This window comes from Cygnus atratus, chromosome 7, assembly GCF_013377495.2.
Source record: "Cygnus atratus isolate AKBS03 ecotype Queensland, Australia chromosome 7, CAtr_DNAZoo_HiC_assembly, whole genome shotgun sequence".
Classification (NCBI taxonomy): domain Eukaryota; kingdom Metazoa; phylum Chordata; class Aves; order Anseriformes; family Anatidae; genus Cygnus; species Cygnus atratus.
The window spans coordinates 5,286,147-5,430,325 of NC_066368.1; the positions used below are offsets into that span (position 1 = coordinate 5,286,147).

The window sequence follows — 144,179 nt, forward strand, 5'->3', positions numbered from 1 at the left end:
TTCCAGTTTCAGATGGTATCTCTGGCATCCCTAAAAACCTCTGCCTCTCTGGTGGAAGGGTTACCTGTTCCTCTGCCCAAAAGCTGCCCGTGACCTGGGGTGAGACTGCTGGCTAGTTCAAGTGCGATGTTCCTCCATCCCTTGTTACTGCTCAGCCTACTGAAAGGAAGTTCAAAGAATTGATTCATTTCAATACTGAAAGAGTTTTTAAGAAGCCTTAAAAAGTCCTAATTTCCAAAGCAAGGACATATAGAGTTGAATAAAATAAGCAGCCGTTGACTGCCTAAGAAGAGTGGAAGGTAGACTGGAACCAAGTGAAGGAGGGAGGGAACCAGGAGGTGACTTAGGTAAGGCAACAGCCCATAACCAACTTCTGTAAGGCTGCAGTGTTTTATAGTCCCCTGAGGTGGGTGAAATATGTTGTAAGCCTCTTCCACCGTTTGACATGCAAGAAGCAGTCTCTGTAATACGAGGCCAAGAAGTACATCTTTTTAATATAAAAATGATCAGAAAGTGCAGAACTCTTGGATCTGGAACCCTCTCAGAGGCAAGACACATTTGCTTGTTGTCAGCCTTAATAATGAGTTGTGTGTGAAAATAAATTGCTTCTTTCACAATAATGTTGAGATTATAAGAATTATAGGTAAATGGATACTTATTATTGGGATCCCTCCAGCACCTCAAGTACCTTCCCTTGATTAAAATGCAGACTTGCTGTCCATGATGGTGTAGATTTGGGATGTCATCAACCAGCTGCTTGTTAGCAATGCAGCTTCCCCCCTCATCCCTGTTGAAAATGTGGCATTGACATAGGGGAGCTCATCCTGCCTCGGAGCAGAGCTTTTCTTGAAACTATGGCCTCCAAACTCACTTTTTCTACGCACAAAACCAGCGACTTGCCATGCCCAAAGCTACATGCCTACTTTTTCACCTCTGTCCTTCACCCAGCAACATGCCTGGCCCTCAAGTGGTAATGAATCACAGAGCATTGCAACGTGGTTGAGTGTCGCAGCGCAAAGGAATGAGAATGCAGTGATGTTGTTGTGGCAGTCATTGTTTCTCCCTGTGCAGTGTGTCATGAGGCATGCAGTGAGTTAACTTTGCGGTGTGCTATCACTCGGAGTTGCAAGGCAGCCTCTTTGCCTGACTGCTACCCAGTGTCAAGCTGCAACACGCAGGAGGCACCGAGACACACCTCCTGGAGCCGTGCTTTGCCTTCTCTCGCCTTTCATTGCTTTAGCGCTCAAATATTGAATGGAAAATAACGATCAGGTACTGTGTATTGTTTATTTTCAGATTTTCTGTGCCAAACACAATAAACATTCCCTGCGCTGTGAAGCGTAGATGATCACAGAAAGAGCCTACGTGCGGCGCGTTTCCCTGCTGATCTGTGACTATGCACAGCCGCGTCTGTGCACTTTGGGCTTCTGGTGAAGGCAACAGCTTCTTGCCTGTGTGCTGTGCTGCGGGGCTTCAGTGTTGTGTTCATCTTGTGGTTTAATGATGTTTGATTCCACATGCTCTATTGGTAGGAGGGATGGGGGCTCTTGCGGGGGCTTGTGCCACCGGCTGCCGATGTTCCCATCACGTTGCGGGGGCAGGGGGCTGCCGGAACATAACTTTGCTCCAACTGGACTTGTCAGGTGCTGTTGGCACTGCTATGTACTGCTTCCATAACCCATTTGCTGCAAATCACCTCCCTCTTCTAAGCCCACCGGGCTATTCAATTGAAAAAGAAAATTGCTGCAGTAGTGATATAGTGGTGTAACTCTAGGTTTTGCTGTGGGAGATGGGTGAGATCGTGGCATATGGGGACAACCTCTAAGAACAAAGGCTCAGTGGTGGGAAGAAACCCCATCACCACCACCCTGCGTGGGTTGAGGGCTCGGGGCCACAAGGCTGCTTCTACCTGGGAGCCTGGAGCCATCAGAACAGGGGATGTGTTGCACCTTCATTGGATAGGTGGCATAGCTGGGGTGTGCTAGGAGCATGCCCTGCCACGATGACCATGCTTTATTTTCTTCCAAATGGTAACTTGGCCTAAAGAAAAGGACCAAATGTAATTTTGGTTACTCAGGAAATTACTGTATAGTAACCTTACACTGTATCTTATTCTGTGCAAACCCTCTATAACAGCTTGTGCATTACCCCACTCTTCTCTGTGTGGACAGAACAACATTAGTTTAAGGCTGCTTGCATGCAGAAAGGACTCTTTAATAAGCCAAGTTATAATGAGGTTCTGCAGCTAAAAGCTAAAGCTGAAGAATACAGGACAATAATTAGGTGTGCATTCTTGGCCACTGAAGAATTTAATATCTGAAACAATTTGCCTAGGGACATGATGAATTCTCTCTTTGAAAACTTAAATTAAGATGGGGTTATTTTTTCTAAACAATCTGGTTCAACCAGAAGTTATGGTCTTGGTGCTGGAGCTTCTGGGATCGAACATATGACCTAGGCAATATAAGAGTTCAGACTAGATCCTGTAAGCCTCCGCTCGGGTGAAGTGTTAGAATGCTATATTAAAGCATTGCTTACCCTAATGTTTTGAATCTTAGCTAACTCAACCACCCCTACCTGTAGGAATGGGGAAAAAGTGAGAACAAATTATATTTTCAGATTATTTTTTTTTCCTGGGCTGCATTTTTTTTTGTCTGTTCCTCAGTAACTTTGAACTGACATTAAATGTGTTGGACCTGAAAGGCTTTGTATCACCTTTAGAAGAGCTTCTTAATCTCTTTCCTTGTCCTGGGAAATGGTATAGAGCCTACCTGGTAGAATACTGGAGCAGAGGGATAATTTACCAGGAAATACCCCAGGCCAAGCAATGAACTGCATAGTACAGCAGCCTTCTTTCTACTCATTTTCCTGCAAAAACAATCCATGTGTTTAAGTATTTCAGGAATGCAAAATAAAGTAATGGTAATGACTTTGAGCCATTAAGAAGTATATTTTTTCTACTCTTCCCTTAGCATACTGCTGTGTAGAAGTGAGTTTCACAAAAGCCCCTGTGTCTGACATGGCAGAGAGCTCCCTGGCCCCAGGGCTGCCTCCTCAGGACAGGATTGCTGCCTTTTCTTCAGCCAGTGCCCCGCAGAGTGGTTGTAGCTGCATTCAAAGCATTGCTACCTGCCTGGGCCGTCCCCTGTGTCCACAGTCCCCTGCACCTAGTGGGGACCAGTATGGGCATAACTGGAGATATTACTGGACTACTGGAAATGACATGGGGGGGCAGAGGCAAGCAGTGCTCACACAGCTCTGGTGAACAGTTAGTAGCAGGTTTTTGATGAGAAGAAAGAAGGGAGTAAGAAAATGGTCTCTGTTACAACCTCATAGAGGGTTGTAACTCTTGCAATCCAGGAGTACCCTTCATGCTCTTTTGGCAATGTAAAGATCTGCTAAAATAATTTGATATTGATGATCTAAATGAACCCTTGTGTTTATTGCAGATGACACTAAATTAGGAGGAGCTGCTGCCTCCCCTGATAGTAGAGAGGCCTTGCAGAGAGATCTTGACAAGTTAGAGAGCTGGGCAATCACCGTCGGTATCAAGTTTAACAAGAGCAAGTGCTGGATTCTGCACCTGGGCCAGGGCAGCCCCGGCTGGATGTACAGACTGGGGAATGAGCGGCTGGAGAGCAGCCCCACAGGAAGGGGTCTGGGGGTTGTGGTCAATGACAAGCTGAACACGAACCAGCAGTGTGCAGTGACAGCCAAAAGGCCAGCAGTGTCCTGGGTGCATCAAGCACAGCATGGCTAGCTGGGCGAGGGAGGGATTGTCCTGCTCTGCTCTGCAATGGTGTGGCCTCACCTCAAGTGCTGGGTGCAGTTTGGGGCATCACAGTATAAAAACGACATAAAACTATTGGAGAGTGTCCAAAGGAGGTCTAGGAAGAATGGTGAAGGGCCTAGAGGAGAAAACATATGAGGATCGGCTGAGGGCCCTTGGCTTGTTCAGCCCTGAGCAGAGCAGGCTGAGGGGAGGCCTCATGGCGGCCTGCAGCTTCCTCACAAGAGGAGCAGAGGGGCAGGCGCTGAGCTCTGCCCTCTGGGGACAGCGACAGGACCCGAGGGAACAGCATGGAGCTGGGACAGGGGAGGGTCAGGCTGGGTGTTAGGGAAAGGTTCTGCACCCAGAGGTGGTCAGGCACTGGGACAGGCTCCCCAGGGCAGTGGTCACAGCACCGAGCTGCAGGAGTTCAAGAGGCGTTTGGACTGTGCTCTCAGTCATATGGTCTGATTTTTGGGTGGCCTTGTGTGGAGCCAGGAGTTGGACTCGATGATCCTTGTGGGTCCCTTCCAACTCAGGATATTCTATGATTATTACAGCTGTTCCTACATGAGAACCCTGAAGAAAAAGGAAAAGAGAGGCCCATTTGCACGGCCTATTTGTCTTTTTCTCTGTCACTAATGGTAGCGGTGAATGAATGCGTACAGGAGCTGGGGACTGTGAAATTTGTTTGTCTTGTATGTGAATGAGGAGTCTTCTGATAATATTCCAGAATAGAAAGTAGATAAGGTGTTTTTTGAAGAAATCAGTGTAGAGATTCTAGTATATTTCATGATTTTACATTAAATTTATTCTGTTATCTGATTGATAGGCACTCAAACTGTGTCACAACTCCATCAGATTCCTTCTTTTGTACATTAAGAAATAATTCTAATAAATGTGGGTTATTTTAATTTATTTTATTCTAAACAGAGATGGGTTAGAAGAGAACTGAATTAGCTATTTTCTTCATGGGATGGTTTTGTGAAAAGCAGGTAATGCTCAAGGGACAAAATACCAGAAAATGATTATTTGACTTGTTATCAAGTGAAAGCCAGGATCCATCACTTTGCCAATACTAAATTATTCTTCATTATGTATAAAACAGCTTCACAAATTCATATGACTTTTAGAGACTAGTGCCCAGTATTCATTTAAACTAACAGAATAATTCATGTTTTCATTAAAAAAGAGCATTCTAAGAGAAAAAAATATTTACCTGCATTAAAAAAAAAAAAAAAGAATATTTCACTGTTAAGTATTGACAAATATGTTGGAGATAACTGTATATGTTTATCTGCCAGTGTTTACTGAAAATAAATAGATAGAAGATTTTTCCTTGCAGAAGCTGCCTTTCCTGGCAATGAAATGCAGACCTCCAAAGCTCTGCTGGGTTGTAATCCCTGGCTGGCACTCAGGGCTGGCAGCTGGGAAAATTCTTATGTTCTTCTGACTTCATGGCTTTCATCAGCACAGACAGGCGGGGTGGCATTTCAAGGTTGTAGCTCACCAGGAGGGTACATATTAAGTTGGGAAGAATACCCTGAAGATGGGCAGTGTGTTGATTTATACAATGAATTTCAAAGCATACAATTGAGAAGTTTGCGTAGATAATTTTTGCTGGGCAGATGTTTCCACACTGGCCTGAGAAACACACTATTTTAAAATGCTTCCTGGAGCGAATAGTCAATCTTTATTGTCCTAGGCTTGACCCTGGCTCTCTGTTTTTCAAATTCATACTTACTTCTAGAACAAATGTTTCTGCTAACAGATTCACTGTGATTTTTCACATTGTTTTTGTGGTCTAACATATTCAAGGAAAACAATTTTTCCTTTATATCAAAAAGGGAACAGTCACCTAAGAAGAAATTGAGTAAGAGCTGGCTATCTGTGTGCCCCTTCTATCAGAAGAAGAAACACATCCATATGTTGAAACAATGAAAGATTTTGTTGACTTCTAATCAAAAAAAAAAAAAAGGAGAAAGAGCACACAGTGAGCTCCTGACAATTATCTATATATTTGTAGCTTATGTTTGTGACAATAAAGATGAGCCTTAACATTCCAGTAGATGAGGCACATGCAGTGGCCAGAAACCCTAATTGTAGACAAAGTAGATGGTATTGCCAGCTAGCTGCTGATACCTTCTTTTGGTGTTTCTGTAAGGTGCAGAGGGTCTGGAATACTGGATACACGTAAACACTGTTAGAAAACTCCTCCTTCTCAAAGCACTTTGTGGTGTCTCCAGACCTGTTTTACTAAATACCCGGCCATGTGGTGATGCTGTCTGAGTAAAGGAAATCATGGCTCTGAGGTGCTCCCTAGCAGCAGGTCCACTCTGTATTAAGTGGATAGGGAGAGACAAAACCAAATGCATATAGCTAAGCCTTCCCCCAGCACAATGATATTTTGAATGGAAAACTGATCTTCGGGAGATTAGATACCCAGCCCTCACACGGAAATACTTTCCATTGCTTATCTGCAAGCCCCTCTGCAGTGTGGGTGAACTGAAGTCAAATATTACACTTTAAAAGACAATTACGTGTCCTTCACTTCCTCGAGCCCCTCAAAAGCCAAACAGCACTATCTAATCTAAACCACCCCAGCTCTTCTCCAGTCCCTCAGACATATGCTGCACATTACATTTCTGCAGAAATTCATTGCAGTCTGGTTCAGCAATCCCTTTGAAGTCCTTGGGAGCTTATCTGTACTCCAGGGAGACAGGGTGTGTCTCCTGGGCAGCTTGCATGCGACTGTAAAGCAGAAATCTACCCCAGAGGCCACAGGTGCCTCCCTGTCTCCCTGTCTCTTTGTTTTTTTTTTGTTTTTTTTTTTTTTTTTTCTTTCTGGCTATCAAGAAATCTCCAGAATTCATCCTAGAATAAAGGGCTGCATCCAAAGGCTGTCCATTTTTGCTGAGGGTGTGAGGAGGAGCATAGCGTGGGATGCATCACTGTGTCCCGCAGGTCCCGTGGCAGGGGGACAAGGTGTGGTGCCTTAAACAGGCGAGGGAGGGAGGAAGCAAGCTGGAGATGCTTTGTGTCCGTACACAAAGCTCCTTGGATTTAATACCAGAATTACCCATGTTCTGGTGAGCTCTGTCTGGAGGATCAGGCAGTGTCGCAGGAGCAGCTGCAGCAATTGCTTTCCTGGAAGAAAAAAAAAAAAAGCTTTTGGAGAAGCACTGAAAGCAGCCACAGCTGCCCTTCTGTACAGCTGAACAGGTAGAAACAAGGGGGAGCCAGCACTGAACACCCACCGAGCCTTTCCAGAGCACCTCAAGCCTCCGGGTGCCCTTCCCAGTGGTAGCCTTCCCCTGCTCACTATCCGGAGGGGATCCGGAGCCCCTGCATCCCACGTAGCTATGGGTCCCCTTTCCTTGGGACCACGGATGCCCTCCCCAAAACGACTAAAGAGGATGGTTTACTGCCACAGCACAGCAGAAGAAAGTCTGACATTAATCCTCAGATGAAAATGACTGAGCAAGTTGGTTTGTGCTGATTTAAGGCTGTTCTTGTTACATTCTTGAAACTACTGAGGTTATTTTGTAATCCATGTGAATTACAGCTTGCGGCATTTTGAGCTAATCTTCACTTGTGTTTCACTTAACTATTCTTTACCTCCTGCCTGCTAGAATGTGTAGAAAAATGCACATCATTTTTGAAACCCCCATCTGTAGCCTCTGAGGTCTCTGCGTCAAAAAAAGCAGACAACATTCCTTGGGAACAGAGCGTCTGGGGTGGCTGATACGAGACCTTCCGATCTGCTGAAAGGTGACAGCTTCACAGCGCTGGCTCTCGGCTAGAGGAGGGTTCAGCCAAGCAGCACTCCTTCTGTTTATTTTCTGAATGTTTTGAGTGAACGCATGTCTCTATCGATGTTTAGAGAGTGGCAGCACTGGCGATGGCGTTTATTTATTCGCGAGATATGTATCATGCAAACAGCTGCGAGCTGCTTCTCCTCACAGCTCCGTTACCGCCTTCAGCCCCGACCCCGGCAGACCACCCCTGCCACCCCCGGCTAGCACAGGCTCCCTGGGAGGGTCAGCCTCCTCCCTGGGAGGCCACTGTCTCTCTGTGCTGTGCTTCCCAAGCAAGAAGCGCGTCCTGAGGCTTCCTCGCCACATAGAGCAAAGCGAGGGAAGTTCTGCCAACCATTCGCCTTCTGCTAGCTGTCTTCGAAGGGCCCTTTGGCTGGTGGGCCGGCACCTCAGTGGGTGTAAACTAATGAACAAGTCTAGCTTACACCAGATGTCCCAGGGCCTTTTTGGCAGTGTCCTTTTCACTTGCTGCTCAAACCCCGTATTAAAAACTTACTAGTAACGATAACCATCTCCAAAGGACCCAGCGCCACTTCTGGCTCTGAATGTTTCCCATTGCTGGAGCTCTGTGCAGCAGGCAAGAACATGGACACCTAGATCTTGGAAGATTTTTTTTCCTCTATTGACTTTAATTTCCTTATCATCGCCATTAACAGATGTGCTCTAAGTGGGTAACAGTTTTGTCAGGTTTTTGGGTGCAAGACATGAGGAGGAATTTCCTCCTGGGCCCATCTGGTGATCTTCTCAGCAGTTGAGGAGAGGAGGCCTCGGTATTACAGCTTGGATGTGATATAGCTGAGGGCTGGACAGATTTTCCTGGAGGACGAAGCAGCTGGATCTCTCTAACATGATGGAACCACAGCGTGATTTTCCGCTGGGATCTTTTGCAAGTCAATGCCTGTGGCAGGTGGGGTTAACCAAAGGGGAAACAGACCACCCTCTGCTTTAGAGGAGCAGAAGGATGTGTTTCTCATTCCTGGTGAACTTCTTGTCACTGTCCGTTTACCTGCTATGGAGCAAACGCTTGCTACTCTCACAGGCTCTTCTTCCTTTCTAGACAAGACCCAAACCTGCATTTCTGCCCTGCGTGGAATTAAAACCCTTCTGGACATTAACTTGTCTGGGCAATCTCTAGCATTGTTACACCAGCTTATTTCTATATACAAGATTTTAAGTGCAAATGAATTTAATGCTGACTATTGCTGGTGTCTCTTTGTTTGTGGGGACAGGGTTAAACAGTGTGTTAATTGTTATCTGTAAGTGATTTTTTTCCTGTTGAGCACAACTCCAAATGCAGCTCCTTTGCTTTTGGTTTAATTTTTCACTTCTTGCTTTCCCCCCAGCTCCCTCTTCGTTGTACCCTGCAGATCACAGTAGTTTCTGTTTAAAATGTCTCAGCCTCTCTGTTTTCCAGAATTTAATTGGGAGCCTGTTGCTACATGCTGAGCAGGGTGGGACTAGGAGTCTTTTTTTTTTTTTTTTTTTTTTCCCCTCAGAAAATAGGTTGCTGAATGTAAGGCTTCAGGGAATAAAATTTAAAGGAGAGGACTTGCCTTGTATTTTTTTACTGGGTAGACACCTTGTCGGCCAGCATGGCATTTCACCCTTTGCATGCCATGAAAAGCTGTTAGTGCTGCTGTGACTGGGGCTGCAATGCTGCTCCGTGTCCCCACTGTGGGGGATCTCGGGGATGTTTTGCCCCTCTGCCTGCATTTCTGCTCTCAGGACCTGATCTTCCCAAGCAGCGCAGGGCTGGGGCCAGGAAGCTCTGCTCCTGCTGTACACAGCCAGCTGGAAGGCAGCACGCAGCAAGGTCCCTCAGCGCTCGGTCTTCACTCAGCGCTTCATGGCCAAGGGGAAAGCAGGCGCTGCAAGGTGGGATCAGCACCGTGCTTGTCCACCAGCATCTGTCCAAACCGGCGCTGGCTGGGCCGGATGAGCTGGGACCCAGACACCACCTTTCCATGGCTGTGCTGGAGCGAGGGTGCTGTGCGGCTTTCTCAGCCTCAAAGCTTTTGTGCAGCTTGCTCTCAGTCTTTGCGCTCGTGATTATTTCAGACTGAGTGAGCAACAGACTTAAGACTTTAGAAATCTTGTTTATAACATTCCTTTTGCCCAAAATGCTCATGTTACCTGCTTGTCAAATGTAAGGTCGTCAGCCCCGTTGGCTCTGCGAGGCTCTATTTAGCAAATTAAAGGAGCGGTAACCCTAGCTAACAATAAGAGCAAGCAGAAGAGTTCCTGCACATCCACCAGACCTGCCGTATTCCTTCCACTAGAGGACGGTAGCTCTTGTACACAGCCATCAGCAGCATTTTACAACAGAAGCTAGAATAAAGCAGCCCAACCCTTCCTGTAGAAACATGTTCCTTTCTAGTGGTTTTCACATAATGAATTCCAGTGAATATTTAACTAAGTCTCCCCTGTAATCAAGTTTCTGGCCTCCTCGCTTGTATCCACAATGTAAAACATTTCCTGATCTATTGCATTTAGCAGCCCTGGAAGCCTCCCGCAGTATCTGTTTCTCTGCTCAGCTGGCATCAGAAGAGCTGCGTGATTGTCGTTGGGTTTTCTCATCCAGCAAGCGCTGATACAAACGGTGCTACCTGTTAGGAGATGGGAAGGATCTTTGGGACTTCAACCTGGCCATGTAAATCAAAAGCAGGCCTTCTCTTCAAGGCCTGAAGTGCTGCTGCGTGTTCATACGTATAAGAACGTTCATTGCTGTGGGCATGAATATTCAGCGATCCAAGTCTAGATTTCATGCAAACTGAGCTGTCCTGTAATCCTCCCCTTAAAACACAGAAACGTGAAGGAAAAAAGTGTGTGTCTGGGTCTGTGTGAAGGCGCCTTGGGCCTGCAGTGACTTGGGAAACCTTTCTGGGATAAAACCTATGGCCTTTGTTTAAGGAAATCCAAGTGTCTATATCAAATAGCAAATCTCTGTTTGTGCCTGGGCTTTGTCTGCCGGACCATTACCTTTTCACCTCATTTTTGGACTTGTGAACTTGGTTATGGAGTTAACAAACAAGGGCTGTTAAACCTCGAGGCACCTCTGTTTACACGGAGGCTTTCTTGGGCAGGACAGTGGCTTCTCTCCAAGGCAATCCAGTTTCTCAGGTGAAATGGTGGGTGCCTTAATCACCTGGCACATGGGGCGAGGAGCTCCTCTCACCTTGGGGACTGAGGTGGCAAAAGAGGTGGCTTTCACTGGAGGAGACACACACAGGATGAAGCAAATTCCTGCGAAAACTCTGGTAGGAGCTGGAGGAGTGAAATTACGTGTGAAGGCCGGAAAGGGAAGAGAGAACATGAGGTGAGACTTCTCACTTACAGACGTTGGAGGGATGAGGAGAATGAGACAGGGAAATAGTTGTAGGCATTTAGTACCGCATTACTGTCGTATGCTCCAGGGCTGTAGAAAGTAAAAAAAAAAAAAAAAAGACTTTTTCTTTTTTGAACTTCTGCCATCTCCATGCCTTTCTATGTCTGAAGCTGGGCCTGTGTAAGAGAGCTGGAGATGTGGAGCGTGGCTCTCCAGTGAAGGAGGTGGGAAGCAGGAGGGGTCTGCAGGGATGTGGTGCTCTGGGTGAGGAACCGTGTCCGTGAGGATCAGCACAGTACCTGCCCTGTGGATCCCTGCCACCAAGTTTTCTGCCACTCCCAGGGCTTAAACTGTAACAGGAGCCCTGGTGCAAGCTCCGCTGAGCACCTCCTGCTCTGAGGTTGTGCCTGGAAGTCATCGCTCGCTCACTGAACCCTGTGGTGTCACCAGAGAAAAATCCCATCTGATGTAACATTGCAGGGGAAGCTGCCACAATCACCAGTTGGTCTAGTTAGACAACAGAGCTTTAGTGAAACAAACCAGCATGTATTGATCAACTGGAAACAGAAAGTGCGCGGGCCAACAAGCCAAATGTATTCAAGATCTGTAACAGAAAGACAAATGGTCTTTGCAGCCTTTGTCTTCTCATTTTTATAAGTCTGCCTCTGTCTTGCTGTGCCCTGCTCAGCGCTGAGAAGGGTTTTATTCACATGGTTTCTGCTTAGGGGGATTCACTTTTCAAAGTTATTCTCCAACGGGTGCTTCTTTCCCCTGTCTTAGAAGAGATATTATTCCACAGCAGCCAGAGGTGCTCTACCAGGACACTGTGTAACAATTTTTTTTTAATGAAGGAATACACAATAAATTGAGGATTTTCTTTTATTTTGATAATTTAGTACTCAATATCTGCATTATGGAAGTGCCTGGAGGTTCCAGCCGAGCTCAGTGTCTTATTGTTCTAAGCCATGCATAAAAGCATGGTCAGAAATGAGGAGCTTACCATCTAAATAGATGAGATGAATAAAGGGTGGGAGACAGGAAACATCTATTATCCTCATTTCATAGCTAGAAAGATTGGACATAGGCAGATTAAGTGACTTTCCCAGGACTGTATAGGAAAGCTGATGTAGAAGGACAGAAAGCTTCAAATGTCCAGTATCCCAGTGTAATACCCTGATTATAACACACCACATTTCCTGTTAAAATATATCTCACAACATTTAATAATAACAACAAGTATTTTTTGAATCTTTTCCTTAAGACATACAAAATGAGAGGCGTACCAGAGAAGTTACATGGCTACAGGGCATAAAAATCTGGAGAGAGTTCTGGTATTAAGTGCTATTACAAAACATCACTACAATGGTGAAAATAATCTCTTTTCTCGGTACTGCCTGAATTAATCTCTCTTAGAAGATTCTGCTGTGCATAATGGAGAGGAAGATCAAAAATCGATAGGCAAAAGAAGTTAATTTTCCAAATGCTGTAGTTTAACCAAAATGAGTTTTGTTGTTGATAAACACCCAGTAAAACTATCCCTTTATGGCAATCCCCCTTCCTATGCACGTTTTGCTGCAAAAGAACTCGGTAGCCAATGGTTCACATTTTCATGGATAATTACTGAATGTAGTGACATTAAAGAAATTATCTAATTTTTTCAGTTTAGCAGTATCTTGAAGTAACATAGAAAAGACTAGAGATGGAAGTTTCTCAGTAGCAGTTTTTATATTAGGATGGGTTTGTGTTTATATCAATGTGAAGTAATTTTCCCTTAGGACTCAGACAAATACATGGAGCAACTTTGCCTATCTCTGAAAATTAAAGGATGCAAGCTACTGAGACCAGACTTTCAGAAGTGGGTTCCTTTGGCACCCTAAAAAGCACAGCTCGAAGCTGCCAGGAAAAGGAGCCATAAATACTTTGGAAACCAGCTGTCGGTGTTTGGGTTTGGGCACTGAGCTTTAGAAGAACTTAAAAAAAAAAAAAAAAAAAAAAAAATAATAAAAAAGGACAAATATTTAATTGTATCCAGCATGGTCAAGAAAGTTTTTGGACTGGACAGAAATAACAGGGAAGAAATGTTGCTTTCCCATTGTCGTCTGTGGAGAAGCGAAGTCCTCAGCCATGTTCATGGCTCAATTGGGATGCAGATGATTTTTCCCCATAGTTCTCCGTAGCTTTAATGCATGTTTTTTCCTTTTCCTTTTCCTTTTCCTTTTCCATGTTGTGTTCCTATTTCAGCTGGTAGAAGTGTTGCATGTTAGCAAGTCCAGCACCTGGAGAATAGGCTGGCACTGGAGGATGTGCTTCCATCACGTACCTTTGCGGTCTGCCAGCAGTGTGGTGGGAGCTGTGACTTCTTCGCGTAGCACCCGTGGAGAACCAGGTCTCCACAGGCCCTGCCTTCACCGGTACCTCCAGCACTTCAAAAAGGGTCAGAGACTCTGTGAGGGTTAGAACTGAGGAGTGCTCAGCAGCCACGTGTTATGTTTGTTTCTAAGGTGACCTTTCCACATTATTCAAGGGAATTAGTTGCCTGCCTCACCTCATCTCTCAACAGACACAAGTTGTCTTCTGCTTAAACTTCCACCTTCGCTCCTCAAAGTACTTTGCTTGGGCTCTGGTGGATCCAGCTCGGGGCAGCCTGAAGTCAGGCGTGCCTTCTCCTTACCCCGTTGGGCAATGGCGATGCCTGGTGGAGATCAGCGCATCTCCTCGCCCTCCTCACCTCTCCATGCTGACGGGGCCTAGCTGGACCTTGTGGCCCCACAGCTGCCTGGTGCCGTGCCCCTGGAGAACGTTTTACCTCATCCCTGGCTGCGTGCGGTGCGGCAGGGGGACCAGGGCCCAGCTGACAGCGGTGACAAAGGGCTGGCAGCGCTGAAAGATTCAATTTAACTTGCTTTCTCCTCCCCCGCTCCCATATGCGAGGGGACAGCACTGTTCGTGCTTTTGAAACCGGCGGGGCAAAGGAGCATTGGTGTCCTCATTTTCCTTCCTCCCTATTGATGTATCATTGCCAGGATGAAAAAGGACGTCTCAAGAGCTTTTGAAAAAATGGGTGACTACTCAAGACATTTTATAAAGGAGGAAGAATGGGAAAGAAAATAGAACTCGGTAGGGGGTAGAAGGAGCCTGAATGTGCGCCTTGTCTGTCTTTTCTTTCGCTTGAAACCTGGAGCTGTTGTTCCTATTTCAGTTCAAACTGTCACCTTTAGTTCATGATGGCTTTACTGCCCTTGCTCCTGAACCTCAACAGATTGGGGCTTATTTACCTATTCACACTCCTCTGTGGAACCTCATTAATAGGCTTATTAGCCACACCATTCACGTGCAGGAGGGCTCACAAAAAAGATCCCAGCCACTTTGAGAGGAGGAGGAAAAAACTGTAAAGAGATTATGCTCTCATTCAGCAGCCTAACTGCTATGAAAGGCTCCCTGGGCCCACTGAGATCTCTTGAAGCCTAAATATGATGACAGAATTGATCCCCCCACCAGCCCCCCCTTCTAATTCCAAACATGCTTCTGCTTTTCTCTCAGATGGAGGAGTTCGGCTGCTGTGGGCCACTTTAAGAGAATGTGGCTCGTTGGGGAGAATAGGGTGCTATTGATAGACTGCTATCTTTTCATCCCGAAAAAGAATAAATTCTGACAAGTGCTTCCAGACGTTGGGAATAGGTGTTCTGATTTGTCATTTTTAGTGGAATGCTTCCTTTTCTTTCAGAGCATGCAAAGATACCGATGAATGGGGAAAGGTATCGCAGCTTCCTGTGCCGGACAATAATTTATGTGAGAATGCGTTAACAATGTTTTCAATGGGCAGTGGACATGCCTGGAGCTGGGAAAATTGGATCTTGATGGTGACATCGCAGCTTCTCAATTAGAACATTCAAACGTCTGCTGCTTTAGGAATGACAAAAAAAAAAAATTAAACCTGTGTTTATAATCAATTACAAGTTTGTCTGCTGCCCCTCACAAAGCTCACATTGCTGCTGGTGGTGGTGGGAAAGTACTTTCTGGGAGGTAAGTACGTACTACCCAGAAAACTTGTTTTCATGCTTTCGGTGTCTGGAAGTATGTAAATATGGGGTCACGCTGTGCGGTGCAGCCACAGCCCTCGACAATCCCCTCGATCGATATTGCATGCAACGTATAAAACGCACAGTCGAGCTATGCTTAAATGAAGTAACATTAAATTGATCAACAGTGATTTAATTTGAGGCAACCCCCACTTATTGATTTGGTTGTCAAGCTGATTCCACAAAGCAAGCAGTAACACAGGCTCTGTATTAGCAACCCTTTAGCTAATGGTATCTCAAGTAAACGTTTTGCTAAGCAAATATCAGTCTAAGTTATACCGAATTTTAGATAGTAATATTAGGGACTGTCCTAAATCTGGGTGCCTAGGCAAATCCTCTTTGCAGAACCGTCACACAGCAAGGTGCAGCGTGGGGTCAGCCCAAAATGCCAGCGCGCTAAGAGGCAGCTGGGCTGTCTGGGCCGTCGGAGCGGGCCATGGGGCTGCCAGCCGCGGTCTTTGATCCCAAACCCTCTGATCCCAAAACCCCTCCTGGGCAGCTTCCCGGGGCCGTGCTCGTTTTGGGGCCGCGCTCCTCGGTGCCAGAGCCGGGGCCGGGCTCTCCCCTCGTAGGGGTCTGCGGGATGCGCATCCCAGCTCCGGGGGGGGAGCGGGCGGGACGGCGGCGGGACCCCAGCTCCCCTCCTTCTCTTTTTTCTCTTTTTAGGGCTGAGGGTCGAGGGGCTTTTTAGGGCTTCTAGGGTCGAAGGGCTCGGCCGGGCCATCCCCGACTGGGAAAGGGCTCCGGGACCGGGGGCAGGGACGGGGCAGGGGCTCGGGCAGAAGCAAGGGCACGAGAAGGAATAGGGGCAGGGGCAGGAGAAGGGATAGGGGAAGGAATAGGGGCAGGGGCTCCGCACCGCGGCCGCCGCGATTGGGCAGAGCCTCGCAGCGCCGTCCAGGAAACGGCTCGGGTTGCAGAGGGGGGAGTGACCGGGGGAGGGAGGAAGGAGCCGGAGGAGTGTGTGCGAGGAGAGAGAGAGAGGGAGGGGAAAAAAAAAAAAAAAAAGAAAGAAAGAAGAAAAAAAAAAAAAGAGGGGGTTGTCGGCTTGACAAAGCTGCGGGCGGCTGGATGGAGCGGAGCGGGCCCCGCGCTGCTCTGCTCGGCGATGCCCGCTCGGGGGAGGAGGCTGCTGGCGCCGGGCACGGCGGGCTCGCCCCTGTGAGGCGGTAGCCGCTGCAGCCCAGCCAGGGCACGGGGCCGCCGGGCCGGCCGCTGCCTCGCCTCCCTGCCGAGCCCCGAGCCCCGCGGGGGCTGCGGGCTGTGCGGCCGGGGCTGCCCGCACGGTGAGGAGCAGCGCCCCTGCCCCGGCCGGCGCCTCCCCTCAGCCCCCCGCCGCTGCCGAGCCCGCCCGCGGAGCTCCGCGCCTGCAGGTAACGGGGGGGGCGGGGGGGGGGACGCGAAACGGGGACAAAACGGGAGAGACCCGGCGAGACGGGACCCGAAGCGGGTCCCGGGTGGGGAGCGGCGGGGGGCGGGATGCGGGGCTGGGGTCCCCCGGGGCTCCGCTGCCGGCCGGGGCTCGCTCCCTGCCCGCTTTTTGCCGGCTCTCTGCCCTCTTTCTGCCCTCTTTCTGCTTTAGTTCTGCTTTATTTCTCGCCTCTTTCTGCCCGTTCCCTGCCGCTGCCGCGAAACCCCGCGGGACGCTTCGCGGCGCTGACAGCGGGACGGCGGCTGGGGCAGCGGGGACGGGACGGGAGGAGGATGGGGATGGGGATGGGGATGGGGATGGGATCGGGATGGGATGAAGCTGAGGAGCCCCCCCGGAGCGGAGAGGGGCCGGCGGCACGGAACAGCCTCGTCCCGGGGCAAGAAGCCCTCGCTGGGCTCTATCTGGATATATAGATAGATTTAAATGCAAAGCGGCCCGTTCAAACAGTGAGCCATTATGCGCTTGGTGTGAAACGCTATCAACATTTAAAACTTCATTGTCTCCTTTGTACCAAATCCCTGTAAATCTTCCACTGGCCTTTACTCATTTTCATCTGAAAAGCCTGTTTGGGCTGAATAGACAGCAATCAGCAGCCTCTGGATTTCTCTCTCTCTCTGGAATGTCAATTAAAATGCAGATTTTTTTTTTTTCCTGATCTCTTAGTGGCAAAAGACTTGAGAAAAACAGGATAGTCCTGGAAAGCAAATGAAAGAAGTTCAAACAATGCAAAAGTACTGAAGCTGCCAGCCGGTTCCCATTAGTCCTCCAGAATTAATGTTTAATAGCTGTGATGCTTAGATTTGCTTGGAAACTGAACCGGGATGAGGAGGCTAGTTGGATATATCCGCGTGTGCGTCCATATATATGCATCGATATGTAAATAGGTGTAAATATTTGAATAAATAAGTGCTAGTTTGAGAGCTTTACCTACCTGGGTGTTTCTGGTGAAGCCACTTGGCTGCTGGGTGCCGCTTTGGGGGGTGCGAGCCCCGTTTCATTCAGCTTTTCCTATTCCCTGCTCAACAGAGAAAGATGCTAAAGAGCCGTAGAGTGAGCCCTGTATTGATTTGGTTAACATACTCTACAAATTGTGCTCTCCCTGGGGAGTGATAAACATCTTATAAACAACAATGGAAGTAGATTAAAAAGAACACTGAGCATTGAATTTAATTAATGCCACTGCTGAACAAGTACTACTTGTTTGTGTGCGAGCGCGTTTAAACTGAAGTGCAGCTTGGAGGAATTTGGTTGAGCTCCCAAACCCGTCTGCTTTCCCATGCTTGTCAGTTTGGCAAAGAAATTTGGGCAGGTATGTGACGAGGTGAAAATTGACTTGATGAGCGAGTGGCAAGGAGAGCCATCAATCACGGGAGGCTGACAACTCCTCCCCGAAGTGTAGGCTGAGAAGAGAGACAGAGTTCCCTTTCAAGGGGAAAAATAAACACTACGTGTGGCTTTCACTGAGTCTGAGACTCCAGGAGGGATTATGGTATTGTAGTCAGGAAGCCAGAATTGTGGAGGCCAAAAAGCATGCTGGGGCTGTGTTCCAAACACTGCCATAGAGGTACATAATTACCCGGCGCAGGAGGTCTTTCCAGGGAGTCGTCCCCCAGCAACTGTGGCGATTGAACTATGAAAAGAATTTGGGTTCGTTTCATCTTCGCTGGACTCCGCTTGGTTTGGGAAAGGGCGGCCCTCAAACCGCGGTCGCGGTGGCGGTGGTAAAGCCTCGCGGTTCCACGGGTGGGCCCCGAGCTCCCGTTTTTCCTTTGCTGCACCCTCGCGAGCCTCAGCTTTGGCTTTTCTGTCGCCCTGTGGAGGAAGAGCCCCGTCTTTCTGCTGGCAGATGTTCAGGTGCAGAAGCGGGCAGAAACCTCCAGGTGAGGAGCTGCCTTGTCAGGTGGCCTCATGCCGCGGCTTGTGGTGAGGGCAGCAGCCCTGTACGTGCTTTACAGGGCATCGAGCACAGCCTAAAAATCTTCCTCCGCCGAGAAGTAGGTGGAATCAATGCTGCTGAGAAAGGAGTCTGGGATGTATGGTAGCGTTCTGGTATGTTGTCTTTTTGCGAAAATGTGATTAAGTTTTGCATTCATATACGTAGCCTTTAATCAGGCTTTGCAGGATGATTTATGGGAATGAAATTAGCATTGCAGGCAGCCTGTTAATTAGGATTTATGCCCGCTTTACAGCTGGATAAACTGAGCCACAGAGCGGGGGCTGTCAGGCAGTCAGGTGGCGGTGGCCGCGAGGGCTCGCTCGGGTCCCTCGCCAAAGGCAGACCTGTCAGGGCCACCTCCACACCTGCTCTGCCCATCGCTTAAAGAAGTGCTCAGCGAGCTCCTCGTGAGTGTCTGTGCAGTGGCCTGGTGGTGGTCTTGCTGGAGATGTGGTGGTGGGTGCTAGCTTGTGGTCACGCTCTGCTTCAGCCCCTGCCGCAGGGACGGAGCGTGGGGCTGAGGGGGACAAGCTCGCCCCAAAGTGTCGGGGATTCACCTGGAGTACTGTGTGTGAACTGTTTCCCCAATTATTTATATCCTCTAAAACCTGTTCCTGCTGACCCCAGAAGTTATGTAGGTTACTGCATACCCCAGATACAAGATACCTCCACAGCACGTCTGCCCGTAGCCCTGGGAACTGGGGTTGGGTGTTCCAGCCCTCAGCTGAAGGTTAAGGAAATCCGAATAAACCCCTTAAAGGCTGGCTCAGCAAAGGGGGAACATTTATCCACATTTCTGAGTACTGGATGCTGAGGAACTGCAGCACATCCAAATGACAGGCTTCTTACTTTCTTTTTTTTTTTTTTTTCCTTTTGAAGGGTGAAGGCAGGAGGGAGAAGAGAGGTTTTATGTTGTTCTTTCCTTCAAGAGCAGTGCTCTCAGAGCTTCAGCTGGGTTTCATTGCATCTCAGGTGAATCACTGGCCAGATCAGAACGACTGCTGCAGTCCCTTGATGTACCCATTTCGTGAGGGGTACCATTTTTTTTTTTTTTTTTTCCTGGGGAGGAGAACAAGGTGCACTTGTCTGGGTGAGCTGTTGGGTCGCCCTCTGAGGATGCTCTTTTCACCGCCCGCCCGGCACCTGGCTGTGGTGCCAGCAGGTCTCCTGAAGCTGCTTTGGCGCTGTTCCTCTTCTCTCTTCCATCAGCCCATGGCAGTAATACCGAGCAGTCACCTCCATCTATTTAAATTAGTTTTATGGGGAATTAATTAAACTTCCCCCCCCCCCAACTGAAAAGCATGTATTAAAAAGCATCTTTGAGCGAGAGGGATCAGCAACCTGTATGAGCACGTTGTGCAGTTTAGTGTATATGAATGGAAAATAGTGCTGGGGAGGTCTCCTGTGCAACCCATACCCAACTTTATCTGGACTTTAATTGCTAGTTAAACCAGTTAACCAGTGCCTCTGCAAGGACCAGACCCTTTTACCTGCGCGGGACTCTCAGATGTTGAAGGGACACTGAGCTGAGGTAGGAGAAGGTGCATCCCTAGGAGAGCTGGAATTGCTGAGGCACAACAAAGCTTTATGGATTATCAGAGCCTAAAGAGTATTTTTCAACCATTTTTATAGTGGAAAATTACTGAATTAGTGAAAATTCAGCTGGCTGCAGAACTGTCTAGGTAAAGGAATGAAAAACAAGGCAAACTTACATAAACCTTCAAACAATAACAAGAACATAATTTGTATAATTGTGGTAATTTTGTAGCATTACAGGTTATGTGCCTGCACATGTGTGTGCCTTTATTTTTTTTTAAACTGTATATCTTTCTGTCAGTAAAATAGCTCTCTAAATATGTGCTGAGAAGTGATTTTGTGAAAACAAGGAGGACTTGGTTACGCCTCAGGTGATGATGGAAACTGCTAACAGAAAATGAAAAGTCACTCACTTTTCACATATTCTCGAAGCTGGAAAACTATTTTTCCCATCCTCCTCCTCCTCCCCCTCTCACCTCAGCTCTTTTTGGGGCTTTGTGAGTTGTTTTTTTTTTTTTTTGGTTTGCATTTAGGATGGTTTCACTGACCCTGTTAAATCTCCTCCCTGCAGCAGCAGCCGCCGCTCCCGGTGAGGAGGCATTGCCCTGGCCGAAGGCACCGCGTCCTGTCCATGCTTCTGTAGAGGTGCTCAGATGGGATTAAAGTCCACATGGAGATATGGAAATGGACCAGGAATTTACTCTAAAAAGATGGTCGGCTGGGATTCGGGTTGCCTTATATGCCTGGTGGTGGTCACCATGGCTGGAATTTCCCTGGCTCGACCATCATTTAACTTAGTTGTCGAAGACGCCACTTTGGAACCTGAAGGTAAATCATTCTAGAGTGCTTATTTCTGCAAAAGAAGTTATTTCGAAATGCCTCAACATCTGAAATTAAAGTCAACACCTTTATATGCTTTGGTAAATACAAGGCAAGTAACAGACGAGTCCTCAACAGTTATGTTTTCCAACTTTTCCTATTCACGCGGCGGGCTATGTTCATGCAAGCATGTGTTTATTTAATCTTGTGCAAGCAAGTGGTGTCAGTGATTTGACTTGGGACTGTCATCACGTTGTATAATCAAAGTGTACAGATGAAAGTTTTCAGGAATGGGTCTTTAAGGAAACCGGTCTGTTGCACTTGTATACCTGTAGCATATCGCTCAAGAAAGGACACGGCTGGATGTCTTTGTGATTTGAGCTACCTGGAAGGTTAAGAGGGGGAAAAAAATAAATCATGATTGCTTTTAATCATATGCCGCGATTGTTTAATTTTGCAGGGCACTCTGCAAAAGCAGGTGTCATGGCTTTATTGTTTGTAGCTGGTTGCTACAGGCTTTCCTATTGTTGTCAATATCCAAGAACAACCGGCACACTGGCTGGTTCGCAAACTCTGGAAGTACAGAGGTGGAGATCTGAATGGCAAGGATAGCAGCTAATTACTGTGAAAGCGAAAACTTGTTGAAACCTTTGCTTTAAAAGAGACGTTTTGATAAAATCTCCTATTTTGAGCCTGCACCTGTTGGTACGTTCCTGTAGGTATATCCCTTCCTCTGACTTTCCAAGTTGTTTTTATTCTCTACAGAGCTAAGGAAGGGCTGCTGTTTTTATTGTCTTATTGTATTTAAGATTGATTTTACTATGCTATGGGGGATCTTTTCTGCTCTCTGAACACCTTGGGGGAAAGCAAGGCTTCCTTCATAAGGTTTTTATCCCTCATTGGAGGAGTGCTTACATTTCTAATAACTCAACTGTCAAAACAATGCAATTGTCCATAAAACATTTTTCATCAGGCGAGCTTTCTGGAGAGAGTTTGGCCTCTACACGTTCTGCTACTCATGTCCAGGGATACAGCTTTGTTTTTATTTAATCCATTTTCATGCAAAACGTATTTGTTTCTATCCACTGCCTCTAAAAATAGACGTCACCAGCTAACGCATTTTTAGAATCCGTTCCAAGTACATTTTTATTGATGGCAGGGGAAGAATTATGTAGAGACGATGAGCCCTCCTCCCTAGCAAGCATTCCTGAAAAAATTAACACAGTATAGCAATATTGTCATCTGTCATGGACAGAGATTGTTGATAGCGAAGCTTTTTTGTTTCTTCCCCTCCCCTTCTGAAGGTAACTTGAGAATTAAAGAAAAAAAAAAGCCCAACTCTCATCACCACTTACCGTATAATTTGTTAATTGCACATCTGGTGCCTTTTTGGCTTTTCAGAGGAATGACAAAATCAGGAATAATTCTGGTTTCGGATTAGCTGCTTGTAGTGAGGTCCTCTCGTTTTAGGGTTAAATCAGAAAGAATGTGATTGCATGATTGGTGTAGTATTTTGCAGGGAGAAGAGTAACATTTTTGACTTATGCCTGATAATTTTTCAGGGAAAGAATAGCTCTATTATTTTAAAAAGCACACTTTAAAAATACGTTTCTTCCACAATAAATATCCAGTGGGTGGGAATCTGGGTTTTATCAAAGTGTAAATTGCTAAAAACTATTTAAAACTTCTTCCCTGGGTAGGAATGTTAACTTACATGAGATAATTTTAGACGTGAGAACCTGAATCATTACCAGAAAGGGGAAAAAAGGCTTCTAAGTTAATGGTATAATAAGAGCTTTTATGCTGCAGAATACAGTGAATTGTGTGGGACTTATATCTGAGATTTGGGAAATAAAACCTTCTTTATGTACTGCATTAGATCCCTTAAGAAAAATCACCTTCTCTGGGTTCCATCACTGCCACCCACAAGCTCTCTCAGTTGAAAAGAAAACAAAAAAAACAACTTTAAAAAAGGTCTTCAAAGACAAAGCTGCTTTATTATTATTATTTTTTAGTTTAGTAAATGCCAAACATTTTGGTCAGAGCTAATTTGAGGGGGGTCAGGTGCTCCAATAATGTGTGCTTTTGGTGGGGCTGCTGACCGTGCAGTCATTAGAGCGGTGACATTTCGGACCAGCTGAGAAGGTCGCCAGGGCTGTGACCTTTTGTGACATATGTTGATCTGTTCCTTCATGGGCATGCCACAAATTTTGTCTTTTTTTGGTGTTAAGTGCTTTTATTGTTGCTATTTATTGTCTTAGTGAGTCAGAATATTCAAGAAGCTGTATGCACCATTAACAGGAATTGAGAGCGTGGCTTTTTGTTGCGCTGCCTGCAATAAATAACCCCGGGTTAAAATACGCTGTCGGCTCTTAGCTAAACACAACTTTAGGGATATTTGTAACCATTTTCTTCAGTATCGGGCTACGTACCTACGTTAGCAGGAGCAATATCTATCTGTTGGGGTAACCAGCTGCGTAGCTGGGCACACACATATGTGTGCACAGATGAATAGATACCCCATCAGATAGATCCTGCTTTCTTTGGTTACCCACAGTGTATCTGATCCCTTTGGGAGCTCGCTTCCCTAAGGTGCATTCATAAATTGCTGGACACGTTGGGCGCCGAGTCTGTGGCCATTTGCTATTACTACTCTGGTACCTATAAAAATATTTACCCTGAAGATGGTATCTTGAGCCATTGTAAATGATAATGTCAATATTGATATCGCGGACACTCGCTGAGGGCCGGATCCTGAATCTGTTTGTAAGTGGTTGTGGTGCTTTCTTTTCTTATGCAGCGATAGGAAAATCCAAGGCTGGTGGGGCGGCCTGAGCAGAAACAGGGCCTGCAGGAGCTGGCTGGGGGACTGTCAGCTATCGAATTCTGTCTCGCACCAAGTGTTTACAGAAATGTTTTTTTATCCCAGGGAGCGTAAAGACTTTCTGCTTTTAAATATTTAGAAATAAGTCTACCCCGGCATGTATAAAGGAGCCATTCTCTTTCTGTGTACCCAGCCCGCGAAGGCCTTTGACAGCCAATGTTTCACAAGGGCTTTGACCGCACACATAGGTTGAAGGGTTACTTTGTGAACTGAATAATTAGTTTAGACATATATTTGATAAATAGCAAGCTCTCCCTTGACCTTCCCTTGCCCAGGCTGTGTGTTATCGTTCTGCTGGGCAGCTAATTTAGTCTCTTCCCCATCCAGTGCCTTGACGCTGTCCTTGGAGCACCCGCGTGGAGCCCTCGCCTTGTGCAATAACAATGTGTTTCAGTTCTTTTAATTTAGGTCAAATTTCAAAGGACTCATTTAAGCTTTCCACAAGGGACAGCCTAATTCCGCGTCCTGCGAAAAAGCACGGTAGTTTGAAGTGGCCTTAAATGCGTGTTTGGGAGGCTCCTAGGAGCTGCAGCGAATGAGACCTTCTGTAATGAGCAATGTGCTGTGCTTATGCTAGGCTCCAAAGTGAGTAACACTTTGTCACCCAATCTTTACCTCTGCTTGTGGACACCGAACAACATACAAATATGTTCAGTGCCATACCCAGAGCAGTACGTACGTCTTCATAGAAAAAAGTTCCTTTATCCACAGGCAAGTGCTCAAAGGCTAATGTCGCACGTGGTCCCAGCACAGGCTGGTCGGAGATGCTTCATTAACCATCGTGGGCCACCTGGATGAGGCTGTGGGGTCTTGCGAGGTGTTTCTCAGGCTCCCGGGGACCATGCAGGGCTGCATAAGGTGTGCCCACCCCAGGTCCTCTCCCTGTCCCTGCCACGAGGTTGCAGAGCTGGGAGGAGCCAGGATGCTTTCTCTGCTTTGGTAGGGAAAATAAAGCAAAAAATCAACCCAAGATTCTTGTGCAATGTTACTTTTTTTTTCTTTTTTTTTAGAAGAGCAGTGGCTTTGATATCTGCAAGTTATGAGTAACAATTCAAACTGATTAGTTAAATCAGAGGGTGTTTTTTTTCCTCCTTTTTTAAGGAAGGGCAATTATCACAGCCCATTACGGGGGAATGTGACACCCGCACAGATTCAGGTTGGATGCCCTCCATAGCTTACATCTCAGTAAGTTATTTGGCCCAGTGCAGGAACTGCTAGCTGAGATCGTGGGGAACTGGACAAGCAGCCAGATTAAATCGGTCCGATCCACCGTCCTTCAGCAGCTCCATGGGCTGGAGACTAATGAGGCGTGGGTAGGGTTGTTATTTACCAGTGGTGTTGTTGAGACACTGCAAGCACATAATGTGTCAGCATGGTAACTGTTTGGTAAAGTAGCACAAATAGTTGGACATTTTGGGCCTATCTGCCATGTTTTAAAATCACAGCTTTTTCTTTTTTTTTTTGGGGGGGGGAGAGGGCAGCAGGGGGTAGCTAAGGTTGAAGAATTTGGTCTTTGAGTGATTTTTGGAGCCAAAAGGTTTTGAAACCTGCTGAATTTTTACTTTTTTTTTTAACATGCGTATTGATAAAACCCCTAACCAGTGACTGACCCAATGGCAGCATAGTTTTCTAGTTTAGAAATAATTCTTCCTTGGTAGAGAGCAGTGAAGTTCAGGCTATAGTAACTTTTTACAGGCAAGTTGCAAGCCTTCGAAAGCGGAATTTGCAATGAAAATGCTGACAACTCCAGTTATGCAAGGTTGTGTATGCATGCGATGATGGACTATTTGGTGTTGTAATAACAACCACGGCATAGCTCTTAATGAGTGCGTCTCTGTATCCAGCTTCAGTAGAAATGCTCACTTGCCTTTCAGGAAATAAATTTAAAGACGAGTATTTTCTTAGAGTGACTATCAAGTTCAGGTACAGATGGAAACGTGAGAGAACTAATTAACTACCCTTAGCTGTCAGATTTTAAACTGTTAAATGTTTTGTGAGACCTTAAGATTGAAGCTTTGCAGCGAAAACAGAGACTTTCCTTCTTGGAAGCAGCACTCCGCAGCAGCATAAATCTGGATTTTCAAAGAACCATCTCCCACTTAGGCAAGTTTTGTCTTGTCTCCTTGCGGTGGTGCACCTGGTTTAACTAGAAGAGAACATTTATATCAGTGGAGTTAAGTGCGAAATCTGTGTGGAAAAGACATCAGGAACCCAAAACATGTCTGAAATGATGAAGGGGCTTGCACCAACATGAATGAGGGCCTGGATCCCTGGTTATTGGCGCTGGCCGTGCTGTGCTGCTGCCCAGGGTCAGGCGTGAGTGGTTCTGGTGCAGGCGGTCAGGCAGACGTGTGCTTGCAATGGCACTGGGGAGCCAGATAGCGCTCGATCTGGCACAGAGCCTGCGGGGTAAAATTACCCTGACTGCAATTTGGGATGCGATCTGAACAGCAGGCTGGGCTGGAGGTTAGGTTCAGCACACACTGTGCCCCTTGACTGTGGCGTTTTCTTTTAAATTTGTCACCGTGCGTGTACCCCAAAATCAGAGCCACCTCTGTGTAGCATGGGACAGAGCTGGCTTTTAAGCTGACTTCCAGTGAAGTTGGAGCGACTTTGAATAGAGGCACATCCTAAAACGAGAGCAGATCTGAGGCTTCTGTTATGATGAGGAAGGGTGCACGGGGGGCTGCCGTGGGAGCGGGGCCGGAGGTGCAGGCACGGGGTGCTGGGGGCTGCACCTCTGACGAGTGCCAGCTGCTGGGTGAGATGCTCGGTAAAAGGAGCAGGAGTAAATATTTATGTCGTTTTTTTTTTTTTTTTAAACTCTTAAAAACAGGTTATAAATCACTTACTGATTAACGTACATCTTTGGTCCCATCCCATCTCTTAAGTGTCACTGCTGTTTTGGCAAGAAGAAACCCTTTTATTCGGGAGTACTGAGCTTTGGTTTTCCTGGTTCTGCTTCAGAGCCTCAGAGCAGTCAGCAGCTGGTACAGAGCCGTGCATGCCCCACGGACTTCACTTTCTGCTGGCTCAGGTCCTTTTGCTGCTCGTCACCTCACAAATGACAATATCTGTATCGGAGAGAGGGACAGGAGGGCAAGCTCAGCGCTGGCTGAATTCTACTGTGTGGCTTCCTTCGGCTGTCATGCTATTTTTATTTTAATTTTATTCTTAAAGTTACTGTAGTGAAAGCATATCTGGTGAACCTCAGAGAAGCTGAGGAGCTCGTAGATGTGACCTACTTTAATTCCCTTCCTCGCGTATTGTTGCAAGTTCTGTGTAATTATTGCTTTTCCTCCCCCGCAAAAGAACTGGCTCATCAGTTTGGGACATCGACCAATTTTCAGCTGCCTCGCAAACCCAGGTGGACCGAGAGGAGGGGAAAATCCATTTGTATGAGGGAAACAGCCTTCATTTAGGAGGGTTTGCTAGGATGGGCACTGCGATGTGCTGGGCGACTGGAGAAGAGGAAAGGGAGGATGAAGAGGCAGGAGAAAATCCTGATTTTTTTTTTCCTTTTTATTTCCCCTCCTAGCTTTTCATGAGTTTGTTTGGAAGAGAGTTTTGTGACATAGTAGACGTAGTAGTTATCACCTCAGGCTTTCTCCCAGGGGGCTCGTCTGCATCGTGGCCAAGTTCGGATGGAATTTGGAGCCGGAGCCAGGCGTGCTCATGCAGTCTGCGCTGACCAGGACAAGTCTGTAGGAGGTTAAATCATGGTTGGCTGGAAGAGAACTTGGTCAGAGCACCGTGCTACGACTTAGTTCTTGCACATAATGGAAAGATGTGGTGCAGAAAAACTGCATAAGGTTCATTATATTCTTTGGGATGGCCCGGAGAGGTGCATGGTGAGCAGGCGGGTAGCACGCTGCATGGGACCAGCTTTGCCAATTTGTTCAGAGCCCTGTGCAGTGTCTCTGATTGCAATGTTTAATTTGTTTCAAGGAAAGTAACATTTATAATTCTGAGTGTTGCTTTAGGCCACACAGCCGTTTTAAAAAAATAATAATTAAAAAAAAATGTTTAAATTTTGAGCAGTTCTTGAGCTCGGTTGTGTTAAGCATTGTTTAATCACAAAAAACAATCATGCTTAGATATTACAGTGTGAAAGTATCCAGATTTAGGTGATACTGTTTACTCGCAGGGGAGCACAGGTGTTTCAGATGTGCAGGATTTAGTGTGGAGGCTTCGTAATAAATCTGCAGTGCGCCACTGCTCGCTAATAGCCCTTCTACTAACAATTCAGAAAGAGTCGAACCATCTTCCATTAGCGTGGCAGAGTGCCCAGGAGTGACTGCTACAACAACGAGTGGCCGAGGTGCCTGCAAGTTAAAAATAACCCATGTCACCTAAATGGCTGCGGCCACCTGGAAGCGCGCGTCACCAGCCTGGCTTTCACTTCGGGGCTTGTTTGGCTTCTTCTCCGAGCTGCCAGGGACCCCCGAGCTGCTTCAGGATGCCTTTTGACTAAATACTGCTTTCAGTTCAAAGGGAGCATGGTATGCCTTGAAGCTCGGTCATTTTGAAGTGTTTGGAGAACGTCCTACGGTTTATACGTGATGAGGATAGGACTTATACAAGTGCTGAGGGGTTGTTTTGGGGATACTGTTTCCAGTGGCTCTTTTTCCAAATCTCACTTTAGGAAGTGGGGGAAGATGGATTTCAGAGGCAGAGGGGGGAATAATCAAGATGAGACTTCCAGACAAGCTGCTAAAGTTAAGAGGATTTGTATAGTCAAGTGAAAATGGGACCGCGTACAAAAGAAACAACTGCTGACTTGCTTATAGGGAATCTGGATAGATGTTCTCTGCATCCAGAACTAGCGCTTGAACATGAAATTGTGCAATTTTTAACCTCTCAATTGTAATTTATTCCTTTTGCATGTTGAGTAGTAATAGTCCCAAGCACAGCCTTTGGCAAACCTGGAAAAAAAAAGAGTTGTGTTTTTATGTTTGGATTTATGCTTTGTTCTGTCATGTTTTTATGTTGTTCTTGAAATGCAAATAAGGGACCTGGAAAAAAAAGCTATAGTTTGGAATAGATGCAAGAAAATGTGGAAAATAGTAAACCCTGTGCAACTAAGTATACATGTTCATACCTTTCCCAAGGCTGCCTATCCAATACAGAGCCTTTCCCAAGCAGACTCTAGCACTAAGCTGGACAGTGGAGCTGGTTGAATTGATCTGCTACTTGGTTATATGCAGAATGTGGGCAGGATGATTTGATATTCTGCTGTTGCTGAAAGTAAAAACAGTGAGCAAATGATCCCAATCTCTTATTAGATTCTACCTTTAAGATATAGAAGGTTTTTTTTTTCCTTAGCTCTTCATTTGAATTTCTGGAAAAAAAAAAAAGATACATTTCCCCCTTGTATTGTATAATAGATTACATGAAGACTCTTCTGTAATGAGTCTGAAGATTAGTTAATTATTTTTGAGATTGTGTTACATGTGTTAGGTTTATAGTGTACTCCCCAGTACACTTACTTAGCACAGGGGCCAGCACTCTGTTGCTTTGTGCAGCTAATGGAGTTTCTGACTTGAACAGAAATTGCCAAGGTTTGATGCGTGGAACCAAAGGTTCAAGTCCTGAAGATGGCCCCTGGCTTCTCATCATACCAGTGATGTATTAAACGCAGCGCAACGATTTTAGGGTTTTTCGTGTGGCAACTCCCACTTGGGGGTAGTTTCTCCCTCCCTGTTACAAAGCCTTTATGCAGAAGATATACTGATGCTACCCTGCTTCTTGCTTTGTCCTGTATCTGGAGACAAGTCCTACGGTGACTATTGTGTAAAAAAGTCTTCATCCTGTAAGGAGCAGACCGTGAAGAATGGGGACAAACAGGAAGAAATCGCAGGGCAGTTCCCAGCAGCAGGAGGTGGCCGTGCTGGTCTCTCTGCTGTTTACTTTGAACTTGGCATGCGCCGAGTCTTCCCTGGCTTGGCTTCCAAAAGCATAAAGCACACAGCCAAGCCCATGAGCATGTGATAGTTGGCATTTTTGACGTGTGTTGCGTGGCTGTGCAGCCGTAACTCAAGGATCACAGCTATAAAGACAGGTAGGAGCAAGCAGGCAACAAGCTGTAGGAATTTTAATCTCTGCATGAAGCCTAGACATGTACTTTTTTTTTTTTTTGGCTTTTGAGAAGGAGTCTACTTTCTGTAAACATGGAAATGGGGTGTGAGACATCAACCTGGCTGCTCTGCAGCCATCAGTACTGTGCTGTAATGCCTTGTGGACCTCGCGCTACATCAGCCAACACGCCAAGAGAGTGGGGCCTGCCCCAGGGCACAGTATGAGGCCCATGTTTGCCTCCACTGCTCTGTTTTGATGTAGGCCCCCCAAGGGTGGTTACCTAGAGAAGCCACTGTTCTGTAATTGTTGACTTGCTAAAGAGCATGACACACAGCAGATAGATGTAAGCACATGGGGATAACTCCTTTTTGTGAATCTGCAGAGCTTCTCTCTTGACTGGGGGATCTGAAAGGGATGGAACTCCTCGTTGCTCACCAGAATTATTTATTTTTCTAAGTCTTCAAAGCTTAGGAAAACACGTTAGTGTGGTGTAATGTTTTCCCTCACCAGTGATGACATTGGCAAGTATTTCAATTGGAGGAGATTCTTTTTTTTAATTATCTTAGTATATGTAACACTTGATAGGAGTTGACATGATGCTGTAGGCCTGGAGCAGGTCAGGGTAGCTGGAAGCCCTACACTTGCTAGAGTACCATGCATGTGTGATGTGGCAATGCTTGCTTCAGGTTGCAAATTTTTACTTCCAGGGCTAAAGGATTCCTCCTGCTCCTCAGATCTCCCCTCTCTTTCACCTGGTTTCATCTCTTGTGCAGCCATCAGAAGACTCGCTCTTTATAGAGCAAGGATAATAGGGTTAAAGAAGATGCCAGGAAAAAATACCTCAGTTTTGGAGAGTCTGCTGCTTAACGTTTTGTGGAAGTCACTGTGTTTTCAAATAGAGCAAGCTGCTGGGATCTTCTTTTAGAGAAAGAACTGAAGACTTAGACCCCACCACGTTTTTGTCTGTGGCTGTCACAAGTATCTCCTGCTTGTTGGTGCTGTGTGTTTGGTGAAGGTTTTCTGCAAGGCCTTGATCGTTTTCGTCAGGCATAAAATTAACATTTTTAAGCATTAGAGGGGGAATGGTTCCCACTCTTTGGAGCGTTGTTCATAATGACAAGGGATATTTGTGTTTTAAGACTATGGAAGGAACCTGAGTAACTTTGAAAGGAAAGTACTTTATCAGAGTACAGAGGCTTCCTGATTGTGCCTGGCTGAGGCAGAGCCGGGCATAGCTGGCAGCTAGCTGACGGAAACACCACACAAATGAGACAGCAGGAATCCAGTGACTTTGGAGAAACAGATGGATGAATTGCAAACACTGTTTTGTCCCCTTTTGTGTAAGGAGACGTGCTCAGCCTTTGTGACTTCAGTTTGCTGCTAGCTAGCAGGAGATAATCACAGCGGCCAGGAATGACTCTTTGCAGTTTTGAACCATGTGGCTTTTGCTTTTGTAGGTTGAGTTTACCATCCACCATCCTACCAGAAGAAGACACGAATCTACTGTTAATGTTAATTAGGCTGCCAACTTAAATTGATGGCAAAGCCCATCAGCTTGTACCAGGGATGAGAAAGTTGTAAACCAGATCTACACCTGAGCTTCCTGGTCCTCCAAGGGCTGACTCCTGGGGAGAGCGTGGTTTGGGGCCTGTGGCTGTTCTCCTTCAGACCCAGTTCAACGTCCCGTTCTGTGATGCTCATCCAACGTGGTCTTGCTGGATCTTCCTCAATTCCAGGACAAACAGCAGGATGGGAGAAGGGGTAGGAGAAGCAGCAGGAGCAGGCGTGGTTGGCAGCCTGGCGTCCCCCATGGGGACATTCAGTTGTGCAACGAAACGTCTTGGATTCCTGACAGGTCAGGTTTGTTGACCCTTCTGGGCATGCTATAGTGAGCGTTTAGTTATTTACTAAAGCCTTTTGAAGTGAAAGTGGCTTGATGGGGTCTGAGGCTTTTGTGTTATGGAGAGTTGTGTGAGAATCTTTGCTGGGGTTAGCTATTAGCTGATTGTTTAATTATTTGGCTCTGTAACTAAGTAACTAAATGCCTTGAGCCTTGAGATAAGTACCTCTTTGTTAACATTTTAATAAATGGAAACAAATAATAATAATTTAAAGCCTAAGGAAGTATAAATCTTTCGTTTCAGTGACCAGTCGTGAATAGAGACATGATTTGGAGTATAATTGTGAACCTCATAATAATATGAAACACAGCTTTCAGAATGTCCCAGTCCTCTATTGTGGTCATGGCTTTTATACAAATAATATTTACTCCATTTGATGGCTGGATGGCATAAACCATTCTGCGAGACTGTATGAACAGGCAAAGAAAAAGTTTGTCTGCTTATTTAACAGCGGCTTGGTTTTCCGTGGGGTGTTGTTCAATAGCTCCACCTCTAAAGTTTAAATATGCTTACATTGTGTGCACCACTATTGCAAATAAGGATGTAGCTGAGAGTAAACAGCAGTAGAAGCAAGGTTCCCTCCCATGTCCTCTAGTGTTTAAGAACGTCAACAGAAATTTTACACATGCCTTTGTTGTTTGATTGTTTTCGTAGGGTGATAGGCAGGTGTTATTCGCAAGAGTTAAAGCACCTTGGTGGTAGGAACTAATGCCACAATTACAGGATTTGCAGAAGCCCCTTTGAAGAATTCTGCGCTGCCATCCTGGGGCTGTGGGGAATTCGGCCTGCAAAGGGTTTGATGATGACTTGAGGCTTATGGTGATGGCTCAGGGATGGGGCTTTAGGCAAGAGGGGCATAAAAGTGATGCTGGGTCATCAGGCAGAGGCCATCTCCTCCTGCTTCTGAGATGTTGCTGGTTGTTTTCACTTAGGATCCTACAGTTTGGGAAGACTCCAGGGGATGCTTCTGCAAATGCCAGAGGATGGGTACAAGTGCGGGCTGAGCACGTGTGCAGCCTTGCTTCTCTGCTATGCTCAGAAGATGTGGAAATGGGGAAATAATCCTAATGTAAGCCTCAGGGGCCGCACTGCTGTGACTATATAGCACGCAAGTGAGTGCAAGACTTGTCTCTAAATCCCAGAGCAGTGTGCAAATGCTTGTGAACGGGCGCAGGGTCCTGTGGGGAGCTGCCTCGCAGGGTTCAGCTGTTTATGTGCTGCAGGGAATTTGTGAACAGTTTCAACTCGTTGGTTTGCTTTGTGAAGCTATTGGACGGGCTAATGCCTCCGAATCCCACCTGTTCTCTGTTTGCATTTGGGCACCATTTCAAACCCACACTGGAAAAGTTTATAGGCAAACATTATAAAAAGTGACAGTCTTAAGTGCTGCTACATTCGAGTTTGGCAACACAAATGCTCACCTGAAAGAGCTCACTATTTCCAAACATGACTTCATTATTTCATGACAACACTTAGTGCTGGATCTTCCCTGATCCTCCAGAGAGAAAGAAATGCAGGAGGATAATGTTTACCAAACTCTAATACTGGCTTGACTTTTATTTTTTATTTTTTTTGGTTTGCAATTAATTTTCCTTTTAAAGCTGTCTTTGAGTTTGGAGTTGGATTTGTGTTGAAAGAGTAAACCTGGGGTTTGTAATTTAAAAAGAGATGAAGTCAATTGTGGTAGGTAGAAAATAGTTTTCATTGTGATTGTATGGGAAGACGGGCAAACTGCACAGGGAGGCCACTGCAACCTGTGCGAGCACCCTACAAGTGTCCTGGGGCTGCTCAGCAAAGCCTTTAAAGCACCTGAAGGAGGGTCGAGCTATCTTCACCCATGGTGGCTTTTAAAAAGTTTAAACAAAGACATTTTAAAAGACTCCTGTACATTGTTGGCACAGTGTAAACTCTGTAAAAGAAATGTACTTTGCAGGCAGAGTGCTTGCAAAGAAGTCTTATAAACTTCTGAGTAAATTAGCAAGCTGGTTTCAGTGCCTTTGTTTTTTTTAACTGTAATCTGACAGTGGAATATGAATTAAAAATATTCTTCAGCATACTCGTTACTGATATGAAATATAGGTAGCAACAGGCCGTGTTCCTTCTGGAAATGAGATTTGGACAGGCACAGTGTGGTTCTCAGTAAAACACCTGCACCGCAGATCCGTGGATTCCTGACTGCATTGGCGAGGCTCAGCGAGTTTGTAAAACGTGTAAAGCTGTGTTGTAGCTTGTCCTGGGCTTCGAGATGGAATTTTGCACTCTAGAAAACGTAGAGACCCAGTTATAAAATCTAAATCTGAGAAGCATTACAGTTTCCACCAATGGTCCTGCTCAGGTTTTGCTTAAAGGGCTCTCCTGGCCACCATCTGGGTGTGATGTGTGCCAGGTCTGTCAGACAAAACTCGCTTGCTGTAGGGGAGACGACTTGAGAAGCTTTGCTGGCTTTGTAGGGGCACATCCCTGGATCTGTTCTCTCTTTGCTTCAGGGAAGCTACCTCTGAGCTCCCTGAAATTATGTGATTCCCAAATGAGTGGGAGGAGAAATTGGGCTCCCTGGTTTCAAATGCAGCGAACTTCAAAAACAGCAGAATACTTAGCTGCCCAAGTTGGTGGCCACTGCTGGTGTGGGCAGCTTCAGCATGACCAAGCTCTCACCTAAAGGCTACCCCAGACATGGTATTTGTTTCAGTCTTCTGTTGGAGGTGTGATGCAAGGAACGAGCACGCTGAGGAGGGATGTGGCTTTCCGGGTTCGGTATTCTTAGAAGCAAGGGTGGGCACCAAGGAGTCATCTATTTTAGTGTTCCCTCAGACTCTGGACAACATACAGAAAGCGGTGTGTTTTATTTTTATGTGCACACACGGGTGCACAGCTGGTGTCTGTGGCAGGACTTGCGCGGGGGTGAGAGCTGGGCAGCAGCTGGCTGGGTGATGTGACCCTCCCCAGGAGCAAACAAAGCGTGTTCCTGCTTCTCTGCTCTATTTACTTTTCATGCCAGCCCTGGAAAAGGAAGGAGGATACTGGGAGAGGGCTGTTGTGGTTTTAAGGAGAAGCCAGTGAAAAAAACAGTCCTTATGTGTGGCACAGCCTGGCTGCTTCATAGGGGTGGCTTGGGGGGGTCCCTCCACCCCATACCAAGCCATCCCACTGCCCCACGGGGACGATGAAGCTGCAGTAACTGCGGGCAGATGTCATTTTCCAAGGATCTTTTTTTTTTTTTTCTGGAAAAAGACTGTGGTTTGACATACTTCCTGACACTTGGTTACAAAGGGGACCTGATGGATGAGCCGTTTCATTCTGAACGTCTGGTACACAATGCCTCTGAAAGCTTCATTTGTGTTCCTGGGCGTCTGCTGTGCCTGCTCAGGAGAGGCTGTGAAATAAGAAAAGAGGGAAAAAATAAAGGAAAAAGTTACTGTCTCTTGGAGCAGAGTTGGCAGCACAGAAGGCAAGTGGAGAGGCTTTGGAAAAGGTGCAGGGAGAAAAATAAAGGACATCGTATATGCTGTGTATAGAACCTCATGTTTACTGGCTCAGTGAGGGTTTGCGTTTTTTTTGGCTATCCTTTTCTTCTAAAACAGGTCTTTCCAAGTGTAAGAAAACCCTATGTCTACAGTCAGATGAGGGAAGATAAATATTGAATTTCAGACACAAATGCTGTGATATAGAACTGAATTTGCTTTTTGAACTCTTCCTGCCTCCTCCAAGCTCCTGCGAAGCCCTCAGACCCAGCAGCTCTCGTCTCTGCGGGGCTGGCTCGCTGTGGCTGGTGGGACAAGTTGTGACTTTGTGTGGGACAAGGGACACGACCAGACACTGTTCAAAGGAGAAGGAGCTTTCTGTGTGGTTAACCTTTTGAAAATAAAGCCTATCTATACCTGCATGTGGTTCAGTTTTACAAGACAGGTGGCTGGGCTAATCTGGATGAAACTTTTTATTTAACGTAACTTGATTGCTGTGGATAAAAAGGGCCGTCACTGACTTGTGTTGGAAATTCTCTCCTTTCCCTCTTTCTTCTTTTTTCCTCCTTTCCTTCCACCTTTGCAGAGCCGCCAACCAAATACCAAATCTCTCAGCCAGATGTACACTCAGCACTTCCAGGAGAACCACTTGAGTTGCGCTGTCAATTGAAAGACGCCGTCATGATCAGTTGGACTAAGGATGGGGTCCCTTTGGGGCCTGACAATAGGACAGTGATTATTGGGGAGTACTTACAAATTAAGGATGCTTCACCCAGAGATTCGGGCCTCTATGCTTGCACTGCTGTTAGGACCCTAGACAGTGATACTCTGTACTTCATTGTAAATGTTACAGGTGAGTGAGCTAAATGTAGGTTTTGCATGTAGAAGCTGTAAAATGTGATGTAAAGACAAGTTGTGATGTAACTTGAAACAAACTCAGCTAAACCCACTGTGCCCAGCTGGATCTGTAGTTGTGGTATTTTGGGTATTTTCCCCTTTGTCCTGATTCTGAAATGGCACCAGTTTGTATATACCCCCTCCTACTTAACGGGGTCTGTGCTGACTAATGCTACTGCTGAGTAGCCCCTTGACTCTGTGCCTCTGTGGACAGGATTAAATGATGGTCACTGTGGTGATGATGATGATAAAGCCACTAAAATGAATGCCAGCTTTCTTCCCTCCATCAGAAGAGGAAAAGGGGTGTCCTACATCCTTTTGCACTGCTTTAAGTTTAGAGACAAATTGCTCTAGAGTCACTCGGTTTTGGTCAGCTGAATGTCTTAAGGAAGAACATATATTTTTCAGTAGAAAGACTTTTTTTTTTGGAATTAACAAGCTCTCTTTTGAAGCTTTGTAGCATTTAAGGATTATTAGCTAGCTTTGTTAGAATTTTATAACAATAACATATATTTATGCGTTTTCTTTTACTATAGCACCTGCACGAGTAACATGACATCTGTTCTCCTTGATAGATAAACTAAGATGTAGCATATTGGTTTATTAGTCTGTAAAATATACTGTTTTAAAGTCTTGGTTATTTTTAATGTGCAGATGCTCTTTCCTCTGGGGATGATGAAGATGACAATGATGGGTCCGAAGACTTTGTGAATGACAGCAACCAGATGAGTAAGTAACAGCAAACTGCCGGAGGTGCCTAGCAAGATCCACGTGGAAAATAACGTGCTTGCTCTTCTGCCTTCAGAGCTTCTCTATTGTTAACTGCATGTGCTATCAAGTAGTGGTATCTTTGTCCTTTCCTGTTTTCTGTTTCACATGGTTCGTAACTTGGAAAAGAAAAGAAAAAAATAAACTAATATTTTTCTAAACATGCTTTACTGGTCTGTACTTTCTGTCTCCCTTCTTGCTAGCATTTCTGAAGTTTCCTGTCTTCCTAAATAGAAGTTCAGTCTTTGTCTGTTTTAGCTGATCTTTGAGAAATCTGACTTTCTCTTTCCCTGAACCTGGACTGAAATCTAACAGAAGAAACACAGATCCAACTCACTTTGTTAAAAGGTAGTATGGAAACCTTAAAAATTAAGTTGCACTGAGGCAAATCCCTCAGTCTTTAACCTAAGCAGAAATTTCACTGGGGAGAATGGATTTGGAGACAACGGGATTCTTTTGTCTATAAAGAACCTCAAGGTTTGTCACAAATAAAGCAATCCAGCACTAAAAATACATATAATGTTACTTACGCATGATGAAAATGGGCTAAAAGAGTCTTAAACCTAGCTGGATGTTAAACTTCAGTCCCTTTGGAGAATTTAGAAAGCTATTAATAGGCTCTAAATGGAACAGTCACTAAGGAAAAAAAAAAAAAGAAAAGTAAAATTCATATTGGTTCCTTATGCCCCCATGCACTATTGCAAAATCCCCTTGGTTGGCTGATCGTTTGCTGTTGCTTGTGCTTTGGAAAGTCGATAACGTGAACACAGAAATCCTTCGTTAGGGATGTCAGCTGGCTGCAGAGGGCAGGAGCCAGGCAGTGTGTTCGCTCCTCAGCCAGGTAGCGATCGGCGGCGATCCTCGGGACTTGAACCACTTGTTCGGATGATGGAGCACGAGCCTCGTTTCAGCCACCCTAGTTAGTTACTGTTGTGTACGACTGCCCCTGCTCTGAAGCTGTGAAACATTAGATGCTCTTTAAAATGATAAAGTAGTTAGCTGCCGGCGTGGCCCCGCCATCTGTTAGTGTGATTAACCCAGCCCGATTCACAGGTGCAGCCTGCAGTGGCTGAGATTAAGCAGCTGGAGGCTGCTCGGACAAAGGAATGTGGTGGCAGAGATAATTGGCGAGTTTGGAAAAGGGACATTGCTTTTAAAAGGAGTTGTGTAGGCAAAACGCCCAAGCAACATTAGTGTTCCTCTGAAAAGGGTTCATGGGTTCATTCCTTTTAGGAAACACCCCTGTATCTGTTATCGCTTCAGAGTTTCGTTGGTGCTTGTCAGAAAAGGGCTTGTGATATTTTCGGTGTGTGAGGGATACTGCTGTGCTTCCAAGGCGTGGTAATAGAGATGAACTGTGAGCAAATGGATTTTAAAGTGCATATAGTGAGAGAAAAAAGATGAGGACCTGATTTCAAGGCAAGTGCTGTGTGCCTTTGTGGTAACTGCCTTGCCTTTTGCTGAACGGGGAGAACTATCCTGCAGTATCTTCTGTAACACCGCTTGTGCTCTTGTAATATGAGCATCATTTCAAGCTACTGTTAATCCATCTGTAGTCAGGAGCTGGTGAAAAGCCTTTGACCGCCTCTGTTTGCCGGGGATGGGCTGTGTGCTTTAGCAGGGGTCAGACACACTTTCCCTGCTCAGAGTGAAAGATGCCTCTGAAGCATGCGTGTTCAAACATCTCGGATGGCGATGAGCGTGCAAAAAACCCTTGTAGTGTAGAACCATGGAAGCAAGTCCTTCTGAGAGTGCCCTTCAATAAGGTGTCCACAGGTTCTGGCTCTCCCTTCAGGCTGCAGATGGGCGCAGGGCACAGCACCGCTGGCCTTCTGGGGTCTGAGCTCTCAGCGGTGAGAGCGGGAGCCAGAGGAAGGGCTGTGGCACTGCAACTCTGCAAACAGTCTGTTTTCAATGAAAACTTGCATCGCTGTAACTCAGTTGGATTAATACGACTTTGCTGAAAGATGGTTGTGATTTGGCAAGATCAGAGCTGCATGATAGTTTGGGGTGGGACTCGGTTTGGTGCCTTTGCATGCTGCCGGAGCTTGTGAGCCTGGTATCTCGTTAAGCCTTCCCACCAGCATTCCCGGCCGTTCCCCTTCTAGGTTTTATGTCGCGCCCAGAAGGTCAGATCGAATTTAGGAAACTGAACTTCAGGACAGGTTGAAAAGTGAAGGCGGAGGAGTGGTCTAAGTCCATCCTGAGAGTGCTGTGGGGTGGCAGTGGTGTGAAATGGTCAAACATCCCTTACTACCTTCCTGGGCAGGGCCTGGGGACCTCAGGGTCCCACCAGTCCCTGGTTGCTACCCTTTGAGAGAAGAGCTCTTGGAGTGTTTCCTGAATCACGGTTTGAGCATCGCAGATCTAAAACCGTTTAACTGATAATTTACATGCAAATTACAGCTGTGATCATTAAGGATAAGCGGTGGAAATTGGCCTGGTTATGCCTTCAGTGATGGAAACAAAAGGCCATAGTCTTCAAAGGTTGTTGCTTTTTGATGAAACAATTCTGATAAAGTCCAGCTGTCTTGGCATGTTAATTATGACGTGATGAGGCAGGAAATGGCTGTAGTGCCTTCCCCAGGAAACTGAACCTTGGCATTCTCATTCCTGCATATTTAAAACCAAAGCAAACCTTTTAGAGCTGTTTTATTTACGAGTGGAAGTATTCTTTTAAGCTCTTTTATTTGCTTTGCCTCCGTTACAAACATGTTTTCCGAGGCCAAGGTTTTCAAAGGCAGGCAGAGGGACCGAGGAGGAAATCTAGGCTGCTTTTCAAGGCTGCCCCAACATAAAAGCGCTCCTGAAGGATGGAGGCTGGAGGTGGCTCAGCAGCAGCCTGCTCCGGGGAGGCGAGGGCGCTTGCACGTTCCCGTGCCCGTTCGGCCCATGTGTGTTCTTAAGTAAAAGGCATGCACGGCAGACTTCACTCTGTGTTTGGTGTCCTCCTAGCTTGACAGAGATTTCAGCTGTCTGAAAAAACAACGTGCTAGATTTGTTCCAGACTGCATCCTGAATAGCTTTCTATTACTTCCAGCTTTTGTTGGAGTGATTAGTGCTCGTGGTGAAGGTGTAGGGTGGGTTCCCCTGCAAAACAGACCTCTCTCTCCCCAAAATGGCTTTGTTGGCAACTCAGTTTTTACCTTCATTGCCATAAAGAGGTGCGTTAGCTTGGTGCTGAGGGATCACCTCCATGGATGTTGACCTGGGGCTTCCTATTACAAGCCCTGGCTGTTGTCACTTCCCGCTGGTGGCAGTGAAGAATGCTTTGCTGGTACTTGTTGCTTCATCATCATCGTGATTTTAGGAGGTAACCTGACTTTCAGGATGCTGTTATCCTGGCTCTCTGTGCTCAGTGCTGGCAAGGCAACAGCTGTTGTGATGGCTGCACTCAGGCTGAGATGCTCAGACCGCCAGGAATTTTCTAGAGAGTAGCCCTGAAGATGCTGCTATTCTGCCTTGAACTCTGCTCAGGCGACTGGAAGCTTTGTGGATTTTTTTTTTTCCTTATCACCCTTTAAACAATTTCTTCTGGGCCAAGCAATGGTAAATTGGCACTGAGAACAAAAAGTATCTAAATGTAATCCACATGCTGTGCTTTTCATGCCTTGAAGAATTTCAGAAAGGATAAAACAAGGTTCAAATTCATCAAATCCTGCAGAGTGGAAACCCACTCAAGGGAGCAGCAAAAATTGGATGCTGCCTAGAAGTGGTTTTTAATTAAAGGTCAAATACAAGCATACTGAAAACCTTGGGGTGGCTTGGGGTGGTCGTTTCAGGTGCACTGACATGCTCAAGGTGCTTCTCGGGCAGGCTTGGGTTTGGCTACTCCTGTATTTCTTTGTATTACATATGTGCAGAAAAAAAATAATAATCAGGGAATCCTGAAGTGAAGTGGTCCCCTGGGCTGCCTAATTTCAATTTCACAAGCAGGAGATTTGCCTGATTAGATGTAATGCATTTGCAGTGGAGCGCGGTGCAGGTCAGCAGGATATTTTCTTCCCTAATGAGAGCTCGAAAAGCCATCAGGAATTCCCACCCCTTCCCCTGCTGCTCGCCGCCGCTGCGCCGGGCTTGGCCCCGATGTTAGTGGGAACTTCTACCAGGGGTGCTGCCTCCCTTCATCCGTCCCATAGGCAAAGGGGGGATGGAGCTGGTCTGTGTAGGGTTGGCGGTGGTCGGTGTGTGCTGGTAAACTACATTTATTCTTCGTTTTAGCAAATCTGGATGGTTTTGCCCTCAAGAGAAATGAAAGCAGAAAAGGTGCTTTTAGGTTTTGGGAAGTTAATCTGTGAAGAGAAGTGCCATGTGTCACAGAAGGGGTGTGAGTGTTCGGGTTTGCAGATATGGCTGCCTTTCTCTTTTCCCTTAACCACCCTGGTGAGCTGCCAGTACGTGTTGCTGCTACCCAGTGAAAAACGGCAGGGTATCCTGACGCGCTTTCAGGCCGTGGTTTCAGCATGTGATGTCCGCATGTTTTTCCTCAGAGTTCCCCTGTAATTCAGGAACATTACGGAGCCTGCTGATGTTAGCCTTGTGCAAGCTTTCCAAGCACAGTCCTTCCTCCCAGCCCAGAGTTTCCCTCCTGTTTCTCTGTGTCCATTCCTCTTCGTTCCTGCCTGCATCCTCCCAGCCTTTTCTCTGCTCCCACCTCTTCCACTGAGCTAAGTGTTTCCTCTCTGTGCATTTCTTGTATACAAGGATTACCTGGGCACTTCTTTACACGAGTTTTTTAAAGGGTGTGGGGGTTGTTGGTCAAGGGATTACGTGCCAGACAACCGGAGCATGAGCATACTTCATTGCAAGCTGGTACTCATGTGAAATATTTGTATAAAAACCTGGCTGCGTGGAGCGGCCTGGTTGTGGGAGCTGCTTGTTGGTGGCCAGATCCTGACCAACTCGCGTGCCCTGGTCCTGGGCTGTGCTCTGCTGGGAGCTTCCCGCTGAGCTGGGCGCCGTGACTTTCTTGTGCTGGGCTCTCTGAGACGCCAGTATAACCAGTTTGGGATGGCTGATGACCTGACCTGCCTCAGTTGGCTTTGTGGACACCATGGGTAGGGCCAGTATTGGTCCTGTGATATGTTTTTAGCCATCCAGAGAAAATATCTTTGTAATGTATCAGTAGGAACCTGTAATTGCCTTCACCTGGTACAGACCTAATGTAATTTGGTCTTTGCGTGTAGTTGGTAATTCCTTTGGTTGGCTCTGTTTAAAGACTTTTGTTGTTTTAATGCGATCCTGGTTTTAGCAAATAGCATTAACAGTGAATTTACTTGCATCTCTAATTCACTTTAGTCCATGTAACAATTTCTTAGCGCGGTAGTTAAATTTCCAATAGTTACCTGATTTTCTGTTTTGATTACATGCACAAATTTGCTTTGCTTTTCTACTTCATTAATTTTAACACTAATTGCTACTTCGGGAAAAAAAAATCACTTATCGTTCTTAGCATCGTTTTAAGGCTTGCTTTTGGAATGCTTTCTTTATACAGAGAGAGATGTTGTTAAAGGATTTATTCCTGTATTTTCTATCCAGCTGTATTTTTATTTAGGGAGGAGGGTGGCAGGATTTCTGAGTTTGTGCTGATTGTAAGAACGGCAATAAATATTTGAGGAGCGGAAGAGTTTATTTATAGTGGAGTGTAAGGCTGCTAATGAAGGAAATGAAACAGGGCTGAGAGAAATGGAGTTATTTTTCTGGACCCCTCTAGTCCTAAAAATTCCACGCTAATCTGATTTGCTTCAGGAAAATGCCATTGTGGAAGGAATTAATGTTTCCTAGTATTAACCAGATCTTGAATATTTAACTTTTTTCAGCTGTTATGGGGATACAACCAAAGCAATGTCAGGAAGCCACCATGCAATGTAGCCAAAGTGGTGTGTGGCTCCAGAGCGTGGGGTGATCTCGGATATTTTGAGTAAAAATGTATTGGGTAAAAGGAGGTGGGCAGATGTGTATTTTGATGCACTATGTTGACAAAAACGACAAAATCAGTTGCTGAGTTTTGCTTATCCACGACTTCTGGTTTGGTTTCCTCCTCTTTGGTTAAGATTTCAGAAGTATATTCCCTTTGCAAATATATTTTAACGGCTTCTCAACAGCACAGTTAGCTTTGCCATGTTGGTCTGTGAGCGTTAGCAGGCTCCTAGGCAGGTAGGTGTGCTTATCCCCCTTCAAACATGTGGGGAGAGGATTAACGCTGAAGCTTCATTTTGGTCTTCTGCCTTTGTCTCTTTTCAAAACTGGGGTTGGAGAATTCAAAGTTTGCTGAGTGCTCGCAGTAACTCAACTTGAGGTCTCAAGCCTCTGATCAGTGGGGTCTGCTGAAAACTGCCTTACTCAACATCCACAAAACAAAGGATATCTGTGGTTAATTATTGGAATTTTGTCATAAATTATCTACTCCAGGCTGCAGACTGAGCCGTTTGCAAAATTCTGGTCAACACTTGCAGCATATGATTTCCAGTCCTGTATTCTTCCTAAACCACACTGTCCCCACTAAAACAAGTGCGGACAGCTCTTCCCATCTGCAGAAGGGGCTGGAAAGGGAGCTCGGGCGCTGAGCACTGACATTTCTGGATGCTTCTCCTTCCAACAGGGGCACCCTACTGGACTCATACGGACAAAATGGAGAAAAGGTTACATGCAGTGCCAGCGGCCAACACTGTCAAGTTCCGTTGCCCAGCCATGGGAAACCCAACGCCAACCATGCGATGGCTGAAAAATGGGAAAGAATTTAAACAAGAACATCGTATTGGCGGCTATAAGGTAAGATCTCATTATGTTATTTTGCAATTTCTGTTCTTGACCAAGGCTTGAATAAGAAATCAAAAAAAAACTTGCTGAAGTCAACAGAAAATCTTTTTTAATGGGCTTGGATCAAATTTAGATGCAAAAAAAAAAAGTAATTGTTTTCTTCTGGGGAAGAGTGGGTGGTTTCTCTGGCTGTTAGTGAGCTTTAACTTATTTTTTTTTCTTAAATTCAATACCAGTTCAGCTAAGGATTATTTATAAAGACTTATTTGGAAAACTAAAGACTGACACTGCAAAACACAGTAAGATGTGAAGGCTTTACTCCATTTGTTTTCAGTTGCATTGTTAAAACCATGACTATCTGCAGTGGTGATTATAGGCAGTTTAATAACGGAAGGGTTGGAAGTCAAAAGTTATTATTTTCTATAGAGTTTATGGTCTGTGAAACTGAAATGGGAAGCAGAATTTGAGGGAAAGTAACAGCAATTACTTACAGGGGTTTGTTTGAATTTTAAATAGCTTCAGATTAGACGCTTCATTCGAACTTGGTGGTTACTGATTAAGAGAGAGGTTCGGGGAGGCCAGCTCTTTCTCTGGCTTAGTGCACGGACCTTTAACCTCCAGGTATCTGCCTAGGGCAGGTCAGAAGTCAGAACTGGGTCATCTTATTCCCGGAATGTGAGTGCATGGCTTGCATGGCGGATTGCTTTTCATACGTGCCCCTTGCCATCCTGCCCCAGCTTTCTGAGCTACCTGGATGTCTTCTGGGAGCTTTCCATCCATGGCTTCTCATGCCCCTGGTGCCCTGATGGAGCGAGTGTGGATGTTGCTTCGTGTGCTGTTGACTCAGATCCTGCTTGGTACAAAAAAAAAATGTTTTCCAGTGCAGAGGAGAACAAGCCATAGCCTCCTTTCCTCTCTAACTAGATTTACTGTAGAAAGTGTCAATTTTTCCAACGTTTGTGTTAGCAGAGAATGAAGCCCAGAAAATTTCCCCGCGTGAACACTAATTATCTAAGTAGACTTTTCCATCTGTTTGCTTACACCATAAATTGCTGTTGCTTACGAGTGTACACCTGGCAGCACCTTCTGCCTTTCATAATGCTATGGAGTGTTAACGAATTGGCTACAATTCAGTGGTTTTCACCTTTCTCACAGTGCTTACTTAAAAAAAAAAAAAAAAAAAAAAAAAAAGCCAATTAAAAAACCACTTAATCCTGTCTTGGAAAATAATAGTAACTGTTGCAGTACTGACTGAGACATTGTTTGCACTCTTTACGTGTCATGAAGGGGAAATGCAGATATTATTCTTGAAAACTGTGAAAGAAAATCAGTGTCTCGCAAGACAGGACGGAGGTACCTGATCTCTCTGGTTTGGGAGAGCGATCTGTGGTGGGGTAAACCTACCACCGTTAGCCTGTGTCAGGCACCTGGTTGAGCCCATTCATACTCTGTAGTAGACACAGACAAAGTGGCACAAATTAAATTTTGGTCTTGTATATGAAATGTGTACAATTTCCTAGCAATGTATGTGCTCAGGGAAGAAACAACAGACGCCAGTTTTTAAAGCCAGCTGGATAAGTGAAGTATATACCTATAATTCTAAATCATAAAACTTCTTACATCTCTTTAGAGGAAAAAAAGGGGGGGAGGGGCACAGCTGTGGATTTTAGGCTTTTTTGTTGCTTGTAAATGCATCACATTTAAAATGATCCGGAAGCATTTACTTATTGTCATTCTGCTTATCAAACCAAAGTATGTCCCAGATTCAGCTGGTGTTTTGAATACCTGTGTTTTTAAGGTGGAAATCTTTTTTTTTTTCAATGGATGTCCATTAAAGAATGAGGTCTCCAGAGCTTCTAGAGGCTGTGTCCTGTATTTGTTGGAGGGACTGTATGTGGTCTCTTTGGGCTTACTCAAAATTATTGTGGAATGGGGAGAATTGTATTTTCTTGACAACTGCAAACCAGCAAACTTGCAGTGAAGGAATCCTCAGGAAGGAGTGAGTCTTCCCTTCTTCGCCTATGTTCAGCCAGCTGGAATGGCAACCCATGATAATTCTTGTACACCGGATGGTCCTGAGTGTAGGCATTGCAACAAGTAAAGCATTTCTGCTGTAGATCTTCATACACAAAATACTTGGAGTGCCTAGAAGAGCTGGAACCAAGCCTGCCATTACCAGTTGACCTAACACTGTCCGTTCCTTTTGGGAGAGATGGTCATGACTTTAAGAACAAGGAAAGGGAAGGAAAATGTGAAGTTTTCCAGTAATCCTCTAGCCACCTCTCTCCTGCTGCTAAGAAATCTCTTCCTTGTATGCTCTTTATCACAATCAGATAGTGGCCTGTAGCACTTTGTCCCTCTGACTGGGGAATGTCTTGAGTCAATTTACATTCAGGCAGGCTAGCAGAAGGGCGTATGCGCTGGCCAAGATAGCTCCCAGAGCGAAATTCCTCCGCTGTGACTAATTCTGGGTGGTGAAATTCAAAATCGAACCTTTTATGATTTTTCAAGGCATATCTGAAGTTCCCACAGTGAGAAGAGGAATGGTTATTGAATTTCTAAACCCTTATTAGACATTTTTTATGCCTTCCCAAAAGTGATGATAATTCTTGCTTGTGCGTTTTAAGGCATTTTAAGATTTCCTAGGGTGAATACTCTACACCATCTATGTGAGACCACAGCAGCCTTCACTTTTGTGTACACTGCCCAGAAAGCAAATGTACTTGTGTCAGTGGCTACTGTTTAAGTATTAACAGGTGTGTGTTTTCACATATGCGTTTTGATAAGCTTCATCACTGCAGTGGTCTTTAACACGTTTAAATTCAGTCAGGTAAATACAGAGAAAAGGAAAGAAAGGTGACTCTATAGGAACTGCAGAAACCTGGGGCTATTGTGGGGATGTTCTGCACTTGTTCTGTTTGCCTGAGCTGTACCAGCTTACCTGAAGTGTGCTGATTTTTGTGGGGTATCTGATTTTGGTTTCTGACATTGTGTTGATTTTTTTTTTTTTAAATTCATTTAAAGTTGATCCATTTGTACCATTATTATTATTACTTTTTTTCTAAATGACAACTTTTCATCATATATCTGGTTACTGAGGATGTTTTGTATTTTTAAAATTAAGCAGAACTTTCCACATTTTTTTATATGATACTCCAAAAGCCAAGAATTTCTATGAGATTTTCCTTGCCCCTTTACGTTTTGATTCTAGTTTGAGTTTGCTTACTGCCAAGCTGTATCTAAAGGATGCAGTTGCATATATTTGATATTGATGATTTAGTTTAAAAATTAAGTTGTTTGGAGACACTGTATGGAAGGTTTGGTTAAAAAAAAATTGTGGAGGAAATTGCCCAAAAAAGCATCTCAGTAATTTTCTAGAAGTGTCAATACATGCTCAGGCAAAACCCATACTGAGATTATATTTATTGTCCTAACACTTTTGCGGAGAAAGTGCCCTCTTGGGGACGGGAGTTAAGTATTGTGAAGCACAGATGCAACAAGAAAATGGTATTGCAAAGCGGAAAGTTTTTTTTTTTTTTTTTTTTTTTAAGAGTGCAAAAACAGTTATTAAACTATGGCAAAGAAGCATTTGAAGGGTCAAGCAATGATTCACGATACTTGGAATGCAGTTGTTCCCCGAATTTTTGCCCTATTTCAAGAAAAGGCCATGACAAATTGGAAGGGATACTCTGAAGGCTATGAGATGGGCTGTGTGGGTATTCTCAAGAGTTTTGAACAAACTTAATAGCAGGGCTTCAGGAAACAAAATAGCAGAAATAACAGGAAAATAACTGGCAAAGACCTAGTCAGGTTGGAGAACTGGAAAAGTTTTCTAAAACTGACAAATCCGTGCCTGTGGGCACTTGTCCTTTCCTGGAGCCCATCTGCCTGGTGAGGATGCTCCCACTTTCAGTGATTTGTTGCTGTTCTCATGTGTGTTTCTTTTTTTCCTTCTCCCCTTTCTAGTGGATTAGTTCTCATAAACTCCCCAATATGTTCTGCCTTCCCGACTAGCTCATGTCATCTTTCTAAACTGACCCAGCTGCTATTACCCAGGGAAAGTTGTTAGGGAATATTTGGAGAGCTGCAGGATCGATGTCTTCACCAGGAGGGCTTTAACCTGCCTTCCCAAGAGAGCATCTCTCAGGTACCTCTAACCTCTGCAACTTCAGGCACAGGGTTCTTTTGGTTTGCTTTTCCCAAAAAGACCATCCCTGTTGCAGTTCATCCAGATGCAGAAAGCAGGGCCTGGGCGCTGTTGAAGCACTGCTTTGAAACAGGCTTTTACATGACCTGGTGTGGTTTCGGTGATGGTTTTCAGTAATGGCACCGAAGAGAGCCTTGCTGGGGTTAGGTGGTTAGGGCTGGGTATTCTGAAAGGCCCCGTTAACACAGTCTGCGTGGTCATGGTGTCACATACGGGGTGGCTGCAGGGACGTGGCAGGATCGTAGCATGCCTTGGAATGAGGGGCTCAGTCTGGGAGCCGTCAGCAGGGGAAGCTGCCATCATCCCCGGCACAGGCGCCTTCAGCTGGGCTTTGCAGTTGTAACCAGAAAGCAGCAAGCCAACAAGCTGAATCTAGTTGAATCCAGATTCGTGACATAAATCCAGTTGTGTGATGATGTGTCATAAATGCTTTGGGCCTTCACAGCAGTTGTTTAGCTTAAACTAAAGAGGCTTAAGCTGTTGTTTTAGTATGAAGATATTATCTCTTTCTCGTTGGAGTTGCGAGAAGGCAAATTACACAAATAGTTTTTAATGTTGCCATCCAGTATATCCACTTGTGGCTGTAAGTTATGTTTTCTTATTGAATGCCACACAATTTCTTGTGTTTTCCAATCAGTTGATTACTTAAAAAAGTGCAACAAAAACTGTAGCTTTTTCTGGATCCGTGTTCTGTTCTTCCTGTTTTGCAATCAAATACGTTAAAAAATGCTCTGATTCTGAATTTTTAAATTTGTAATTTGTAATGGCAAAAAGTCCAGGTAACTTTGACCAAGTCTTTGCCGAAAGAGCTCATACAGTAAAATATTCAATATATATAGCTGTTGTATTTCCTATTTGCCAGTGTTTTATGATAGTAGTTATTCCTGACCAAATGCTGTCTTTGAACGTCGCTTAGCAGAATAAGGTGATAATAGAATAGTATTGATAAGCTCTAGCTTTACAAACTTATTTCTGAGCTCCTGATGCTGTGAAAAAAAGCCAATGTATTTTTCTGATGCATACCACCAAAAGGGGGAGCTGGGGAGAAGGGCTGTAAGTTTGGGCTGGAGATTTTGGGGTCCTGTTGTCACACGTTTCTGCGACATTTGGTCAGCATCCATGCCCTTTACCTACTCCTTGGGGGCTTGCCTGCATTTTCTTTGTTTTTCAAAGCCCACACGGCCAATCGTTAGCTAGCGGGAGACCCTTAGAGAGGGCTCTTCTCAGCTTTGGGCTGAAGGCGTTTTTACTCCAGCAGGTGTGAGGGCTGCTGGCAGCATGGATGCAGCCCTAGCAGCCTGTTCCTGCTGGAGGAGGACCTGTACAATAGGCGAGCACGAAGCAGGGTTTCAAACCTGTGGTTGTAATAATCTTTCAAGAACGTGTAGTTACTGGAAGTGTCACTATATGGTCCATAAATTTTTCTGGTATATGGCACTGAATTACTACTTTCCATTTGGATGATTAAAATTACTGTACCAGATTGTATTTTATTCCATTTGCTAAAACATGTACTTCGCAGTTTAAAAGCTGTACATTACAGCTACATGATGTCAAGATTTTTGAGCACTTTGTCAAAACTGTAATGCTGAAACAAGGGATTAATGGATAGCCAGCAAGAGGTCATTCTGGGAGCCAATTTATGATGCAGAGAATATATATGTGTACTGGATGACTCTATATCCTTCCAGTATTGGGCCGGATCCTATTTTCTGTGAGACCGTTGCCAACGCTCCTTTTGAGTTCAAATGGGAAAGGAATCAGCACCTTTAATACATTGTGTCCGAGAAGGATTGTATGAAATAAGCATATATCCTTATATTCTGTTTCACTGAGGGTTTCCTTCAAGCATTTTTCAGGAGGCCTTCATTTCTTTCAGCCCTATAGCAGTAAGAGATGTGGCCCTGCTGTTTCTTTAGGAGGGAGCCCAGGCATTGCCCCTCTTTGTATTTTGTTTCTCCAAAATGCGGGCTGTGTAATTGAGCTATTAGAGCAAAAGGCAGACTGGGATGTTAGGGGATCATATCTATCCCATATTGCTTGTGGGTAGTTAAGATTACCAGATGATTGTTTGGAGACAGATGAGAAATATCTGGAGGGTGTGAATTCACATTGGAGTGGATTGAGAGGTAAGCCTGGTATGATGACTGCTGCTAATTGGTGCCATCATTTTAAGCCTGGTAGGACTGGATGTGCGCTGAAGTCTGAAGTGCTCAAATTAGGGACGAGGTATGTTTATAATGGGGTACATGAAAACTGTACACCTGTGTACACCTGTACTGTACCCAATCAGGCATAAATAAAGCATTTAAATGTCAGGAACTGTTAAACGAGCACCAAAGAGACTAATTTTAAACGTGGACTACAAAAGATGAATTAATTTGCGAAAATAGTTGTTTTGGAGGGCGAGATGGGGATGCCATGCTAGGGAGGATCTCAATTTCTGTCCGCAACCCCACCAGGTCCGCAACCAGCACTGGAGTCTCATCATGGAGAGCGTAGTCCCGTCCGACAAAGGAAATTATACATGCATCGTGGAAAACCAGTACGGCTCCATCAATCACACGTACCATCTTGACGTTGTCGGTAAGTAACCTTCTGTCAAATGCGTGGCGATGTTTTTAATTAATGGCTGATTTCTATATTAAAACATTTAGAACTAGGCTGATACATTTTGTGTCAATTTTGGAGATGATTTCATGGTAGTCTGAAGACAGGAATCCACTCCATACCAATTCCTGCGTAACTTAATGTATTCACTTGTCTCATTTGTGTCTGCACGACTAATCTGCCCGTACCTAGGCAAAGCTGTAATATCTGTGTGTGCAAGTAAGCTCTTGTTAATTGCTTGTTCCTGTGATACACCTAAAAGCTTACCATGAAGAACAGATACTAAATACTAATGCAATTTTAATTATTAGTATTACAACTTAATTATTACTGGTACGATTGTATTGGCACCAATTTTAATAACTGCAGTTGTGAAAACTGTCAAGTGATCCTTGAGATGGCTGTTACTACAGCTGAAATAATCCTCTTAGGAAAAGCTAGATATTGACTTTGGGGAAGCCAATGCAGATCTGGATTGCAGAGCAGGTACTTGGCATTCGCAGCACTATAAGGAGATCTGAATGCGGCACATTACGTGGGCTATGGGCCATTCCTGAGACACAGACAGCAAAAATTACGAAGAAGTGTTTCACCTGAGGACAAATTCTAAAAAGCTGTGTGAGTTCTTAATAGCAGTAGTGTTGTGATTTAGCAGCACTACTAAGCATATGCTTAGTAATATTAACTTAATACCAAAATCCTGTTGACTTTAATAAGGCTTACACATTTATTAAAGTGCTTAGCTAAATTAGGGCTTGAAATCTCAGGAGCTGATTCTATTCACCCCTAGTCTTGCTGATTAGCCCGGATGGATGTGAGTAGTTTTATTGAATCTGCAAGGATTGCTATCCACAGTGATCAGTTTGGCTATTATAACAGGACTTGACAGTAGTAATTTTGGGGATCTGAACTGCAGTTTCTCAAGTGTGTCTGAATGGACTTTGGTCTTCCCAGGCTTGTGGGGTGATCTGATCTTCAGAAGCTCTGGGAGTAAAACTTTGGTCAATCAGTACTGAAAGCAAAAATAAATATGATTATTGTAAGTGATTTTTGGCTGGTAATTGGAAACCCAACTTGTCTTCTAGAGCAAATCTTATTGTAAGTTTGGGTGTATTTGGACAAAGCAGTGACAAAATTTTCACTTTGCATTCTGTAGATTGTTTTTTTACATGAATGGAAAATGCATCCCTTGTGTTGTTTTGGATGCTCTTTACTAGTACCTTACTTTGTCCTGGACCACTTTAATCTGCAGAAACCCCCAAATCTAAGGGGGATTTGTGCAGCAGAGAAGGAAGGAGAGAATTTTGTTATGGGGATGCTGTCAGGCTGCAGCCCTACTTGTACGTTGAAGTCTTCAAAGATGGTCTGAACCACCCAACTCCCCTATCCCTGTTCTTTAGGTAGTTAACACCAAAAACAGACTGAGGATTTTTATAGCATTAGCAATATTTTGTCATCCTCAGTAGGGTGAGCCATGCATATTGTTGAGGTGAAACCGAGTGACTCGTAGAGCCGTTCTTGTTTGAACACTTGCTGAATACCATTTATTGAGGGTGCAGCAGTGGCTGCCAGAGCTGGTAATACATGGCTCCCTGTGTGCCCCGGTGCGGTGCGGAGCTGCTCACCCTGGCTGGACTTACAGGGGGAGAATGTAAGGGGGTGGCCAGGTGAGGGATTTGTGGAGGTTTTTTCTTCATTTGTTTTGCTATTTGCTTAATCCCTTAGGGGAGCCTAGATTGATTCAACTTCGTTTTTGCTAAAAGATGCTTTTAGTAGGCTGCAAGAGATGAAGAAGTCTCTTGCAATATTGGGATTTTACCTTGCTCAAACAAAAATAGTTAAAAATCCCCCTTCCCTTCTGTTCCCTGATCCTTCTCCTTGTTGCCTTTGAGGTTCCAGTCTGCTTCACGGTGACTGTAAATTTCTGTACCCAGTTTTTCTTTCTAGCAAATGTGTTCATGGATGATGCAGTCACTTGAGCAAATATTTGTCAGAAGCCCTCTCACCTCCTCTCCCTTTGAGCCTTTTGAATGCCTTACATTGAGGAATATTATGCAGAAGTTTATTTTTCCTGGCAGTAAATTATAGTGACCTGCATGAATGAATGGAATGGCAATAAGGATTATGTCATTTATTTAAATGTCTATTCCTTTCCTATAGAGAGGCAGAAAAGTAAATAGTGAGGTCAAGTTCTTCAAAAGCAACTGGCGACTTGGGGTGCTGGGTACCGATGTCATATTCATGGCACCCAAAGGAGACCTGATTTTCCCTAGGGGAATATTCAGCATTTTCTGATACTTAGGCCCTAGGAGACAGGAAAGCAAATGTCCAGAAGTCACTTCTGCAAAGCACAGCTGGTGTTTTGGAGCTCAGCATGCTTCATCGTTTTATTCCATTTTTGCATTTAGTTTGAGTGAAAGAGTGTAATTGTTAGTTTACTTTGAAAACATACATATGGGATTGTGCACCCTAAGATAACTAATACTGTGCATTGAATTTACTGAGAGTCTCTCAAGAGATGCTGCACAGGAACTTTAACCTGAAAGGGGCATTGATGCTAGCAAGCTTGTCCATTTCTGTGTTGCTGAAAGCTTTCAATAATTGTGGAGGTTGGGCAAGAAATTGCTGAAGCAGTAAATTACAACAGCCAGAAGGGGAAACTCTGACTGTTTTTTCTAGTTAAGACAGTTCTACAGAAGTTAATTTTCTGCCTTTTTTTTTTCTTTTTTTCTCCATATGAATTTTCCATTCCCATAGGGTTGTGCAGAATTATGGATGTTTGTTTAGAGGCTATTGCATATGTAGACTGCATCTTACAAACTTCAGGTCGTAATTTTAGGCCAGGTTGTGTGTGGAAAACTGTCAGTTGAAAGCCTCTGAAATTGCTTTTCCTACATGGTTTAACTGATTCCAGAGTTGATTAAGTGTAAGTAATAGCAAATGGTATTAAACATGGTAATGTATTATATGAACACAAGTATCTGACTATATGGTGTAATGTAGAGAACCCTCTGATTATGTCACAGATTTGGGAGGTATCCCAGCAAAAATCGTGCCAAAGAATGACACAATGCTAGTTAGGAATATCCAGTATTACTTGATGCCAATTACTTTCCAAACCTTGAACTCTTTCGACAGTTAAAAGCCTGGAGCCAGCAGGGCTGAGAAGTTTTTCAGCCCCAATGTAGGTGTGAAGTATTCTCGTTTTTACCTTGTAATTACTTGCAAGAACTCTCTTAAAACAGTCAGCTCTGCTCAGATGGTCTCATTCAAATTTACAAACCTGGCAAAACAGTCCTACTGAATTTTTTACAATGGGAGTAGAAAATACTGCCGAATAAAGCAGCTCCTCTGTGTAACACCAAATACTTGTCTGCATTGACACTGTGAGCAGGGAACAGTCCAGGGAAGTTGGGCAGAATATTCTGTGCTGGATGATGTTATTCTTTAAAAGTTCAGGACGCCTGCATGGGCTGCTTTCTCCTTCCCTAAGCAAGGACTGGAGCAGGCTGCAGGGTTCTGCAGATAAGGTGGTGGTACCAGTGGAAAATTGTGGCCATGCAAAACGCTGTTGGGAAGGGAGAGGAGCAGTCTCTAGCTATTCATTGGAGTACTACCCAGAGGCTTCAATTAATATCAGATATTTGTTGCCCGAGGCATCATGCCAGGGCACAGTAGTTACTTACAACCTAAATGCAGAGACTGGGGGAAGGAAATGTCACTGTCCATTTTATAGATGAAAAAACAGCTGTAAAGCAATGAAATTTCTAGCCCAGGGTCACACAGGAAGCTGGTGGCAGAGCAAAAAAATAAAGCTTGTACTTGAATCCTCCTCCAACACTTTAATTAAAAGAATTATTTCCTTTGTAAAGTTCAGCCCATCAGCTGGTTTTTACACGCAGCTCAAGTGCCTCTTTCTTTCTTTCTTTCTTTCTTGTGTTTAATGGCAGGTAGAAGCTCACATTTTTATAGTAAGCTTGCTAATAGACTAACTCAGTTCTCATTAAACATATATAAAGTCATACAGTCTTAAGGGAGAATGATTGAAAACTATGTGGTTTGCACTTATGAGTTGTATTGTAGTGAATCCGGGTTGTAGGAAGCAACGTGGGAATGTAGCCACTGAGACTTGTACATAATTAGATCACTCTTGGATTGCAATTATCACTAGAGTACTATTTCAGCAGCGGCAGTTCTGTTTGAGCGTGGAAGTAACTAATTGAATTTATATTTTAACAGCAAAAAAGGTTAGTCTTTAACACGCATAGTGCAGGTAGCCATTTCTGTCCTATTTAATGTCATCATCCAGGGAAACAAAAGATTGGTTTGGTTTCAGATGGAGTTCTGCACATTACCTCATTTACTGGGTCTTACATGCAGCTGCCATGGCACGACACATCTCTCAAGAATGTGTACTGAGGAGACTCTGCTGTTTACTGTAAAGCTGAACATATCACAAATAATATATATATATATATATAAAATATACACAATAATACATAAGATATACACTGTATATAATATATATTATATTACAAATAAATAAATATATTTATATAAGTCCTTTTGCAACCAGTTTAGCTGTACATTGAGTTTCTAGTTTGCCTGATAGCCGTGCCTTTGGTTCACATCAAGCAGGAATGAGCTCCAGAGGTAGAACAGTACCATGCAGTTGTCCCTTAGCAGTAGTTTGTATTTTCATATAAAAACATGGCAAGGATAAATTCTTGCCCAGAAAGTATTTTAAATGACTCTCAGCTTAAAGCTTGTGCCCTAGAAATTCTGCATATGAGTGGTTTTCCTGGTGGGTGCGCAGAAAAGCACTTGTATTCTGAACTCTTGGAGGTTTAGGGGGCTTTAGGGTGAATATTACTCATGCTTTTTACAGTATGTTATTAAACAAACAAAATTTTGTTAAAATGGAATCTTCTTTTTCATCTTGACACTTATTCACTGTTTATATTTCCTTTAGTTTAGGCATAAGAAAACCTTTGCTTCCTTTTTTTTTTTTCCGTGTCAGTTTTTATTTTTGGATTTTCCTATGCTCTCAAAATCTCTAGCTGTGACCATGATATGGATACATATATATAAAAATATTTTTTTAAAAGACGTTTCCACTTTGTCATTCCTGAATTCATAAAAACATATGCATTATTATTTGTTTTTGCCAAGACTTTGTTTTGTCAAAATTCAGAATTAGTTTACCTTGACTACAGAATGTTCCTTAATTTCCAGACTTGTTTTTAGGATTCAGGTTACATATGGAAAAGACACTGACACCAGCTAGATACCTGCACTGTGCGTTGCATCACTTGGTGCCTGTCAGGAGTTAAATGCAGGTATTGCTACCAAGCCTCAGCTTGTGTTTCTGGCAGATGGGGCTGTAGTTGTTGACGATCCTAGCACAGACAAGCTTCGGCTTGACATCCTCACCCAGGTGCCTGCGGTCCAGGACATGACGAGACAGGGGCTGCAAGCATGAAGGCATCCACGCCAATGCTTGCCCTAAGGTGTTTGGTTAGGCCGAGAGGGAAGAAGATTTTGTTTCATGTACTGATAAGCCTGAGTGTGGACTTTACACCTGGCACTAGGTTTTTGGCAAGGTGCGTGTATCTGAGACAAAATTACGCAAATTGTTCAGTGCTGGAGGCTGTGCGGTTCGCTCCCGAAAACAAAGGCCGCAGTGTGATGGTTCAGCTGAGGGAAAAGGAAAGCTCGCGCCTCCCCCCACCCGCCTTCCTTAATAAGGCAAAAATACTCCCAAACCCTAGTTTTATAGCGCTAAAGCTTCTGATTTCATTGGAGTAGTCTGGCTAAATTACATTTTATGGACAAATACTAGTGTCATTACTTCATCTGCTGGGTGAGCACTGCATTTGTCATGTTTGGAGCGCTTTCTGTGGAGCCTGCTGTGGGAGAACTGGTCTCCCTGTCCCATTTTCTGTCTTATTGCAGCCCCAAGGCAGGTATTTCTCTTCCTTTTGATGAATGATGAACAGGATATTGTTTCAGCCCTGTTATTATCATTTTTAATCATGCCTCCTAATTCATGCAATATCACACTCGTGGAAGTACAAGTAGGAATTTGCAGGGGCTGCCTGAAGATGCTAGGCAGACTGTTGTGTTGTTCAACGTGCAGTTGGCACGTGTTGAAAGCCACGTCTGTGCCTGCAGATAATCCCACTGCCACTTACTATCAGTGAGACAAATTTTAACTGGGATGCTCGCCCTTGGGGGCGAGCGTTTCCCTGGGACGCTCACCCCCAAGGTTGGGTTTGGGGGATTAAACGAGGGGTAAAAGAGATGTAGCAGTGGTGGAAGTGGACGGAGATGGCACTGAACAGTAGATTGAAGTGGTAGATATCAAGGGTTGTGTGTGGCTGTAGTGAGGCTGGGGGCAACGGGACTGGGCAGATACTGCAGTGAAAGGGTGTGGGGGCTCTTCCCAGGGTGTTACAGTGCAGGAGAGAAAAGACCTTGAGGGATAGATAGGTACTGGAGGGAGATGGATAAGATTGAGACACCTGGGAGTACCAAAGGGTGGACAAATCAGCGAAATGTGGAATTCTGTAGTTCTTAAGTAAAGTTTGTCCTGACAGCCTGCATGCGGGTGTCCTCTCCTCTCTCTGCTGTGCAAACCACCGTGCCACTTGAAATTCAGAGGTGGCTGGATTTCATAGCTTTTCTGGATTTTGAGTCATTAGGTCATCTTTGGGTTACTCCTGCTCCCATGGTGCAACTTTAACAGCAGTTGCTGCATTTAAATGTAAAAAAGAAGTAAAATATAATGCAATTATAATTTAAAAGCCACATTAAAAAATCATAGTTTGTTAAGCACTTTTGAATATTGAACTGCTCTGTAAATATAAAATATTATGATTATTTTTTCAGGTTGCTATTTAAAAGGTTGCATGAATATGTAAAAAAATTTTGACTGTTCATGGAAGAAAAATACTGATACTATCAGAGGTTGATCTGAATGAAGAACTCAATACAACTTTATAGTAGTTGGAATAGAATTGTTTTTTGCCATTTTTACAAGATACTTGTAGAAGTCTAAAGCATGCATTTTCAGGGATTTTTGATCACCATTGTAAACTGAGTGATCAAAACAGTTGTTCAAAAATTGTTCATGTATTCTGTATTTACAAGTTGACACGTATATTAATTCACTGTAAACAACTGATAGATGGACAGATGGGAATAAATATCTGTGCTGATTTTGCATTTGTAAGAAGTTGTCGATTAGGAAGCATATGCTGCAAATCAGAACAAAACAAGCATAGAAGAGAGATCAAAAACTGTAAAAAATAAGAGAAAAAAAATCTTGTTTTGAAGCACAAAGTTTGTGTTCAAGCATGCCCAGCCTAAGTGTTTTTCATTAAAGCTGTTGCATACTCTGTCTTGAAAACTTTGCCTGATTGTGCTTGAATTGCTGGAAATGTAATGGCACATAATATATAATCTGGTCTTCCTGAGAACAGTAAAGGAGCACGTCAGCATCTGGTCTGATGCTCAGAAGAGGCTGCAGATTCCATGTAGCAGAAACAAGCGTGATTCTGGTGGTGGGACATCAGGCCATGTGATGGTAAAATCCCTTGTGATGTCCTTGTGATAATTTCAAACCTGTGTACTTCAATATAGTGAGTGTGCTGCAGGAAGAAAAAAAGTTTATGTAAACCTTTAAAAACTTTTTTGTTTTTACTTTGAAGGCAGAACTGCTTGCAGGAAAAGAAATTTGGAGGATGAAAAAATATGCAGTCAAGTCACAATAACAGCAGCAAAAGTCACTCCTGCTGCATGCTTTATGGCATCGGTGGGTGCACTGATGAGTTAAACCCACTGCAGCTGGGAGAGGGCATCATCCCTGTAGGAGAGATGCTATTTGCCAGGCATATGGTAAACCTTTGGCAGAGCCTGCTGGGGAGCCCAGAGTAGCCGTGCTGGACCCCAGCATTGTCTCTGCGGTTATGGTGGAGCAGCTGAGTGCTGGGAGCTGTGCACAGTACAAAGGATGATATCTCCGTGCATAGAAAATAATGTAGTCTCTGGAAATGGCCAGAGCAATAAAATTTTACCACTTGTCTGTGAGAAAGTTAGAAGTAGTTTTTCATTTTCTCTTGCAGTCTCTTTTAGGGCACATTGGAAAGAATTTCAATGAAAATTTCAGCTCCTCATTGTTCTGTTTCCCATGCTTTTCTCAAACCAAAGTAAGGACTCTCCCCTCTTTGTTCAGACATGCACGAAGTTTTTGCTTATGCACATGCTATGTGAGGGGTATTGCAAGGGAGCCCCAGGATTACCATTGTACAACTTTCTGCTGTGACTTTTTTTGTCCCACAACGTTGGTGAAACCCATGCTATGTCACCCTGACAACAAGGACAAACTGGTCCTAAAGCCCTGTTGATGGTTTCACATTTTGCAATAAGATTGTTCATGTCGTCTGCCTTAGCCCTTGACTTGCTGGGGATTCTTCTGTCTCATTTAACCCCCCCATATATGTGTGAGCTGAAACGATAGTTTTTAGCTAGTTCTGATTGTGATTTTTCCACCAACATCAAGCTTTGTGCTGAGCCAAATCAATCTTGCTGCAGCTTTTTTTTTCCTCCCGGCTTGCTGCCATATGAGAAAAGGTGTGCAGATGAACTGATGCTGTAAAGGTGTTATGCAGAGATGAATTTTACCTAAAATGCACATAGGACAGCAAGTGAAAGCTACGCTGTAGAGCTATCCAAAGAGACAGATGGGAGAACATCAGCGGGAGCTTTGCCTGCTGGAAAAACACTGCCATTACTTCCAGTTGGAGGTGAAGGTGGTAAAGCCAAGGACAAAGAGTTTTGAATATACCTGATTTGTTTCTGCAAAGATTTAAAAAGGCACTGCCTTCTACTTGACTGATCTTGGTTAGAAGGAGGGTTTAGGTAGCACGGGAGGTTGGATGGGATGGTAAACGTTTTGCTAAGGGTAGGAAGATGCTTGCTTGTGGTGCCTGTGACAAAATGTTAGCATTTAGGATGCAAGTTGTTTAATAATCAGTGTTAAAATATTTAATTTAATGAGAAAGTAGTGTTCAGTGACAGCAGGGAATATACGGGGCCTGGTCCCTTGGTGTCTTACTTCAGGCTGTTTTCTGATTTTGGTCCCTGATGGACATTTGGGCCCTGTAATTAGCACTGAAGAAGTGTGTGGCACAACTGTGGAAAGAAATACCTCAGCTTTATATCAAAGGCACCTAAATTACAGGAGAGAGGGAGAATAGAAAGTGGTTGAGGAGGTTAGCCCCATCACTAGCCCCATGGCCAGGTCCCTGTGCTGCTCTGGGCCTAGCTGGGTTGACGTGTGAGGGCCGGGAGCTCCAGCTGCAGTGACACCCCTTGGAGCTCTTGCCTCTGAGGCTGCTTCTTCGAGTAGCGTTGGCCCGATAGGAAATGCTACACAGGGAGACTCCTGCTGCACAGGAATGCTGGATAGCACGAATGCTTGTTGGCTAGTACCTATTGTTGAAAGATGCCAAAATTTGTAAGGCATGATTTCACTAGCACTGGTAATGGTGGTCTGATCCACAGGCTATTCTGCTAGTCTGTCTGAAAGGCTCCTGCTCTTTGTCAAGTGCTCTTGCCAGGGACGGTCTTAATCTCTTAGCGTTTAATGAGAGTGATCTGTTACTCCTTGTAGCCTTAAAGCATCTTCTGGTTTTGCAGAGAGCTTGTGAAGAGAGCATTGTCTCTGACACACTGTGGATGATACCTTGGTGCGTATAAATTACCTCCGGGGTGGTGATTTGAGGGGTGTGTATGTATGTTCATATAAATGGAACATGACAGTTCAGCAGCACTTCTGAATTGGCTATAAACAACACGCAGTGCTTCATATTATGTAGAAGGGAAACCAAACTGACGTGCATCTGGTAGAAGCTACTCAGCTCCTGGCTCACGTATATACCGTGTATGACATTCATTAATAGAGACATTTTGCCTACACCTGCTCGGTTGTTTCTGATCTTCTGCAAGAGCAGCCAGCACCCAACCTTACTCCTCCGCACCGCTGAGCAAACAGTGGAGGTAGCAGTGTTTTCCTTCCAGCCTTTTATGGCGCACAGGCCCCCATAAGCAATTGCTTATTGCTGGAGAAGGGAAGTGAAGGTTTGGCTTGGCCTGTGTGTAGAAAGCTACCCTGAAGGAGGAAATTCCTGTGGGGACTCTGACATCTGTTTGGTTAGACCCCTCCTATGCCACTCCACCTAGAGGTATGGAAAGCAAGTGTCGTTTCAAGTCAGGTCCTTCATATGAACTTGGATAATGCTGGATTTATAGGGAAACTTGTTTTGCAGTTCGTCAGGCCTTGGCTGCTCCTGGAACTCTCCTCAAAGGCGCTCTGTAATTCAGAGAGCAATAGTTAATCCAGGCTCCGAGTGCTCATGAACTGGGGCCGGATTAGCAGTTTGTGTAGGTGAGGTCTTTCCTGAATGACAGTGACGCTCATGCCTCTCCTTCCAAACCAGTTCCTTGTCTGTCAGGCAGAACAGGACAGAAACATGAAGGGTCTTTGCTCACTGAATGGTGAGAGATTCATAAGAATTAATCTTTTTTAATGGTTGATATTTAAACCAGGTTGGTAGTGATCACAGATTGGTGTACTGTGCTCAGCCCAGTGGCTTTAGTATATGCCCTCACCTGATGGTAGGTATCCACACCTCCAAAAAAAATCATCAGAGCCAGCAGTAACAGTTTGCATGTGTATAGTCTCATCAGGGATTACAAAAATTGAATGAGTGTAGAGACTGAATGACTTGTGCAGGTAGAGAGAATTGTTCCCTCAAACTGCAGCTGAAATGCTCATCAGTGGCTTTGTTTGGCTAATTCTGGGCTGCCTGACCACGTGCTGCTGTTGTGAAGAAACAATATTTCAGCTCCAAGGTGGCATGGTGTGCACTGGCCTTGTGAGAAGGTTGGGAGGTTTCACCTCCCCGTCAACCCCAGGCAATGGTGAAGTTACCATATGGCTGTGTTTTCCTTTGGAGCAGTTTTGATAGTCCTGTGGGAATAGTCTGGAAGACGAGCAGGCTCTGGGTGACCCCAGAGGTGGGTGATGCTGTCATCTTCCCACTCCATGAGGCTTGTCCATGGGCCTATTGGTGGCGTGAGGGATGTCAGGCAGGTGTGTATCCATGGGTGTGTGGCCTCGTTGGATAGGGGAGGGTACGTGCAGTTCATTCAAGGAAGGAACCTTGTAGCAGGGTGTTCCTCCAGCCATTCTCTGAGCTTGGCTGCCTTCTGGGACCTCCCATGTTAGGTACATGGCTCAGCAGAAGCACTGGGAGAGTGCTGCCGATACGATGAGGATGAAACATGGGAGAAATATTTCAGCCCAAATGTGTGGTAGAAAAGCCTGTGATGAAAAGGCTGAAGAGTCAGTCCTGTGAGTCTGGGAAGCCAAAGCCATGGAAAGCGCATGTAATTGCAGTCTAGTATAAAAGACTATAGGATGATTTTTGAGACCCATAATTTAAAGGATAATTGACATTTTCCAAAACAATAGATGTTGCACGATGGCTGGATATGCAGAACCTCTACCAAAGGCTATCGATCCACAATGGTTACTGATGCCACACTTGGAGGCATCCTTGGAGGGAGCTCTGTAGCTTCACAGTGTTAGCTGTCAAGATGACTCCTAAGCATTCAGTAACACTTCAAAATTGATATTAAAGGCTCTGGAAAATGTGTCTGTCTAATGAAAAATTCTGGAAAAGAATTGGATTACTTTTTCTTTTATTTTCCCATTTTAATGGAGGGTCTCTCCATTGTCCCCAGAACTCTTGCATTTGCTATTCAGCTTTTATTTCCTTAGCTTGCACTTGAATCACACATTTGCAAGGAGAGGAAACAGGCACATTCAAAAGGAGAAAATAAGAGTAGTTTTCATTTTTTTGAAATGAATCAATTGCCTTATCCAAAGCCCATTGAATTCCATGTGAGTTATTCCCCTGACTTCAATGGGCTTTGGTTCTGGCTTTTAGCTCCCATGAAAGGTCCTGAACTGTCTGTCCTGGGGTGACAGGGAGGCTTGGATAGACAATTACCAGAGCTCTTCTCAGCCCTTGGCACAGCCAGGTTGCTAAGGAGACTTGGCCTCTGGATAGGACCCGGAGTTCACCCCTTCCGGGGTTATTGTCTCCTCTCCCTGCCAGCGCACTCCAGTAGCGGCAGTGGCAATTTTTCAGGCACAGTATGCTCCACTTCAGCCTCTGGCAGAAGTAAGTCCTGTCCTACATCTTCCTTCAGCTGGCACACTCGACAAGCAGCCTCTCTTCCCTCTGTGTTTCCATCCCTGTACCCCTCTGCCCTAGGACTGGGGTGGTGGGATCTGACCTTCTGTTTGCTGTTGACTGTGAAATTGTCTTTTGGCCCCTATCACTGTCCTCCATCCCCTGGCATCTTCATCTCATGCGTCTGCATCGTGACATTCCTGTCTCTCACCTCTTTGATTTCCCTCTGTGTTGGCTGCAGTTGGTCAGCAAAACAATTGGGGAAGATGAAACCAAACATCAAAGATGAGGACCTTCTGTAGGAACCACCTGTCTTGGGGCTTTACAGCTGGCTCTTTAAACATTTTCAGGACCTCCTTGGGAAGTGTGTGGGCTCCGCTAGTCACTTCAAGGGTAGCTCTTCCATCCACTTCTCCTTCCACTATTGGTGGCAGGATGAGCTCCTTCCCACCCATCTCCACGTGTCCTGCAGGGCTGGGAGATTCCTGTGCAGCTCGCTCCATTGTGACCGTTTCTAAGAAACCTGGTATTTTCCAGCTTTCTTGGATTCTTTGTAACTTCCTCTCCTGGAGGAAGGTATTCTAAAGTTTTTGACATTAACAGGCTAAACAGCAGTTTCTTCTGAGTCATTGAGCAGTTCTCTTTGTCAGTCGTCTTTTCCGATAGCAAGTCTGTTTGCCTATAGATAAGCAAGCAGAATTGCTGGAGCAATTCTGAGCAGAAATGCTCAAGTCCTGGTTATTTAGTTAGATATTTGTAGCCTTGGATATGATATTCCTCCCATGAACAATCAGTTTCACTCTGCCTTTTGTAGATAATTGACTCCTCAAATGGAGCTGTCCTTTTTTTGTAGTCAAACTGCAAACTGGAGAAAGCAAACTGGTGTCTGCTTGTTAAGGTGGAATCCAGAAACAAGCATGCTTTCTTTCTAAAAGTCTTATAAAGTTACTCTTTGGGAAGAATGCTAACAAAAATGAAATATAATGTGTTGAGATGTATACATAATTATTAGTTTGGTTCACTTTCAGGTCAATATACAGAAGATATACTCCATTTTTAAACATCCATAACATTTCAGTTGAACCAGAAAAGACTGTTTAAGCAAGCAGGGCATATCTATGAAAAATCTTGTAATCTGTTTGTAGTTCACTAAGTAACTAATATTTATGGTAGTAAAATTATTATCTACTACTTTTTATGGTCTTTGTGATGTAGTGTTCAGTATGCTTGAAAACAGCTAATCTATGGGGCAATTTTCCCTGTTACGGCATATGCTGTTGACTTGTTTTTGAAATGCGTTGTGTTAGCAGTGAAAGTGGAACACTAAATTTTGAGCGGTCAGATAGCAAAGATTTATTTCTTGAGGTTCGGATTCAATTCAATAGCAATGAGTGAAGGAGAATATTGAGATCAATAGAGTGATAGAGTTGCAAGCTTGGTTGTCAACTTGTTTCATATCAAAAAATTGTTTGAGTGAAATAACTAGAGATGTATGTAGTTACTGTAGTTTAATGATGATCCTAATTATGATCATTGTATTATTTAAGGCAAGTGATAAAATCAGTGTTACCAGCTTTTAAGATATTTTTAGGCAACTTTAACTCTTTGGTTAGTATTTAATAAAAAGGAAAACACTGCTTCCATCTAATATTAATGTAGCCGGTAGTTTGAGTGGTGATAGCTGCTTACAAATGTTAGGGTTGTATTTTACATGTGAAATAGTGATGTGAGATTTATGAACATGGTTTGTGACAGTACGTATACTTAAACAGAGTCCTTAAATGTGTATGGTTTGCTGAGAAATAGCGAAGACAGGATAACATTCTGAAATGACTCGCCAAGAAATGGTTCTGTACAGAATTATCGCTGGTCATTCGTAATTAGTGGAAGTTTGCCCATATTTTATTATTTTCCCTGACGCTGATGGCCTTTCTTGTGGTCCTTGGACTTCAGGTTTGTCATGAAACCCCACTGAGTTTGCATCATGATGTTACGTTCTTTTGTGCTTGCTTGTGTGCACACAGGAATACTCCCTTCTGCTGAAGCGGGGGAGTTGAGCGAACAATAATCAACGCTCTACATGTTGGAGGGTAACTAAAGTTTGTTTTTTAACTTTTCTTTTTTTAATTTCTTACTCTCAGAAGAAATTTCACAAATGTTTTACCTGTATGTGCACCCACTCTTTAGATTTTAAGGAATTTGGGACAAGAATGCAAGAACTTTCCTTTTACTTCTTTGCTTGACCTTTTCTTTTTTGGTAGAGGAAACGTTTGACAGTCATCAATAAAAGATTAAATCATTGATGGCTATCAGGATAAACTAAACATATTTTGTGTGTTGATGCTGGCATAGTAGGAACTTTTCCAAGATGTTTCGGGCCTCATTCTCTGGTTTGTTTAAGGGCAGCAAGTAAGGTCACAAAGGAAATCAAACCCTGATGTGGAGAAATGAAACATGAGGCCTACTGACTTCTAAAAAACATTTTAAATAACATTCTCTAAGGTTTCATTTTATACTGAAGGCAGCTGTAATAAGTTTTGGAAGATGGTGTAAGGTTTCTATTAAAGAGAGATTTTGCTTGCTGTTTTTGTACCCAAATGAAGGAGCGAGGGAGGTGAAATTAGAGCTTATTTAGCATAAGGTGAGAAACTTTTAAAAGTTTTCTCCAGAACTGTAAAATAGTAATTTATATGTTCTACTGTAATTTACAAATTAAAAAAAAAGGTTAAACCGTTCCTAGATCTTTTGAAAATGACATACATAGCCATGGAATAATTTAATAAATGCAATACAAATGCACTTTTGCCACAAGTAAAATAAGACTGCTGCTTTGTAGTATGCTGCCAGCGTAGCCTCGGTGAATAAATTCCCAGTAGATGTTTGCCGCATGCCAAATATATTGGACTGTATGAAAGATCCCATTGTTCCACGGGCATCATTATTTGCTATTACACTCGCAATGTTTGCTTGTGAAACAGTTTATTGGAAACTAGTATGTTTAAGGAGTGCTTGATTTGAAATTCAGTTGATTTGGCTCTTAACGTCAAAGCTTTCCCAGTGTACAGCCTCTAAAAATAAATATTTAGATTCGCTCTCTTTTTTTTCCTGATCTTCGAAAGAATTCCTGGAGCAAGAGGAAAGAAAAGCTCAGGCAGTGATGAGCAGTGGGCTCTTCACTTTAGATTCACAGGTTGAATGTGTACAGAGGTCATTATTAACTTTATATTCTTATAGAAGGAAAGGGCAGAGTTAAGTTTTCATGAAGAGGAAGTTCCCACTTAGATGACGAAAAGCCACAGCTCCATGAAGGTTTTTTGGGGGGGCTGGTGCTGTTGTCCATACTGCTCACTGAATAATAAAAAGATTCGGTAATTAGTGCTGCCATTTTGAGGGCTTTCCCTTATGTGGTGGTCAAATGAAAAGTCCTTATGCTTTGCCTACTTGCCTTGCCCAGCAAAAAAGGCTGCTGGTGGCCCCAGAGACCTGGGAGCTGGGCTGGTGCCCTGCTTACCACCCAGGAGATCTGAGCAGCTTTCAGGCTTGGTGAGGGCGGTGGAAAGCTGCCTCACCATCGTAGCTGAGGGCAAGGCTCCCATCCCTGCTTTGCTCAAAGACATGCACAAAGCTGCAGTAGGGACGCTGGCTGCAGTGGCTCTCTGGACACCCAGATGATAAAGGCTACACTCAGCGTGTTCAGCGATGCAGGCTGAATGAGGAACATGTATGAAATACTTAGGCAAGTCAATAGATGAAAAGCTGCATTAGCTCACATTAAATATACAGTGGTTTTCTAGACAACTAGGTATTTCCTTGTGTCATGCTCAGAATAACAAAAAATTGGAATTTCTGCTGCTCTCTCTGGGTGTAGAGAGCACCTGTCGTTGTTGTATGGATCGGTGCTTTGAAAAGGTGAGCTACCTGGTATGTGTCCTCCATGGTGCCTTTCAGTGCTGAGGCTTCTGCTAGTTTTGAGAAATTCCTTTTTATTTCAATACCTTGTTGATTCATTAAAAAGAAATTAAAATTAATCTTTCTTCCTAATTTGTGGAGGTTTAGTCCAGTTAGTATGTTTTAAAACTCAGAGGTACTTATTACAGTAACTCTTGAAAAAGAAAAGAAGGCATTTTACTTATTTCTTGCTTGATTGGACTATGAAAAATGCGTAAAGCTTTTAGGCAAAGTTTTTCCCCTCCCCCCAAATAGCTATTCTTTATATTACAAGTGTAGTGCTCAAGTCATCTCCTTTGAACTGTAGTTTTTGTTATACGTTTTGGCTGCAGTGTTATTTCGGAGGAGTCAGCCAACAGGCTTACAGGGCTTTTTGGCTCAAGTTCACTTGCAGTTTTCTTGGCAGCTCTGCTTATTTATGCATCTTTATTTCTCTCTCTTTCTCTCCCTTGCTCCCTCTCACTCACCCTCCCCATCTGAGCAGAGCGATCACCGCACAGGCCTATCCTCCAAGCTGGCCTTCCTGCAAATGCCTCTGCAGTAGTCGGAGGTGACGTCGAGTTTGTCTGCAAAGTCTACAGTGATGCTCAACCTCATATTCAGTGGATAAAACATGTAGAAAAGAATGGCAGTAAATACGGACCAGATGGACTGCCGTATCTCCAGGTTTTAAAGGTGAGGCATTGCAGATGCTAGCGGTGGTGACAACTTCTTTAAAGCATTGTATTTAGTTGATGTGAATCCAAGAATTCTGAGATCTGAACCTCTTTTGAAAGTGGAAGTGTTTGTTAGAAACAAAGTAAGTTAAACAAATGTTTGGTGGTCCAAATGGTAATTATGCAGCTTGTAGACGCATTTTTTTAAACTTCCTTGAAGTCCTACATCTCTAAACATTTCAGGCATGACTTATTCAGAAAAAAAAATAATGAAAACCCTCTTAAGGATCTTTATTGACATTTATATATTGTTAGAGTGCATCCATAACATACTGGGAGTATGTGCTCTATTTCTTTCATGTTCCCTCAGCCTGTTTATTTCAAAGACTGTTTAGTTACGTGACACCTGCTGCCAAAAGTTTGTTGGAGGGTTGGGTTTTCTGCATGCTGAGCCTTCAAAGATGTCTGTTTTTCCCCAGTGTGATGTGGCATATCAGTGGCACCGGGTTGTTCTGCACTGTGGAGTTTTCTGAGCTGGTTGGCGATGCTTTGGATTTAAAAACAAACAAAAAAAAACAAAGCAGAAAACAAGCAAAACCCAAACCCTCAACGTTTTGACCCTGATGCTTGCATGAAGTGGAAGGCATATTCATATGATGTGTTGGTGGTGGGACCATAGACAGATTTGTGTCCTTTTTGGGCAGCAGTTACATTGTTCTCCTGTGTTATTGGTCTATTCTAGCATTCGGGGATAAATAGTTCCAATGCTGAAGTGCTGACACTGTACAATGTGACAGAGGCGGACGCTGGAGAATATATTTGTAAGGTCTCCAATTATATAGGGGAGGCCAACCAGTCTGCCTGGCTCTCTGTTCTGCCGAGTATACAAGGTAACAATGTTTTTTAAAGAAAGCTGGATGTAGAAGCTGGAAAAAATGGTGATTTGGGAAACTGCAGGCAGCTTGTAGGATAACTCCTTGGCCTTGTGGTATATTTGTAATCCTCCTTTGGTGATGCAACTGGTATTAAACCAGCAGCCATGGAAAAATTCCCACAATATTCTGTGTGTATCACAAGCAGTAGTTTCTGATGTTGATCTTTATTCTGTCTTGTATCTGCTCTCTCTGTGTGTACACGTCTATGTTTAGTTTTGTTCTTAATTCTGCATACTTTTGTAATTCACGTACAGGGTACTTGTTGGAAATGTAATTACAGTCTAATTGGTGTATTTATGTATTTTACACACATATGTGCGTATGTGTGTGTATATATATATGAAACATTCACGTAAGTAGCCACTGAAGCATAAGCCAGGTCAATTGAGTCACTTATGGCCTCCTACATCACCTGCAGCGCTGCAGGGCTGGGAGTGTTTCCCAGTTGTATTCGCCCATTATTGCCTGGGTTATAATCCATCACGAACAATAAAGATTGGCAGTGATGTGTCTACGACTCACAACTAAATTTACTTGAAAATGATTTAGTAAAAAATTGCTTATTCCCTCATCACGTACTTCAAAGTGATGATGGAACAGAGGCAAAACCCAACAGTATCTCTTTTTAAAATAATTTCCCTAAGTCTCCATAACAGAGGCATTGGCACTGATGCCCTGTTGCGCACATCCTGGGATAGTTGGAAAGTCCCAGGTCTAAAAGCCTCTGGATTTTGGATTCAATCTATTTGTAAAAGTTTGGATAAACACTGATACACCGACTGGTTTGCTCTATAATGACCAGTCATGGCAGAGATCTAGCAAGTCCAGAAGAAGAGCAGAAAAATACTCTATTTTTTTCCTCCCTTTCTCTCTCTAAGATTTAGAAAAATATGTATTTCTCCTCCCTCGTTCTTGCACCACTGGGATCCAGTTTCTCTCCACATCTGAGAGCCACAACTGATCCTCTCTGAACACGAGCATAGATATCTTCCTACCAGCGTGACTCTGTCCACTGCGGTCCTAAGCAAACCGTCAAATATTACTGGATTTCAGATTGAACTCTGAGATTTGGCAACACTGCAAAATGTACAGTATTTTAGTGCAGTGGATGATGCAAGTACCACAGATTGCTGGAGACATTTGTTAAGTGGTGTCCTTTGGAGCAGAATTTATCTTCTTTCATCCTTTCAGAATATATTTTTATTCCTCTGAAACAGGCAACTACACGTGAAGGATACCACGTTCTGTCCTACTGTGTTTTCTCTCTGTTTTTCTTTCAACTCTTTATTGAAAAAGAAGGAAAAAAAATCTTTGTGGGTTAATTTTTCCATGTCATTTGATTGCATGCATGTCTAGGTGGTGAGTGTAGGTCTGGTGAAGGGTGTTGATGACTTTCTGAGGTGAGCTGGGACCTGTTGGTAAACGCCTTTTGGATGAGGGACTGTGGATGGGGAAGGAGCTTTGCATCTCTCCACCTCTGCCTTTCCAAAGTGCAAAGCCCTGTGGCTTCATCTCCCTATCCACAAGAATTCTCTCAATGTCTAGCTTTTTCTCTTGCTTCCCTCTTTTTTTTTTCTAGGCTGCCGGTGTTAACACCACGGACAAAGAAATTGAGGTTCTCTATATACGGAATGTAACTTTTGAGGATGCTGGGGAGTATACATGCTTGGCGGGTAATTCTATTGGGATATCCTTTCACACTGCATGGTTGACAGTTCTGCCAGGTATACACTGCTCTCTTTCAGTGGTTTTTCCTCTTTTTTCCCCTTGTTGATTGCTGCAGAATTAGCACAGCTTCTGTCTCAGAAAATGACTTCAGGTTTCCTCAACGTTTTTACAATGATTTTATATAAATATTTATTTAAACACACTTGTCTCAAGCCAATGGTTTGTCTTGTGACATTCTAATTTGAAACTCCAAAAACGTTAAAAAAAAGTAAAATGCTATTGCACTTAATTATTTTTTAGATCTGTTAAATGTTCATCAAAAACAATAGGAAGCTGTGCTTCCTTCTCACTTAAGTGTGGTAACTGAAAATCACCACATCAATCATTGTAAACTTCAAGAGGAGGAAATTCAGAGTTTCCTAAGAAGCTTTGGGACTGATTTGGCCATAATCATGTACTGATTCATCAAAGTACCTAAGCTACTCAATATGCTGAAATTCACTTTTACCTATCATCCAAATTTTAAATGAAAATTCTAATTTTAATGCCAATGGATTATGTACAGAAGCAGTGCCTTCCATATCTTGGGAATCAGCTCCATGCATCTTTAAACATTGCATGCACTAAGAAAACAAGTAGTCATTTGCTTTTACTGCAAAGCATGTCTTGCTGTTCTGGGGTTGTGGATGTTTCTGTCCTTAAAAGAAACAAACATCAATGTGCTTTATTGCCTGAAAATTGTTATCAGCTGTTAGAAGATGTAACCATAGTTGGTTTTGACACTAGTCAAATGTTCTTGTTTATAACTGTTGGCAGCTGCCTTACGAGTTCCTTTGAAAAAAATGTGAACCACCTGAGGTTTGCTGGGTCATCTTGTGCTTGCCATTTATTAATTGTTAATTCTGAGTAAGAAGTACAAAACCTGCATGTGCATATTGCCGAGATTCATTGTACATGAGTGAAACTTTCTGCAGATAATTTCTTAACCCTTTTTAAAATATACTGAATGAGGCAACGTTACTACATTTCACTCGTACGTGAACACCAAGCCTGTGTGGTCTGTCACCAAGCAGGCAGGCAGTACCAGTGTAAATCTTGCTTTGCTAGCAGTGTTTGCATTTTGCAAGTGCTTGAACAGCATATTTTAACCAACTTTCTTGAATGGAATATTTTATAAGCCTCAAACAAAGCACAAGAAAATTTCAGCTTGGACGCGTATTGCTTGTGGAGTGGCTGCTGATTGCTGTGGAATGCTGTTGATCTGGGGGGTAAATCCCAGATAAGGGATTAGGGGACTGTGTTTGCACATATAACTGTCTCAAAGATGATTTCAGAATGGTTTCAGTCACAGTAACAGCTAGGTAGAACCACTCCCACTAAAACCTAATCTCATAGCCTAGCAATCGCTGTTGAAGTTCCTTAAAACACACAGCTTTAGCGTGGCTGACAAAGGAGCACTCACTAAGACATGCTGTTAGCAATTCAGCAAAATTTAGAAACAAGGCGAGGGACCAGCCTGCCTTCCTTCTGTATTATAAGCTCCCAGAGAGAATTTCAGATAAACAAGCAATGCAGACTCAAGCCTCAACTTCTATTTGCGAGTTGAGACATTCTTCTTTCAGGCTAGCAAATTCAACATTATATCTTTAAACATGCCTTTATGTGGTTAAAAATAATTACAGTGCTTTTGAAGTTTGACTTGAGCAACAAAATGAACCTGAACCTAGTTTGAATACTTCCAGTTCCTTCTTTTCCCCTGAAATTAGATTTGATCATTCAATATTTTGATGTGTGTTTGTCTACCTGAGCAGGCAGACACACGTACGTGTCTATATGTGCCTACTTACTTACACAAGCACACACGATGGCAAAATGAGAAGTTAAAACAGTGAGAGACAGAGGCATTGTTCCCAGATTGCAAAATAGCCTAAATATCCACAGTATTCTGAGTGTCACAAAGTCACGGAAAGAACTGCTGATATTACCATGTCATGTTGTTCCAAGCACTGTGCTGAACTATACTTGTACTGTGTGCTAACTCTGTGGCATGATTGTTCCCTCCCGAAAACCTGCGAATCCAGCTCCTGAAAAAGAGAAAGAATATCCGACATCTCCAGACTACCTGGAAATAGCAATTTACTGCATAGGGGTCTTCCTGATCGCCTGCATGGTGCTGACGGTCATCCTGTGCCGCATGAAGAACACCACCAAGAAGCCCGACTTCAGCAGCCAGCCGGCTGTCCACAAGCTGACAAAGCGAATCCCTCTGCGCAGACAGGTAACAGAAAGTAGATAAAGAGTTTGAAGAACTTTTACCAAAGCACGAAGCCAGCACCTCCTTCTGATGAGAGCTTTGTTTGGAAGGGGTATAAATAAGCATTAAACCAAACCGCATTTAGGGATGGGTTTAGGCTGGCACCTAGGAGGCTGGCATGGGAAGAAAGCACATCCTAATGCAGCATTATGTGTTTCAAGGCAAGGAAATCAGGGATGTCAGAGCAGAAATGTGAAAAGAAAGGAATATGTTCTGTATTAGCAGTCTATAGATGGAAAAAAAAATCTATTTGAAGTATTTTGGGGCCTGATCCCACAGCTTATTGAAGTCAATGGAAAATTTTTTTACTGACTTAAATGGACTTTGGAACAGAATCCTATTTAATTGTGTATTTATAATGTTTCTAAGGTGACTATTATTGTAGTAACTAGGTACGAGATACTGAGAGGTATTTTTCTGGGAAAAAATTTTAAGAACTGAGGGGAGGGAATTTCATAGCTCAGCATCCAGAATCCACCTCAAAATAGAAAGACTGTAATAAAATAAAAATAGGGGCAATACTAAATCAGATCTCAGGCAGTTGGTTAAGATGCTGATGTTGTTGAGTGAGGAACAAAAGCGAATGCCAGATGTAAGATGCACACGACAGGATTGCACGAAGTAGATTTTGCAATCACTTGTCACTGGCAGCAAGGATTTCTGGAGAGGGCAGCGCCACAAACAACAAACCAGTTGAACAAGTAACAGGCCTTTGGCGTTGTCACAGGCCATCGCTTGCCAAAACAGCCCTGATTCCCACATACTATCGTCTCCTAAAGACTTCTTTTAGATTGTTTTGATTGTCTTGCAGTGAGTCTTCAGAATAGACACCTAGACCCACACCCAGACCGCCAGCGCTGCAGGGCTGAGGGCAGCCTGCAGCTGAGGCTTTGGTTCACCTCGCTATTAACAACAGGGACCTTTTGTGGGGCTTGGATCTGGTCAGGGCAGTGTGGATCTGAGGGTTTGGTTCATCTGCAACATTAATGAGTGGGACGGAATTTCTGCAGATGGTTCTTGTAGCCTGTCCAGCACGTTATCGCTGTCACAGTAATACCGTACCTTAAAAACAGATCTTCAGTAGAGGTGGGTGTTTGAAACTTTGGATGTGCTTAGAGTTAGGGTGGAGCTTGGTATTGGGATTTCAAACAGTGTTATTGTTTTCTGAATCTACTTGGTTAGAAATGCAGCAGAGAAATCCCTCCTGTAATGCATCAGCCGTCATCCTCTAAGGGGTGGTGTCTCACAAAGTCTTGAGGTGGGGGACAGGAGCTTTGTCCGATCTGAAAAATATTTGGTTTGGGGTTTTTTTGAGCAAAAATTTTAATTCCTATCTTGTTTGATTTGCTTTGCCACTTTAAAAAAAAAAAAAAAAAGTTGTAATTTTTCTCATTTGCTTGAAAGTCACTGGGGAAGAGAGGTACTTTTGCCTATGAGTATGTTCCAAAGAGTGAGAAGTCCCCAGCTCAATTGACACATCTCCATGGCTAAAATTCAGTGTAGTTTTCTGGACAAAGGTGGCTTTTCAAATGTTGTATACTTAACTAGAGAGAGAAAGATAAATATTAGCTGCTTAGATAAAAGACGCTTGTTAGACTTCTGCCTGAAAATAAAAGCATCATCATAACCTGGAGATAAGTTGATGGCTTAAAAAATGCCCAGGGTTTGGTGTGAGCTCAGTTGTGTCCCTTGAAAATGGTTCCTTGAGCGGAAAGTGTTATTTCAGTGCGTGTGACTCCAGTGCCAACCACTGCCCACAGTTTTGCTGTTTATCATTAAATGATGCAATATGGAACTTCTCCAAAGCTATTGTTTTCACAGAGGAAAACATCTCTGTCTTATAACATGCTTGTCAGGTCAGTTTTTATCGGTTAACTTTGTTTTTCTCAAACTTCTTAGCAGGAAAAAAAAAAAAAAAGGCATTTTGCTTTTAAAGTGGGACTATTTGTTTGAAAAACAATATGTTTTTGAAAGTGAGAATCCTATTTCAACCCACGAGCAAAAATTCCATCATTCTCAATTCTCCTGACTGTACTTTCATTTACAGGACTTTCTCATTCAAGGGCTCTCTGCTGTCATATTTTCACAGAGGAAAACAGCTACTATAAATATTAAGAAGAAATCTATATTTCTGTTTCTATGATTTCACTGGTCATCTCACTGATTGTACTGAATTACAAAGGCAGCATGAAACTAGCAGTCCCTGGAAACTTGCTCATCAACCATGAAGATTTCTTAGATTTTCAGTTATCAGTCTAGCCAGTCTATAAGGCTGCGGCAGTTGTTGAGTTTCTGCATCTTTTAAAGCTGGTTTTCAGTTTCAGAACCATTGTCACAAATCAAAAATGAAAATAAAAATAATCCAGGAGGTGTTTTATTTAATCGGTGTGTTCTTCTGGGTAGTTCAGATTGGTTTGTTGTACCACCAGGCTTGCTTTTTTGTTTATTTGTATTTCAGATAACTGCATTTAGAGCCTTGCAGGGCTTTGTCACTGACCCTGTATTTAGAGGCACGGGTGCAGAGGGCTCTCCTTTGGCTGCGTGCTGTGCTGTGCAGGGGAAGAGCAGAAGAAGTGGCCAAGTTGTCGGGAGGATAAGTGCGAGTGAGCAGGGGAAGTGCTTGTGACAGGTAGATGGTGTGAGCGTGGCAGGGAGCCGGGGCCGGTGGATATGATTTGTTGGGATTCCAGGGAAATGAGGCCATGTATTGGGGAATTTGTGATATTGTTTTGGAAGCTCTCTGCTTCGAGGTCAAGTTCCCTAAGGATCTGGATATGAAAATAATACCGGTTCAAGAGGAGGCATTTGCATGGCCATGATGCCATCTCGTCTAAGTGGGATAAGAGTCTTGCTGAGTAACATATGGTTTGATTTGCAGGCCTGGATTCTCGTACACTGACTATTTAGTCTGAGCTACTACAGGATTTTATCATTCCCCACACGCAGGCATTTTTTCCTGCCAAAATGCGGTTCTCTCTGCATTCATAGGAAGGGTCATGATGAAGTCAGGAATTATCAGTTCCCTCCCCCTGCAGTCCTAAGCCTCATTCGGATCTGGTACTTGGTTTTCGAAATAGAAACTGCTCACAGGGAAATCTAGCAAGCAGTTACAGAGAGCTGCAGTGCTCCGTTGGGATTAGCCACGCTCTGCATGGGAGCACCAGCTCGCGAGGAGGTGGGAAGAAGGATTTGCAGGAGTGAGCATTGCGAGCTGGTTTGCAGCATGGGCTTTAGGTGACAGGTTCTTCCAACTGAAGGGTAAAGAGTAGTCGTCGATAGGATGTGCGTTTATTTTGTGGAACTTTGGACCACTCAGCTATGTGTGTGTGTCTGTCTTAGAAGGGAGGAATGATTTCTTTTGCTTAGTATTTTAAATACATTCACATTAATTTACATGTAATGTGGTTGTTCATAAACATGCAGTGAACATGTTTGCGATGAGAAAAGACTGGTTGGTCTAAAGTAAGACTGAGGTTCACCAACCAAAATAGCTGTATTCAAAAGGATGATGGCAGCTGGAGCCTGAGAAAAAGAAGAGTAATCTGGAACAAGTAAAGAACTGTAGTATTGCATCTAGTGTTGAGCTGTGAAAGTATCGTTCGTTTCAAGGAATAGCCTCTGAAATACAAAGATTAATAGATAACTTGTAGTAGGACGTGTTGCAAGGAATTTACTGCAATACATACTTTAGTTTCTTGCTTTATCCTTGGGTTTCCCTACATAGAAACTGTTGACTTGCCTAGTTGTACTCTTTGTTATATTGCTGTTATGTAAGTCCTTTGAAAAGAAATCTTTTCATGAAAGGATTGGGCATGTGCAAGTGTTTTAAGTGCAAGTACTTGCATCATGAATCCTTACATTCCATCTAGTGAATTTACCTTATATTTTCCTAGATCATGTCGCTGAGATGGGTCATTTCTATCAGCAGCTAATTGCATTGCTTACCAATTATATTTATATACATATATGCATATGACTTCAAATTAACTTTTATAGCAGAGCCTTCAAAAAGACTGACAATTATAGGAAATCGCTGCATGGCTGCTAAAATCTCACAGCATGAGTGCCAGAACTGACAGATCTAAGCTTCAGGATATGGTGTAAATCATCAGTGGAGGAAAACACCCTTCATAATCAATTACAGACAATTACACACTGCTCTGCAGCTGATTTTGCCACATAGCATTTAAAGATTCATTTAAGTTTTAAATGCTCCACTGCTTAGAAATGCTTGCGAAGTATTATCTCAAAGCTGATTAAATACAGCATGTTGGCTGAAGAACAAATATACAGTTAAAATGGGGATATAACAATGCGTTGGTGCATGAGGTTCGGAGACAGAGGGCTTTTCTCCTTCTAAAGCCCAAGAATGGGGTTGAGGATCTGTCTGAAGCTGATATTCTTCTTGGTTCTGACCTAGAAATGGAAAGGAAGCACACAAGAAACGTTTTATGGTGGAGAACTACCTTTTGTTGGGGGTAACATATAGCACAGCAGTCCGTTCCGTGTTCTGCTTGTGTCGAGCTGACTTCTGCCTTTCTTGCTTTAATCAAGCTCCCAAAATGTCTCCTCAGTGTAGCGTCATCGCTTAAAACAGGCATTACCGATGCAGTGAGTAGAGCATGAAGATGGCTCATTCACCCATATCAAGGTGAACCCTTGCTTCTCTGTCCCAGCTCTGCTTTGTTGCTTTGTCATGTCCCAACATAGCAGCATGTTTTGGTGGGCTGGGGAATCGCCCAAGAAGGTTGTGCATTTTGACCAAATTTCTACCTGCTGCTTTATGGCACCTTGTAGACCCAAAAGCGGCCCTGGGTCTGTATATTGGCCTCGTATAATTACAAGCTTGCTCCAAAATCTCAGTATGACCTTTGTTACCCCTGAGTCCTATGTGCCTTGAATTGTTGCGCTGAAACCAAAAAAAAAGCACTCACATACTTGAAACCAAGGAGAAAGAGATGTGGGGTTCCTCACAGGACCATCACTGCTTTTGAACCTGCGTGGTAAGGGCCTGGAGGGTGGTGCTGCAGGTAGAAAGGGGAAAGTTGCAGGCTGGAAAAAGGCTTTCTACACTCTACTCCTTATGTGTACACATGCAGATTAAAGTTGACCACGTCTACTGACCTTCGAATATGTAGGGCTTTCCTCATTGTTTTATAGTGCACTCTAAAGCAATGAAAGGAGATGCTTAAAGGATGAGTTCAAAGGTTAATTCTTTACTATTGCATAAAAGGGAAAAGGCCATTTGAAAACAGAAAATCTCCTCCAACTGAAGTCCAGCCTGGGTTGGCTTAGTCTTCTCTGGAGCAGACTTTTATAGCCCTTCAGCTCCTGTAACCACTTGCACTGCTCCAGTTAGTCAATCAGAAGAATATTCCCTGGGAGTGCAGTCCATTTTAATTCTCCCAGACACTGAGTAGCTCCTCTGGATTTCTCATCATTCCTCTCCAAGTTAATGCGCTTTGGTTAGCTAGAGCCTCTCTAGCCAATTGTCCATTTATTGCGTGAAGTAAACACGTTCAATTGTGTTGAAAGGGAAACTGGCAAAATGTTTCATTTATTTTTCTATAGCATTATTATTATTTAACTTCTGTGTTTGAAATGCATCACTGGAGTATTTCGGTTTATTGCATGTTTACATTTACCAGTTTTTACTACTCTAAGGTTGCTGAGTTGTGATTGTAAGAGCTAGTGGAAAGATGGAGCTTTTGCAGAGATCTGAACAATGTCGAATAAAAATAGCGTTCTTGAAGAAAAAGACCCCAGAACATTTTGGTCCATTTCTGATGCCCAAGGGGTATCATCTAAATTTTGCAGTTTCACTTCCATGCCTTCATATTGTCCCACAAAAACAATGTCTATGATGACAAACGAAGGCAAGAACGTAAACATGATGTTTAAAATATAAATATTGAATAAAAAATCTTGGTAGAATGGCTGGAGAACAGTGGGTGGATTTTGGAAATATGGAGGAAGTGGTTGTAGAGAATTAGCAGCAGCTTTGCAGTGAGAGAGATGAAAAAATTGAAATCAGAAATAGGAGAAAACTGGACTTCAGGGAGAGAGGAGTTGTCACAATGTGGAGATTTGTACATTTCTTGGTGCTGGGCTGGTTCATTTCATTCAGCGTCATTTTTATCATGAAAATGAGGGGAAAAAATAAGTAAAAATGTGACTGTGGGCCTGGTTCTCCTGCTGACTTGCCGTACAGCTCTGAGCAAGCAACTCAGCATCAGCAGGTGTGTTCCTCCGTGGGCTGGGCACAGCAGTGCCCCTTTCTAAGGGCTCTGTTCAGCATTCATTTACTGGTTTATTTATGGCTACGTAGTCTGCATTAATAGCTGTTTTCTGTTTGTATCCCAAGTGGTCACTGTATTTATTACGCTAGAGGAATGTGCCAGGTACTTATATTTGCAGAAAGCAAACACTAATGCTAACAACAGTGGGATGGGCGAGGGGGAAGGCGGTCCAGCTCTCGTGTTTGAATGGAAGCTTTATTTGTGCGGTTGTACTTGCTTGTTCCTAGACATACATCTCGATGCAAGCAGAAGGTGGAGTTTCTGGTGTCAAGGAAAGTCTGTCGGTCAGCTGCAAAACTGGTTACCAAAGTTAATCTTTTGAAAGCAGTCCTTAACACTTTGTTCCTTATGAAACCCCTTTCCAGTCTTAATCTGTGGCCTAAGAAAAATGTGCCAAGAACCCAAACCTGTTTTTTGGGATGGGCTTGAAGTTGTCTACCTGGAAAAAGACCTCTAAGCCAAAAGTTTGTCAAAACCATGATGAGAAATTTGAGAGCCATAACCTCGTCTTGTCAAAACGCATTGTGTAAGAGCACGATGTGGTTGCAAAAGCCTTTCAGCCCCATGCTGAGAAGCTCAAGTAACTCGGTGGCTTGTAATTGTTAGTTGGACGTGAGTGCAACTTCGTACTCCCTTAAATTACCAGATGTCACAGAGACCAGAGGATTTTGTGTTCGTATCACTGTATATCACTGACTTGCACTTTAATGCTATTAGGATCTGTTTGCCTATAACAGCTTTTATTATCTAGCTCTAAGACCTCTGAAACAAAATTGTGACCCGGTGACACTTTACATAAGCAAACTTAGTGTGCAAGTTGACTCCAGATGACAAGGAGAAAGGTCAAGAGGGGGTGGTTATACCGATGCTCTAGGCTTCCAGCTTGGGAAAGGTCCTGACGATGCTGGACGAGAAGTATCTTCTGCCACCTGATGTGAGGATGGGTACCAGTGACTGCATTGCGACGTGACCTTTGTCCCACCACGGCCACCAGTTATGGGCTTGGCACAGATTCTCTTGGCCTGAAGAGATGAGGAGGATTTACTCTTACAGTAGGGAACATGGTGGCAATACAAGCATTTTTGGTATGCACTTTTGCAGACAGCAGGCTGTTTGCAGGTTTAAGAGGAGAACCTTATGGACGACGCACCATTTTCACCAACAGAAATTTGTTATGTGGATGGAATAGCTCAGCTTTCAAAGCAGCTATCATTATTTCTTTATTATCTATTTTATTATCCTTTGATGCTCTAAGGAAAATGTATTTCTGTTAAAGACGATGACAAATCGTACTCAAAGTGAATTACATTTTGAAGTGTTGGACATGAAATGTTTTTTTATGAGCTCTTTTCTGCCTCACTTGCAGAATCTTTGCTTAAGAATGGAGTTCATTGAAAACTGAAGTACCCCTAACTGTTGTGATAGCTTTTTGATACTTTCAATATTAAATGTTTAGAAAACACGTGAAGGAATATCTAACATTTTCTACACAGTAACATGTGACCTTGGTCACTGGCACTGGTGGAAAAAATGGAAGGAGCCTTTGCAAAAATGCCATTTTTTAGTTAAAAAATGAAAATTTTACTTTAATAGCAACACCTAAAAATACTAAATTTTGTACTGATTTGGAAAAAGAAATGATGACAAGGGAAGCTAGAAATGAGTAGAAGAGAGCTTATTGGTAACCTCTGCTCACAGTAGAAGCTGCCCATTGAGAGTGGTGCTGTAAATACTCACTTGATTAAAAATTAAAAAAAAAAATTGATAAATTGCAAGAAGCATACATTTAAATTCCATTCTGAGTGAATGTATTTTAAAATTTCATTCAATGGTTTTCAGCCTATGGGACAGACTGGCAGTCAGGGCAGCAATTGCAGTATGTTTTGTGCTTACAGGGAAACGTAAATGTAGGAGAACAGTTCACTACAAACAAGACAGGAGGTTCAGTCCCTAATACCACTGTTCTTAGCTGGCTCAGTTTTCATGTACTGCTGTTCCTCAGCTTTTGGTCCAAGATTACATCTCTGCCTCTTTTTGTTTTTTGTATCTTGCATTGCAACAACAGGTGTCAGCCGACTCGAGCTCCTCCATGAACTCCAACACGCCTCTGGTGAGGATAACTACTCGCCTCTCCTCTACTGCTGATGCCCCAATGCTGGCAGGAGTCTCGGAATATGAATTGCCAGAAGACCCGAAATGGGAGTTCCCGAGAGATAAGTATGTAGCCTGTTTCCCTTAGTGGTACCTAGGTGCATCTATACAACATGACACCGTATGAGAGGGAGCTTCTTTCCCAATGTCTCTCAGGGTTTCTTTAGCTGAAAGAAAATCTCAATTACCTGAGCCTTCTCTGAAGATCAAGATCCAATTCAATTATCTGAATTATTATTATTTTAAATGGAAGTAGAATTTCCTCTGCCTGTTGCTCTGATTTATTTTCTGATTTCTTAAAGGCTTTCAGATACTTTGCTGAAATCTAACTCTTCATTTAGGAGTGAATCTGAAATTTTATTTAAAAATATATATGATCTAGGCTGGGAGAGATATCAGTGTACAACCATAGTTAAAGGGCAGATTTGCCCAAGCACTACCTCTGTGCATTAAACCATGTTTTTTAGTTTGGTACATTATTCGGCAATGTTTATAAAATATGTAATACAATGTCAAGTAGGAGATAGAGAAAGTCTAGAATATGGAATTAGACAACCTTTTCTTTCACTTAGACCTTATGGAAAGGATTTTCTGTTGCTTTAGTATTAACCTGTATTAATGGTGATCATTTTTGATTTAGTGGGGAATTTTGCATATTATGTACTTGTGTGTACAATTTCTGTGGTTTAAAAGTATTAGGTTGCAAGCAGAATGTACTGAATTTTGATACATTTAAATTAACAGGGCTAAATAATTCTTTGAAGTCTGTTGAATAACATACAAAATGAGCTGCTGAATAATCAGAGCTATGATCATATTGCTTAATATAAAGTTGGCCTGTAAAATAGATAATAGTAATACAGGTAGACCCAGGATTATATATGAAATCTGATACTAATTTTAAGAAGTCTTTAGGTGGATTTGAGAAACTAATACCTTTTATCATGAACAGTTTTCTTTGAAAGCTCAGCACTGTAACTTTTGGATAGCAGAGCCGTAATTTTGAACCTCCTGACAACTGTTCTGGAAATTAAAATAATTATGTAGCTGAAAATTAGTGCAAAATGCACTAATTGCCACCTGCAGGATTCTAGTCAACAGTGGGGGCCTGTATACATACTTCTGTCAGCCCATACCCTTGGGGGATACACTAAATGCGGAAAATTTTAGAGTGCTAAACATTAAAAACCAACATTCAGCACAAATGTAGGTGGAGCAGATTTCCAATGAAAGGAGGCTATTTAGAGGCAGTTTATTAGGTTGGGGGGCAAGAGGCACACAATGAGGGGTTTGTTACTTTAGTCCTAGCAGGGCAATAGCACATAAATTAACCAGTTTCCAATGCAAATGTTTGTTCTCTGCCAAGATCCTAAATTCAATTTCAGTTCTGGATAAAGTGCAGGATGACCTCAGCATAGCATATGCTGCCCTTCAGTCTTTGCACCTTTTTAAACCAGCGTTTGCTTTAGAAACCAATCCAAAACAGATTGAGGAGTTCTCACCACAGCTGAGACCATGCTTGACAAAGTGTCTGTGGGCTGCCCTGGGGAGGAAGCGCCCTTTGCTTCTCTATCTCTTGCCCAAGCAGATAAGCAAGGAGGGTTTGCAAACCACTTAGCCCCGGTCTAACAGCCTTCTGCTGATGGTACGACAACCCCCTGGGATTCATAGGCGAGCACAGAAGTCCATGCTTTTGGCAACCAGCCCCTACCTACGTCGTATCTGTGAATCCTGATTTTGACCATGGGAAGCCATGACTGTAAGAACTTGGATACGAAAATGCTTGTCCAAATCTGGCCCCAGCACTGGATAATGTTAACTGGATCAAGTTCGCTCAGCATTCTCTGTGACATCTGCTTCAGCACTGCTTCTGGAGTTAAACAATATTCTTTGCGACAAAAGGAGACAGAATCTGGCCTGTGAGCATTGTGCTGGAACAAAAAAGATCTTGCCTAGAGGCTCTGAAGTTTTTGTTGTATTTTATCTTTTTATCCTCCTCAAGTTGGGATTGAAGTCTCTGTCTGTTATAGCTGAGCTTTTGCAGGGATGTGCTCCACAAAGTGGAGTGGCGTAGGCACCTGGCCCAGTTAGTGACTGCCCTTCTTAAAAGGGTCCTTACATCGACACAGGATGATAACGGGGCTTCACTTTCCCCCAGACTGCTTCCCGCTCTGAGCAGAGCCCGGGTGCTGCAGGGAGGAGGTGTCTTCTGCTACCCTCAGCCATGACAGCTGTGGCAGCAGCGAGCCTGCAGCCAAGAAACAGACTGTACCAGAGCCAGCTGTGGGCGGATAAAGGCTCCCGTCTCGCCCCTTAAAGGATCAAAGTGCTGGGGAAATGCGTGAAGATGTAAGAAGAGCGATCTTGCTGTGGACAGGGTGGATGCGGAGAAGGCAATGTGTAGGGGACGCTGAGCCCTGCCAAGTGCCTTCACAGCAGCATCCCCCGGGGACAAACCCCTCCCTGCGTGCCCATCCCGGCCTCATTTCCCTGCTCACCATCGTCCTCCCTCCTCTTTCCCCCAAGAAGGCTGCCTGGCCTCCTCCTCAGCTTTGGGGAGAGGAGCAGGGTGATAACTGTGCGATAACTGCCTGCAGCTGAGCCCCAGCGCTGCTGCTGCACTGCTGGCACTGCCCTGCCTGATGCCTTCGGCACAGGACATCGTTAGGCAAATGTGCGTGGCCCACATGCCCAAACAGAAAGCAAGGATGTGAATTCTGAGCTAAAATTAGGCTATCTGGAAGTATGTTCGACTGTTTCCTCCCTGTGCTGTTGTATTACAGGAGTTAGTAATACCTAAAACATCCACCTGGTTTTGATACCACCCTTTGCCATACAAACCATCAGCTGCCTGACAGCAAACACATGGCAGCGTGCACAAAGAAACCTTTCTTCCATCTCCTTGCAGTCTACATAGAAAGAAGAAAATGGGCCACGACGACACGAGAGGCTGGGGTCCTGCTGGCTGTTCCTGCATCCTGAGTTTTGGCTGCAGCCCGATGCTCTGTGCAAGCTCTTCCCCTGCAGGCAGCGCATCCCTCCAGCTAGCCATTGAGTGTGGCCTCTCCCTTTACAAGCAGAAGGGCAGCTTAAAAGCTGGGTTTAGCAACTGATCCGTCTGTATTAGACGCTCTCTGCTCTGTCCCTAAGAAAACAGACCGCAGCGTGCGTGAAAGCCGATGTGCGCCAAGCATCTCATTAGTTCCATATGATAAGCGCTTCGTGCTGCAGCAAGTTGTTGAAAGGTTTTTATATTTAGCTCTGGAATTTCACTGCCTGCACCCCTGCCCCAGATGCTGTGTGTTAATCTCCTGTTTACACCTCCAGGCTGACGCTGGGTAAACCCCTGGGGGAAGGCTGCTTTGGGCAAGTGGTCATGGCCGAAGCGGTGGGGATTGACAAAGACCGGCCGAAAGAAGCAGTGACTGTGGCTGTGAAGATGCTGAAAGGTAAGAAAATTGGCCGAGCAGGGTCCGATGCTGCTTTTAGCCATGAAAAGTTTCCTTTGCGGCATCTGAGCTCTGTCACTGTAGGGGGGTCAGAGTGCACATAGCTGACCTCAGCCTTCGGTGGTTTGCGGTGTAAATCTGGGCTCTTGACAGCCTGTTTATCTTTAGCTGTGAGTATTTGGATGTATTGGCATCGTGTGGGTCTCCTTGCTTTTAGCTGAGTTAATTGCAGCAGCAGTCCTTGCGTAGACCCTAGAGTAGGTGGTTGGGGTCTTTTTGCTTTGAATTTAATTATAAAGCTAGCTTTTAGGAAAGGCATGATTATTAAGGGTTGATAGTTAAAGACAGCATTTTTATGTCGTGTATTACTGACTCTTAACATATGACTGAAGAGGCAGTCAGTCCATCAAAGAGGCAGAGATTTTCCATTAGGACATAACACATGACTTTGCATAGTGCACAATGTATACTAGGAAACAGATCGCATATTCTACATTTTGAAGCACACACTTTAGAGCAGCTGGTGAGCCTTAGAGAAGCTGGAACAATAGAAAATATGAACTGCACCTGTGTCTTGTACAGATGATGCTACAGAAAAGGATCTATCGGACCTGGTATCAGAGATGGAGATGATGAAGATGATTGGAAAGCATAAAAATATCATCAATCTTCTTGGCGCCTGTACGCAGGATGGTGAGTAGAGAAAAGAAAGTAAGCCAGAACTTTCACGCAGGTCTCTGAAACTCATTAATCATCATTTTTCAAGAGTTTTTAAGGAAACAGTCATGCCGTGATGGGATTTTTAGATATTTCCCTAGCTTAGCAGCGATATTTTAACTTCTGTGTCTCATTATATTTGCAGCTTTAATATGAGAAAGGGTACTATATCATATGAAAACTCTAATCCCTTGCTGTAGGGAAAAATGACATTTTACAGTGGCTTTACCCACATCTGTCATTCTGAACTGTCAGTTCTGCTTTTGTGTCCCTCGAATTTGAAACGAGTAATTTTACTCTCTGTAGACCACAGTGTTTTTGTTAAACTGTAATTATGTAATGTAAATAAAGTCATGCAGAAAGGCATGAAAAATCTGGAAATTAGAAAATTTAATGTAACACTTTCACCTTGTTTGAGATCTAGTGATATTTTGCGTCTGGAAATGTCTGCTTTTCATGGCATGGTCTGGAGGGAATAGATGCTGAGTGGGTCAGGATTAAGGTGCCTTCAGTTGCTAATTGTAGCTCTGCCACTATCCTGCTATGTATGTAGCTTTGGCCAGCCACTTAGCAAACTCTCTGGACTTCCTTTTCATTCAAGTTGTGCTTACTGGTTTTGCAGTTAAACATTTCTTAATCCAGTTCATTTATTATAGAACACTGGAAGATTTTTTACAGAAAATCGTTTTACCTTTTGACCTTACTCCAGTTTTTCCATGTCTCTGTTTATCCAAAGGTCCACTCTACGTGATTGTAGAATATGCTTCAAAAGGAAACCTGCGTGAGTATCTGCGAGCACGCCGCCCCCCTGGGATGGAGTATTCCTTTGATATTAACAGGGTGCCAGAGGAACAGATGACATTCAAGGACTTGGTATCCTGCACTTACCAGCTGGCAAGAGGCATGGAGTATTTGGCATCACAAAAAGTAGGTAGAACTCAGTAAATAGCGTGCAAAGTACTTGGTGCATATTTGTTTTTAAGTTTGGTTTTGTTCTCGTGTTGCTTATGGTCAAGAATTTGCAGGGAGAAGGACCTTTCTCAAACAGATTGCATAATCCATACAGAAGATCGGTGGGAAAATTCATATGCTTAGTTTTATACCAATGTTTAACAACATTGCTAAAATGAGGTCTGGAATCAATCATTTAAAGTAAATATCGCATATCTATCTGCACTTTGAGTTCATAAGCACAGGTAATCACTTGGTTATACAAGTCACATTACTCCACCCATGAGACAGTAAGGCATCGTTTGTATTCTGTTTGCAATCAGACCTATCAAATAGGCTCACACAATGATGTAAAATAAATTAATTCATTTACTGAAAGGGTTTACAGAATGATAATAGGCAGAGTGCAGAAGATCACAAGGTGCCTGGGCAGAAATTGTGAACAGAAGAGGCAAAAATAAGTGGAGTGAACTAGTCACTGTAAATTATGCACTGTACTTGAAGCTGGCCTTTGTCAGGATTAAAAGCTTGTCAAAAGAGTTTATTTATCCTGTCATGTCCCTAGACACTTATTACTCCAGCTTTTCTTCAAACAGTTTTTTCAACCAGTACCTTGATTAAATTACAGTTATGGAACCTTAACTAGCCCTGTATGACCATGTAAGCATGCTGTGGCTTGGTGGGCAGGCAACCACACGTACCCTAGGTTGAGTTGGGACCCAGTCTAAACCAGAGCATCAGATGTTGATGCTAAGCATCCCCTGCAAGGTTAGTGGGACTTATACCAATTTCCAGTTGAGTCCACTCGCAAGTATGGGGCTGTTTTTAACCGAAGAGTAGAGCTGACTGTGAGCCTCCAGTCCTGCGGTGTAGAGTCATGAGTTTTTATTGTTTTTCTGCACTTGTAGAGTTTGAGGGTGAGGAGAAAGTCCAATTTTGCTTTTATTCTTTTGTTTGGAAACTAATTCTTAGTGCAGTAAGGTAAACGTGGAGACGTGTGACCCCAGGACAAGCCCCTCTAGTAGAGTAAGCATGAGTATTGTATTAGGTAAAGCACCTTAGGATATCTCTTCCTAAAATTAGTGAAACATTTGCCTGGCAATAAGCCATGTCCCAAGGGAAAAAAAGTTGTTGTGAAAGGGAAAAAATATCTTTCTGGAAAATCTTGATAAGCTCTGAAGTGCTGTTGAAGGACACTGCAAGAAGCTGTGCGTTTACACAAATGCACATGGCAGAATCATTTCATCTGTGGTCCAGTTGCTTTGCAAAAACACCTGATGAGTGCTGTGCCAAACTTGACAAAATGTAAGGCATTGCACAAGGTACGGGGAAGAGGGAAAACAAAGGCAGCACATAGAAAAACTGTGCATTCCAGTTCTTCAGATATCCCACCATTTCTGTTTGTATTTCTCTATTTCTTTTCCCCTTAGGGATCCATTTACTGAGCTGGAATAATAAGAGAGCTGGTCTTCTCACGGTATTTCCAGCGTGCAGGAACTGTGAGAAGGCCAGTGTTCTTGTTATTTCAATCTAATAAATGGCTCACTGACACTTTTGAAAAAGAACAAAAACCACATAGAGTATCCTCTCAGAATATAATTTTAATATGCGAAAAAGATACGTGGGTGCCTACTCCAGTTTTTGCCTTACAAGCAATTGTACATTGCAAGTGGGATATTGTTTCTAAGGTGGATGGATGCTTTTTAAAATTCTGTTGATGTGTCCTGTCTGACATGCCAGTACAGTGCAAGAGCCACAGGGAAACTTAAGACGCAGACGCTCACCCAGACCATTGAAAAAAGACAGCAAATCACTGGGGCCAGAAAGCTGGCTGTGAAACCTGCCAGACATGGCAATCAATAATGGCACCATTTTGAAGACAGGAAGAGACTCGCTTGCAAAATTGCAGGGTATGAGAAAGCAGAGATACCCCCGAGAGAAGATATGGGTGTTTGGTTCACTTGTTGGACTCATGCAGAAATGTTGCGTGCTGTCTGAGATGCTCTGCCCACAGCCTGCCATTCTGGAACAGGAAGATGTGCTCTAGATCCTTTGCGACACCTGGCAGTATTGGCAAGATACCTTGGCATCTCAGAGGATGTGTATGTTCTTGTATTTGGGCAAGTGCATTGAGTTTCTAGTGTCTTGGAGCATGTTCTTGTGGGGTTTGAGAACAGGGATAGGGAAGCAGGAAGCCTGGCCGGTGTTATATCTGCTGCCGTAGCATTGTTGATGCTGAATTAGAAGCCTGATTTGACACCGAAAGCATGTGCTGTTGTCTGGTCCTATGTACGTGAAGGCACTGATGAAGCAGTTTTTTCCTGACATCTGCCCTAGGCTGTCCCAGTGAGGACCAGAAACTTTGTAGACTCATTTTACCCCCATACAGGATGAGAGATCTCAGAAAATTGCTGGGGCAAGGTATAATGTGAGAAAAACATTGAGTGTTGCAAAATGTTGTGGTGGTTTTTTTTTTTAGATTGTTCGATTTTTTGTTTTCTTCTTGTAGTGGTTCAGTCCAGCATGTCTGTGCACATCCTGAAATGAGGAGAACACAAAGAATAAACCAAAATTGATGAGGGGAAAAAAAAAGAAAAAAAAAAAGAGAAAAGGCTATTTAACTTGAAAAGAAGTGAAATGTCCTGGGAGGACTCCAAATGCAATGTTTCTCACCGTGCCCCTGCTGTGCCACCCTGTATGAACCCTAATAAAGCTGCTAAAACAGGAGTAATACGTAGAGCAGTCACAACTTCCTTTCAGTGTCAGGAATATCAGTTGCAAGTTTTCAGGATAATGCTGACATGAAGGAAAAAATCTGAGCAGATACTGGTTTTGCTTTCAGTAACAGAACAGAGCTGTTTAAAAAGCAAACAGTCCAGCGCATATTGTATTTTTTTTTTTTTTTCAAAATGAAATTGTTGTAGTCTCATGGTTGAAGTAAATATACACACCCTAGACATCTGGCTTTAAATTATATACTGTAGATATGTATCTTATTAAGATCTTTCATATTAAAAATGATTGCATTTACCCAGACTATCAGATTTTAACCCTGTTGATCCAATATAATTTAAAAGAAGAAACTGTAATGAAAATGCTACAGTACCTGTACCTGGGTATGTGTAATAAAAAGTGGATCTCAAACAGCTTGAAACATTTTGGATCGCCACCCAAAAGCCTTAGCAAAATACGAGGCTTTAAAAATGAGGCTTTTTAAAGAGACTTTTGGTCAGTTGTTCCACCTGGAAGCACTTGGATGGGCATGGATGGGTTGCAGTGGAGTAACTACAACATGCTTATTGCATGGGCTTATAGTAAATGTGGCATTCACACCTTGGCATTTGGGTTAAAATCCATAAAGGAGACATGGTTATGGTGTAGAAATAATTATTTTTTTTACAACAGTTTATTTCAGTGGGCATTTTTGTCTTGTCTTTCTTTCCTTCCAGTGTATCCATCGAGACCTAGCTGCGAGAAACGTTTTGGTAACTGAAAACAATGTCATGAAAATAGCAGACTTTGGTTTAGCCAGAGACATCAACAATATAGATTATTATAAAAAGACTACTAATGTAAGTGGATGGTTTTCTTATCTCTGGAAACAAGTGTTTCTTTCAATGTTTCACTTTAAAACTATGGTTATAATCTTAATGGGCTTCTTGCCCGGCAGACTCACTTTTAATCACAGACAAAAAACAGGGATCAAGGACATAAGCATTTCTGTCCCTCTCCTACAATGATGGATAGTTAAAAGATAAACAAATAGGCTTTATTTTTTATGATTTATTATAATTGCTAGAATATAAGTATTAATTTTCTGTGTCGCTGCCTTCAATCACTTGAAATAAGTGGAAAATTTATTCTAGCTTGTTTTGCACCAGCTCTTGGATCTTGAAAAACTATGTATAAACAGTGATAGTAGTAACTGTAATAAAAATCCTATTTATGTGCAGTAATGCTGTACTTACTGTAAAAATACTTATGGCAGTAGTATCAAAGTGGGACTAGAGGTTGAGGAAATGGATTTTTACTTTCCACCTCTGTCACTATTTTTAACCTTTTAACTATTGTTTAACCTGTACCAAATCAAGGAGACAAAGTTTCAGATGGGAACTTTGCAGAACTCTTTCAGTTCTTCAGACTTCGTTAATAGTAAATAGTATTTATAAAAAATACTAATTAATCATCTTATGTGGTTCATCTATGAAAAATAAGCAGTCAGCTATTAATGGCATTTTAATGGTAATATCTGTCTGCATCATTCCAAAAGGCAGAGCAACCAGGTATGGGTTTGTTGGTGCTGGAGGAAATTTGAACCCACTTCATATCAAATTTGGTGCGACTCTTGGGCTCTGAGCAGAGTTTTTGTACAAAGCAACAGGTAGTTGTGGCTGCAAGCTTTGGGCCACTACAGAAGGTGGAAAGGAAAATGAAATTCTTGGGTTGAATGGTCAACTTCTTGTTTTTCAGAAGTTTATTGTGTTGTACTTTAATGTGGAATGGAATGAAATGATTTTTCCACTTTGATCTGCTTATCCTATGATTCTACTTGCAAACAGTATGGGAACATTTTTGGAGCTTTCAGTGTTTTTAATTTTATCGTCAGCGTTATATCCATTTTCCTTGATTATCTGCTCTTTTTTGCCCGTTTGATTTTATTCTTTTTTCCCCGAAAGTTTTAAAGGTAAACCGTTTTCATAGCAAACTGATCCCTGAGAACTGATTAATATTTTTTAAAAAAATTCAGTGTTGAAATCATCTGGCAAATTGCTTCAATTTTACTTTTTTTTCCCTTCCCCTCTAAATGTACAGGGACGACTTCCAGTAAAGTGGATGGCTCCAGAAGCTCTGTTTGACAGAGTTTACACGCATCAAAGTGATGTGTAAGTAGTTTTATTTGAGTGCTTTTTTGCGGGCAGGAGGGGAAGCTGGTTTGTATTTGTTAAAGTTTGGGATATTTTGAAAATGTATTTCCCTGCTGTCCTTTACCTTTAAGTGTTTTCATTCTGTTTCACATATTAATAGATGGAACAGGACTTGCCCTTAGAAAGTGAGGATTTTATGGTAGACTGCTAACCAGTGCTCTGTTACTAATCTGCCCAGCTTCAAAGCACATGAAAGGTGGAAAATGCTAACCTCCTTCTGTCAGTGCGGAAGTTTCCCCCCTTGAACTTATTTACGGATGTGCAGCTACAAAGAGTCTATCTAATTTGCTTGGCTTTTGACATAGTCTGCACTTCCTACAGGTTAAAAAAAGAGAGGGAGGGAGGGAGAGAGAGAAAAGAAAGAGAAAAAAAAAAAAAAGGAAAAAAAAAGAAAAAGTAAAGAAAGAAGATCCTGAAAATTTCTTGTCAAAATTTGTGCTAAGACTAGGTACAGTAAAACATAGGCTGGGTTTACCAGAAGAGTTTTCCCTGATTTTAGAGACGTCGTTGCTTCCCAGCAGTGCTTCACATGTAGTAGGAAATCATTGGACTCTGTTGCTCCAGAATCTTTTAAAGTGTGCGGTGTAGCTGGCTGATGCAACAGCTCAGATTTATTCTGCTTCCCATTAAAGTTCCCTAGGCCCATCCTCAGTGCTTGCACGCGTTACGCTCTAAGATGTGTATTTTTTTATGCAGTGCAGATGAAGATCTTACGTTTTTTATTTCTCTGAGAGAAGCTGTTAACCGTAAAGGGCTGGATGCATCCCAGCACAGGTGTAAAAGCTTATGTAAGTCAGCACAGAGTTAAAATAGAAAAGAGCAGCGAGGAGAAAATAAGAGGTGTCTCCTCCTCCTTTAACTTGGATGTCCTTCCCAAGCTGCTCTCTCCTTAAGAAAAGCATTTACTGAGCCTTTTCCTGCCATCTTTATGTTATTTATAAAGGAAACTATATACACACGTTAAGGGTGGATCAAGCTTTTGCTTTAAAATAACATCTTGACAAAATATTTAAGTGAATGTGAAGTAAACTGCTTCACTGGTTCAGGACTTGAAGCACACAGCAGGCACCGAGCACACGGATTTCAGTGCTGGAGCTGGGAGGCTTTTGGCCCCATGGTGGCTTTGAAGGCAGCTAAGGATAATATTATTGTAAGTGTGTGCAAACAATTTACTAAAATACACTGCTGCAAAGCTAGCAGAGCTGTAGAGGAGCTCGGGAGCCAGGGCAGGCTTTGTGCTGTGCTCACCTGGCAAAGCAGCCTGCCAGAGAGCCCCTGGCTGCCAGCACGACGTGATGGGGCAGGCGTGGAGGAGGTGGCAAGCAGGCAGGAAAACTGCCTGAAATTAACCCTCCTTCATTTCCTGACAAAAATTAATAAGATTTTTTTTTTTTTAAGAGCAGAATAATGCAAAATATTTTTGTTTCGAACAGCCTGCTTTTTCCAAAATATCCCACCCCATACTGGCAAACCAGCTGAACAGTATGGATGTTCTGTAAATAGCTAAACTGTGAAGACGTAGTTCTTTGCAGTGGGCCTGGAAACTTGAGTGCTCAGAGCACACCAGACAGAGGCTGAGGATGTGTTTGAGAGTGTGCCTGGGTCAGTCTCTATTCCGTGTGCTGCTGATGCACCTGATGTGCTTACAGGTTGATGTCCCTCTCATGGCGTTCAGAGATGAGCAGATGCATGCAGAGAGGCTTAGATCTTTTTGAAGAGCTCTTGACAGTCGTTGCATCCATTGCAAAAACCTCTCTGTTTTCAGCAGTAAGGCAGATCTACTAATGCAGTTTTCTCTTTGTTTTGTAGATGGTCATTTGGTGTGTTAATGTGGGAGATCTTCACGTTAGGAGGATCACCCTACCCAGGAATCCCAGTGGAGGAACTTTTTAAGCTGCTGAAAGAAGGGCACCGAATGGATAAACCTGCCAACTGCACCAATGAACTGTAAGGACCCTTATCTGCTGTACAAGGACTGAGGGGTGCAAACCGTACTGCAATCACACGTTTCATGTTACCCCCAGCAGAACCTAGCATTTTCAGAATTGTTGACTCTGACATTGTGGATATATGTGCATATAGATATATGTGCATGTGTATAGATACATAAAGAAATGGCGTGGAAAGGTCTCCAGGCAATCTTGATAGAGGACAATTCTTTACACACCCTGCTGTATCCCCTTGAAAACAGAAGGGATCATCTACAAGCCACTCTTTGTCAGTATTTTTAACCCTTATTTTTTGTTTTATTTCATTAAACATGAAAATTCTCAAATGGCACCCACACCGCTAATCCTGCGTAAGCTACATCAAGCTGTTTTTTTACATAACAAAATGCATTTGGGAACTGCATTAAAAATGCAATATCTACTAGCGATGGTGCGAGAGTGCTTTCGCTTTCTAATATTTCAGTATAGCCCTTGACTGTTTTTACTTTTTTCCCCTCATTTTAATTTCTTCAATTCACAAAGGCTGCAATCCCTAACATGACAAAATATTTAAGCACATGTAATTTAATACCATTGAAATGTCACAGAAGACTACGGAATCAGGTCCACAAAGAGGAAATTTAGACACTGAGCCAAGTAGAGATACAGAAATAGAAATGCACCTTCAAGGGAAGTGACAGCATTGCATGGTTTTGGGAAAGATAGTGGCCCATGTGGAGGGCTGCGGGCTGCTCACTGCCTTACTTGTGATGAAGAACACTGGCTGCATATGAAAAGGCTTATGAGAAGGACGTGTGATTTTAATTAACCCAAGAAAATGTGCATTTCTTACAGCTATATGATGATGAGAGATTGCTGGCATGCTGTGCCTTCACAGAGACCAACTTTTAAACAGTTGGTAGAAGACTTGGATCGGATTCTCACTCTCACAACTAACGAGGTAGGTAAATTGTTTCCCTCCATAAGCTGCTGATCAGGATGAACGGTTCAGGAGACAGATGGAATTTATTCAGTTATGAAATCCTGCTCAAGTTCTCTTCTTGTTCTGTTTGTTGCTGTCCTCCGAGGTTACATGCAGCTAAACTATGCATCCTATGAAATACTCGGTCTCTTGCCATTATGCCTTGGTTTATGTAACAAAACAAACACATCTTTAGAATGTTTTTGTTTATTTCTCTTTGCATCTTTTGATGTATTTAGTGTAGCGGTATCAAGGGAATACACGAGGCAGATTGAGAGGCAGTGTTTATACTTTAACATGAGTTTCATGGGACGGAGAGTTGTTCATGGTGTTTTTCATTTATCAGCTCAGTCTGATTCCCAGCCGTGATATCTAGGTCAGAAGAGAAGAAATTGTCAATGGTAGATTTCAGATTGTGTGTCTGAGAGTGAATTAGGTTCACTGAGATAGCTCTCAGCGGAGGGAACAAGAACCCGCAGGGAGTGTGTGAACAGCCATCCAATTATCCAAAGGTCCTGCCTCACACTGCTTCAGGTTGGGGTATATGAATGCAGAAAGGTTTCATTTGAACGGCATTCTTACAGAGGTCTGGAATAATATTAGTTTTAGCAATGAACACACTGATTAGCGTATTCACCCAGGAATCGGTTCTCTTACCGCTAAATCACACGCACCTTTGAGGAAGATCACAAGCAATGGAAATGTTGATTCTTTTGGTGGATACTTTTTGAGAGAAAATCTTGGTGTCCCAGAAATGTGTTACAAATCCCTGTGATTTCCGACAAATGATAATGACAGATAATGGGAGGGAGGGGGACAAGATGCTGCAACAAATTCTTTGACCATTTCAGAACAAATTTTTCATATTTGCTATGACTATAGCACTTCTTTCTATAGGGAAAAAAAGTGGAAAAGAAGGTTTGGATCATATTATACGTGTCACCAACATTAATTTCTGATTTTTCAGAATTGTCAGAAAATAACAACAGCAACAAAAATAAATTAAGAGGCTTTAGGAAAGCCTCTTATATGCTACAGAGATGACAGGAGAACCTGAGTAAGAAGATGCCGTTTTCTATGAACATCATTTGCCTAGTGTAGTAGGCTTATGTTTGTTTGAATAGATTCTTTGGCTTCAGTAGCAGCTATAAATTTATCTGGCTTCTGTTTTTAAGGCTTACTTCAAAAAGTGTCACCTTCAGCAGTGGCTCGGGCATGAGGCGGAGTACATGCTCCTGACTGAGCCAGCCCTGTAGCTCGTGTACCATTACCGTTTGTTTTCCCCTCATCCAATACCAGCTGAATCTTTTCCTGCCTAATTTATACACGATTTCACAAGGGCAGTTGGCGTTGGGCTGGCTGCCACCACAGAGTGCTTGGTGGCTTGGACTGGATCTGTGGTTGTGAATTCAAGAGGGAGGCTCTGGGCTGGAATTCTAAGCCTGGGAGAGGATATTTCTTCCTCTTGTGTGTTTAACCATCTTGCCTTCCCAATTCTGCACTGCTCATAGACCTGGAAAGATCTCAAAGGTAACCTGAAAAGGCCTTTAAGGTTATGTAAATTACTTTTGGGCTCAAATCATAGGAAAACAGACTGGAAAAACCTCAGGAACATATCCAGTCCATCTGATCAGTGTGCAGCAGGATGCACTATATGTTTGTCATCCCTGCATAACCTGTCCTTAAAGATCTCTAATGCTGTATTTGTGCATCACACCGTGACAGTCCTTTGTTCTGTTTCATTACCTTTACCTTTTGAAGTCTTTTTCCTAGTACCTAAGCCTTCAACTTAAGATACTGTTTTTGTCCTATTTACCCTGGATGAAGAAAGCAAATGACTTCACTTTTCTGTGCAGCACATTTGATGTTCCTGAAACCTTGTCATGTTCTCACTGTGGCTGATGAGAGCTCCAGTGTGTCCCATTGTCTATAGCTTTTGCGGTTTTGATACCACGGATTTTGAGTAATCTGCAATTTTGCTGAAGTGCAGCTCCTTCATGCTTTGGTGTGACCGTACTTCTGCTTGTCCACTCCACAGCTGCATCCCCCCCCCCCCACCAAACGACACTGTTGATACAGCATCAGCCTTAAAAACTCTCATCAACTCTGAAACTGGTCACCCAACAGCATCTTCTGAATTTGTGAAAGTGATTATTTTTGCTTCAGACTCTTGCTCTTCACCCTCTTCACCATCTTTCCCTCTTCCCCACGTTTCCAGAGTAGCACCCACTGTTTCCCAGAACTGTATGAGTAGAAGTCACCAAGAGTCAGCCTCGTGGCTGTTTTTGTATCGGCACCAGGAACCATCCTGATGCTGGGGACTTCGTATGCCCCTTTATGGGACTGTGGCCATTTACATCGGATGGAGAGGCTGGAGAGGAGATAAGGGTCCCACTTGGAGTTCTGAACTCGTAGCTGGATTAAATTAAGCCTTTTGATATGACAAGCTGTGTCTGCAAGCCCATGAGAAAGCTGTTTCTTTAAATGCTGGAATACTTTCTTCAGTCTGTCTAGAAAGTGCTCGATCATTTCTTGTCACATAAGACTGGGCTGCTTATACATAAATGTATGCCAGGATTGGCCTTGTGGATCTTTGAATGTCTAGGCAGCAAGATAGAAGTAATCATCGATCTGAACTGCTTTCCCTTGCTGCCGACTGTTTTTGTGAGCATTTTAAAACTTCTATTTTTCCTCCCTTTTAAAATGGTGCCCATATTTAAAGAGTAATGTGGTAATGATTGAATTTCTGACTGAGGGAAAAAAAATGTTAACCAAAGAACAAAATTATCCCAAACCTAAGCACAGCAGCATAAAACACTGACTGAGGTGGAAGACTTGTCTCGTCAGTATGATCATAACTTGCGGTTTAGCAAATGAAGAGATTGCATTTAAATGAATGCAGCTGCCTTTAGAAGTTGAAAGAGAAGGAACATTTCAAGGGGAAAAATAACTTTATTCTCCTGCCAAAACTGTTGTTTCTAGCAAAAGAGCCTTAACCCAAAACCTGGATTCAGCAGATATTATTTCCCTTTTTAATGACTGCTTTGGTGATGGCTACTCTTGGATGCAGGCGTGTGTGCGGACACAGAAGAAAATGTAGCATAAAGAAGGCAGATCTAGAGAATTTAATTTTCTTTTCCTTTTAATTCTTTTTTGCACATATGCCACTACATGTTTAAACACAAATTTAATATCACGGAATATAAAACAGATATTTAAACTGACCAAAGGAATATAAAGTTGGAAGTATCTTTCCCTCTCCAAATCATTACCATGTGCTAAAGAAAAATGGTTCTATTTAGGATGAAATTTCGTTTTTATCATTGCAAGTGAAAAGTCCTCTTTTGATGTGGTTGGCATGTTTATTCCACTGACGCGGCTATGCGGGCGATGTTGGACTTCACAAAAATAGTGTTATTGGTTTGTGTTTTCTTTCTTTGTTTGAGCTCCTTGTTTCATTAGATATTTGAGCAACAGGCAGTTTTGAATGCAGCTGCATTAAGGAAATGACTGTCATTTTTAACCTGTTCTTTTACCCACTGTGTGATCAAGCCAAGTCTGAGTAGTAGTAACACGCTTTTGCCAGTTTTATGCACTGTTTGAAAATGCAATTTATTTTGTTGCAGGAGTATCTGGACCTCAGTGGACCTCTCGAGCAGTATTCACCTAGCTACCCTGACACAAGGAGTTCGTGTTCTTCAGGTGATGACTCTGTTTTTTCTCCCGATCCAATGCCTTACGAACCTTGTCTTCCCAAGTACCAACATATGAACGGAAGTGTTAAAACATGAAAAGGAATCATATAGAGGAATAAAGAAACAAGAACATCAAGCTACCTACCATATACTAAACAAAACCTTTTCTCCAGGACCTTAATGTTTCTGCTTGTACATATGAAATATGGAAGAAAAAAAAAAAAAAGGAAAAAAAGAAAACTTGGAGGAAAGCAGTCAGATCCTACAGAAGAATCTCATAATTTGCAACTTTTAATAAATATTCCCAACAAAGAAGAATGTTTATGAGCTATATCTAGATACTCATCCCTCTTAATTTTCTGGCTTTCCATAAGCTGCAACAGACTTTGTACAATGGACAAGTTGGACTTGAGGCAAACACTGTGTCTGCCTTTCTTGTTTATTTTGTAATATTTGGAGAAAATATATGTTGGCACACACTTACAGAGCACAAATGCAGTATATAGGTGCTGGATGTATGTAAATATATTCAAAATATGTATAAATATATATTATATATATTTACAATGAATTATTTTTTGTATTGATTTAAAAATGGATGTCCCAATCCACCTAGCAAATTAGTCTCTTTTTTTAACAGCTATTTGCTAAATGCTGTTCTTACACAGAATTTCTTAATTTTCACCATCCAAAGGTGGAAAATACTTTGCTTTCAGGGAAAATGGTATATCATTAATTTATTAACTAATTGGTAATGTACAAAACAATTAATCGTTTATAGGGTTGTTGTGTTTTTGTAATTTAAATGGCATTTCTATGCAGGCAGCACAGAGAACTAGTAGATATATTGCTCAGACTTTACTAGTTTTCAGATCTTTTTTTTTTTAAAGAAATATTTACAGTATATAACTAATTTGGGGAAATTAAACTTTTGATTTATTTGTGTTTAAAAAACTGCAGTGTCAAATGATTATTATCAGAACCAAATCCTTTAACAAGAATGTCTTTTATTCTCAATATCTGTCACTTTAACAACTTAACTCTTTAGGCAATGACAAAAAAAAGAATCATTTCACAAAAAAAAAAAAAAGAGAGAAAGAAAAACTTAAAATGGGTTCCTAAAGCAAGGAAAGTCATTAATTTGTCTATAACCATAGCAGAACGTACTGCTCTAAAAGGAGCTGAGCTTCTACCCTGAGTTGCACATGCATCAAATTAACTAGATTTCTCTTCTCTGGGTCGGATAATAGGTTCCAGATCTTTTGGCCTGGATCTCTTGCATTTTAGACTATCCCTCTATTGTAACTTAAGTTAAAAAGAGAGAAGTTGTTTATAATGACAATTTGCCATAGAATATCAGCATCTTTTTAAGGGATTAATTCATGCTGACTCCAGTATTTCCTTCTGATCCATTCCATAACAGTAGGTATAGCACTGGCCTCTGCTAAAATATCACTGTTGTTTGTATCTTTGTACGGAAGTCTTGTGTTTTTACTTTCAGAACACTTACACTGATACGGCCATGCGATATGAATGCAAATTACACTGTTTTATGTGTTATTTTTTTTTTAATTGGGTAAAAAAGTATTAAAATCTGTTAACTTTTGTACTGACAATAAAATGTTTCTACAAATATTAACGTTAAAATTACAGAATAAATGTCATGCAGCTTATTTTTCCTAATCGTTTGTGTCATACAAACTGGTTTCCTGAACACCAAGTGATGGAACGCATCCAGAAATGCTTCCTTCTGTCCTTATCGTAGATCTTCTATTGCCAAGCAATTCCTTCTGGAATAATATTTCTGCTTCTGCCTTATAAAATGTCGACTTATGAATAACATGGCTTATTTGAGTAAATATATGTACAATCTCTGGCATTTGTGGGGTGAGACACCATTTGCTGGAAAATGGTTTGAAAGGTTTGAAGTGTTCATCGTGCAGACAAAATATATTTCCTTGTTTATTTAGTCAGCTGTAGCCTTATTAGCAGCAATGGCTGCTACTGTCCAACAGAAACCTCAGTATTCTTAATGACACGGTGTTTTTAAGGTTCTCTTACAGGGCATCAGGAGATCATAAATCTTGCTGTGCTCATATTGAGATGAATTTTAAAGCAGCTTACTATTTCCATATCTTTTAAAAATAAAAGTACGTGAAGACAGAAACCTAATGGAAAGGAGCTGTTAAATAATGTAAGTTTGTGTAGTTCAGCTGTTTTAGTTATAGGCTTTTTTTTTTCCTTTGCTTTGTTCATATTTGTTTTAGCTCTCAAAGTGTTAGATTTGCACCTTGGAGATAGACCACAATTTTACAAATGTTGGCTGAAGTATATTACACCATTTGCCTTTTCCGATTTTATCGTGTAATCCCTGGATTAAGCTTTTATTCTTTTCTGTTATCTGAAGATTTTCTTCTCTGTTGCCTGCTGATTAATTTCCTTCTATGAATACACTGGTTGGAGAGTAGGGCTCAGAAGCACTCAGTTTCTGCTGGAAAAGCAGAAAAGTGAATGTGGACTTGCAAGAGTAAGGTAGGCAGCAGAAAATAAAACCCAGCATTTGTGCTTATCCAGAGAAGATACGTTCTTTATTACCATGACTACCTTTGGCTCTTTCATGAGAAGGAGAGGTTAGGAATTTGGACTGCTATCTCATCTAAAAATAGTTGCCATCGATGACATAGGAGCAACAATGAAGAATAGCTCCACGTCAGAAAACGAGTTTATATTGATGTGGGTAGTAAGGATTATGTTCTGTGTATAATCACTGCTTCCTGCAGCATCTAATTGTGTCTTGTCTCTCATTTAAGTATTGATTCAAATCAACTCTGTGTAGTGTATGAGAATATATGGATGTAGAAGCCAGGTTTATTTTGGCTCAAATCCATGAATAAGTTCCTGTTGCCTGTTTTGTTTTTGTTTCGCTGTTTTACTGTACTACAGCAAGTAGCACGGGCTATATTCAGTAGATAAGACAACTTCTATTCTGTCATGTTATCTGTTGATGTGATATCATTCAGTATGTTTTGCGTTACGCTTTTACAAGAGTAAGTTGAACAGTGTGTGTTTCAAAGTTGTCAAAGGACAAGTAGGTTTATCATTTTATTTCTGGAAGTAGCATGCGTAAAACTGTAGAAAGCCAGTCCATTTATCCATGAAAGGGTATTCAGAAAAGAGCACCGCAAAATTCTGAGATCTGGAGGGCATCTTTCTAGTGAAAGATTCGGTGACCTCACTGTAATTAGTTAATCCAAGAGAAGGTTGAGTTGTCACGATCAAAGTATGTAAACTGCTGTTAGAGTAAAACAGTTAAATAAAGCTCTCTCCCATAAAAAGCTCCAGATCCAGTGCCTGGAATGTGGAACAAGGCACCTCCTGGCTTGGTGGAAAGCATAACTTTGATGGCAAAAGTTATTAGTGGTAGGAGCAGCGTACCAATGGATGCCATTGAGCTTGCCCCATGGTCTTCTGTGGTTCCACAGTGAGCAGAATCCAGAAATTGGGTGAGCTGGCTGCAATGGTCTCTCCTGTCCTCCGTGTCTGTGATAGGAAAGCTTATGTTATACTACTTTTAATTACCCTTATATACTTGAGAGAAAAACTGAAGCAAAACATTTGCTCTTCACAGAAGAAAAAGAAAAAAAAAAAAAAGCCAGCCAACATGTGCTTTTAGAAGGTCATCTGTCCATTCTGTAGTCAGAAGGTTCTGTATCTGCATAATTTCATCTAAGTATAATAAAAATATTTAATTTATCCCCCCCGTCCCCCAGTAAATGTAACAAATTTGCTGTGATGAGACATAAAGCGTAAATTACCTCCAACAGTTTGTGCTTGGGAAGGCTGTCAACCCTTCTGTGCCTGTAAACATGTCTGTGTACTTCTGAACTTTCACCACTGTGAGTCCTGAATGTCACGTGCAGTTTAAATGTGGTGGACCCTATGGAGCACGCCACCCACACAATGCTCCTATGTTTTCCATGAAACTCCTAAAAGGAGAGAAGATTGAGGTGTTTTCTTTACAGGGGTGCCTGGAGATAGAACAAGAGGTAAGAGGCACCAGTTGGTTCAGGGAATTTCTGTCTGGCTCTGTAAAACAAAAGATTCACAGTGAGAGCAATGTAACGTTGGGATGAGCTTTCTGGAGAAGTGATGAATTCTGCCTCGATGTAGATTTTCAAGACTTGGCTTGATGGGGCTTTGATAATCTCATTTAAGGCCCCACTTTCAACCCAAGGGTGGCCAGGATGATCTCCGGAGTCCCTTCCAGCTTCGCCTTTTCTATGATTCTGCAAATCTGCATTATTGGCTAAAGGTAGCCCAGGTCTGCAGGGGCATTCTCTAAAGGTGCAGCGGCTCATGTTGAGTTTGTCAGGTGGACGTATTGTTCAGTACATTCAATTTAGTGATGCGTTTAATGAAACTGTCATTGCCCTCTATCAAGGCATTTGAATTTTAAAAGTCAGATTCTGGCTTGCCTTTGATTATCACAGCTGGCCAAAGACTTTCTGACTGAATTGCTGTGCAGTGGAAAAATGCAAGTTTTTGTCAAAAACTTTAAAGTATGAGTGTCTTGAGAAAGATAAAGTATTTTGACCTTATCAGAATGTCATGACCCTATCAGAGTTATCTTGTCAGAAGGAAATGATGTCACTTTATGTTGAAATTATTTAATAGGAGATGATAATATCTAAAGACAAAGTAAAAATTTAGTATTTTGATTTTTGTCCAAACAGAATGGTAAGGCTAACTCAAAGTGACACGCAAGTCCTGCAAGTAATTTTGCTTTTAAAATGTTTTCTTTCCAGTTCAGACTGAAGATCGTTGTTGTTGTTGTTGTTCCCCTCCAAATACCAGAATTTCTTGAGGAAATATCTGATGCACCAGGTGTGGCACAATACACCCAGTACCCCGATGGAAGTGAGGGCAGGAGCCAGTGCCTTAGGAGGGTTTGTGAGGAGCCCGGTACCATCACCATGTGCCGTGGGACCAGGCTGACTCCCCTGGCAGAGCTGCATCACTGGACAAGCTTTTCCAAAGCCACAGAGGCTTTCCGAGGAGGACTAATATTTCTCTGAGGCAGTGGAGCAACTCATCTCTTCTGCTATGGCATCGTGCCTTTGAATTGTTTGAGGCAATAGGGAGAGAATGGAGACAGGGCAGCAAACGAGAGCCCTGGTGTCACTGCTTTCTGGAGAAATCTGTGGCCTGTTATACTGGAACCAAAGTGAATTAAAATTTATGGGGAAAAAAAAAATCAATACTGCCAAGGACTGTTTTAAAGACATCTCAGGAAAAGGTAGCCAAGGTGCAGTATTTTGTCTAGACATGTTTCCCTGCCACAGCTGTAACTTTTATTTTTTTGGTCTATTCAGCAGCATACATTAGTTTCATTTCCAAAGGTTTGTTGCCACAGAGATGCACAAAACTGAAAGCCAAATACTGCTATATTACTAAATTCAGAAGGTGAGGGATCTGAGATGGGAGTGATGGTCAAGGCTACGTCCACGTCTAGAAGGAGCAGGTGTGACACCACTGGAGAAAATGGAGTTGCATCTTCTTACATCGTCCCTGACGATCATTCCTGAAGATTTCAAGTGTAATGTGTTAAGTCCTAAGTGCCAGTCGCACTTGGGAACAGTTTATCATGGCATAGGCTTAGTGCCAGTGCATCTGAGGAAACGCTGGCCACGTGGCCCTGCAGCCTGCCTCTGATGAGGCTTCCCGGAGAGCAAACAGGCGCAGCAGCAGGAGGACACCTTTGTTTTTCACTCTGACTCGCTGGATCACACCTGCTCTCCTTGACAGAGAACTTGAATTTCTTCACACAAAATGTATTCACTGACTTACAAATTTCCTCCACCCAAGCTTTCTGTAGCAGCTTTCTCAATAGCAGCTGCCTCCTTCTGCCACCAAAGTTATTAGAAGTACTGCTGTTGTTTCTGGAGAAGACAGGACCCACAGTGCATGATTTCTACCTGCACAAAACTAGTTGAGGGATGAGGGATGGTTTTGGTGCAGACATCATACCAGTGGTGCAGAAGATACATGCAGAGGCCTTCAACTAGAAGGAGAGCGATGGTCAGCAACAAGCGAGCAAAAAGCTAATACGTTATGAGGTGAGGGAAGAAAACTTGCACAGCTGGTACTGGCTCTTAAATCAAAGTGTTTCCTTGTGAAACTGCTCATTTCCTCCTCACCAACTCTGGGAAGCCACCAACCTGAGTGCCTCTGTGCTCATCTCCTGTGGAACTGCCAACAGGGTTGAAATAAGTATGTAGCTTGCCTGTTGCATCCAACTTTTCTGAAGCACTTTCTTTCATGAATCCACACTCTTCTTTCCAGCTTTAGTAGCTATGTTTATTTTTAAATAAGATTTTTGAAAAAGTATTTGCATTTTTCAGATCACAGATTTGGGGGAAAAACAAGGGTTTCTGCTAAGAAATTGAATTTTTCTAAGAATTGTAAATTAAAAAAAAAAAAAGCCTGTTTTCCTAAATTTCTATTTTTCCTCTCATTTAAAATTTCCAAGGCTTTTTTTCCTGATGGATGTTATAGCAAATGGCAGACTTCTTCAGCTGATGTAATCCAAGACTTTACTCACTGGAGAGGAGATGTACTACTTATTTATCAGCTGTTCAATGAAGCGTGATCCATTGGTTTGTTTTTTAATGTTCAGTAGCCTTTTGGGGCTATTTTCCAGTAGAAATGGATTATTTATCTCTAATTATCTGTAAAGACTGGATCTGTATAAGAATTCTTGTAGGTCCAGCCCTATAGATTGCTAAATCATGATGTTAATGTCATTTAAATGTTCGGTAGTCATATAATAGATGTAATCATGACAAGGTTTTGGAAGATTCAATAAAAATGTAACTAACCAGAAGAAATTCCGAAGGAGAAATGTTTTTATTATGCAAGTTAAAAGCAGTTTTTCCCGTAGTATTTGGCAGTGCTTTGCTTGCTCCTCTCATTTGACTTTTTGCATCATTGTTCACAAATACTCTGTGGATCCTCATCTGGCTTAGTAATTGGGAAACAACAGTTACGTGCAGGGCAGTTCCAACCAGTCTTAAAATCACCCCAGAATTTCATGCCTCATCTCCCTTTCAATCCCCACTGTCCTAAAGACAAAGGATGCCACTCGGATCCAGGCTTGAGGAACTCATTGATTCCTGGGCCTCTCTAAAAACCTGTGATCGTTATTTGTCCACGTATACAACCTGGCTTCGCAGTTTCATGATATGAGAGCTGAACTCCTTTTACTAGGGCAATAAGCAAGAAGAGAAAATCTGCTGTGGTTTTCCTCACGCTTTGTTTCGCCGGTTGCAGGCAGATGAGAAGTACAGCAGCAATGCTTAGCTGCCTGCTGTAGCCCTGGGCCTGCTCTCTCTCCTGTGGAGCCTCCTCCTGCCGCCCTCACACCCGCAGGCCCAGCCCCTGCCAGAGCGCACGCCACTTCAGTAGTTGGGGAACAGACAGCCTCAAAGGCTTGCGTATTTGTTGAGACTTCTTTGTAACTCGACTACAGACAGCCGCTGCTCCGTTCGTCAGCCCCCTCTGTTTGACAGTCGGTAGATTTATGGCACCGCGTTTATGAAACTAAAATGCAATTAAGCACAATCAGTCGGTTCGGCTGAAGTTTCCAGATACTGCTAGTGAAATCTTTTACAAACATCATTAGAGCAGAGGCTTCGAGAAGCATGGAGTGAAAACAAAAGATGGAAGTTTTTCCAGATTATTTCAGTCACTCAGCAAAAAAAACCACAAAGGCTCTAACAGTATTTTTTAGGCAATAAAGGGCCAAGAATCTCTTTGCCATTTCAGAGCTAGGGGTTTGCTTTCCCTCCTGGGGTAAAAGTGGGGGTAAAAGGAACACCAAATGACGAAGTGGGAAGTCACTACGTTTTTATGGTTTCTGCAGGCGCAATGTCTGCTTTCACTCCGAGTGGAACAGCAGGCATGAATGGCATGTTCCTTTTGGGGGGGAACATTCCTACCTAATTAATTCATAGCAAAGATATGATCCCAACATGTCAAAGCTGCACGCTGAATTTGTAAACACTTTCTTAAATAGCTTTGGATTTCTTGATTTCCACCGTGTTTCTGTGTACACCCATACCCCAGCAACTTCCAGAAAAATACCAAAGAGTGAAAGTAACATTAGTATTAGAATTACTACTTTCACTACTACTACTACTACTACTAGTGAATGCAATTATTTTTCCTCAAATTAGCTGCAATAGTCATGTAATGATTTCCAAGCATTTTGAGGTTTTATTCTTCCATCCATTATATAACCTTTGAAGAGAAATGCTTAGTATTCTTCGAGGTTAGACACGTTAACAAATGCAGTGTCAATAACGTTGTTGCTGTTGCTATATCTGTTGCAGTTAGGAGCATGTGTAAATTAAAACGTACTCCTCATATAGTACAAAAGGGAAAGATAAGGAAATATTAGTGCCTGTGCACCTTATGCTGGCTACATATACTGAATTGAATTTATATAGGAGATCAAGAATATATTTGTGCACACACTTGGGAAGGGATATCCCAACAGGTTTTAAACCCAATGGAAATAAACCGACACTTTTCTGACAATGAAAGGTCAGACTCAACTTCCAAAATGAAAAAGGAAAGTTAGAAAACAACAGTGACAAAACACCATTGTCTTTTTCTTGATCTATGTGTTAGGTCACTTAATAAATCTTTTGGTGTTTCTGGCACCTAGTTCTGTGGTTGATAGTCATGAAAGGTCAGTAGTTATGCTTGAAAATTTATTATTCATTATAATCCCATCTTCATCTGTACTTCTGTTTTGAATCTGCTATGGAGCAAGTAATCAAGACAACTTCAAAAAGTAACAAGGATCTTGCTCAGCAAAATCTCGGTATGTGTGATGCCACTGGAAGTCAGCCTTCTGCCAGAAGCTCCATGGTTAAGCTTCTTACGGTGCTGGAGTGAAGCAGTAAGGAAGTTGTTTCCATCTCAATATCCCCATTTTGTGCTATTCTTTGAAACGCAAAGAAGATTTGAAGGGTGCAATGCTTGGTTCTTACCACACTATTTTGAAAAACATGCATCACATACAGTAAACTTTTCCTGAAGGTGGAATGGCCACATGCGTGTAGATGGCTGTGAGCATTTTAAATACTGAGACCATCAATCTGCAGGAAATTATCACTGTGTATTTATCACCCATGTACTTGGCCATTTCATTATAATAATTAGTTACAGAGAAGCTTCACATGAAAGGAATGTGTTGACCTCTTTTAAACATTCAGCCACCCCTACAGAAACACAATGCCCCCAGCTGTGTGGAAGATGCTCCAGAGCAGACAGACATGCTGTGTCCTGGCTCACGTGGCTCTGGGCATCACAGTCAGGAGTTACAGAAAGGAGCTGCCCTGCTGCAGCAATTACTGGCTCTCAGATTTAATAGATTTAAGAGCTGGTTTCTCCTGGAATCTTGTGGTAACTGATATGATATGGTAAGCATATCTGCTGTCTCTCCACAGAATGGCTGCTGAAAGGCTTTGGAAAAAGGCACTAAAAGTCCAAAACCAAGTCCTTGAGAAGAATGTTGTTTATAATATACACCTTCTTCTCTGTGAACACCTTCTCTGTTCCCCAGTGCAGCACCAGGCACCCACAGCTGTTCTTCCTACAGCATCAGCATCAGAGGAAGAAGCAGCTGATGGGGCATTCCCTCACATTTGCTCTTTTCCCCCAAAGGGACCCCCATTCTCGTTGAAGCTCCCCAAGTCACGTGTACCTGACCCACGTCAATGCTGCTGGCTGCAGGAGCACGCAGCTTTCCTCCTGGCCAGACTGGCTGCCACTTGGCTTCCTTAAAAATGAATCTCAATTTTGTTTTAGAACAAATAACCACCTTCCAGTGCCTCTGCAGTATGATCTTCTAAAGACAGTTACTGTGTTGACCATATAACCTGGACTCTGCATGCATGTTTTAAATTTGTCAATTATTAATTTTATAATGTGTCCCTCAGGTCCCTTATTAATGGACAGCTTACAGAGGAGGTCTGGGTTACTGTTTATCACAGCCTTCAATACTTTGGCATCCCTTGAGTCAAATTTAGCTTTCAAGCTTCTGCCTGCCAAGTTAAATCCTTTTAGCATTTTTATAATCTCCAAACATACGTTTCTTCATCTCTCAGACTCCGTCTCAACAATTCAGTAAGCGTTTGCTGTTTGAAATCAGACCATGATGAAATCTCTTAATAGTCACTCTATGAAAATATTTTGTTTAAAAAACACTCAGAACTTAATTGGAATGAAAATACCGGCAGCTGGATAGTAGTTTGAAGCCATAAGTCTGAGAAGCAGCTGGAACAGTGGGAATCAGAGAGACACTTCTAAATCTTCCCCTTACAGGAACATTTCAAGGCTGCTGCATTTTGGCAGGCAGTGAAAAGCACCCACTTGAGTCTAGCTTTCTTTGACCAATATCATATGCTGCTGTTACATCTGTCACTTCGATCTGCAGATAGCCAAAGAGCACAAGAAATTCTCCATCTTTTCCTAAGTTTTACATGGTCCACAAGAACATGATGTATTACCAGAACACCATTGCCATTACTGCCATATCTGAATAGCGGCTTTAGTAGAGAAGGTATTTTCTTCTCAGCTCCTCTAATGAGACTTACTGAAAGATATAGTGTAAAGAAATATTTAGATGACTTTTTCATTGGATGAGGGCTTATTCTTTTATCTATGTTGTTAGGCTCTTAACTTCATCCTAAAACTGAGATCTAATTAAGTTAATATAAACATTCATGAACTTGTTAGACATTTTTTGTTGTGTTTTATTTACATTTCGGCAGAGGAGTTATTCAAGTGGTTTGAGGTCTTGTATACACACAGTAGTGTCCCTACTGTGAGTTCAATTAGCAAAATATTCCAAGTTTTCAGAGCAGCTCCCTTTCCAATTTCTACCAGATAAAATTCCTTCCACCCCAACAGCTAATTGATAAGGATGGAATTAATTGCCTGGAGGCATTGCCTTCTCTGCATAGAGGTAATCTTCACACATAGCATAGCAGCATCTTGTTTGTATCTGAAAAGACTGGCTCTTCAATTTGATCAGCATAGAACATTTTGTTTTAGATAAAGAGGAAAATGAATTTATAAAAAATGTAGTTTCAACACTGATGTTGTAAGAGCTACATGCAAAAAACACTCCAAAAATTTAAATTATTGCTAAATTATTAGAACAGCCTTTAGATAAATTCTTCTCATGGGATGTTCACTTTCAAATCATGACTAGCAGGATATCTGGATACCTATGACTTTTTAAAAAGAAAATACAGATATAATAATATGAACTTGGCACATAATGCAGCAAAAATGTCAGCAACCTCATGAGCCTAAAAGGAGCCAGTGCACAGCTCCTGGATGAGGCATCCTGTTCTCTGCCAGCAGTCATGCAGTAACTCTGCTAAGGACTCTGCAAGTTTAAATAGGCATCCAAAGTAATTTAGTCATGACTGCATTTTTATTTATTTATTTTATTTTTATTTTTTTTTGATAACCTGGCATACACACCACGATCAGGTGGTGTTAACAAGTAAAACAAGTGATGCCAGTCAACTGTAATTGCAAAACTAAGTGGTTAAGGATATAAAGCAGATTTCCAGCTTGAAGAAGTTGTCCTTGTTTTAACTACTACAGAACAATTTAATTACTCTAAGGTAATCACGGCTATGAGAATGAGTTGGAGCTAGCATGTTTTAAAGTAGAAGGGGAAAGGTTATCTCCTTGTTCTGAGTCACTACACCCTATCTGTACTATAAATCATCCTTTGGAGGATAAGGTATGTTCTGTATACACATCTTATTCTTTACCAGCAGTATTATTTTAGTGTCTTCTGTGTAAATGAGAAGGAGATGGCTTGTGGGAAAGGGATTTTAGGTATCTTGACTGCCCTATGTCAAGCAAGACCCCCACACCCATGGCCATGGAGTGGGTATCTCCTCATGAACAGGAATGCATCCAGGGCAAGCAGGACATCCTGCAGCCCTGGATTACCTGTCTGGTCCCATCGCTATGCCAGTGCAAATGATGCTCATGCCAAAATTTTCCCAAGGAGGAAAAGCTCCATAGCAAATACAGACAAATAAATTTTAATGGTTGTCAATTAATTCTGGAGAGTTTTTTCTGTCTTTCTGTCTGTCTTATTTTCAAGTCACCTTCCAAATTCTGTATTATGAAGATGTGTTCCTGGACAATGTTGTAGACAGGAGGAGTCTCTCATCAGTTTGGCAATGTGAAATGATCACAGATCAAATGTAGATATGAACTAGACATGGCAAATATCTGCCAAAATATTCCATGATTATTTATTTGGATTTTGAATAGAATTCACTTTGGCCTTGTTTCCACTTTTTTGGCACTCACACGCTAAGAGAGCTGAATTCTTACCATCTCTGAACATTTAGAAAAACAACCTTTAAAGACATTGGCTTCATCAGAAGCTGTTTTGCATTTGCCTTGCTTGCATTGCGCGTGCTTGCCCAGCTCCCTGAAAAGAAGAGAGAAAAATGTGAGTGCAGCACTCCTGGCTGATTGCAACAGGTGTTGAAGTGATAACGAGGAAGGGATTAATGTCGATAATTTTGCCTTGTAATAATAACACAAGATTAATTTTGGAAAAAAATAGGAAAAAAATAGAGAAATATAATTGCTCCTTTTGCTGAATATGAACAACTCAGAGAGCAGTTGTGTCAATTTTTAAATCAGCTGCTATCAAAGGGGTGGGAGATGTCAGGCACATGAGTGGAAAAGAGGGTCTTGGCCTTGACAACAGTTTCGCTGCCATTGGAGAAGGTTACTGTAGATAACCTTTGTGTGCTTGGTCTCAAGCCATGTTGAGGGCTGGTCCCCAAGGCTGCCCCCAAACACCTGGAGGTATTGGTCTGAGTGGGGCAGAAGATCTGGTCGCAGAGTCTGGAAAATACTGCCGGGGAGATGGGGTGGGGAGCAGTTCTGTGTTTACAAGTCAGTGCCAGATGAAACGGCTTTAGGACAGAGCATTGAGCAGCTCTATGAACAGTTGGTGAAAGAAGGGAAAAAGTGAAATGTCAGAATAGAAATTCCAGCCTGTTTTTAATAATGAGAACATCCAGTCAGGTTGTAATCTGCCCATGGGTTCTCTAAATTCAGGTAAATTAAATCTGTCAAATACTTTATTATCTGAAGCATTCATTTGGGCAATCAGTGAGTTTGTTCTACTCCTAAATAAGCATTCTTTTCAAAGCTAGTTAACTGTCAAATGGCCAAAAGCTGAGATCCCAATTCCAGTCTGGTAAATCTGTGTTCCTTTAGCCAGAATCGCCAATTGCCTCATTAGGTATATATTTCGGAAGAGAACAATAAAAAAAAAAAAAAATTTACCACCCATATTCCAAAGCTATAGAACAAGCCCTCACTTGTACTCTGTTGAAATATATATGCCCATACCATTATTGTATTGATCAGCTATCAGATGTGCAAGGCATGGATTCTTTCCTGAGGTCATATTAAATTAAAGAATCACCGAATGGTTGAGGTTGGAAGGGATCTCTGGAAGCCCAACAATTTAAGTGTCTGAATTATCAAGGTAAATGAGAGCATCAGCGGGTATGAATGGATAAAATAATATAAATGAATAACCAAGAAGGTTGCATCAATACATGCACGCTGAATCTGGGAAATGTACTTTACTCAGTACCAGGTGTGCCCTCCTACGTTGTGTGTCTAAAGCAGGATTAAGTTGCTGTTATGGTTTCTGTCTGTGGCCATATTATTGCAAACTAATTCTGTCCTAAAAAAAAAAAAAAAAAAGCTGTCTTTAATATAGATTATATATTTGGCGTTCAGGATTTTCCTCTGCTGTGAAGATATCAAGTAATAAGCAATATCAAGAAATGAATATAACCTTGAGCATAATAGATTTCAAGATCTTCTCCAAGCTTTTGCTATTGGAAGACAACCTAACAGGAGGCCTGTACATTTTGTAATAGTTCAGGGGAGATGAGATTATTGTTTTTAGAGACATTTTTAAACTAGCTTTTAAATGTGCAGGGTTTGAGGAACAGTTCAACACCTACTGATGTTAGATCACGTGTAAAGTCTTTCTTGCATCTATGATTCTGTAAGCAAAATTATGTTGATGTCTTTCCTGAAAATGGCTAATTGGGAGAAAAAAAAAGATCAAAACCAACAAGTGCCAATCTACTGATGTCTTCCAGGTGGTATAATCAGGCCTTGGTGCCAGTCTGAGTTAATGCTCTCAGAGGCAATCTATATATTCAGGGACCATAGTTGCCATGCTGTAGTGTTTGATAATATTCCCCTATATGAGCTTTAAACCATTGTTAAAAGTGATTTTGTGAACTCCTTGTCACACCCCTTTATTTCTCCTCATTATTAGATTTTTCTCCCATTTGTACCTATCTTTCACATGCTAAAGCTGTTGTTACATCTATTACTACTAGTCAAATGAGAAACACCAGCTCAGTGTGCTGCCCCAAAGCAACATGGATACCAAAAGCATTTGCTGAAAGCAGGATGAGGTTGTGTTCAGAATAGATGCTTGTTCCTAAGGTCTTTAATAGGGTCTGTTGTGTAATTAGGAATATTTAGAGGTTGGGGTGTCTTTCATTTTTCTGGGTTGCAGCTGTTTTGCTGATGCTTTTATGTAGGAAACTTGAAATGCCAGAGAGCAACAGAAAGGTCTACTTTTACTTCATTTATTATTCAGAAGAGCATTTCTCAACTACTTTCTTAAAAAAATATAAAATAAAGAACAAATGAAAGCTATTTAAAATTTTTGTGAAAAGCCTCTGCAGAGAGCAGCCACCGCTTGGTGGGGATTTTGGTGATAAGGTTGAGCAGGTGCACTGAGTTGTGTGGTTTGGTGATTGCAGAAGGGCTGCAGATGGGTGGTTGCTGGCTTAGGGCTGCCTCCCTGGGGACACTGCCTTGCTGTGGTGCTGGGACACAGGAGGTAAGGTTTAGTAGTGGCTCTTGAGGAGTGGTGGTAGCTGTCTCAGGCTGAGGTTGTGTGAAGTCTTCAGAAATGTAGTCTAGCAGGAGAGCAGGCGAGGCTGCAGCCTAAACCTGCTCAAGGAATGGCCTTTGTTGGGTTGTTTGCCTGAAGCGAAGGTGTGGGGGGATCACTGAGGCATTCCCAGAGCAGGGGACCCTTCTGTTTGGTAGCAGTGCTGTTTTGAGCCTGCTTATGGCTGTGTGAAGCCACAGCTTGAGGGGTGAGCTAGGGGATGTTGTGGAAGTTGGGCTGTGGGACAGAGGGGTGCATACCTGTGTCCTGCACCCTGAGGAGGACACTGCAGTGTGCATAGGGTCTTTCCGCCTGCATGCTGAAGTGATGCTGTTATGGAGGTAATGAAGTGAAGGCCAGTTGAGCAAGAGGCACATGCCACTGGCAGGGCTACCTGGTGCAGCCTGTGGCTGTTGGTCCTCTGCTGGCAGCAAGGGCCTCCATTTCCTGGGGTCACTCCAACCTCTGTGCCATGATTCCTGACCTTTCTCCTTGAGCTGATCAGTCTCTTTTGTTGTTCTTGTTTTCTCCTATTTAACAGTGGAAGTTGGCCTTGGCCTTCTGGGCTGGAAGATTTGAAGTGTGCTGGCTGTGTGCCAGCAGGGATGAAAGCAGGGCCTCATGTTGGAGGGGTCACCTGGAGGAGGAGGCTCTGGACCCCTGGGTCACATCTGCACTGGGACTGGCTCTGCCTTGTACTAGACCACGTCCACCTGCCTGCGAGGTGAGTGTGCCCACCGGTCCCGGGGCCCTCATGTGAGCGTGTTGCAAGTCTCTGCATCCTTGAGGTGGTGCTTCAGCTCTTGAGAGCTTGGTCTCTGTTTGCCTAAGGTGCTTTTTCTGCTGGGCTGCTGGCCTGTGCCATGATGCTTTTATCTTGCCTTGCTTTGTTGGCACTGAGTAGGTGCTTGGCAGGGGGCTCGTTTGGGGGACTGAGTAGCTCGGCTTTGTGGCGCCTGTTTGGGAAGGACCCTTGAAGCGCTGTGTAGAAGCATTTATTTCTGTAAAATGTGAGGTATTGCTGAGGCATAGGGCTGGAAAATAAGTACTCTGGGACGTGGAAGGTAAAAATTGTAATGTCTGATAACTTTATATATTAATATCAGTGAAGTGATCAAACCCTCTTGTCACATCCATCTTTAACGAAAACTTAAGCAAGCTATGTAAATATGTATTTTCTTATGACAGCTATATAAATATAGATCTTCTTTTCTTCTTGCGTAGCAATCGTACGATGTTTCTAAGCTCCTATCAGTTTATTGCTTTAACTAGTGCTGAAGTAAAGCTGAATTTTGTGTTTGATAGTCGCTGAAGGTTGGCCACTGTGGTAGCTGGCTTACTGCTGCAATAGCAGTGGCTGTAGTTAGTCACCAAGCTGTTCTGTGAAACTGTGATAGACAGCAAGTGATCTTTGGATATAGCTCATCTGATCTGTCTCTGAGGGATGGGGTTCTAAATGTTGATATGGCCAGATAAGCGTCATTGCAGCTAGTCAGAATTTACAAGTAGCCAGGTATCGTTTGGATCTGTTTCTTTCCTGTCAGATTTTTATCAATCTCTTTGTAATTTATGGTTGTGTTCTGTTATAAGCTTGCGCCTAATGCTGTGACATGCTTTCTAGTAATACATACGAATACGTTTTCACAGGTTAGGGTGCCTAGAGCTCATCCAAAGATGAGCTGTCAAACAATTATAAATTATAGACAGTATTTAATTTCATGTTATGCTTTTTCTGTTGTATACATCCTGCCATCTTGATCCTGGCTTTAATGGCTCGTTATATTCCAATTAAATTATCATCGATCCTCACTGGGAGGAGGGAGAGCGGATTCAAACCCTTTGTATTGACTATTCCTGCCGACACAGCATCTAGAGGGAAAGTCAGTGTTCTTTGTGTCAGTGTGACAAACTGACTGCATCACCAGGGCTTTGTACAGCATGGGGATTTGTCCCTGCTGGGGACAGGAGGTATAGGGACATGGAGGATTGAGGATTCACTGCTAGGGCACATACCTGCAAATGGCTTTCTTGGCTGGGCTCTTACAAAGTGTCTAACTAGCCTGCTGCTGGCTGTGGGAGAGGCAGTGGGGCACTGGGAGCAGGCAAGCCACCCTGTCCTTTGTCATGGCAAAGGAAGCTTGTCAAAGCCAGACCGAGGCCACTGCTTTTGGGAAGAGCCAGCCATGCATGTGGGCCATGCTTGAAATGCTCATTCTGCTGCTTCATGTGTCCCCTTTGTAGGTGACAAGGGAGCAGTGCTGCTCTCAGAGCCGTGGTCCTGTGAGGAGCTACCAGGGTCAAAGTAGCGTTCAGCCCTGTATCCTGGAATGGGGGCTTTGCCAGAAATGATCTCACACAGGGCCTTGAAAGATCTGCTCTGACTACCCCTGTAGCTTGTAGATGATTTTAATTAAGTGTAATAAGTGTTGCTGCACTGAAGAAAGATTAAGGGTGAGCAGACTGTGTGAGAGCTGCCCCTGGGCTTCAGGGCTCCTGGAGGGGCAGAACAAAAGCATGTCCTTCGTAGCTGTAGAGGAGCGTTTACTGCCCCTTTTCAAGTGCTCCCCCACTTGCTGCAAGGTACTTTCCTCACCAGAAAACCAAATTCTGTCCTGAAGAAACCAGGTTTTGATCCTGTGCTGTGTTACCTTTGGTTGCTGGTTATACCTGAAGTGTTGCTTTGTGAAATTCATGCTAGCCTAAGGAAGACATGCTGTTAAATAGGACCATACACTGTAACTTCTTATTTTGTGATGGATCTCTTTCACAAATTATTTAAGTGAACACAGAGTTCAGAGAATTAACGATTCCAACTTTATTGTAGCAGCCCCAGTGCACCACAGCCAGTCCATGTAGCTTTGAACTGCGCTGGGAGGAGGCCGTGTACATTCTTTGCTGTGAAAAATGGATATGAAAACAAGAACAATAAATTTATGTTCCCTCGAGGACCAGACGTTTCTGCTGCAGGCAGCAAGGCCCATGCAGTCAGTCATTCTGTCCCCTAAGCCTACCCCATAGTTTAGAGGCTTGTGCACCACACAAGCACATTAAGCAAGTCTCTCAGCTTCTCATCATATCCCAAGACTTGCGCAAACCTATTAAACACTACAATTCTGGTGAAATGCTCAACTGATAATCAAACAGTCTTATGTGCTCGCTTTGCTGTGTAATTTGGTAAAGATATTTCAGTATATAGCTAGGGAAGTGAGTGGGAGCATGTCTGACCTCCTGACCTCACAGCTGTATTTGGGGAATTGTATACTTGAATGACTTCTGTTATACAAACCTGTGTTTGGTTAATTTTTAAAATAATTATTCTGAGTTTTCACAGGAATGAGTCAGAAACTCAGTGTGTTCCAAGCTGCAAGCTAGCTTTTTCAATAGCACTGAAAGAACATTATTTAAGAACCTTATTTTTGTCAGGGCATAAACATTATTTACAACTGTCTCTCCTCATCAGTGTGACTATGGCTAAATATGTCATTTTTAACTATAACTTTGCTGCCGTTCTTTGAGTAATAGCTCATGAAATAGAGCTTCAGTGCATTGTTATATTCTGATGTTGATTCTCAAATACTTTAAGGATGAGAGTATTGGGTGAATTATTCTGAAATTCATGTTTTGTTTTGTTTTTTTTTTTTTTATGTTGTAGTGAAGCATTAGATCAGCTGTTCCCATTGCATTTGAGTGGAGTATAGGTACCTCACTCCTGTCAGGGCTCCTTGAGAATCCCATTCTACAGAAATAGACCTGTACAACAGTTGCACCTTCTTCTTGCTTTCAATTTTCTAACTTTATCACTGCACTAACACAATTGGCAGCGTAGCATCACACATTTCTGCACCAGTCCAAGTGGTGGGCAATGAACAAGAGTGCAGGGAAGGCTTGTGCATGTGTAGGGCATGAAAGTAGGAACCTCTGAAAAGGGCTTTGGTTTTAGAAGATGCCCTGGGACCAAGGCCTCACTCTGTAGTCCAACATCTTGGTCGAGTCCTCTGCCTATTGATCTGCAAAGTAAAGCATGTGCTTTGCCCAGTTACTGGGACAATCACAGGTTATTCTCGGGGCTGGGGGGAAACCAAGAATAAACCAACGACCCTGTTCGTCTCCAATATTGTCATATGCTTGATAAGTTTCTTCATACAGTACCTAGCTGTACATGAGACTGTACAAATTGAATGGGTATGAAAATTAGCATTACATAGTCAATAAATCATGCAAGGAATTTGGTATCTGTGTACTTAATCTAAATATGTTAGCAGTGGCAAGATACGGGTCATTTTGATTCCATGCCGACTCTTGAAACTGGGTCACTGTTCAGAAATTTGAGGTTTCTCCATCCAGCTGTGTACATGTGCCTCGTTATCTAATACTTTAATTGCTAACTAAACAGTGGGTAGTAGAGAATATACTGTTCTGTGTCAATATTTAAGCAGGACTTTACTTATGGCTTAAGTTTATTCACCTTGGAAAGAGAATTTTTGCTTCGTTTGAAAAATTGGGTAAAGAAAAAGCAGGACTTCAACTTGCTCCTGTGGTCTGTACTTACTATGAGTAAACAGAAAAATATGCAAGCTATTTGTGACACCCATGTCTTTCAGGTTCAGTTATTTGGAAAGCTTGGGAGATGCTGAGACCTCACAAAGATCTAGGACGTTTCAATTTCTTTTCCTTCCCAATGATGAGGCAAATTAAACTATTGGCTTGTTTCTAATGGATATTTGTCTGAACTCCTAAAATTCTTCTGCAGAAGAGAATTGCAAATGTAATTCTCTCTCCTTTCCTTCTCATCACTCTGTAAAAAGCTGAGAATGTGGACAGAGACTTCTGTAGGCATGCATGGGAAAAAGAATGAAGCTGCCTGGATTTACACACAGAAATCACCACTGCTGTTTCTCTCTACCCCACTCTCAGAGGTTCTTCCCAGAAGCAGTTGTCACTTAGTCTAGAACTTGCTGTTTTACATGTCTAAAGGCCTGATTCCTAGTGTGGTAGGAGATGCCATGCTGTTAGCATAACACCTTAAAAAACTTCGCAGCGACAATTAAGGAGGAGGTTTGGAGGGTTTTTTTTTATTTTTAATTTTTAACTGGATCTGCCCATGTGGGAAGAGCAGCAGTGCAGAGCTGTGAAGCCTGCCATGTACAGAGGCTCATTTGGGATAATTTTGCCTGGAATCTGTTCCTATGTTAAAAAGAGGTATCTCTTTTTAATACCTCATGTTCACCAACCCATGACAAGACTAACAAAGTAACTCTTGAGGAAGTTACGTAGTTCAATCATTCCTTCTTGCTTCCTTAAAGCATCCCTTGAGTTGATCTTGCTCCAAACTTCCCTTTCCATACTGTGAGTTTAATCCATGTATCTGCTTTTCACCATTTTTGTGTTGCTCTGGGCCATGGAATAAATAGGCAGCAAAATGAAGCCCCTGTATCAAGGCACAAAAGGGATATTCAGCTTTGTGTCTTAGTCCTATGAAATAAGACAACAGTGCAAACCAAAAGTAGCTTACTTATGGCTGTACTACGCATTGCAGGGCCATAGAAACTAGAATCTAGATGGCAGGCTGCTGCTTTTAATACAAATCTCATTATTAATTTAAGACCTGGCTTACAGCCAGATCTGTGTGTGTGTGTGTGTATATATATATATATATATTTAAGCTGAAGAAATGTGCAAAGAGCACATACACCATAACTTAAAGCTACGTGAAGATAATTGAAGAGAGGAAGAAGAGGCAGCGAGCTTTGAACAAAGAACTTTTTCTCTGCAGAGGAGGTGCACACATGCCATGCCTTTAAATTCTCTGCCATATCTGACCAGGCTTGTTACAGAAACTGACTCGAACTTGTCCATAGATCTCCTTGGAGGATACAAGGCCCTGACTATTCCTGCAGAGGGAAATTGGGAAGGTCTGTTACTCAGAAGAGTGTTTGGGGTCTAAATTGCTGTCATGGTGCATGAAAATACAGGGGATGTAGGGTGAGAGTTTGGGCTGTGTGTAGCAAGCAAACCAAGTTTTCATCCTCTTCCTCAGACAGACAGATCTCAATTTTCTTTCAAGGTGAGTTTTGGAAGTATTTTGGCTAGTTTCATGCTGCGGCAAATCCTAGCCTGGCCTTTGTTTGCAAAATAGATTTTCTTTCATATCCTGTCTCTAATCCAGATTTTTCAGTAGCTCAGAGCAATTCTTACTGACACAAGAAATACCAAAACAATCCCAGAACACTAGATTTAAATATTTAATTGTTTTATAATCACTTCAATTCTTATGCATGTTCCCAGAAGGAGTACTTATTGAAAGGGTACTATTTATTTTGCCAGGACGTTACATTATGGCATGATAAGGATCTAAAGTGCTCAGTGTAGTAGTTAACGTTATCTCCTCTGAGGATAAAAATGAATTCTGCAGTTCAGCATTGCTCAACATGAATATAAAAAACATCTTGTCCATCCTCCCTATCTCTAGTATTTAGCCAGGTGTTACACCAGCTGAAGTCTTAGATACTTTTTATTATACTTAAAGATCTAAAACACAGTTTTTAGTGTGTTTTCAAGGTTTTTGTAAGAATGAACTGTAGAAGATGTTTCTTCTAATAAATCCTGAGGTTCTCATATGACCACTGTAAACACTGATGCTTTTGGGGAAACAAATAAACATTGATTAGAATTAGGAGTATGGGAGGTCAACTAAAAGGATGAAATTAGAAGAGATTTTCAGATGTGAAAGAAGAAAGTTTGTCGTGTCATTAGAAAGCTCAAAACCTAACCAAATCAAAGCACTGCTTTATGTAGCTGCATTTTCTTGAGGGTTTTCTGCTGAAAATGATAGATCCAATATCCAGTATCCTGGCAGCGATTCTGACCTTTGTAAGAGAATTGATGTGTGGTGGCAAGAAAGGTTCTTCCTAGATTGCCTGTGATAAATGTTTGGACTCAATGCAGTTTTGGTGGAGTTAGGAAAAACTGGTTTGCTTCTAATGCTAGTGCTTTCCTTCGCATGTTCTCTGTGATGTCTTGCCTCTCAAAATCAGTATTTTACTCTGTCTAGTAGACATTTGAAACATAAGTTTTAAGAAATATTTTTTCCTTCTAATACAGTTAATTTAAAATGTCATGAATTTTCCTATGCCATTAATTTTAAATGGGATTTTTTGGGTCTTTCCCCGCTTTGCTTATTGGCAGGCTGCGAGAAAATGCATATTACACCATGCCAGTTGTTCTCAATCTTTCTTGTGATAATATTACCCCCATAATATGCCCAAAACAGAGTCTTTGTGGATTATCTGATGTATAATTACCTGAATTACAAGATGTATTTTGAGCATTCAAAGGTATGTAACCAAATTATTAAGCTACTTTTTTTGTCCTCCATTTTGTCCCTCATGGTTTCCATTTGTGAACTGTTTAAAAAATAAACTGCAATGGAAAGGTAGGAGAAGATTTTTCCTTTTCCAAATAACAGATCTGAATGTAGTCTTCATAGGTGGAGAATTCTCTTTTCCAAATTACTGCTCTTTATCTTCCCCTTGTGTTACAAGCTGTTCTAAGGTAGTGTATTTCAGATAATGGAATTTAAAACAAATGGTTTAACTTGCAGAGTCTATCACTTAAAACTAAAATCATGCCAAACTTTGTGTTCCTTTGAGACCTTAATCAGCCACCTTTGCATTTAATAGCTATTTTGGCAGACTAGAGAAAGGAAATGGGGATTTTAAAGAATTTGTATCAGTGTGAACAGAAAAGAATTTGAGACAAAGAAAAGGGCTCTTTCTAACTCAAAGATGCTCTGCTTGCCAACTGTCAGAAGCTTTTTGCAAACATCAGAGTTTTTTGGTGTGGCCTTTCTTTTTTTTTTTTTTTTTTAAAAAGGCTCGCTAGGCTTCCTTTATAATGACTATGCAATATAAATGAATGATGTGCTTTGATTTTAGAGCATGCCTTGTCTAACTCATCTCACCTACCTACTGTTCCATTTCAATGGATCAGTTTCTTAGAAGGCTTTCTGGAGCTCTGGTCTGCATTGAAAAGTAATAAACCTGGTGTCTCACTTACCTAAGTAAATATACCTGTATATTCCTATTCTAGGCTGTATTTTGTACAATAGACACATGCTACAATATCACTGATTTTTCACCTCACTGCTTAGTATCGTAAGCATGGCCTTGGCTAAATGCATCATTATCAGAAAGGTCTGTCCCCTGCCCATTCATCCAGTGAAAAGCAATGGTACAGTTGTTAACCAAAAAAGTGTTTGTCATTAATATCCACTATACTTCAAACTTATTTAAGTGTTGGAAACTTCAGAAGCCACTATTCCAGTTGCTTATAATGTGCTCTTTGTTTTCTGCTTGGCTTATCTTTAAGCACAATACAATCTTAAGGAAGCACGCCCACACCCTAATGTTTTCCTTGGGAGCCAGAAATGTGTGCTGCAGAGTATTTGTCCAGTCGCAAGTAAAAGTGAAGAGTATATTATGAAAGCAGGAGGTGTGGGGGGATGGAGTGGTGGGTTGCAGGACGTTATATTCAACCTTAAAGGTTGTAGATCCAGGCTAAAACCAGATTCTGATTCAGAAGTGTGCAGCTGAAGTCAAAAAGCTCAACTAACAAATGCAAAAATCTTGAGCTTGCCTTGTTTGATGGATGGCTTTCTAAGGCTGGTACACCTTGTATTATGAGTACAGCCAGTCTTTTAGAAAGTTCACTAAAGTGAAACTAACCATTGTTCGCATACTTTTGTACTGAGAGTATCTTGTTTACTTTAATGGTTTCCCTTCCAAATAGGCATGCTATTTTTTCCGCCACCCTGCAATGATTCTTCTTCCTTTATAGATTTCTAAAAAGGACATTATCTCTGTTTCCTTGAATATTTAATTCTTTGAGATTTTTTTTTGAGAAGTAATAAGACTTGAAAGTCCTAGATTTTATTTTAGCTAATGCTAACTCTTTTACAGAAGACTTAACTTCATATACAGCTGGGTTGGGAGACCAGTAGGTAGTGCAGATCTAGCATGCGTATGTGTATATACAGTGTGTGTGAGAGGGAATAAAAAGGTAAGAGCAAAGTACAGTGTCTGAGCATCCTGACCTTGTAGGTGTGAGACAATCTCTACAGTCACTCCTGCATATGGGCAAATGGGCAAACGTGGGGTACCACAGCCAAAAGTCTGCTTTGAATGCAGATCTAAACTGACATGTATATGACCATGCAACCTCTAATGGCTCATCTGTACGAGAAAAACAGCCTACTACTATCTTAATTACTGGAGTAACTCTCTCTTATTTTTTCCCCAATGTGCATCATCTCTGCTCTGGACACCTCACTGCTGTTCAAAACCATTTAGGTTTATCCAAACCTGTAGTTTGTGAACAATTGCTGATGTCCCATTCTATCTTGAGTGAAGCAAGTTTGAGATGAGGTTGTAAATAAGTATTACTGTTCCACTGATATTTTTTGACTGAAAAGGCCCCATTGTTTCTAAAGCAGCAGCATATAAGTCTGAAACAGAAATTGTTAATATCAACAGCAAAAACTCAGAGGTAGTCAAGCGTTTGTCACAATGAATAGAAAAATAAACAAGTTGTTCCCCCAAGACCTCTGAGATACTTAGACCTGAATAAAATCTTCATTGACTAAATTAATCAGTTTAACTTTTCTTTTGTAGGAATGCTATTGATGAGGTTATATCTTCCCTTTTCCAGAAAGAAATCTGTACATAAAGTGCTATTTAAAAATAAACAAAAAAAAAAATCTAGATGAGAGATTAACCATTAAAAACATTTTTCTTTAATCCAATTTTTTCACTGGCTTAATATATATATATTTCTAGCTTAAAAATCTTACATGAATTAAAAAGCGTGACTTTGTATTCCTAGTATCTCATACCTCTTTACCCTTTCTGGAGAAGGGAAAGTAATAACAGGAGAGAGAGAGAGAGAGAGAGAAGAAAACCTGAAACCAGAAAAAGGGAAAAATAACATTTCTCAGTTTTAAGAAGCCAAGCTGAAATATTTTGAGCTGAAACTGAAGCATTTTATTAAGTGAAAAATGAAGGGGAAAATTCTCAAAACAGTTCTGTAGGTGTTTGCCAACTTCTTCCTTTGCAGCCCTGTCTGCTATGGGTACAGCAATACTTTATCTTTTTTTTTTCTCTCCTAATACAGGAAAATATTTTGCAAAACATGGAACTTTCATTCAACCATCTCATTTTGAGTGTGTTCCTGCTGCGTCTCTTCTGGGGTTCGGGGGGTGGTGGAGGAATATTCCACTATTAGTAATATGTGGTGTGATGAGTCTTTGCATCTTAGCTTTTTGTTGATATATACTTTGGTCGTACAACTTCAGAAGAATATGATGCTGTAAAATATTACTCATAACTCTCACATGTTAATACTTGACAAAATGTGGACTGGAAATCTTACAGAGAGGAAGACTGCAGGATGCCCTTGTCTGTGCAATATCACATACGCTCTGTGTTAGGGCAACCACTGCTCTTGTGCAGGGCTTCCAGGAAGTTGGATGGACTAGAGTCCAGAAAATCTTAGTTTAAAAAAAAAAAAAAAAGGTTGAAAGTAGTAATTTTATTTTTCTGCGTTTAAAAAATTTCCTTGGTTGGTAGATATTGCCTCCTGCATTTGTACTTTGATCATCACAGCTACAGCTTTTATATTAATTTATCAGGGTTTCTTTTGTATAACAATGTAGGAAGGGATTTTTTTTCCTAAGTCTGTTATTGCTAAATCTTATTTTGACAACTGGCTTAAAAAAAAGGTATTGATTTAGGAAACCAAAGTAGAAATGATGTGCCTACTAGATGGTGTTAAATATCGATCTAGTGCCTTTACTCAGTTCTTTGTGGAGCATCCCTGGTTGGCTTTTGTTGGTTTCTATTAAAGTGTTTGCTATAAAAGCTCGCCTGTGTGACAGAAGGGTCTGCAACTGCTGGTTTGCATGTAGACTGCAGACTTCCCTTTGAATGGATATTAATGTTCCCTTGTGACATTTTGATTCTCACTGTTTACGCCTGTTTCCATAAAAGTGATGGTTGCATTACCTTTGTCTTCTACTCAGGTCAACAAAGAAATATTTTCTTCCTGTATTATCTTCATTGGCTAAATGAATGTTAAGGTAAGAGAGAACCTAATAATATTTCCATAATTAAATCTCTGACCACTGAAAGCAGTGCACTTGTGTGCTTGAAGTCAGATATCTTGTGAAGTACTGTAGTGCATCATGGCCTAGTTTTGGCTTCATACTCTAGGTTGTTTCACAAGCAGAAGCTAGTTGCCCTGAAGTTTAGAAACAGCTTTGAGCATCAGCTACGTGCTTTGTTAGAACAGCATCCATCATGACGACGTCAGGGATGCAGTGGGGTGGTTTGTCTTATCTTCTCTCTCAGAAGTCATGTGTTTTCATACCTAGACGATTGGCTCATTAAAACAAGTGTTATTGCTGAGCACAAAAAGACAGACGCTGTGGTGGTTTTTTTTAAAGACTTGAATTTATAGCTCTGTGTTGTAATCGGGCATCAAAAATTCTTTCACAAGCACTGTAAAACAAGTTTTCTCATGAGAAGGAAAAAAAAAAAAGTAAAAAGGCAAGTATGCTGTTGTCCATTAAACAATTGTGAATTTCTAGTTTAATGCAAGCTGAAGGGGGAAAGGGGACCTAGCAGTAAATCATCTGTGCAGCTCTCAGCCATAAAGTTTCTTGAGCAGTCAAAACTGCCAGGACTTGTTTGGATGACTTATTCTTGGGCAGGGGGGATGGAGGAGAGTTTATAATGCAGCTGCAAACTTTTGCTGCCTGTGCTGTCATTGTTGTCTACATTATGTGATAATGTGCTACAGAAACCTCCTTCCATTTCAGAGGTGACATTTCCTTCTCTGACCTTGTCTTGAGATGATTTCAACAAGCACACAGGACGGAAAGCTGTAATTGTCCCAGCACTGGTGCATGTTGGTTGGGTCTTTACAGAGAAGGGGGGATTTGATAAGTGGCAGCAAAGCCTGGTCTGGCATGGCTGGGTGTTGGGGAGAGAGACCTGTGGGTCTGCCTGGGGGTTGGATCAGGCCCTTAAATACTCTGACTACAGGAGAGGTGGTGTGGGCTGGCGCCTGACCAAGGGATTGCACCTGATGGTGCCTGACCAAGGGATCGCTTGATGCTGAGGCTGGTAAGAAGGGTGCCGGTCTGCTTGGTAGCCCCTGGGTAACCTACCTGCTGCTCTGAAAAGGCTGCCAGCCTTTTACGCTAAATCATTAAATCCCTCAGGCTAATGCTAACATTTTCCTGCTTATCTCGTTCAAAAAAAATTGATCAAAGAACTTTGTCGCTGCAAATTATTGCAAAAAATTTTTGACCGTAAGCTGTGTGCTGTAGTTGAAAGGTTTATTTTCAGTAGGAGGCAATACTTCAGCAGCACAGCGATGTATCTGATACCAGAGGAGGCCCTGGGGAGCAGATCACGGTCATGTCTGCAGGCAGTGATGCAGCGTGTACCTATGCAGATGGTCGCTGCCTGGTTGAGCTCCGCAAGTGCTGAAGTAATGCAAGAAAAATACTGCGGAGCCACAAAACTTGCCCAGACTTACATGGAGCACCTGAAGTGTAACTGCCTGTCTGTCATAAATCTGAATTCGGACAAAAGTTCTTCCCTCTGCCAGAAAACACGTTTTTCTTTAGAGGAGTAGCACAGAGCACCAATGTAAGACCACATGATCACCACCTTTCCCCAGCAGCAGGCATGAAGATACATTACTTATCTGTTCACTGGAAAGCCATTCTAAGTTATTACAAGTAAATGTTTTCCCAGCATGTACTGTTTGTTGGCATAGTCAACTGGCACATTAGGGGAGGCTAAATATATTTTAAATGTGTTTTGGATGAGCAACTTGTAAATTTGACTGTTGAGGTTGGGGGAGAGGGGGGATTGGAGGAAACAAGGCCTTAATCAGACTGTATTCCTCTTCTGATTCTTTTCTGCTCGCTTTCCTGTGTGTAGTTATAAGAAGGGCATACAGTACCCTGAGACCTCTGACTAACACTTAAGAGATGAATATCTTCTAAATTAAATAGAATTCAGCCTGACCTGTCTCTGTCTTAAATTTCTTAATAGTATGAAATCTACCCTTTAAATAATCTTAGACCCGTGGTTTTCCCTTCTCCTCTTAATCTAAGGTATGATTAGAGCTTAATGGACCATGAAAAGTCCCCCGTCCCTTTCTTTAATAGTTGCCAGAGATTATGGCAATAATAAGAGCCAGAGATTGCTCTTGTCTAGAAATGATCTTCAATTTTCTGCTTTCTCTTGAAACAAACCCCCAAATAACGGGATGAATAGTTGGTTTTTATGTTCATATACGCTACTTTTTTTTTTAGAACCACCTTCTTTGGAGAATAATTTTATTTATATATATATATATATATATATATAAAACTTCATTTATGTCAAAACAATGGGCTTCTTTATGCTGAGCAGTACTGATAACACGGTGTCCATTACACAGATACACTGGGGTATCAGGTGCCAAGAAGCATTTTCATGAAGGAGGACATCTGAGTCCAGGACACTTTGCACCTGAGGAGGTGCAACGAGAGCAAGAGATAGCATTCTGTGCAGCAAAATTTAGTGAATACAAAAGAGCTCAGAAGTGCCCAAAATATCAGCCTACATGAGTCAGAGCTGGTTATCTGCCTTGTGTTACGTGCTGAGATCCAGGAATAAAAGTATCTAGGACACAGGGCTTTGAGAAAATGAACCCAACAGAGCAATGCCCCAAACTCTGATTTCAGAAACATTTCCTATGTTGAAATGAAGACTTGTGAGTCAGACTTTAGATTTTAAAACACATAAAAACAAACACACACCTGCATCAGCTGTGTCTGTGCATCTGCTTACTGAGCATAGTCAAAATATTTGCTAAGGAGCTACTTTCTAAATCACGTAGCCTCCCTCAATACTTTTCTAACACAACTCAGACTAGAAAATGAGAGATGCGAAGCTTTTGGAGGTGGTAGATGATCTTGCATGTCAATATGGTCATTACCTTTGCTAATGATGTTGAATCCCTGTGATATTCTAATCATAAAGCGTAAGTGCCCACATTGATCTACCTGATTAAATTCCTTAGAAATAAATTACAGTCTGAAGCTGGTTTTCTTGAAGCTGGTTTACTCCATGCTGGCATCAAATCCTAACGCAAACTGTCCAAATTTCAGATACTCTCACATTCCTAGTATAGCTGAAACTGACTTCTGTTCAATCAGCAGTAATGTTACAGTAAAGTTGGAGGTTCCAGCTGTGGTTGGGGCTGCACCATGCTTGGCAGCACACAGGAAAGTTTAGCAAGCCCAGTGATACAGGGTGCCTGTGTCAGATCTGGGAAGAGCAGTAATGATCTCCTGAGTTCCTGTCTAGTTACTTAATCGGAAGACAATCGTTTTCAATATGTTTATTATTTTGATTAATGCTTGAATGGTAATGTACAATAGCTCTTCACCTGGATTATGTCACTTTCAGCTATGCAAATTTTCCAGTAATTAAAACACCAAGGGCTGGATACCATCTGTTTTCCACAGTTCCTATCACCCTAATATGGCAGGGTAGATGTAAAAAAAAAAAAAAAAAAAAAAAGGGGGGGGGGGATTTATTGGGATTTTATAAAAACCTGTATTTTTCATACTTATCTTGCTATTAACACATTCAAGTCATTGCTTTGATTTTTTGTTTTATTTGAATCTCTTTCAAAATATAGCTATCCTTTTCTGTCTGATGTGTGCCAAATCCTGAAAGGTGACTTAATCAGTTGAGAGTCCTTCTCCAGAATTAAGTCTCGATATATGACTCAACAGATAAATATTCAAAAACAAAGCAATTTCTCAGTGTGTTCTCACTAGGTTAGTTGAGTGGGGGTGATGAGGCCAGTGAAGTTTTGATTTTAGAAGATCAAAGTGGAATGTGTAGCTAGCCTGTGCAATGTGAAGGTGGTGCTGAAAAATTGCATAGACATACTCCACAACATATCTACAGTTTACTTAAATATATTTGGAAATCAGAACAATTTGGATTCTTCAGAACTGAAACCTTTTTCTAAAATGTTCTCTATTTTCAGTTTTACAGATTAACGCTGTTCTTGAATGTCCTAGTGTTACATGGTTTAAGTCCATGGAACAATTACACTGGTAGGTGAAAATTGCACAGAAAAATGAAGAAAAATGAAGCAATTTAAAATGTATCATTTGGTATTAAATAAATAAAAAATATATATTTTATCCATATCTTCTGAAAGGACAACTAGAGAAGCAACCTAGGAAGATTTAAGGAATCTAAAAGTCAAGGAATTAATGGTCACAGTAGATTGCAAGGTGAAATAATGATTAATAGGTGAGATCCACAATCATTGAGCCAGTGAGAGAAGTGTGATGCAAAGCCATTAACAATAAATAAGGCCTCTTCACTCTCTGGTTTCATTTTTTCATTCCTGTAGAACCTCACTTGAATGTCTCTCCTGTATTGCCCACTGATTCTTCCCTCTTCTAAATGCTCTCTCCATAATCACCGTTGTTTCATTTTCACCTCTTAGGTGTAAATGTTTACAGACTATCATAGAGATCTCTGATGGTTGGTGATATTTGGAATGACAGGCTATGGAGGTGTGACTCTGTTATTGATTGCACCACGGTAGATAGTTCAGAAGCAGCAGAAGTTCCTGGTAATTTCTACTGCTTTAGAGTCCTCCTTTAGAGGTGAAAACTAAAAGCTCAAGGTGAGAGTATGGAGGTGATATCCAAGCATGAGCCCTTTCAGGTCAAATTCTGGGGAAAAAAGAAAAGGGGTGCATGCAAGTCTGAAAATCTTCACTACAGCAAACAGGGCTGTGAGATGTCTGTGGGGGCTTTTTTTTTTTTATCATAAGGTGAAAACTGTGTGATATCCTTTCAGTTTGTGATAAAAGCATACAGCAACCCATTGGTTGGATGTTTACATGTGTGTATTTATGTATAGATATTGATATTTCAGCTTGTATGATAAATAAAAATGCTTGGTTCTTTCTATTGCTGGCTGCAGATATTTGAAGTATTCGAAGTATTCTTTGCACTGCTTTTTTTAAAGTAATGCTGAAATTGTTTACACATAATTTACTGATAAGGCCAAGGATCTTATTTTCACTGCTTGCTGAAAAAATGTGAATCTGTTAGACCTAGTTATGTTATCTGGTAAGAAATTAAAAACAAAAAGAATATCTACTCCTATCCTCCCCAGTCACACAGGGGAAATGGGCTGAGGATACTGTGATATATTTTGCCAGCCTGTGGACAGAACTGTGTGGATGAGTGCTGTAACCATACTGCACATCCTTGATCCTGAGTGCATGCTGTGGCTGCAATCACTTTTATTTTTTTATTTGTAGAAAAAGCTGACACAATATCAACTTAAGAAGAGATTTAATGTTGACAATACTGACCTACACAAAAAGCCCCTGTGCAAGTAGCTTTGTTCTCTAAGTGGGCTATAGCTGAAGTAGAATAAATCATGCAAGCTGCCTGTTATATGGAGTAAAGCAGGAGTATTTAATGAGGATCTGCACCTGGATGCCCAGTGCTATCTGTCCAGAGAGGAGAGCAGAGCTGCAGCAGGCGTGTTTGACATGCTCAGCCTGGATTGCTTTGTTCCTTTAAGAATAAAGTCTAATTCTGAAGGAATCATAGCTGGGGTGCGTAGTAGAAAGGTTGGAAAAGCTTCGCTGTCGTCATTTTTGTTCTTATGCCCGAAGACTGTACCAAATAAATCAGGCTTTTTTTTGTCTGTTGCACTCTTAACTTTCTGGATCAAGACTGCATTCAGCTCAGGTTGCAGACAGAAATGCTCTCAATGGGGTTGCTGAGAATCATAAGCATGATTTGTATTTGGGATGGAACCATTTCAGATTAACCCACTTGGATGTCATGGGACTCCACTAGCTGCTAATTACTGTGATTCATGTTTACAGATTCTAGGTTCTTGATTGTGTATTTTGATTTCGTGAACCTTCATTACTCCTTGAGCCATCTCGATGACCTCAGCAGGCTTACTCAGGAGGCAAGGCAATCATTTTTAAGGGCGAATGTTTCACAGACTGCTCTAGAGAGCAGAATTTCAGCCACTTCTTGTTTAAGTAACCTGGACTTTGGGACTTGAAACTGTCAGTTGTTTGATATTTATCATGGCAGTGACTTCATGAACGTAGAAATAACTTCTGTCATGCATCAGTGATTAATAAACATGGCACGACACAAATTAGGAGCCCTGCTCCTAATGTGGTGCTTTATTTTGCAAAATAGCTATGGGGGAAGAGTAGCTCTTCTTTGGGAGGAGTGACACACTTTTTGTGCTTCTGCATTTTATTTAGTGCTAGTAGCTTTCCCAAAGTATATTTAAGGAGGAAAAAAAAAGACTAATGCTGACTAAGAGCTAGCTAACACCTGGTATGCAGTGGCCTGTAACATTCTGTATGGGTCCTTCTGCTGGTCACACTGGCAACCTCCAGGTACTAGTGGACGTGTAAATAATCCAGTGATACCATGCTAGGCTGAGGAGTTCTTGTACCTTCTGTGGGCGCCTTATATATGCTGCCTGGGCACGACGCCTTGCTGACAGACTGCTGCCCTGATGATGGGAAGAGGTCATGCACATTTCTATCTCATAATTCGCCTGATGAGAGATTACAGAGGCCGAAAGAAGCAATTGCTTCGTTCCTACTTTTCCCAGAGTGTTCTCTCTTCGAGGCCGACTTCCTAAACAATCTCACTGCTTTTAATGAGAAAAGCCCAGAGTGTTTATTGTAACCTGCTTTGAACCGTGAGCAGCTCCGGCACAAGCAGAGCACGGGGGCCACCGACCAGCCCCGTGCCGTGCCCAGAGCAGAGCTCCCTGCTGATGTGGGCCGAGGTGCAGGAGCAGGGCAGCGAGAGAGCGGCGCTAAAGAAAACACTGCAAACGAAACGTTAGCGTGGGGTGGTGAAAGAGCTCAATTTTATTTTGTTTTCACACATTAGGTTTTGCTTAGAGCAGACAAGTACCAGGGAGAGCGTTCTGAAAAGAGGCTTTGTATAGGAGCTGGGGCTCTATCCATCAGATTTGTCATTTCAGGAATGCAGCCAGATGTATTGACTTACTAGCAATTGCATTGGTGCCATCTGGCCTGCTGGAGGCTGTATTAAAGATGGAAAAAACTGAGCAGAAAGAAATGAAATTTGTTCATCATGCCATTACCCTAGCTGCTTATTTAAAGAGGGAAAAAATGTAACTTCTTGGCAGGGGGCATGCTGTTTGAAAATATAAGGTTTTAAGGACCACAAGCTTCAAAACCAAGTGCTGATATTTATACATTGACTTGAAAGCTAGGCCTCTCTGTTGTCGTTTTGTGTATTTGTAATGGAAAAATGCTTTCAAAACCTACTGTTCCAAGTCAGAGAACAAAAACCACCCCAGAACCCCTGCCTGGTCCACTGCAGTTGTTTTTCTTGTTCATTCTCAACTCTCCCCAGTAGTAGTTCAGCTGGCTGGATGATAGTCTCCTCTCAGGAGCTGAGGCTTGTGTGTGCTGAGCTTTCTATCGCTGGCCTCTGAATGTCTTTATAACTTTTGGATCATTTCTTTTCAAACTTATCTATAGTGCTAAGCAGAACTGCTGTTCCTATTCAACAAAAACACATCCCTCTGAAATGTATTTGTTTTAATGAACAAATGCAAAAGTCTCAAGTATTTCCATACACTTCATTTAGCAAGATATTTTTCTTAATATTAGTTTGATTAGAGACAGTGTTAATATTTACTAGCATATTCTTATTAGAATAAGAATGAAAGCTTTTTCAGTCTAGCAGTGCACTGTGGTTATATAGCAATCCCCAGCCTTATGGAGGTTCCTGTAAGAGCCTATAGAGCAACTTCAAAGCATTTTCAGCATTTGTTGAAGGTCAGAAGAAAAATTTTATTACTGAGAAGTGAAAACAAGTTAGTGCTAAATTAGGATATTATATAAAGTTCTTCAGTGCTCTTTCATGGGACTTTACTGTCACAATAAAAGTTGTTTACAGTTGCTGACAAAATAATGGGACAAAGGAAGTCTTTTTTTTTTCCCTTCAGTTCTGCTCTGTTCTTTTCACTTCTTTTGTTTTTGTCATTTAAGATAGAAAACTCCTGAGGGCAGGGAAGTGGAATTTAGTAAAAAGACGGTCTACTTGTGGGTGAAATCAGTGTTTTAGCACTCCCAAACACATGTGTTAGAAGAATACATGATAGTTTTAGGTTTCTTACAACCATGAAACCTCCATTCTAGCACTGCCAGGGTCTTCACTGTGGTTTTTAAAATTTTTCCAACAAGATGAGAAATGCTGGCACCAATATTGGAAAAGTCAACAGTGACCAAATATGCTTAAAAGAAGATGTAATGTTCTTACTCATAGCAAGTCATTGAGCTGGGTGAAAAAAGACCCTGTTCAAAAAGTCTCCTGTTCATTAAAGGACAGGAGAAAGACTCCTGTTCACTACAGAGCAAGCTGGTTGTGCCTTCTCAGGAAATGGCACAGCAGCACCTGAGCTGGCACTGCACTGTGCTAACACATCCACTGAGCCCATTCAGAGCTGCACCTGACTGGGGCAGTCCTGTGAGATATTGCCAGCGTCTGAATCACCTCACGTGATATGTGTGCCTTCACCTTCTGCGCTTGGGAGGGTGCTTATGTGTGACAGCATATCTCCCTGTATCAGGATGGAAAGACACTGCCTTGGCTTTTAAAGTTGCTTTTGGATTGCTCTGAGCAGCTGCTGCTTCAAAACACCTGCTGTGTCAGTGCATTGGGTCTACTGAAGAGACCCACTGGGCGTTTGTGTTGCTACTCAGTTTTTGGTTGTTTGCAATATTCTGGAAATACCTTTTATTTAAAGGTATTTAATTTAAATGTATCTCCAGTAGCAGTGTCTGGATTATCCCTTCAATGGATTAATTAGAGGACTTAATATCTGTGGCTTTTGTTTTGTAAATTCAGAATGTTGGCATTATTATTGTTAGTAGTAATCTTATGATTATAAACAGGAAAATGGGAGGGCTAGAGTTTATTATGCTTAGGACAAAATGCTCTCCTGGATGGGAACCCCACACTGAGCACAACGGTAAGGGTACAAAGTATTCTGGGAAGAGATAAATATTGCCATTTCTCTGCAGAGAATCTCTGCCCATGCAGAAGTTGCCACCAGATATTGGCAGCCCTGCCAGGATCAGAAACTTTTCCAAAATCCTGTGAATAAATTTTGAGGGAAAGAAGGCGAACCAGAGGTTTGAATGCTTAAAGAAAGAATGAAAGTGACAGGAACGCTTGTCAGGTTTACATTACAGAAGGGCTGTAAAATTGGTTTGAGGAAAGATAATTTTCCTCCCCACATCTCTCACTCTTACACTGGTGACCGAGGAAGTAGTCCAGCTTGTTTGAAATTGGGAAGATCTTCAGAGGAATGCCTTCTTCTTTAATCTGTGAGAGTGCACAACTATTTTGTGCATGCAGAGATATAGGCACATACATACACAGCATGTGTGTATTTATCAATTTTCAGTGTGAGTTACACATATCACAGATATTCCAGTTGTAAAGTCTGTCGTGTAACAGTAGCCACTCACTGGCTCACCCAGTAATCTTAATGTACATAATAGAACTATGGAAGTAAGAATAACCAAATTAATAAGCAATGCTAAATAAAAACAGGTAATTAAATATATCGACGAGACAATTTGTAGTAGTAAATCTATCATTTTTATCATTCACTTAACATATACATGTATGTTATATACCTGCACAAATGGAAACGCATACCTCCTCTGTGTTTTTTAGAAATATAGCATTCATAAAGAAAAACAAGGGTAGGAAAGGCAGAGTGAAGGGCAAGAAAACTTTTTCTAACTAGATAGAGGGATTTATTCTTTGATTTCCTTTTTAACTGCACTTCTAGCAGCTAGTGTGTGACATTTGCTAGTTCTCAGAAGGCCGTCTCATCTGGCGAGTTAGATGGGATTTTAATACAGGCTTGGAAAATTTCTTTGTACACCAGAAAATTTAAAAGAAGACCATGTGGAAAAATTTCCTTTGAAAAAAACCTGTGGCAGCACAGCATTTGTATGTTAATATTTAAGCCCAACATCACTTTAGCAGCCATGGACAACTCTGAAATCAATAGGTGTTTTCTTCATGAATATGAGAACAGTATTGTGTCAGTCTGTTTTTTATTAACATGAGCAGGTTAGTGGCAGTGACAGAGGTAGTGACATAAGGTGTACTTATGATAAAGAATGGACTGTCGAAGGGGAGAACTGTGCAAGGGACAACTCTCATCTGTTCTTTTTGGTGATGCATGACCTACCTTTACTCTGCAGGCCTTTTATCATTTCTACATGAAAGAAACATATTTGAGCCAAGTTCATGTGGACTTGATAGCTCTATCTTTGTAGTCTTTCATACAGTACTCCCAGTGGGCTGATAATATGTAGTCATCCACCTTTAGGGCATTGTCAGGTCAAATCAGACAAAATATACACGGTCCTTTAAGTTTTGGGAACTAGTACAGGTGATGAGAAATGAAAGCAAATACACATCCAGGTGAAAGCTTGAGGTAATGAGCAATTTCAGTGGCAATCTGCGGGGCAGCCTGAATGGATTGAATGCCTCTTTCAAATATCATCTCCACAGAGACTTGTTGATGGCTGGCACTTTCTGGTCTTGTTTTTGGTTTTCTGCACACACACAGTCTTGCTGTCCAAGAAGGTAAGTACAGCCAGACACTTTAAAATGTGATATATAAGAAGAGTAGACAAAACTCTACTAGTTTTATTCTGAAACTCCTCTGAAGATGAATCCTCTAGGGTCAGTGAGGAGAAGGCTGTGGTGCCACCCCTCTCTATGTGGAAATGACACTGGGACTTCAGCTGCACCAAGACTTGGAAGAATAAAGTTGCAGTTCTTAGACAATTTTTTTTCTCCTCCCAACTCCAGATTTCCAGTACAAAACATCAACTTTGTGTGATATGATTAAAATTAAAAAATCATAGTCTAATGAGAAATAGATCTGAGATCTGTTGCTTCCACTGTGCTGCCAAAAGCAGATCCTGATAACTACAGTGCCTGCAGTCTTCCTCCTTGCTGAAGTTCAGGCTTCTGTTATTAAATGGTTTATTGTGTTTAGATGGTGCAGTACTACTATTTTTTTAAAAGGGTGCTACTTTTTTTTTCAATTAATTCATCACTCTAAGTGTATTTAACAGTCACAGCAGTATTTTGAATTTCAGGATATCTAGTTGCTCTTATGCTGTTCTTTATCCCCACAACAGTGATAGATCCAGAATGCCTGTGTTAAACACAAAGCCAACCTTAGTTTTGCAATTAAAAGCAAAGTAATTTGATGATGTACACACAGACCAATGAGGCACGTGTGCGTACTTGCAAACACCGGAGTATCGTATGGAAGCTCTTAATGAAATCCGTATGATATGAATAATGCTCAAGTTACAAATGCTACAGCTTATCTTCTCAGTGTGGTAGGTGATAATAACTCTGCAATTCAGTCAAAGTAGGAAAGCAGTTTTAGTAAACATAATACCTGAAAGCAATTTTCAGATTAATCCTAATGTGTAGTGATCTCCAAAACAGGTTATTTTCCAAATTCAGCTTCCAGTTTGTGTTGGTGGTTTTTAGCCATTAGTACCACATTGCCCACCAGCTCAAATCCCTCAGTTTCAGCATGTTCTGTTTAAGTGTGCTGCAATGACGAGGCTACAATTTTCTGAGCAAGCTGTCAGAATGCACCTTACACTGGAAATAGAAACATGACATGGAATGCCATGGAATATGACACAGACAATGACACATCTATATGAAGCATAAGACTGAAATTTGGCATATGACAGGAAATCATTGGCCATTGGCTCCTAGAAGGAGACAAGGATCACTTTTTCTCGCTTTTCTGTGAGCCAACAGCCCTGGCTATTGTTTCAGATTAAATAAACTTCACTGGGCTGAAAGTCTATAAGGCTTTTTTCATGGCAAGAGATCTCCTGAAGACACAAATGGATTAGTCTTGAGTTCAGCACAGAACTTGACCATTCCTATTTGACCTTTCATAATAAAGTGTAGAACTCCCTTGAAGATGGAGAAATTTTGTTTACTATGAACCATTCTTCAGATTTTCCTGCTCTGGCACACCTATCTTCTCCAAAAGTTGATTTGTAGTTGAGGAGGAAAATCGTGCCTCTGCACCACTTTACTCTTCTCTATCTCCTTCTGTACCATTTGCCTATGGGCAGGGAACGATTATCAGTCTCTGTGCAGGATGGGGAGTGTTGCTCAGCTCCTCCCCTCTCCTTAAGTACCCGTAGGGACAATCTAGCCTTTCACTCTTGCAATCACTGTATCAGGCGCTAAGCAACAGAACGGTATCGATGTCATTCAAAAAGACACATTTTTTACTATACTGACATAAAGACCTTAGTCTATGAAAATTCTTCTTTTACCATGCCAGGAAAATAATTGAAAGCATATTTAGCTGTATGGATGTAGAAACCTAGAGGAATTTCATTGGTGTTGTGGTTAGCTAAGGAAAGATGGGGAGAGACATTTAAACCAGAGTTTGTACAAGCCATATATTCATGTTCCTGAAATTTGAGAGGATACATATGACAATAGCACTCATTTTAAAAACTGGATACAAGGTTCTTTAGGGTGGTTCTTGTGTGCTTTTGGCTGCCTCAGTAATATTTTTGGAGAGAGAATTTCAGTCGCAGTTCAGGAATCGCTCAGGGAAGGCAGCCTGGGCCTTCTTGAAGTCGATGTCCTTCTATCTTGACCACAATCAAATATTTTTCAGGTAATGTTTCAGCTTAGCTGAAATTCTTTTCCAAACAGAACCTCTCTCTAAATGGTGCAGTCAACGCAAACTTTCCATTCAGATCAAAGCAAATAGGCTGACTCTGTGTTATCACCTGACAACATTATCATTGGGAATATTAAGCTGTCAACAGCAGATCTGAAAGAATCATTTACCCAATATGCAGTGAATTATAGAGGATGGGATTCTATCATACATAAGCTTTTCTATTTTCAATGTCTGCATCTAATTCTAATAGTTTCAATCTGACCTCAGACTGGATTTCCCTCGTTTTAAATCACGCTCTAGACACCTTTTAATAGCTCAGTTACAAGAATTGTAACAATTCAGCAGATTTGTGTAGATGTTTATGCTAATTTGTTAGCTGTATTTAAGCCTGTATGTGCCAAATCTGTGTTTGGAGAGTAGCATCTTTTTACTGAAACATTCACCACTGCTCTGTTATATATCTTTTTGCTTTCCTGTTGCATTCCTGATTAATATGTTGTTTGGATGGCTCTATGCTAACACACACATTTGGGACCGAGTGTGGGTCAATGTCAAGTGGGATAGGATTAGGATGTGGGAGGTTGCTAGCGTTAATGCTTAGCTAGTAGGATTAGGATAAAGCTATAATTGAACAGTTCAACTAACCTGGGATTCATCAAGAGATTTGCAAAAGTGCCTTACAGTGGTGTGTCTATGAAAGGAACTTTTAAACTACCAAGGCAACGTCATATTGCAAAGCTCTAATTGCAAAGAGGCAGGGTTAAGCACTTATCTCATCCTGCACGTACAAATGTAAGATTCTTTGCTGGTTTTGGCATCATAGTCTATGTTTCTGAATGGCTAGAGATAATAGGACTACAAGAAATGGAAAAAGTATTTTGTCTGAGAAAGTTCGTAAAATGGCAGAGAGACAATAGTGTTTTATGAAATCCCACAAGAGAGACACTATCTAGGAGAGTTTGAAGGGACTTGGAAGTGATTAAGAAAATAATAATCTCCAGGGACATTTCAAAATGGTATTTTAAATGAATGACTAACTCTAATAATTTACTATTTTCCAGAGACAAAATTTCCCTTATTTCTCTATTTCTGCCAGTTTGTGGGCTGGAGTGGTAACACTGGCTTGAACAAATAAGAATTAAGCTAATCACTATGCAGAAGGTCATCGAAAGAGATGTAAGTAGGAGATAAATGGTACACAGGCTTCATGTTTTGTCCTCTGTACAGGGATGATATGTGATATTACACTGTAAAGATGGTCCCCCAAGCCTTGACAGGTCACCTCAAAACTATAATGGACTCTACTGTTGAAAGATTGACAATGTTGATAAATTTCTAAATATTGCATTTTTTTCACCTAAATCTGAGTTCAGGCCACCACATAATTGGCATATGTTGGTGTAGTGAGAGCAATCTCATTGTGCAATTTGTCTTGGCTGTGCTCATTTTTGGGGGGGAGGGGAAAGCAGGAATGAAATAATAACTTTTGATGACATCATAGCTATGGCTAAGATTAAAACTGCTCCCCTGTGGGGTGGTGGTGGAATTTTTGCTCTATCAGTTTCATGGACATGTATATTTGTGCTGTATTGGCAGCAGACCAGTTTCTATGATTGTTTTATTGGGTGTCCAGTGTTATTAAGCCTCTGTGTTTTTTCCCCTTTCACTTTTTACTTCTGAATTGCATTTCTGTAACCAATTTGCATTACTTTATGTTAAGTTTCACATGCCATGTGTCAGCTAAATTACACATCAGATCTAAAGATTAAAAGCCCTTTCAGTTCTTCTTAGCAGCTATGCCATATTTACTATTAATTCACTTGTGTGCCATTGAGGAATTTCACAAGTTTCCAAATGCTTTCTGTGTCTGAAGACTTTGGCGCACAGAATAGATTAAAAAAACCTGTAAAGATCCAAAAAGGGAGCATTTAGGGATATCTACCAATACAATTTATACCCTTCTGTACATGAAGCCTCTTATGTTCTGGCTTTTTTGTGCATTCAGCAATTACATTATTCTGTTGATTTATGAGGACAAAAAAGTCTATACTTTGTCTGTGAAATACAAAGCACAAATAAGTCGTGATGTCATCTCAGGAGAACCAGAGGGGTACTGAAATATACAAATCATTAATAAATTATCATTCTAACAATGTCAAGTTGCTATATGCTAGTCTCCTTGAAATTCATAATAAGCTTGAGGTTGTAAAAATATTAAAGCTTAACAATAATTTTAATACCATTTATGTTTTAATTTAGCCACAGTGAAGTATTTCTAAGGTTCAAAAAAAAAAAAAATAATGGAACCACGTGGACTGTGTAGCAGTGGGCTATACCCCATTCCCAGAAATACAATTTTTTAAAGATTCAGCAATATCACTAGATCTGACATCTTACTTTTCATCAGTTCTTTTGATTCCTGCATGGGCCACCCATGAAGTTGCCCCGGTGTAAATTAGTATTTTGTCTGAGTTTTTTGTGATCCAGACTTTGTTGAGAGTAGAATATATGTATCAAGCATGATTCCCTTTCTTTCTTTCTTTTTCTTTTTTTTTAATGTTTCTGTAAATCATGAAGAACAGAGATAGCCATGAATGACTTAATTCTGATCTTCCATCCAGCTGAAGTCAGCACAGTAAAGACGATGTAAACAGGGTCAGAGTCAGTCTCTCAGTCACGATAAATTTCCGTATGCTGGTGGCAGTATGTTCAGAATGCTTTGAAGTGCTGGTTTGTCAGAGTTCACAACAGTTCATTTCAGCTCCAAATAAAATATTATCTGACTTTGCTGGCTTTCCAGCACCAGTCGATGAAACAGTAGAGCTGTTCTAATTCATTTTATGAATCCAGTTTTCTTACACTAGTTTCTTTATTGGAATTCATACAGAGCTTTCTTTAAACACAGCTTTTCAATGAAGAATAACAAAAGAGTGTTTACATAAGACAATAGGGCAGACATCATTTACTGTATAGGGTTGACTTTGAGTTTATGCAACTAAGACAAAGGGAAATGAACACCCCCATGTGGTATAACCTCCGAAAGAGTGTAGCTTTGTTTTTTTAAGGCTTGAAATGCTGTACCTTTTAAAGTTTGAATTATTGAGGAATATACTCTACAACACGTACTTTGTTCTACTGAATGCAAGCACAATAGTTTCCTTATGTGTTTTAATTTAGTGTACATTCAAAGCAAGACAACTTTCACCTTTTCTGAAGCAGTTTGCAATGTAGCATAAACAGTGTTTATCCAGTTCTGAGGCTTAAAGAACTTTCAGCATTTGTTGTTTTTATAGGTCTAAAAATGTCCATACTAATGCTTAAAATAAGCCCAACAGCTGAGCAGAACTCCTTGAACATTCAGTCTTTAATTCAGATGTCTCTATATTTCCTTTTTTCTGGTCTGCTTTGTGAAGTTCTGAGCTAAATAGCCTCTAAGACTCTTTCAAAGATTATGAAGCTGTGTGCAGAAATGTTGACAATGAGGAACATCAGGACCTGTGTACAAGGGATTGCAATTTTTCTACTTTTCTCTTCCAACATTGTATAGTTTTTGGATTAAGAAATAGTATCGTAAGATAATTGGTTAAAGCACAGAAAAATAGAAACTAGCCCATTAATGAGTAGGATAAAAATGAAATTTTCTCTCAGTATTATGTGTTGCAGGTAATGTATCTGGTTGCCAAGAATATAACTATTATATATGAGCTGACAATCATGTAATCTCACAGGACTGGACTTGGTACAACACTATTATGAAGCTAGAATGAATTGAAAGAAATTAGTGAATATTGCTTGAAAGATTAGGAATTTGTTTTCCATATTTTTTAAAAAATACAGAAAGAGCTGTTACTTGGAAGGTGAATAGTTCATAGCAAGTTGTGTGATGGTTTTGTTCTAGAACAGACTGCCTGTCTCTCTCTTTCAGAGTGAAGTCCATGTAGTTGCTCAAGTATGGGCATTCTAATGGAAGAAAGTAGGGATGGGAGTCTCTTATGAAGGGCCCTTTGAACTTCTTCCTTTCCTTCAGGTCTGAGTGAATCTGGATTTTCTGACCTACAGGTCATCAATTCATTATCCTGAATGCCTCTCTGTGCAGAGGTTTCGTTTATTGTTAGTTTGGGTATGTTTTTATGGGTAGCTCAGGACCAACATCCAGGTTTGAGCGTTGGTTGGCCTAGTCTGACTTCAGTAGCAACTGTACAGATCATATTTGAGTCACAGACATTTTAAACAACAGACTTTTTGCTGTGGAAATTCTTAGAATCTTAAGAAAAAGAGTAAGTGGGGACCTGGAGAGTCCCACAGCAGTCAGGTACCACAAACCATTTCTAATGAAATTTGGACGTTTTTTTAGTGTTTGAGTAGGGAAGGCTATTTTACATCCTCTCATGTTCAGTCTGTAGTCAAGACTTTAGACCCCATGCTGTATTCCTAATGCTAGGATGTGATAGTCCCTATTTGTGCTTCCCACTAAGTTGTGAGGGACCTCACCTATCCATTGAGAAAGCGTATGCAAGAAAGATGGAGAGACATTTGCCAACTAGCAGCAGACAAAAAATGTAGCTTGCAGCCATCCTGCTAACAGATTACCAGTTAAAACACTGTTTCAGTAGATAGGGAATAGATCATATAGTTTAAATGACAAGTACTGCCCTTCCCCACGGGCAAGAGGTATCTATATATGAATGACAGTAAATTAATGAACCAAATAAACTGTGTAGTGAAGCCATGCTTTATTGAACTGTCCTGCAATATACCATTTAAATCTAAAGAAAAAATATGATGGTGTAATGGGAAAATTTTATTATAAGCGATACACAGTGACTATCAGTGCTTCAACTGTTAATAGGTAATTAAAAATATATAAAATGAATTGTGCATTTTTCCAATAGCAATGTTGAGTTTTCTCAGAATATGTGTGGATTCTGTAAACCACATTCACAAATCAGAGTTAGATGGTCTATTTATTAGTAAGAATTTGCACACTTGTCACACTTATTCTACCAAAAGAAAGAGTCATCCCTACATTGTCCTTCCAGTAATGACTGAATGCTCAAACTGCCTATGTCAGTCACTTCCCAACTACCTAAGGCAAATTTGCTTTTAGCGAGTGAGACTGAAAGTTTCATTGTGAGAATTTCAAACAAAGTATAAATCAAACTAGTTCAGAGGGTTTATTTATTTATTAAAGTTTGGTTGAGGACTCCTATTGGCTTTTCCATATGAAATAAATGAGCTGATTTTTTATTTTTTTTTTTTTTATTATGAGCACAAATGCTTTTTTTTCCACTGTCTGTCAGAAACAGCCTATTTCAGCTCCTTGTACAATTGACCGCTGTGATAAGACAATGTCCTTTTTACCCATTAGACTGAATAAACATTGGGATTTTGTTCATCTTTTAAATCCATTATATGGCATTTCCCAGAAGAGGTAAGCTTTTTATTTGCTTGTGTGGCAACTGTTTGAAATATGGCATTTTGAACCCTCCTCTTTCCCCATGAAGAAGAGTTTTCAACAAACCATGAGTTTGGCTCCATATGTGGGTTTCAAGGGCTGAAAACATTCCTTAATGTGAAGACACGCTATAAGTTTAACACAACGCTACTACAAGATTATATCATCAGGTTGTTTATATTATCAATGTTTTCCAGAAAAAAAGTTTTGACAACTAACTTCTATCAATAGCAGCAGCCTCCCCTCCTCCCTCCCCCTTCTCCCCTCTGCTTTCTCCCCAGTGAAAACCAGCAGTAAAATAATCCCCAAGACTAATTCACACAAAAGTAAAGAAGGAATAGCTGAAGACCCTATCTCAGCTTGGATTAATGCTGGCCTCTTTGAGGAATAATTTCTTTTGATGATCTAACGGAGCTGTCTTGATGCTTTATATTCTTGTTATTTTATATCTATTTAAAGCTACATCAGAGATTTGAGTGTGAAATACTTTTTAAGTTTGAGACAAATCCTGAATAAGGTCTTCACAAAGAAGAAATTTCAAAGAGACACAAATATAGTATTTCCATGTGTGACAGTAAAGTCTTTGAAAACTTGAAAAGAGAGAAGAAGAGAAAGGAGGTGCCACAGTAGAGAAATACTTCATCAGGAGCTACCGCAGATATTATTAGATCCAGGGATGCTGTCCTTGATGTTTATGAAAGCTTATCTGACCAATAGTTATGAAAAGAAAACATTGAGGAAACGTTTGCACCTTGATATTCTGTCAGATTGAATCTAGATTTTGTTGCTTAATGTGGATGTTTTGTGCCTTTTGAGATACTTTAGAGTATTTTGGCTTTGAGCTGTTAAAGAGACATATCTCCTAGCTATCTTATGTCGTATTTACAAGTCCTGTGGAGGTGCCTCAGATTCTCTGGAACATCTTAAATAGCATGGGGTGCTTATGTTCACCAGCCTCGACGGAGTCAACAACTCCACCCAATTTGGTATCATCCATGAATTTGCTCAAAAAGCCTTTAAGTCCTTCATCCAAATTGTTTAGGACCAGTCCTCTTCAATGTTTTCATAAAATGGATCCCTGAATACATATATTTCAGATATACTCCCAGCTCACTGTGATAGTTTATGCTTTTGTCAGCTTGGTCAATGATGAGCATGATCACACCATCCACTTCCATTTTCAGGATTGGATATGACTACAGAGGATTAGCTGGCTCGTGGGCTGCAACCAATCATCTTTAGCTTGTGAAACAGAGAGAAAAATACTGATTTTTATGACCATATTCCAAGTTATGTTCCTGCAAGGAATTAAAAATTTATTCTACTTAATAGGTTCATCAAACTTACTTATTTTACTAGCAGATCTTCATTTGAACACTGATGGTGCTTGTCTGGAAATGAGTAAAGCCAAGTATAGCAACAGTTTTTTGAGATCCAGTTGGAGTGAAGTGCTAAAATACCATTGGGTGCTAGAACTTTGCCTTGGAAAGAACATTTCAGCCATTATTAAACTTTGCACACTTGCACATTAACCAGTTTTAATGTTAGATCTGAGGTGAAATGAAACCTTGCGTTTGACCACAAAGAACTTCTGACATTTTTGATTCATTAGAAAAACATTGAAATTACATAATACATGACATTGGCTACGTAGAAAACGTAAGTTGTTTTTTTCAGTAACTAAAAAAAAAAAAAAGTAATTTTTGTACATAGTTCTCTGTGGGACCCAAATCTATTTCCAAAATCAAATAAATCCCCAAACGCCCTGGTGCTCCAAACCAAAAACTCATGCATCTAGATACATCTAACTGATTTCATTCAGGGAAAGAAAATAAAGATATGAAGAAAAGTGACTTGTAGTTATATTATGAAAATATTCTGAATGCAAAGAGCGGGATTTACAAAAGTATATAAGCATGGCAGGTGTCTGGGTGCTTCATAGACACCCAAGAAGATGCCCACAGATCTCAGGGCAGATAACTCTGAGCTGTCCCCAAGTGAACTTACAGAGAAACAGCACTACAGCTGTACTGAGACTGCACTGCTGGTGAATTTTAATACCTTAATGAAACACTTAAGCCTTCATTTAAGCCCTTGATAAGTGGCTTCCACTAACCTTCTAGATGCCTATAGACCTAAGGAGACAAAAATTAATATCTTCATTTAATGCAGTACTATTTTGTAGGAAGATTCCAGGTTGGAAAAGAAATGAATTGAGATCTCTCCACTTTGCTGCCCTGCCTAGTGTAGAGGATATCCAAAAGCCATTTTAATGATGATGTATGGCTCAGGTCCAGTTCATTGGGATTTAGGTTGCTTAGCTCCTCAAAAGGATCCTAACTCAGATGTTTGTGATAATGTAACTCTCCAAGCTTAAGGCTTTTCATGTAAGTCGTTCTTTCTTCCAGTCATCAACAGCTGCTAGAAAGCTGTTTGAGCTTCCAAAATATGAAGTAGGCATGCACTGTATGCTGACATACAAACTCCTCTGCATAATTGGTACCATCAGCACCTGACTCATGTATTTGCCATAAATTAAGTTACTTTCCCATTTTGGTTTTATTTTGATGTGCTAATATGAAAACTTAATCACTTGTACGTTA

The 144,179-nt window shown here is 42.0% G+C and overlaps 1 protein-coding gene across 6 annotated transcripts; it reads left to right on the plus strand.

Annotated features, from left to right (window-relative positions):
- The first annotated feature begins 1,203 nt into the window (after positions 1-1,203).
- FGFR2 (fibroblast growth factor receptor 2) lies at positions 1,204-98,751 on the plus strand. Of its 6 annotated transcripts, none has more exons than XM_035547850.2 (18): positions 1,204-1,272; positions 20,467-20,723; positions 35,625-35,891; positions 36,590-36,664; positions 43,305-43,474; positions 50,132-50,255; positions 66,978-67,168; positions 69,664-69,808; positions 71,834-72,036; positions 80,431-80,582; positions 83,844-83,965; positions 84,548-84,658; positions 85,419-85,609; positions 89,083-89,205; positions 90,446-90,516; positions 92,368-92,505; positions 93,342-93,447; positions 97,095-98,751. In XM_035547850.2, exons 2-18 carry the CDS (start codon positions 20,549-20,551, stop codon positions 97,257-97,259), a joined length of 2,529 nt encoding a protein of 842 aa, XP_035403743.1. In that variant the 5' UTR covers positions 1,204-1,272; positions 20,467-20,548; the 3' UTR covers positions 97,260-98,751. The 6 variants fall into 6 exon arrangements, with proteins under 6 accessions (XP_035403743.1, XP_035403741.1, XP_035403744.1 ...); XM_035547848.2 differs by lacking the exon at positions 1,204-1,272 and adding an exon at positions 16,241-16,364; XM_035547851.2 differs by lacking the exon at positions 1,204-1,272 and adding an exon at positions 16,241-16,364 and having other exon boundaries at positions 71,834-72,030.
- Positions 98,752-144,179: the final 45,428 nt, after the last annotated feature.

What these genes read in the sequence shown, in the direction of transcription:
- FGFR2 (XM_035547850.2), top strand. Translation starts at nt 20,549, where the DNA reads ATGGGATTAAAGTCCACATGGAGATATGGAAATGGACCAGGAATTTAC. An exon ending in ATGGTTGACAGTTCTGCCAG is followed by an intron (nt 69,809 to 71,833) that starts GTATACACTGCT and finishes CTGCGAATCCAG; the next exon opens with CTCCTGAAAAAGAGAAAGAA. An exon ending in TGGGAGTTCCCGAGAGATAA is followed by an intron (nt 80,583 to 83,843) that starts GTATGTAGCCTG and finishes TTACACCTCCAG; the next exon opens with GCTGACGCTGGGTAAACCCC.